Source organism: Pinus tabuliformis, chromosome X (assembly GCF_031772625.1).
Source record: "Pinus tabuliformis cultivar Carrire ecotype Pingquan chromosome X, CPIR1, whole genome shotgun sequence".
NCBI classification, from domain to species: Eukaryota; Viridiplantae; Streptophyta; class Pinopsida; order Pinales; family Pinaceae; genus Pinus; species Pinus tabuliformis.
In genome coordinates, this window is record NC_142308.1 from 1,305,429,242 (window position 1) to 1,305,573,420 (window position 144,179).

General features: G+C 38.9%; 1 protein-coding gene across 1 annotated transcript; it reads right to left on the reverse strand.

Moving 5' to 3' along the window:
* Window positions 1-16,027: 16,027 nt before the first annotated feature.
* Window positions 16,028-100,815, reverse strand: LOC149144857 (BAT2 domain protein). The gene is made up of 9 exons (XM_089449669.1): window positions 100,318-100,815; window positions 54,872-55,066; window positions 54,625-54,722; window positions 33,869-33,959; window positions 33,577-33,780; window positions 33,240-33,496; window positions 33,044-33,134; window positions 32,671-32,887; window positions 16,028-16,463 (listed from the first exon to the last, which is right to left on the reverse strand). The coding sequence occupies exons 1-9, from the start codon at window positions 100,444-100,446 to the stop codon at window positions 16,243-16,245; spliced, it is 1,503 nt and encodes a 500-aa protein (XP_089305795.1). The 5' UTR covers window positions 100,447-100,815; the 3' UTR covers window positions 16,028-16,242.
* Window positions 100,816-144,179: the final 43,364 nt, after the last annotated feature.

The following is a 144,179-nucleotide window of genomic DNA, read 5'->3' on the forward strand; positions in this document are numbered from 1 at the left end:
ACATAGGGTCAAAATTCAGCGTGCAGAAGATGGTCAAACCTCAGTCAACAAACCTTGCAATTTTCAGTCAATTGTTATAGTTAAACCCTGCGGTCAATGCAGGTCAACGCATTAGAATTAGGGTAGAACTTCAGCCCATTAGAGGAAATTTCATCTTAAAAGTGTCCTCCTAAGGAAAAATAATAAAATAAGAGTTGTGAATTTTGGAGGGAAACGAACAAAACTACTTTTTTATTGTATTTTTGGCCCTATATTTATAGGTTACTCAAATTTCAAGTGTAGATAGTCATTGGATGCGGAATTAAATTCCACATACAATAGGTACCCATTGTGCATACTTTTGAGAAGACTCACATTGATTAAAAAATTGAAAATATATTTACACAAAAACTCATACCAAGTGTTTACATTGTTGATTCTCTTTGTGCTTATTGACAAGAATTTTGTTTGGATTTCGAGTGAGTGGAAAGCATGTGCATTTGTGGGAAAATGATTTGCATAAGCATGCACACATACTTGGAAAAAGTGTGTATGTGTTTAGGAATGTGTGTGTGCTTTTGTGACATTACTCTCTCTCTCTCTCTCTCTCTCTCTATATATATATATATATATATATATCCCACTCTCCTCCCTCAAACTCCTTCACTTCCTCCCCCTCTCATCATCTTCCCCCCGCCATTACTTTCTTTACTTATTAGTCTTCCTCTCGCTCCCCCTCCTCTATCTCACTCCATACCTCTCTCCATCTCGCTCACTCTCTCAATCTCTATCTCCACCTTTATTTTTCTCTCTTCTTCCCACTATCTCTCCCTCCCTCCCTCTCCTTCGTCACACTCTCTATCTCCACCTTTCTCTCTCTCTCTCCTTCCCTATCTATATCTCTCTTGTTCCCACTCTCTCACCCTTTATCTCCCCCCTCCAACTCTATATTTATCTACCTCCCTCTCTTTTTTCACTCCCTTACTCTCCCTCATCACACTCTATCTCTCCTCCCCTGCCCTTCTCTCTTCTTCCCTCTCTTTCCCTCACTCCCTCACTCTCCCTCATCATACTCTATCTCTCCTAGTCCCCCCCTCCCTCTTCTTCCCTCTCTCTCCCCCAGGCAACTCTCTCTCTCTCTCAATATATGTGTGCGTGTGTGTGTATTTCTCTCGCTCTTCTTCTCACTCTTTGTCTCTATCTCTCCCCACTCTCTTTCCCCCTCATTCCACTTATCTCCCTCTCTCTCCTCCTCCTTTCATTCTCTCTCTCATTTATCCCTTTCTCCTCTTTCATACTTCCCCCCTCCTATGTATTCCCCTTTCGGTCTTCCTCTTTCTTCCCCCTCCTTTCTCCCTCCCTCCCTCTCTCATTCTCCATCACCCTCTATCTCCACCTCTCTCTCTCTTATTTCCTATATACTGCTCTATCCTTCCCACTCTCTCTCCATCTATCTTCCCCCTCCAATAACATATTTGTCTCTCTCTCTCTCTCGCTATATATATATATATATATATCCCCTCCATCTATATTATATCCCCCCTCTCCTTCTTTATCTCTATGTCTTTGTCCCTCCCTCTATTCTTCTTTGTCTATTTATCTCACGCCCCCCGCTCTCTCACTCTCTCTCCATCTTCGTCTCACTCTCTAACTCTCTCTTATAGGTTTTTAATATGTATAATTAATTGTTGTAAACAAAAATTTCCTAATAAAACAGAGAAAATGCAATAGTAAATACACGCAAACACAGATATTTTACCCTAGAAACCCAAACTAGGAAAACCAACAAGATTTTTTCAATATATTCTTATGCACGACATTAAAAAAAAATAAAAATAGAAACATATGATGTGGCATCCATAAACCACTAATCCATTTACAATGGATTAGAAACAACCATAATTTCTTAATTGAAACGACAAAACCATGGAAAAAACCATTGTGCACCACAAAACCACTAAAAGCAAAAACTATGTGCTAAAAATGAATGCAAACTACTATCCCAAAAACAATTGAGGGAACTACCCTTGAACCCCCTTAGCAGAGGGGTATTCCCCCCCATGACCTTCCTTGCTATGCTTGACACAATGTACAACATGTGGGAATAATTATGCAAGAATATAAAACATACCCAACATTCTCCCACTTGTTGTTTTCTTTGCACATAGGGGGTCTCACGAATACATAATCATCAATCTAGGGAAATAATGCATATTATTTATCTACACCAACGGAACTTCTCAATGTTCAACGGAACTTCTCAATGTTCACATATTTTTTTAATGAATCTACAACATTATTCAAAGTTTTCACCTTCGCCAGCAACACCTTTATTTCTTCAACCATCTCTCACAAAGTGAAAAAGAACATCAATATGATTTGTCTTAGAATGGTACATTGGACTTTTGATTAATAATATTCCCCTCTGACTGTCATAATCTATCCTATAGCATATTGGACAATCTAACCTGAACACAATCTATACAACCATACTACTTCCTTACTTGCATGAGTAGTCACCATGTATTCAGCTTCTACAGTTGAGAGTGCCATTACAAATTGTCTCTTGCTCATCCATCTAATAGCTCCTCCAAATAGGTTAAACACATTCCCACTTGTATATTTGTTGTCATCCATATGTCCAACCCAGTCTACATCAACAAAGTCATGTATGTCAACACTTTGTCCAATCCTAATCTTCATCGGTAGCATAGTCCATAGCCAGTAGTGCCATGCAAATACATGAAAACCCTCTTTATTGTTGTCCAATGTTACTTCCCTAGTTTTGACATATACCTGCTCAATAGTCCCACTGCATGTGAAATGTCTGGTCTTTTACAAACCATCACATACATTAATCTTCCAACCACACTAGTATATGGAACATGGGACATGTCCTATTCCTTGCCATATGCCTTGGGACATTATCTCGCTCATAACTTTACAACTACAATAATAGGTGGCTTCAACGGTTTACATTTTTGCATATTAAATCTCTGCAACATTTCCTCAACATATTTCCTCTTATTTAACCAGAGTTTCATGTTTTCATGATCTCTTTTCATTTCCATGCCAAAAATAAAATTTCTAGCACCAATATTCTTCATGTCAAATTTAGAGGACAAATGAATTTTCACTGCTTGGATAATTTCCATGTTATTTCCAATCAACAACATGTGATCCACATACAAGACCAAATAAAAAATGTAATCACTGACAAATTTGAAATTCACATAGTGATCTGCGTTGATCCTTGTGAAGTCAACTCCCAATATGTAAGTATCAAACTTTTGGTACCACATCCTTGGTGATTTCTTTAACTCATACAATTACTTTTTCAATATGCATACCATCTCTTCCTTCCCTTTCACAAGAAAGCCTTCTAGATTTTTCATGTAGATTTCTTCTCCTAAATCTCCATGTACAAATGTTATCTTCACATATATATGTTCTACCTTAAATTAATAAGCAACAGCAATATATAAAAGAAATTTAATAGAATTTAACTTGGCAACAAGAGAGAAAATATCACCAAAGTCAATTCCTTCTACTGGGGAATAACTTGTTGCTACTAATCGAGCTTTGTATTTCTCCACTCTACCTATTACATTCAATTTATTCTTAAAAACCCATTTGTTGCCAATGGGATTTCTTCCAGCCAGCAACTCCACTAGATCCCAAGCCTCATTCTTGTCCAAGGTTTCAATTTCTTCAACCATGGTTTTTTTCCAGTATTTTCTACATCTCTAATAGGTCTAAGATCATTATTAGTAATAAACAAAGAAAAAATTGAACGAAAATTGGATTGAGTATACCTTTATGGATATCTTCTTTCCCAAATTGATCTCATCTATGCTAGAATCTATGGTTCTTCTTCTTCTAATTCTTTTTCTTCTAGATTATAATGTTGTTTTTTAGTAGCTTGGCAGGTACTCCAAGCCCTATGGTTCGGGTTTTGGAGGGAAAAGCACCACAAGATTCACTTTTGGGCTTGGAACCCAAGCTTATGGTTTTGCACCCATCGGGATTTGGGGTAAAACCATGATGAGTTTGAGCATGAGAAACTTTGAGGTGATAGAGGATGACGTGGAGAATCCAACACTTCAAAAATCACTCAAATTGAAGCTCTAGAACTTGAGATATTAATTTTTGAATGTCGATGTCATGATTTATGCAAGTCGACTTGGGTTAAAGAAAATTGTTGACATTTGGCATGAATGTGTTGGAGCCACGTGTATGGTATAAATTAAACACATGTGTGAGTCATTTTCCTCATCCAAGTGCAACATTCATAGTGAAAAGAAAACTTGTGGAAGTTGCAGCTCAAGAAGAGGAGGCCAAGGAGCATAAGGATTAGTTTGGAGACCTTTTGTGTGGTTCAAGGAGCAACAGAGGATTTTGAGCATTTCTGGGCAGCTTTGGTGTTGGTTTGAGGGTGGTATATACCTATTTGGGTGAGTCGCGGGACTGTTATATGGTTTTTGTTATTTTTTGTAGCATCAGATGTGTCCTAGACATGAAATTTTGTGGAGAGGCTAGAATACATGATATATCAAAAACCCAGAAATTGTTTCTAGAAATTCCACCTAGATACAATTTAATTAGATTATCAGTAGTTTTTTTAATATTTCCTAAGTCTAAACTTAGGGAATATGACTAATTAACCAGAATTAATTAATTCATGGTGAGAATGTTCTAGAAAAGTACATGGATCGATTTCTAGTTAATCCTAGCCATCGATTAAGATTTAATCTTGGTCATTGAAGTCTCAAAAGAGGGTTATAAGAAGAAAGTTGTTGGGGCTTGGAGAACACACTTGAGCAATTAGATTTTGATGAGAAATCAATTTCCAGAGTAGCTGCTATGTGTTGTCGGAAGTGATTTAGTGAGGTTGAAGCAGTGAGAGAGGGGTAGAGATAGTGAGGCCAGAGGAAGATTTTCTAGTTCCAACGAGTACATTGCAAAGAGACAGTGATTTCCAAAGAGAGGTAGCACAGAGGCAACACAGAGCCCTCTTGGGAAGATTTTCGTTCTACTAGGGAGAAGTCGAGACTCAGTACCAGAATTTGGATAGAGGTTCCAGAGGGTGGGAGAATAGGTTTCCGAGACAGCGGCTAATGAGACAGTGAGAGGAGACACAATTCTGAGCTTGTGGAATGCCATAACTGTGTAGGCTGATGCAGCGACTATGCAGAGAGAGCAAGGAGCAACTCAATTCACGCTGAGGTAAATGTTGGATCGCTTGTGGAGTGAGAAATTTTTCTCACTAGTTATTTCTCTGTTTGGATTGATATTTTAAGCATCCATAGATTGTACTTAGTTTTCACTACTGCATAATATTAAAACTCTCAGTTGTTGCACCTGTTTTCGTGAGTTAGGTTTTTCCGGGGACTTAGTCCAAAAGTAACAGTGTATTTTTTGTGTGTGCATCTATTTCTTCTAGCGTTTTTATTTCTTCCGTGGTATTTGTTTTGTGAAGGTTGTAGTGTATTTGTTTCAATATTTGTCATAGCACATAGCAAATAATTTGTTTAATTAAATTAACCATTAGAATAAATAACATCAATTGTTGCAATAGGATTCGAGGTAAGCCAAATTTTCACATGGAATTAGAGTGCAGATTGTAAGTTGGAGAGCTCAGTAGCAGAAGGGAAGAGAAATTTTGTAGCTCTGCGCAAGCAACAGTTCGAAACCCTCAGAGGCAATGCAATTTCTTGGCCAGGAGGGTCAATTTCTTGAGGAAAATTTGATTTCTCTGAGAGAATGAAAGAGAAATCGGTTTTCTCCAGTTCAGGGATTACTTAAGGCAGAGGGAGCAGCCAATATTTTCCTTGCAGAGAACATCTCTAGCTGGAGGCAAACGGAGCAGTTGTTAATGCAAAATAGTGTCAGGAGGAAGAAAGAGCACACATTGAGGGAAATTTTCCTCATGGGACTTCTAGCTTGAAAAGTTCATTTTTCTCTTGCAGATCAGCAGTGGTTGTGAGCATATTTACTCACTCCAAGCAAGGAGTGCATAGAGCCTAGCAGCAGTTGAGAAAAAGAGAAGAGGAGGATTTCAACTTATTTTGTTGAGATGGCCACTGTCGGACTACAAGATCAAGACAGGTTGGAAAATGCTTCCAACTATGTTATCTGGAAGGCAAGGATGTCCTTCCTTCTGGATGAATATGGCCTAAAGCCCTTCATAGATGCAGTGGTATTTATCCCCATGGATGCAGATCAGTTGAAGGAATACCAAAAGGAGATGGCGAGGGAAAAGATGTTGATTCTTGACAGTGTTCGATATCACATTGTATCAGACATAGTGAGCCAGGGAACGGCCAAGGAGATGTGGGATACACTTTCCACGCTATACCAAGGCACTTCCGAGAAGCGGAAGATGTACTTGGAAGAAAAGACGAGATGCACCAGGATGTAGAAGGGGGAACTCATAAACCCCTACCAAGATTCAGGAGATCCAGGATCAGTTGTCAGTTGTTGGAGCAGCGCCTCAAGCCACAGAGCTAGTACGATTGGCACGCAACAGTGTCTCTTAGGAGTGGCAGGTATTCGTCTAAAGCATTTTGGGCAGAAAAACCTTTCCAAGGTGGGACAAGATGTGGGACAATTTGTAGCAGGAGTTAAGGCGAGACCTAGTGAAGAGATCCATTAGTGGCAGCAGCAGCTGAATGAAGCAGGTGGAGGAGAAGAATGTGGCCCTCGCATCGAAGGGTCCCAGTTAGGGACAGGGGTAGTAGAGGAGAAATAAGGCCATGTCAAAGGTCAATTGTTTCAGATGTAGTGAGTTTGGCCACTACATCACCCAATGTCCTCTCAGGAGAAAGGACAAGGAGGAGAAGCAGGACCAGCAGGCAACATCAGCAGAAATCGATAGGCTGCCCTCCAGGCCAAAGGAATACTTCGCCATGTTTGCTGACATACCCCCAGGAGTAAAGTGGGGTGACTTGGTATTGTAGCCTCAGAGTGCAACAGATGGGTAGGATTCTTGAGGAGGTCCACCTCTTGAATCAATCCCTTGCTACGAGGCCCACGATATTTTATAGCAGGATGGATCAGTGGCAGTAGATGCAGTCAGATGCAATAGTGAAAAATGCAGAGTCTAGTTGCATGTCAGATGTTGGGGGGTGCAGTGCAAAGTTGGCAGTAGTGCAGTTGGCGCAGTGCAAAGTCAGTAGCAGCACAGATGCCTCAATGACAGTGCAAATACTAGCAACAGTCAAAGACTCGAGTGACAGATGTATCATACTAATCATAGTTGATTCAGTATTTTGGATGATTTTCAGTTCCAGTTGCAGAAGCAACAGATGGAGAGGGAGTTGCAATGCAGATGTAGTGTTGGAAGCAATTTTGCAAGGTCAGTAGCAACACAGATGCAACACATATCAGACTTGCGCAATAGTTGGTGGGCAGCAGCATCCAAACACTAGCGATGTGACAGGAGATGATGCAGAGACAAGGTGTTGTTTCAGTGGGTTGCAGCTAGAACACATTCCTCGCTAAGAGAGAGTGTTAGTTTTTGTAGCATCAGATGTGTTCTAGCCACGAAATTTTGTGGAGAGGCTCGAATACATGAGATATCCAAAACCATAAATCATTTCTGGAAATTCCACCTAAAGACGAATTAATTAAATTATTAGTCACTTTTTAAATATCTCCTAAGTCTAAACTTAGGGAATATGACTAATTAATCAAAATTATTTAAGTTATGGTGAAAAATGTTCTAGAAAAGTACATAGATCAATTTCTAGTTAATCCTATCCATCGATTAAGATTTAATCTTGTTCGTTGTATCAAGAGAGGGTTATAAGAAAGTTGATGGGGCTTGGATAACACACTTGAGCAATTCGATTTTGTTGAGAAAGCGATTTCCAAAGTAGCAGTGGTGTGTTGCCGGAAGTGATTCAGTGAGGTCAAAGCAGTGAGAGAGGGGCAAAGATAGTGAGGTCAAAGGAAGATTTTTCAGTCCCGACAAGTACATTGCAGAGAGGTAGTGATTTCCACAGAGAGGTAGCTCAGAGCCCTCTTAGGGAGATTTCTGTTTTGATGGGGAGAAGTCGAGACTCGGTGCCAGAAGCTGGATAGAGGTTCCAGACGCCGAGAGAATCAATTCCCCAGACAGCAGCTGATGAGACAGTGAGAGGAGACGCATTTCCGAGCTTGTGGGATGCAACAACTGTGTAGGCTGACAGTGACTGCACGAAGGGATCTAGGAACGTCTTAATTCAAGTTGAGATCAGTGTTGGATCGCCTATGGAGTGAGAAATTTTCCTCACTAGTTATTATTGCCAGTGATTTCTCTATTTGGATTGCTAGTTTAAGCATCCATAGATTGTACTCAGTTTTCACTATTTCATAGTATTATAATCCTTTGTTGTTGCACTGTTTTTCCCGAGTTTGTTTTTTCGGGGACTTAGTCCAAAAATAACAGTGTATTTTGTGTGTGCGCATCTATTTCTTCCAGCATTTTTATTTCTTCTACAGTATTTGTTTTGTGAAGGTTGTAGTGTATTTGTTTCGATATTTGTCGTAGCACAAAGCAAATAATTTGTTTAATTAAATTAACAAATAGAAGAAATAACATCAGTTGTTGCAATAGGATTCGGGATAAGCCGAATTTTCATAGTTTTGTGGGGGATGTTAGGGTCTGCAATAATGCCCTAACTAGAACACTATACAATGGCAATTGCATCAACCCAAAGGTACAAGTACACTGACATTTTCTATGTTGAATTGTTTCTAGATGGATGGTTGTCTTAGTGCTTGGATAGTGTAGCATATGGAAGTCAAAGAGGAGGGGCAGATTTGATGGTTAGATGCCCTAACCAGGTGACAAATTCTATAGTGAGGATCAACTTGGATCAGTTTGACAAGCAACCTATGAGAGCCAATTGTTGGGGTTGTGTTGGATGTGAAGAAACCCCAACTAGGAGGAGATTTTGCAGTGATTGGATTGGGTGCCATTGGTCTAGTGGAGGGCAGCGTGTTGACTACCCAAAGTAGCCCTAGTCAAGCAATCTTGAAGTGATGAAAAGGGTTGAAGCTTGGGTGAAGTTTGGTTCCTGATGTGCAGCACTTTGATGGACAAAAGTCACTGCAAGATTGACGGATTGGAGCTCAAGGATTGGCCATCCTAGAGAGAAGATTGGATCAGCCTGTGTACATGCAGTGGAAGTGACTTGCAGCAATGTTGGGTGGCATCCCTCCTGGAGTCTCTATGATTTTTCCTTTGAAGGACTAACGGATAGTTAGAGAGCAGTACAGAAATAAAGGACCAACAGGACAAGATATGACATAGAAGTTGCAGCAAAGATTGTCATTATATCTTGTATACCATAGACTGTTGCATTATTCAAATTGGTTTAATATAACAAAGATTGGGTTGTACATTATTGTACAATATTTGTTAAAAATTGTGTATACTTGTGCATATGCGATTTACTACTTCATATTTGCCACTGTGCAAAGTAGTTCTTGTTGAGATTCTTGGTTTGGTAGCATCAGAGATTTTAAGATTCTAACATAGACCCAAGGTCGTGGAAATTCAACATCTAAGTCATCATCCTTCAACTCAAAATATATATCCTCTGGTTCTTTATCTCTTTGTAGGACTTCTTGTTTGACAACATCTTTAACTTCTCTAAATATTACATCTTGACTATACACTACCTTTTTAGTTTCTAGGTTCCAAAGCTTATAACCTTTTATACTATCTTTATATCCAATAAAGATGTTCTTTTCAACTTTATTATCTAACTCACTCTTATTCTCCTTTGGAACGTGTACATAAGTGTCACATCCAAATACCCTAATATGTTTAAGAGAAGGTTTCTTACTAATCCATACCTCATTTGGAATCTTATCATCCAATGTTAATGAGGGTGATTTATTTCCTAGGTAACATGCAATATCAATGCCTCTTCCCAGAATTCATGTCCTAGCCTGAGACCACTAACCATGATCCTTGTTTTCTCCATCATGATGTTATTCATCCTTCGTGCAACTCCATTCTATTGTGTTGTGTATGGAGTAATCTTGTACCTTTCTGTATTGCACTTCTTACAAAATTCTTCGAATTCATTCCCACGAAATTCTCCACCAGTATATATCCTCAGCACCTTAATTTTCTTCTTTGTTTGATTTTCCACAAGAGCCTTAAACTCTTTGAATTTTTCAAGGATTTCATAATTATTCTCAAGGAAATAAATCCATGTATTCCATGAAAATTCAAGAGTATATAAATTTACCTAGTGATGAAACCAACACATATCCAAACACATCACTATGCACCAACTATACTATTTCCTTTGATCTCATAGACCTAGAAAAGAATCTTACCCAATTATGCTTCTCATATAAACAATGTTCACAAAAATCAAAATCGAGAGAGCAATTAGACATACCTTCTACCATACCATTGTTCTGCAGTACTCAAAGACCCTTCTCTCTAATATGTCCTAGTCTTCAATGCTACAAGATAATATTTTCTCCATAGACCATAGGAGTTTATCCTTCTTGAGCTCCACTCTTCAAAACAATGGAATTATTGCACCCATCAATAATAACGCTTCCCAACAACTTATACAAAGTTCCAATCCAAACTCCCTTTAGCAATACCGTTACTCCTCAAACCATCTTGCAAGTATCATTTTCAAACATTATTTTTACACCTACATTTCTCATCTTGGTTACAAAAATCAAATTTCTGGCCAATCCTAAGATATGCAAAACGTTGTGGAGTGTTCTAATCCTTCCACCCATGAGCTTCAACTTGACTTTTCGTGTCCTATTATTCTAGTTGTTGAGTCATCTAGACATTTATCTCGAAAACTCAAATTAGAAGAACTAATAAGATTTGTTCAATATATTCTTATGCGCAATATTACAATACAATATATATCCCATGGCATCCATAAATCGCCAATCCATTTACCATGGATTAGAATATAATTGTAGTTCCTTAATCAAAACTACAAAACCATGGGAAAAACCACCATGTGCTACAAAACTACTCAAGGAGAAACCAAATGCTAAAAACTGCAAAACAAAGATACAATAAAACCACCAAAAAAAAATTGGGGCATTGTCCCCAAACCCTCTAAGCAAGGGTGGATTCACCCTACCTATGACCCCCTCTCCCCTACCTCCCCCTCAATTGCACCCAATATAATATACAACACATGAAGACAGTCGTGCAAAGAATATAACACATACCCAACATCTCTCTCCCCCTCACCTATTTCCACCTCACCCTCTTCTCTCCTCTCTCTCTCTCCCTCCCTCCCTGTCACCCATTTCTCTCCCTCTGTCTCCTCTCTCTCTCACTCTCTCTATCTCTCGCTCTCACCGCCTCTCCCCCCCCCCCGCCACCTTGTCACTCTCTCTCTAATTCTCCACCTCTCTTCTTCCCTCTCTCCTACTCTATCTCCCCCCTCCAACTCCATCTCTATCTCCCCCATCCCTCTCTCCCTCGCCATAGATATCTATCTATCTCTCCCTCTTCCTACCTCTTCCTCTTACTCTCCATCCTCTCTCTCTCTCTTCCTACCTCTTCCTCTTACTCTCCATCCTCTCTCTCTCTCTCTCTCTCTCTCTCTCTCTCTCTCTATCTTCCTTCTCCCTTTATCACTCCCTCTCTCCCCCCTCCATTTCTTTGTCCCCCTCCCTAACTACCTCCCCCCTTTCTCTCTCTCGCCCCTCCCCTCCACCTTGTCACTCTCTCTAATTCTCCACCTCCAATCTTCCCTCTCTCCCACTCTATCCCCCCTTCCAACTCCATCACTATCTCCCCCCTCCAACTCTCTCCCTCATCATATATATCTATCTCTCTCTCACTCTTCCTCTCACTCTCCATCCTCTCTCTCTCTCACACACAAACTCTCTCTCTTCCTTCTCCCCTCTATTTCTCCCTCTCCCCCTCCATTTCTTTGTCTCCCTCCCTAACTACCTTCTCTCTCTCGCCCCTCCCCTCCACCTTGTCACTCTCTCTAATTCTCCACCTCCAATCTTCCCTCTCTCCCACTCTATCCCCCCTTCCAACTCCATCACTATCTCCCCCCTCCAACTCTCTCCCTCATCATATATATCTATCTCTCTCTCACTCTTCCTCTCACTCTCCATCCTCTCTCTCTCTCACACACAAACTCTCTCTCTTCCTTCTCCCCTCTATTTCTCCCTCTCCCCCTCCATTTCTTTGTCTCCCTCCCTAACTACCACCCCACTTTCTTTCTCCCTCCCTCTCTTTCTCTATCCTCTTTCGCTCCCTCAATACCTCCGTCACAAAAACCTTCCTCATTTGTTATGCTAGCAATCCCTCAATTCATTTATGCCAACAACATAGGTCTTCATGCTCTCACAAAATTTGTGGCTTTGACCAAGATATAATACCATATCACAATAACATGTGGCTTTGACCGAGATATGATACCATATCACAATAACATGTGAATCGAGCACAAAGAAAACCAACATAACCCAAGAGAGTGTTCTGGTCTTCATGCTCTCAAAATTTGTGGCTTTGACCGAAATATAATACCATATCACAATAACATGTGGCTTTGACCGAGATATGATACCATATCACAATAACATGTGAATCGAGCACAAAGAAAACCAACATAACCCAAGAGAGTGTTCTATATTGCATGAATTAATTTAGAAGTAAAATCATCCCTACAAAGGATACATCGTAGTCAAGCCACTCCACTTTATGAATGTGAAAAGATCGAGATACAAACTAAAGTTAAATAATGCATAAAATTGTTAAGGTAATCTAAGTTAAAATGACTTTATTAATGCCTATATATTATTTCTGATTGAACATCATTATTATTCTGACAATTACTTCAACATTCTTAACCCTCGTATATTAGTCTTGGAGAAGCAATATGTCAAATCCTTTATGATGATGACAATTGAGATCTATCATTATGAATAGTTGTGATAGTTGATATTATCATTGCCCTCTCATCCAATAAGCACTATTGTATGGACGAATTGTTTGACTTGTCTCAAATGAGTACACCAATAACCATTTTTTTGAATGACGAGCATCTTTGTTGATTGTTGCATTATGCATGAGGTCCATTGACAGTGTCCATACATGGTTCCCATGATTATACACTGGTATGTCTGGACAAATTGTTTGACTTGTCTCAAATAAGTACACCAATAACCATTTTTTTTAATGACGAGCATCTTTGTTGATTGTTGCATTATGCATGAGGTCCATTGACAGTGTCCATACATGGTTCTCGTGATTATGCACTGGTAGGTCAATGTAAGCAAAGACTTCAAGACTAAATGGAGTGAACCTTCTCCAGCTTTGACCTTGCCGTCACCCGTAAAACATTAAACACTTCAGAACTATGTACTCTGAATCTTGGGCAATTTGCTGAATTTTGGACACCCATTGCCCAACATCAGCCATTATGTCACAAACTTGCCCTCAAGCATGCCCTGAAAATTCACTAGAAACTAATCTTCGCACATGATTGATCATTCTTCTTAGAGGTGATGAACAAAGAATTGTTCGGAAAACAGCTTCGCTATGGTCAACAAACAGTTTCTCAACTCTGGTACAGTTTTTCAAACTTGACATGGGATATCCTGTGACCAAATTTAATGGCAAAAGTCCAAAGTAGACAGATAAAGGCAATTTTTGAAAACTACCTAGAAATGCAGACCACTTTGGAAGTGATGATTGTTTCTAGTACTGTGCCTTTAAAAAAATTCACCTTCTGCATAATAAACTAACTTTCATTACATACATAAACGTAATTTCTATGTGATCAATTTTATATTTAGAACAGAAAAACATACAGGCAATTTCATATGTAAAATAGAGAACAATGAAAATCAATGTCAACATTGAGTGGCATCATCCTCATTTGTTCCAAAGAGTCAAATGCATCCATGGAATAGTAGGAATCCTACTGGACTTAGTCTTAGGTCCCGCCTATATTACCATTGAAAAGCTACTGAAATTTCAGGATCTAAACCATGGGGGCATATAGACCACTCAACACCCAATTCAAATAGATAGCTAGGCTTATATTTCTTATTAAAATCCTCCGTAGGGCTACTCGACAGTGAATATCTAAACCATGGTCATAAAACCAACTCAAAGCTCAATTCAGAGAGCTTAACTAGGCTCATTTGCCCACTTGTTTAGAATCCCCTAGTTGGACAGACCCTCTGCTGTCCAAATCTGCACCTCTTCCGACAAGTCATTGGGCTCAGTTGTCCACGATGATCCTCTTCGACAATTAAATAATGTTTCAAGGGTCTTGCCTAACTATGCTTTATAAAATATTACACATTTGATCTTACGGAGCAATTTAGCCCATTACCAATTAAACATTCAACCCATTAACAATTGATCACTCTCACCCCATGGGTGTAATTGCAAGTGTTTAGATACACTAGATCATGACGATTCCAACGACAAAATTCCCCCTTCTGAATTAATTCCAATACAACTTCAAATATTTTCAAGACTATAGATCATGAAGTCGAATTATTTCTATTTTGATAATGGTGACGTAGTCTATTTTTCAAGTGAATTACTTAGTCTATTTGTTTTTGTCATGTTCACATGCCTTACAATGTTACTTAACTTGCGTTTTCTAATTTCTCTAGTCCCATTGAACTCATTCTCAATTTCTTTGTTTTGTACTTTCATTTTCTTACGATTGACTCTTTTATATTAATCCTGCTTTTGGAGATTGTATGGTTATAATTTCTATCATTTCAAAATGAATTGGCGAGACCTCAGTTGGGATTAGGTTTAGCAGCAAGACAGCATTTGCAGATACGTGGACAAACATTCAAACCTGGAAAACTTGCTCTCCAGATCCTCTATAGCCTAAAAAGGAGCTAAAGAAAACACAAATTAATGATTTCGTTTTTTGGCAACTCAAGACATAACCATGGAGCCATGCAAAGGAACAGACCAGAGCCTACAAAGGGGGAGAGACTTGCCAATCCAGAGGGAAAGCTCCTGAGTCAGCTGTAGTGGGCGAGAGAAATAGCGGGTTCGAATATGCAGACATAACAGTGACAAACTGTAAGAAGCTTAGAAGAACTGGGAGAGAAAGGGGAGAGCAGAGGACCATAAGAAAAGCTTGTTTGGACAGCACACCAAGTGAGAAGGTTCATATTTGAAGCATATAGGTTTATGGTCTGTGCAAGACTGTTATAGCTAGAATAATCGGAGATGGTGAGGTTATGGAAGAAATAACACAACATTTCCACTTTAGCCCAAGCCCTCCAACTGAAAATAGGAAAGGACAACAGAAAATGGGATTTTGTGTTTTTGGCCTTCTGATAAGTATCAAATGCTCCCTGAAAGAAAATTCTGAGCCAGCTAACAGAGGAAACAAGGACTTCCAGCCTAGGACTGAAAATGAGATTCTTCCTTTGCCATGCTCTATGGAAAGTATAGCAGCAGACTCCCAGATAATGACTGTTGTAAATACCATAAATACAAGGGAAACACAGATTTGGGTTTGAGACGCTACAGAAACACAGAAATGCAAACAGGCAGAAGTAAAATAGCCCATCCATGTGGGCAAGTGTCATCCTGGATATAAAGCCCGAAATCATCAAATCCAGGAAAAGCAGAGAGGCAACCTTTACAGTGTCCTTTTTTAACATATTTGATTTCAGGAGAGATTTCCATCTTTTGGAAATATAAAATTCTTTATGATAATCACAATAGTTTTAGAAGGATATACATAGTAGAACCTGCTATGAATTGATATATGATCAGAAAATATTAATCCTAGTTAATTTGACAAGCTTTGGTGACCCTGCTATATGAAAGAATATTATATTAATTTTTTAAGACCATATGAGACCTTGTATAACATTAAAGTGACCATAGTTTTTCTTCTCTAGTTTCTATGTGTGCCTGCTGCAGTCTAATATAAATCCCCTTTTATTTACCAAAATGAAATACATTTGTACAAGTGAGTCAGTTTGATAAGACGTGCCTAAATATGTATAAGTTTATCTTCTCTAATTTCTATGTATGTCTCCTGCAGTCTAATATAAATCTCCTTTTATTTACCAAAATGAAATACATTTGTACAAGTTAGCCAGTTTGATAAGACGTGCCTAAATATGTATACAATTAATTTAAAATTTAAGTAGAATAAACAATTAAGAATGAGATAAATACAACATCATTATGTTTCTCAGAAATCAGCACCACATTGAATTCAAATATTGAGTTGAGCTGGCTGTAAGAATATTGTATTCTTAATTCTTCAATGTGGTCGAGAACACCACAAAAACTAAATGGTGAAGTGCATCCTGAATTTTCTCAATGGCTGTGCTTCCATCAGTCTCTATATCACTAGTGAGAATTTGTGCCTTGTCTTCAATAGAGCTTTCTTGCAAAATTCCCTGTCTGGCCTCTCGTCCATCTTGTGAAGCATTTCTTATGCCTTCTTGAAAGGCAGCAATAATATCTGATATCCCTGTAACATGACAATTTAGAGAAGTTATCAATGACACAATGTGGAGTGGTAATGTACAAAATCAACTCATGGAAGGCAATGTACAAAGTTTCATTTTGTAAAGCCTTTGTTTAGTGGAGAGATTAACATGATTTTCTATGATAAAAACACTATCATAGCAAGAATTATATCTACGCGTAAAAAACTGTTCTGTAGAATAGACAGATCAAAAAATACAAGCAAGCATGTATGTGAACAATACCATAAGATTAAGTTTGGAAAGATGCCATGATATTTTTAAAATCCATGCAGTTTAACCAAAATAGTGCTAAACTTATACAAATGTCCGTAGTATTGATGCAGTGCTAATGCAGTTCCTCTACTTTCGGCATCATCTTAAAGTGGATGACACCAACTTGAATTTTAGAAAGGAACAAGCTTACAAATGCTACAAAAGGAATTAAGCATATAAAAGTGCCTGAATACATTAGAATCTAGATACTAAAGATACTTAACAAAGCCTCACTAACGTAAACTGTAACTGTCGCATTCCATGTTTTAATAGTTGTTATCCGAGAAGTAGATGACCACTAGGTTGACATGCACACCGTAAAAACATATTGGAAAATCAATGCATATCTGACTCACTGAGTCACTACTTATCTTGGAAAAGTGAATGACCTGCTTAGGATTCATATTTATTTTCAAGGCCATGACCTCTTAATCCATTATCATGTCAACCGTGCCCCCTTTCAGGAGTAGCACACTCTTGCTGATCTACCCAAATAATTTTGATCTCTTGAAAAAATGCCAAAAGTAATCACTTTTCAAATGCAGAGAGGCATACTGAATATTTACTAGAAGTTTTACATACAATCAAATCACATGTTATTAGAGAATTATAAAGGTATTATCAAATGTTTGGTTAAAGATTCTCTTTGCAATTTGAGGAACATTTCAGGCAACAATTTTGTTAGGACGGAAGGTGGAGAACACCATAAGGACACGTATCACTTACATGGTTTTTGTAAGGTAACTATTAGGATTATGCATGCCCTATCACAATAATGATTTCCGCGACCATATAGAAAAGGTAAGAATTTTCTCAAGAACCAATTCAAAGGCTATTAGAAATTCCACTCTCATCAAGTGGAACAAGGTTTCAGCAAAATTCACTACGAACGTCTTACTAATGTCGCAACTTTACCAAGATTCTCAGATAATATCTTTATGCATTTCCTATACCAAAAATTGAATTGACTCGGAAACTAGAACACTAGAGGTAGGATCAACTGAGTAAGTTGAACGAACCAAGTCGACTCACTAACAAAGAAGCACTGACTGAATGTGTTGAAATATGTAACTAGGTTCGGTCTTCATTAATGTATTTGAGTCACAACGAAATATATTTATCAAAAGAATGAAGAAAATATTTTTATTATTATTATTATTATGACTTATTAAAGCATGGTTTTCATACTTGGGTTATCATGTTTTAGGTCAAAGTCCTCATTAAAAGAGACCCTTCTTGGGTTTTCGAATCATGTAAAAAGAATTAATATTGAGTCAAATATGCTATTTGCCCCCCCTCCACACCAAGTCGGCCTTAACTAGGTAATTTGACCTCACCAGAAGCCTATATATTGGAGCAGTTCAATTTCATTTGGAGCATTCTCTCTCACACAAGTTCGACTTACAAGCCAAGACAGTGAAAAAGAGCGAAGTTGAAATAGAGCTGGAAAAGGGTGCGAAATTTGGAAGGAAGGAAGAAGACATCAAAATCAAAGTTTTGGGCCATCTATCTCTCACTCGAGTGGAGTATCTAGGAAGATCGAAGTTCTTCTTGTCTAGTTGAAGTTGTTGCTGCTGCTGCCAGTTGCTGGGTCGAAGCTGCTACTACAAGTTGCTGCTGCTAGGTCGAAGTTGTTATTGAAGGGTTATCATCTGCAAGAAGGAAGAGAGGGCTGACTTGGTGTGGAGGAAGTCTTTGTCTAGGTCAAGAGTCTTGGATTATCTCGTGAAACTATTGAAGGAAGAATTGTTGACTGGGTTTTCCCCTAGATAGGGGTTTTGCCCTAGCTGTCCGCCTACATCTGGTGTCTTTGTGTTATTGTTTTGGTAATTGCTTGATGAACTAAAAGATAAAAGAATCACAAGTAATTATCTATATCAGAAAATCTTTCTGCCTTTCTGATTTTCTAACAGAAAGAAGATTAACAATGAAGTTGACTAGAAAATTAACTACACTAGATCAACTAGTGCACATATGTTGACAAATCAAACAGGGAGATTTACTCAGATTCGATGAACACATGCATTGAATGATTGGTGGGAGCCTTATGAATAGTGTTAGTTTGGTTCGACAGATATCAACGGGGAGGGGATGTCTATGTGGCATTTATTGGAAAAATATGGTAGGCCAGCATTTTCATCATGATGAAAATTAAAAATTTGGATTTTTTTTGCCTCCAAAATCTGCACATCAGCCTCATATTATTTCAAGTCGGCTGGGTCCCCAATAAGGCACCCATTTGACCCCCCCTTGGAAGTCTATATAAAGGAGAGGTTTCCTCCTCATTTGGCACATCAATTTTTGTCTTGATCATCTCTTGATCCAGCAAATTTCAGAAGGAGAAAGGAGGCCGAAAATCTGATGGAGGGCTATGGGACTTGGCTTGGCATTTCTCTTATTCTTGGGTATTGGTTTGGTTATTCTCTTGATGCTGTTCATGATGTATGGATGAACTATGAACTCTCTCTCTCTCTCTCTCATAAGGAAGAATTTCTCGGTTTTGCCCTGGCCTCAGACATAATTTCTGTCTCTTGTCTTATGGTTTCTTGGTTATTTCTCTACTGCTCTTTCATGGTTTTAATCGTTGAATTTTCTTCTGTATAACTGCTTAATGATTATGAATGAATGATATGTTCAATGAATGCTAACTGAATCACTGAAAGTAGTTATCTTTTGTAGATATTTTGTTTTCTACCTTGTGCCCTAGAAAACTCAACATGGTATCAGAGCCACGGTAAGATCCAAGAGCAGTTAAGTATCAAAGTTATCTGTCTGGCAGTCTGAAAATCTCAGGCTTGCTTCTCTGTTGAAGGTTATAGAAGAATGCATTTCTATCATTCACAGGCCTACATACAGAGGACTCTCTAAGGATAACTTCTTGAAGTCTGGTTCAAGTTAGCTCCTATTCCTTTGTCTGATCCCGAAGCTGCACCTGGAAGGTCTGACCCAAGCCAAAGTTACTAACAGTGATAGAAGAGATCTAAGGCTGAAGTTTTGTGGCTACTTCAACAAGATCCTGAGGTCCAAATTTGCTCCTGTTGATGATCCGAGTTTCTCACTTGTCTGAGCTAATGTCTACTAGGCCGAGACCTAGTATGACAGCAATCCAAGTTGGATTCCTTACATAAGATTCTAGGCCAAGATCCTAGTCCCAGTGACCCTTGATTGGACAACCAAATCAGATATTTCTGTGAATACTTTTGAAGTCAATCAAACCGAGATTCTATACTGGCTTGGCCGAAGTCCTGAGGTTAGTCCTTGTCTGTCACGCCCCTACACCAGCGGTAGTCTTTCAACCGCTTATAGCGAGGTGCGGCACCACCGAACGCTTTCTTTTCACCAATACTCACCTTCGTGGACTACGCCTAATTCACTTGTCCTTACTTAGTTTGTTTTTCGCAACCAAGTAAAATGCATTTATCCTTTATACTTAATGAAGCCCATACTCATTCATTATCCATATGCAATTAACCAAGAACATCAACAATTGCAAACAAGTATAAAGGGAGGGGCAACTCCCGAATAGTCTGCCCAACAATATATTATAACAGTTTCTTCAATAATACATCATCAAGTATACTTGGCAAAACTCCAAGTCTATACTTAGAATAATTTTACAATCAAGGCATAGAACAGCCTTTTACAACATCAATGCCAATCTACACGGTAGGAGGGTGCTCACCCGAGACACCTAAGACTCCCCCTTAGATTCTGCACGATTTCCACCTCAAACCGCACTCTGATCGACCTACGACTGACCTCCGGTAAAACTGCGCACTTCCACCTTAGAGCGCATGAGCTATGCGCACTCTAACTTATTTCTGCGCCCTTTTTACCCCTTGTCCAATGCGTAGAAGAGATATGCGAAGTTCGTTGGTTGGATGTCCAAATGAGCTCTAGGCTCTCTGTATTTATACACATTTCTGCGTGTGTTTGGGGAGGGTGTCCAGCCTTAAGGCCGACCCCATAATCCATCACTATACGCCCACATGTGCTCCATTTAGCCATCGCATATAAACAAGAGTTCAACACTTAGTTTATTTCAAGTGTTTCTCCCTGTCGTCGCACTTAATGTCGCATGTCGTGGTGAGGATCGTCGCATTTCGTCGCATAAGGAGCGCCCGCCCGTCGCAAGTCCGCCCGCCCGTCGCACCGATGTGCGCCCGTCGCACCCAACGCTCAACCGCCCGAGTTTGCGAAGACCTTACATTGTCTGTGGCTAGAGGACTGATCTGATAACCATGACTGAGATCTGAAGCTTCTTGTCCAAGATATTCTGTCTGAATTGCAGGCTGCCATGGAAGGGCATCATCCGAATTCTGTGTCCGAGTTACAGGCCCCTGTGGTAGGTCCAAAAATCCAAGTTCTGTTGAAGGCCTCTGTGGTAGGTCCGAGAAGATCCGAGTTCTGTCAGAAATCCGGTGTATTTCTGTGGCACATAATGAAGGTCCAAAGTTTCTGTTTAGGACTTCTAGTTACAGTCCAAAGTTAGAGGTTAATTCTGGTTCGAGAAAACTATGGTTGGAGGACCGAATTAATCATAGTCTGTCCGAGTTGATGGCTAAGTGCAGAAGTCTGAGCTTATTTATGCTACAGTATCCTACTGATCCGCGCCTATATTACTGTGGAGGTGGTCGAGTCCTAGAACTCTACAAGACATCTCTCTGTGGCACTTCGTATCTCTCTGTGGCCATGAGATATATATATATATATATATATATATTGTGAACTGTGATATTACAAAATTCACCTCTGTTATAAACTATATATCTAGGCCGAGCACTTGCATATCTGTGGGAGCACCTAATCCGAGCCAATGACTCTATGTGATCAAAAGTCAGAATATTTTCTATATGGTAAAGATCAGACGACCAAGGTATATAAAATTCTAAATATCTAGTCTTATCATTGACTAGATTTCTCTGAAGGATGGTAGATCAAAACACTTGTCTTCCAAATCTCAATAGTATCTCAGTGTCAGCGTTGTTCATGATAAGTATTAGCAGAAATTGCTCAGAATGCCAGTAATGTAATTATGATCCATACTCTGGAAAAGATGCCCAGGTATTGACTACAATCCGAGCTTTTGGAAAATCGATAACAAGGTTGCAATATTGTGAAGGATTGAAGGATATTCATCCTAAAGTATGAGGCCATGAAAGCAAATGCATGGAACTAGACTGAGGTTAAAATTCTGACATACCTCTGAAGGCCTAGAAATCTTGATATCTCTCAATAGATATAAGTCTGAGGAATCACCCTGAGTTCTCCATAATTTGAGATGTCTGAATTTGACTGTGTTAGATTAAATTTCCTCTGTGATTGAGTCTAATAAGATCCCTGTCCTCCTAATAGAAGATAGATGATCTTCACTGCAAGAAGCCAACCTGGTTATCTATTCAGTCATAAATTGTTGCCTTGGTGAAGAGTTCAGTAAATGACTTAAATCTGGAATATGTGAATTTCATTCTATGATGAATATCTCGGTATATCTAAATCCAGAACCATTAAAGAAGTCTGAGACATGTGACTACGAAAGTAGAATCCATGATGATCAGGAGTATTGTAGTAATCTTCATTTGAGTTTTGGTGGCTTGGCATCTTTAAAAGAAAATCAAGTTGCAAGACTGCAAGAATAGCATCATGTCATTTCAGGTATTACTTATCTCTCTCCAAAACAGATGTCTCTAAAGGTCTGGCATGAATAATTGAATAAGTCTTGACCTGACTGATAAAATATGTTAATAAAGGAAACGCAGTTGATACATTGTGATTTAAAGCATGCAACTTTAGACATAATCAATTGCTAGATGTCAAGGTTACTCCATCTGCTAAGGATCTGAGAACTGGATTACAACATCTGGGGCTTGAAAGTCTGTATAATTGACCAGAGTCTTGGAATGGTTCAATAAACTATAGGGGTATGTGAAACCCCTGGATTACCAATGTTGAAATTAATGAAAATGAAGAAGAGTGGAAGAATGAACGTTATTGATAAAGATAAGCATTAGGGTTTGTAACCCTAGTCTAAAGCTGAAAAATCTTTAGGGTTTGGACCTAAAACCCTATCGAGTAAAAAAAGGTTGTAAATCAAAGCCCAGCGCCTATGGATTAAATTGCTTCCGCTTAAGAAGACACCCTAGCTCATAGAAGATTTGACATTTTGATGATGAGGTTGATTTGCAGGTTGGATGTAAGAAGGCTAAAAGATTAAGAGGGAGCAGTCATGTTCTCAAAAGATAAGTATTTTGTATTTCTTTTATTTCATTTTATCATCACTAATGATGTGTAATCTTTGATGATGATGTAGACAAGGTCAACTTCTCGATAATGATATGGATGATGAACTCCTAAATGATGTGGACTTCTTAATGATTTGAACTTCTTGATGATGTGAATTTCATGATGATGATATGGAATTCCTTGATGATGATATGAACTCCTTGACGATGTAGATTTCTTGATGATGTGGACTCATTGATGATGATATGGACTCCTTAACGATTTCTCGATGATGTGGATGAGATTGATTGAACCCAAGAAGACTAAGATCAAGATGAAACTGACACACTCTTGAAAGATAAGTACTTTCTTGATTGTTTCTATTATTGTTTCATTATGAGTCTCTTGTTTCTGTATGTCTTGCTTGGTTGTAGTTGTTCTTTCATGAGGATTGCAAGAACGTGATGAAGTATGTCAAGGTTGGGACAATCGTTGAAACTATGGAACAACAAATTGACAAGAAGACTCATGATTGGATGAGCCTTCGACTCAAAGTAAGCGGACAAATTGAAGTATGTTTTGATCTATGTGACTTCCATGATGAAGATGGCTAGAAGTTTTTGAAAAACAATGTTGATCTGAATGTGTTAAAAAATGAGCTCATGATTTTTCTGCTATGTATTCATGATATGTTTCTGACAAGGTTTGAGGTACTCTTCGTCCAGTATAAGAAGACGTTGATTGAAGAAATGTAATATTGAAAGTATGGCACAAGCACGGTGAAATCTCTGCTAAGGTTGTGGCATAATGGACTGTGAGTCCGTGGATATTTGTTTGAGAAAAGAATTTGAAGAAGCTACAAGACTGTTGATTTGAAGAATCCCTCTAATTGGCTCATTGAGACACCTAATGCTTGAAATTACTAACTCTATCTGAACTAGATGTATTCTGGATACTACATTGGTTTGAATGACATCGACGGTCATCTTGCATGTAGCACAATTAAAGCAAGAAATGTAGCTGATTTGTGATTGTGATGCTGGTTGTTGATGTTTGCTTCTAGAAGAAGCCACTTATTATCTATTGGATTCGACCATGGTTGTTGATGTTTGCTTCTACGAGAAGCCTCTTATTGTTTGATGGATTCAACTATGGCACACTTTTACGATAAGCAAGGTGTTGATATTTGCTTCTGTGAGAAGCCCCGGCTAAAGCTGAATGAATAGATGGATGTTGTTGTCTGCTAGAATGTTTGATAAAGTGTTGAAGTCCACCATGGCTACTTTTCCGTTGTTGCATTGCTTGTTGATGATTATGGGAATGGCTGAAAATCCCTCCTTGAGAGGGAACACCGTTGATTAAGAAAACTAAGCACATGCTCTTCCCCCAGTCTTCTAACTAGCCATGGACTTGGTGGGGGCTAGGGGGGATGAGCAAAGGAGCTCCTGGGTGTGAGGGTACACCTTGGAGCCGTGGACTTGGCTGATTACATGCCCCAGTATGTCACCTTCGTGTCACTATTGACCAAGGGTCATGATGAGATGGTTAAGCTTGTTGGGATTGCCACCCATCTAGCTAGTGGGTGAGGAGACTTAGGTGTGTGTGATCTTTACCAAGGTCGAATGTGACTACCATGGACTTGGTTGTGGTAAATTGATCTACCCTGAGTGTTGGATGCAGGTATTCTACCACTTAATCACTAAGGATCAAGCTGGGTGAGGATCAGTCACTGGACATAGGGTGTGTGTGATCTTTACCAAGGTCATATGTGACTGTCATGGACTTGGTTATGGTAAATCGATCTCCCCTATTGTTAGTTATGGATCATTCTTCTGAGATAAGATGAGATAAGATCTATGGTGCAGCCAAAAAAATACCTCCCTGGCTTAGAAGGAGTGTTGAAATTAGATTGTAATGCTACCTGAATTCCTTACGATGAGACATGTACATCTAAGAGAGAATGAAAAGTACCTCCCTGGCCAAGAGGGAGTGTTGGAAAAATATGGTAGCCATGGTCGGTATTTTCAACATGAAGAAAATTGAAAATTTGAATTTTATTTTTGCCTCCAAAATCTACAAGTCAACCTCATATTATTTCAAGTCGATTGGGCCCCAATCTGGCACCCATTAGAACCCCCCTAGAAGTCTATATAAAGGAGAGGTTTCCTCTTCATTTGGCACATCAATTTTATCTTGATCATCTCTGATCCAACGAATTTCAGAAGGAGAAAAGGAGGCCAAAAATATGAAGGAGGGCCATGGGACATGGCTTGGCATTTCTCTTATTCTTGGGTATTGGTTTGGCTATTCTCTTGATGTTGTTCATGATGTATTAATGAACTATGAACTCTCTCTCTCTCACATAAAGAAGAATTTCTGGGTTTTCTCCTTGTGGGTCTTCCCTAGCCTCAAGCCTACCTTCTATCTCTTGTCTCATGGTTTCTTGGTTATTAATGCTAACTGAATCATTGAAAGTAGTTAACTTTTGTAGAAAATATGTTTTCTAGCTTGTACCCTAGAAAACTCAACAGCATTCAATGAAAAGAGCTAGTTGACTGGACAATAACAACAGTAACCAAAAGAGAAGTCAAACCATTTTGATCGTTGAAGGAATACAAGGGCAATTGAATTTATTTAATCAACTTTTGCAAATGGCCCATAAAAAGGCATACGACAAGATGAGAGGGGTTAAATGTCAGGATGGGAGATTAGGCAAGGAAATCTAAACATGGAAGTTGATTGAAGGATCACTATCGACTTAGAAAGTAGTATTTTTTAGAGCAGTGGGAAGTTCCCTTTGGAAAGGACTAGCCTCTACTTTGTTACTAGTAGTGTTAGGGATTATAAAATGTGCACCTATGAATGTGGAATCTCAGAGGTCATGTAAGTTTACTATTGTAAAATATTCACTTATCGACATTCTCGAAGAATGTAGTGGGATGAAGAATGCAAAAACACCCCCGCGAACCACATGGTTAAACAAGCCAATGATATAATCAACAAGTGTTGATCTACCATCTTTGAAAAGATTAGCTTCAAAACCCCTCCTTATCTATTGTTTTACTAGGACTCATCTCCCAAATGGCCTCTCATATGTCTATGTAAAATAACTGGTAACAAGGTGTTGTGGGGGTGAGGTGCTTAGAACAAAAGGATGCCTAAGAACATCATAGAGGGAAACTGTGTGGATGAACATGGAAAGAGGCTTAAGATTTGAGGGGAGGACAGAGCAATGGGGGAAGACAATGTGCCAAGGTAATGATAAGAGGGTTGCACCCAGTTTACATATCTGAGAGACGAAGTGATGTTTCCCATGACACACAAGACCATGATAAGATTTGCTAAGTATGGAATAGGAGTAGAAGTTATGGAGAGGAGCATAACAAAGCATATTAATTCAAAAAAATATCAACGAGTTGATTAGTATCAAAGTTGAAGTTACCTCATGATTGTTGAAGAATCTAGGGCATCTAGATTATAGTGAGATTCTTCTGACAATGATAACAATTTGTGAAGTACTTTTACTTTTCGTATTAGCACAATCTTCTCTTATTATTATTAGTGTGTGTTCTTCTTACTTCATCAAAGAGTAACCAAAACAAAAGAGACAAGAACACAAGATGTTGGCTCCCCGGCAAGGCAAGCCCTCTCTCTCCTAGAGAGGAAAACCCTTCTGCAAATTTCTCTTATTGGAGCTTCAATTGATAAATGCCAAACCCTAGACCTTGACCGGTTGATCCTCCAAGCACAAGACATAGTCTCTCTTTCTTTGTCCTTCAATTGATGCCTTCTTCCAGATTGCACCTTGATCTCTTCCTTCACACTTCTTCCGGCAACTGCAAAAACCCTAGGTCTCCTTAAAGACCTCTTCTTTGGTGTCCTTCTTTCCTTCTCTACCTCGCTTGACAATTTTCTTTCTCCTTAATACTTAGGCTAGAGAATGAGGCGTATATCCTTGAGGTTAGAGGTTGATCCTCTTAACCCTTACTGCTGCTTTGTTTTCTTCGCACGTGTGGCCGATCTAGAGGACAAGATTGCCCTTCTAGCTTGCTCCTTTCCTTCGCTTGAGATGGGACCCACTTCGCTTGATATGGAGGCCTATTTGAGACCTATTTTTAGCCCAACCGAAACTTCTTGGAGGACTGCAATTTTTTACTTGTTGCAGCATCAAAATGTCCTTTTCATTCGCACGTGTGATAGAGAGGAGCCCAAAAACAATCCCAAAACTTCAGATTTCTTTCCTCTCTTCTTCGCTACCCTAGAAGTACTTTTCTTGCTCTTTTTCGCACCTCTTTCTTGCCTCTTCTCTTCACTAATTTCAGAGGTCACTTGATGGTCTAATGGTGAGGTCGTACTGCTCTATATATAGGAGGTTGTCCCTCCTTTTAAACCGACTTGATCACCTGGGGAGGTCGACTTGACATTTGTGCATAAAATTCATTTCTTGAGCCGACTTGATGAGGAGACTTGTCTTTGTTTTGGAGGATCACCCTAAACATATTTCTTTGACTCTAATACATATGTTTACATAGTGTAACATGCCCACATGGGTCTTCAACAATTACATTGACTCTTTGACCTTCCTAGAAGCACCCAAACATGTGCTTGACCTATCAAATGCGCAAGAAACCCATTCTTGATAATGACAAAAATAATAATTCGTTTCTTTTACAAGTACATAGATCAAAATTACATTTATGAAGACCGAACCTAGTTACACTTTCTTCAACAATGATAGACATTGGAAACAAATTTACTGGGATTATTCAAAGGTGCCATATCATGTTGTCAGTACCCTGTGCAATATCTGAATAACTAGTGCACTTTCAAGCTATGGATCTACCATTATTAACACCCCTCAACCTCATAACAAAAGCTTACGAACTAACAAGGTTAGCAATCAATAAGCAAAGATCAAAGTATGGATTAGGCAAGGATCAAGGATCACAACCCTTTACACCATGCTAAAAACACTAACAAAGTTCCCCCTTAAAACCCTTCCAGTGTTCAAATAGCTTGAGGACTATCACTTGACAAAAGGATCAAGGTACACCACCTTTTATGTGGGCACCATAGCATATTATAATTTTTTATCCACAGAAAACCCTCCATGTACTTCCCTACAACCCATGGATAGTAAATAGAGTAAACCATCAGCCTTAAATACAGAGCCTAACCCCAAGGGGACCAAGAGAGTTGAACCCATGACCTTCCCAACCTTAGAAGAGAGATAAGAGGTCCCACATCTGGCTCATGACTACTCAAACTATCCCTCAAGATTATCATAACATATTATAATATAAAATTTGTAGCACAACCAAACCCTTAATGTCATAGTAGGTCTATGGGGAGTAACTAGACTCGAAATTCAAGGTTTATTATGAAGATGTGGTTATCAAATTTCCTCTTTCTTCCTTCGCCTCAAATCACAATTCCAATAATGCGTGCATCATAGTATATTATAATTTTTTATCCACGGAAACCCTTGCAAAAAACCTTCCATGTACTTCCCCATGATCCATGGATAGTAACTAGAGTAAACCATCGGCCCTGCTTACAGAGCCTAACCCCAAGGGGATCAAGAGAATTGAACCCATGACCTTCCCAACTTTGGAAGAGAGATAAGAGGTCTCACATCTGGCTCATGACTACTCAAACTATCCCTCAAGGTTATCATAACATATTATAATATAAAATTTGTAGCACACCCAACCCCCTGAAATTCAAGGTTTATTATGAAGATGTGGTTATACAATTTCCTCTTTCTTCCTTCATCTCAAATCACAATTCTAATAATGTCATTGTCTTCTACTTGTCGAGAGATTTCCAAAGATATAAATTTCATATCATTCTGAGCTCCAAGCACGAAGTTATGCCCATTTGAAGACTCACCCTTTAAAGGCCACATCAACTTTTGTACAGACCATGTGGCTAGCACGTGGCAGCGCTTTGGCCACATGTCACTCCAACATTGGTCCTTGTCCACTGACAACTCAACGTACCGAAGCCTCACTATATCAATGTTTCTATGAAAGGGTGCATCCCCATTTTCTCTTAATTTTTGGTATGTCGATATCTTGATATACCATTGCATCAATATCTCAGTGGCCCGATATGTTGATATCTCAATATGCCATTACGCTAATATCCCGGTGGCTTGATAGCCCAATATGACAACTCAACAAGCACACCATTCTCCAACATCCAATCACCACTTGACATGGCAAATGCTAATGTGTCCCTTACCATGTGGCACTGCTAATGTGTGCCACATGTCACTCATATTTGCCTAATTGGCATGCCAAAAACACCAAATTTGCATGACGTGTCCTCCACATGGTACTACCACACATCATCATTTTGGACATCTTTCCTAGTACTCCAATGCCTGATGCTATTAACTAATGTGATTGGTTAACAGGGTTATTGTCGCCAAGTGTCAACCCATTGACCGAAACCACACTATACCGAAGTTTCTTCCAAACGACATTTCTTTTATTTTCTCATTGTTCCAATAAGCCCCCATTCCAAATGCCTCTAGGTCATAGCCCTTACATCAACCATGTGACTAGGGGCTAAGGCCAAGGCCTCCAAACACCAAATTCTCATAAAATGTTGCACAAAGGACTATGCCCCCAAATTTCTCTTCAGTTGTACCACAAGAATCAAACCCTGACTTCCCTCTCTCCCAAATGAAGGACCTCACAACTGATTAGCAGCCTAAACTAGTGTACATTATGGACATTTAAAATCTTCAGCTAGACTCCAAAAATTCCATATTTCTTTAGTGAACTCTTTAATTTTTTCCATCATATTTTATAAGGCTTTTTCCTTTGAGCCCGACCCCCACTCCTCCCCGCCCCTTTGAATCAAGGCCTTTGTTCATGCCTCTAACATCCACATCATTCATAAGACCCTCTAATTACTTCATCTGGGGCCTAGAGCTTCTCTAATCTATCTAATGACAAACCATGGACACTAGCCAGGGCTTGGACTAGAAGTCCTTCAATCCCATGCTTAAAGTGCCATTTACTCCTTGTCCATAACATGAAAGGTATAGCACAAAAAGTACATTAAAGATTGATCTGGAGCATATCAGTATTATACATAGATTTCAGCCAGTTCTACTACTTCACATCATAAATAGACATCACATAGACCATATTTCCCATTAAGTAGACAAGCACATAAACACCATACATTTCAACAATAATCGATTCTTTCTCATTAGCATGATTTACATTGCAGAGATGAAGTAAATGAGGGTACTATCTAATCAAGATCCTATGTTGTCTACAACTGATGAAGGGTGAGCCATGTTCCACCCCTCCATAGGCTCAGTTGCACTGCATTATTTCTTGCAGTTAGCCACCCCGGACCAAACCAAGAGGCCATGAGGGAAGTTCAACTCAGCATTATAGGGTGGAGTCATGAAGGCCATTCGTCTTCATCAAATTAAATAATCAATTCCTTTAAGATCACACCAAGTCCATAGTTTTTCCCAGTTGTTCTAGGTGGTTTCTCAACTACTTCACAACAAGCATCCCAAGGGAAACATCTCCCAGTCTACTAGTGGTGTAAGGATGAAGGCCACTCTACTTCATCCACTCGAATGTTAGTATGGAGTCTTTCAGCCCATAGAGCCAAGGCATGTTCTCATTCACAAGATGGCCACAATAAGACCTGCACAACACAAGGAGATTCCTCCACTCAGTCAAGAGTCCCTTGGTGCCTCTCTCTGGTGCCTCAGTGCATAACACCTAAAAGTCCTTAACAATCCATTTGACCCTCTGTCCCATGCTAAGACTCGCCCCATGACCTCGCTCACTGTAACCAAGTGAACCAGAAATCATGAACAGGGTCTTTCCTTTTGGTTCACGCACAGGACACCAGCTCCCATCTCTCTTCTCTTCACACCTAAGTTGCACGAAGCAGGGAAACGGGTACGAGATTCCCGAAACGGGCACAGGTACGAAACGTGACCCCCCCAAATTTTGGAAACGGGGAAACGCAATATATATATATATATATATATATATATATATATATATAGGACATTTAAGAAATATGTGCAATCATAAAGCGTATATGATACATTCTAATTTATTACATTATGATTAAATTGTCAATGCATAAACTATAAGTCCCTAAATTTACATCACATTTACTCATGAAGGATCACATAATGAAAATAGCAATATCCAAAATCAACCACGAGAAATTTCTAATTTATTGTCTCGTGCTTGATTGGGAGTCTCCTCCTACATAGTCGAATGACCTTAGTGCTCTTGATTAAATACAAGTTCCATACCCTAGTACATGACAAAATCCAATGGAAACATTGTAATCTCCCCAATCCTGGAATCCTGAAAAACAGACAAGTCTGCTAGATTTTGAGTGAGATCTAAAATTCTACTTTCTCCATATGAAATCCAATGAGGGTGAAACCACTCTCAAACATCCTGAGTCATTAAAGGAGAATGTCACTTTTACTCACTTTTACTTTAAGAATTTAACATTACCATGAACTGCATATCAACACTAGGGCCATAGGCTTGAACATTAGGCTGCCCCACTCAAAAAAATCCTCTTTTTTATAACTTGGGAGGCATCCAAAAGATATTTTAGTCGCCCAATAAAAAATTAGAAGTGGAAAATTAAAAAAAAAAATACAAGAAAAAGTCAAGTTAGAAGAGGAAACTCCATCGTACGGCCTGGCCATGCTGGCCATGTTTCCTCCTCGAGAAACGAGCCAGTACAGCCAGAAATGCGTTTCCAGGCTGTACGGTATGAGTTTCCTCGTTTCCGTTTCATTTTCGTGGAACTTAGCTTCACACTATGCTCTCTACTCTTCTTTTCCCCCATGCATGAGTGCTTTCTCTCCTTATGAGAGAATGTTTCTCCTCTCTCGTTGCTTATTCTCCATGAGAATTCTTACTTCTATCACCCCCACCTGAGTGCTCTCTGTGAGAGAATATTTTATTTTCATCTTATCCTCTAAGAATGCGACCTGCCCTTGCTTCTTTCTCTGCCTGTCCCTTTTAGGGTCAGCTTCCTTGATGGCTTTCTGTCAAGTTTGCCCATGCTTGGTCAAATCAGAAACTTCTATTGAAGTCTTCTAGTGGTACACTATCCATACCTCTTGAGCAGTCCTGGTACTATTGCCCCATTCCTCTCATAATGGCTGGAAGTTATTACTACACCTTCCCACCAGATATTTTCTTGGGAAAGGTTGACAGCCTTGATCCTCATCAACATTTGGCTCAGACAATAATCCATTGGCAACTATTAATTCTCGAAATCCCTTTTGTTGGCTTCCCTCCTCCTCGTGACTTCTCATTGTATGTATTGTATCAAGGCTTCAACACTTCATCAACTGGCATTTAAATTATAATAAAAATTATTTCAGGTATTTTTCCCATTTACATTTACATGCCCATACATAGATCAATAAAATAATTAATTACAATTACAATGCCAATGGGGGTTAAGTGTCGGGGATATTACAAAATTGAATATAGTGTACATAAAAGTGACATGCCATAACCCTTGCAAGTTGCACCTACATTTCAATAATGGTCATTCTATGAATTATAAGCACAAATTCGAAAAACAGCTGCTCGTTTGCTCTTTTTCCAGTTGAACACACTCAGTATGGTGGATAGTCAAGTTTCATAATTGTAAAAGAAATCCATGAATGTCCTATCTGTGTACCAGTGGTAAAACTGTTTGAAACAGCCTCAATATCATCAGCCATAGCCTGTGCTTTTGATCTGATCAACTTTGCCTTCAAAATATAATCCTCTGGCCATTCAAGTTTCAGAGAATCTTCCATTACTTTGTCATGTTGTGCCTTAGGACTCGTTGACAGGACAGATTTGCCAAGGAGGAGGAGCTCAGATATCCCAAGACAGCACAGCTCTGAAAGCCTCTGCATAAACGAAGCATAAAAACATTCAGAGATGGTACAAGGTTCTATATGTAGATATCAAATAGTAACATTAGAATTGTAGCAAAATACAGGATAAAATTTCTGCTTGAAGATGTATCTTATGACAAGATTGGGTTGCTAAGGATTTTCTCTCACATGCACTGCTTCAGCTCTAATCGCCTCAAGACGACCAGATGTTTTCTGAACTATCTCATCAAGGGCAAGTCCGCCAAGTGCTGCTGTGAATCTGCAAAATAATAACAAATAAAAAGTATTCAAGGTTTCAAATCAGTGACCATACTAAAGAACAACGGCATAGGACATTGATGTGAACATGGCTAGATGCGATTACCCTGCTGCCATATCAGCTGCTTTGCTGACACTGGATTCACAAAGGGTTTTTATTTCATTTCCATTGCCCATTTCTGCACTCTCAACATTCTTCCCCTTGTTGAAGTCCAAGTTACTCATATCACTTTCATTACTTAATGTAAAGATCTGTTGGACCTGTTTGAGCATTCTATCAAAGGCAGCCTTATCTTCTCCTGACAATTTTGCTTTTGTTCTATTGCATAATAATGCATAATGATTTGACAATGCTTCCAGTTCCTGCAGATACTAAAATATTTCAGTCCTTCAAATTGCACTCAATAGCATAATAGATAACAGGACACTAAAAAGCACCTTACCTCAAGTTGCTCAGGACCTCCATAAATCCAAAAGCATCGATCAAAGGTTGCTTCTTCAGAGAACCGTTCCTCACCCACATCATCCTTGGTCAACCTGTCATCTTTCTCGATCTCAATGCCTGTCTCTGCAGCTAGCAGATCAATGGTCTCCCTACCAACTAGCTCTAGCACTTGCATCCCCTTCGCTGTAAAGGCTTTTCCACTCTGACAGACCCAGAAACACATCATGTAACATATGGGCAGATTAAGCATTCACAATCCTTCTAAAATTCTTGAAAAATAATGTACCCACCTCCAGCAAAGTTGGGGCAAGGGAGCTAGCTTTAGAGGGTAGGTCACCCTGTTGAATAGAATCAGCAAGATTTACAGCTGAATGCTCAATCCTGAAATCCAACATCGATAATTAACATAAAACTTCGAAATGTTTGTATGATGTTCATGAAGTATGAAAAAGGAACTTGTCACTTCCTGAAATAAAAACAATAGAGACAAGTGCACCAAAAGAAGTAAAAATTTAAACATGAAAATACAAAGTTTTGCATAATCTTCAAATTTGAGACCTATTCATGGAATTACAGGTATTGGACATAAGTTTACCATACACAATAAACGAATCAAAACAAAATATAGTAACATCCATGAGGGACCCAAAGCAATCAATAAGAACAGTTAAAGAGGAGGCAAGGATGACTTTTATTAAAAGTTCCAGATCATAGGGTTGTATTTGTAGAAAGATTTTATGGGAAGTTGAACAATGCCTGCAATCCATAAGTTGAAAATACGGGTCTATCTATCATCCTCAGATGACGATGAATTATTCAATTCTTTACAGGGCAGCAAATGGTAAATCTTAGGGTATGGACAGGCTCTCTTGTGAGATCTATAAGAAAGAATGGTCTGTGATTGGCAATGGTCTCCTGATAATCTGTCAAGAAGCACTGGGAGCGGATCATATAAGATAAGCTCTGAATTCAGGTTTAATCAAACTTATTCCTAAAGGGGAAAAACCAAAATAGTGGGAGGATGGAGACCAATGACCTTGCTTAATGTCTCCTAAATTGTGTTAGCTAAATGTTAACCAAAAATATTAAGCCAATTGTTGCATGAACTGTGCAAACTGAAGAAACAAGGTTGATTTGGAATTAAAATCCCTATATTGTACATGGGTCAACATCTAAATAATAGTTGAAGGATACGAATGTATCTGGGCCAGGGATACAAAAATTTGGCTTAGATATGTTAGAATATAATGACTTATGTTACTTTAAGAAATATAATAAGTCTAAGTCGAAGGTAAAAGTAAGAATGTGGAGTCACCAATGACCATGAATGCTCTGGAACCTGAATTCTTGGAAATGGAATTTCCCAATGAATAATACAAAGTCTTCTCGCGTCTGATCACTGTTCACTATCAGTAATCAGATTTGAAACTTGATGATTCTTTCCCGAGTAAAATGGAACCTTTCGCTCCCCAGCATCGGCACCAAAATGTTAGCACTCTATAAATTTCCCTAGGCTGAGGAGAGAAATTCCAGAGGTAACAACAATGCACGGGTACCCACACCCGGGGGTGGGGTTCTCGAACCCGTCCCGGGTTCCCGCACCCAAGTACCGGATTCGGGTACGGGTTCTTCCCAGACGAACCCAGAAGAACCGGGTTCTTCAAAAAAAAAATTGGGTTCTTTTCCTTTAACGGGTTCTTGGGTTCTTGGGTTCTTCGGGTGCTTGGGTTCTTGGGTTCTTCGGGTTCTTTGGGTTCTTTGGGTTCTTCATAAAAAAACTATATTAAAAATATAATTAATAATATATAGTTGGATTGAGGTTAAGAACAAAGTGCATACATTTGTTGTAGGAGATAGATCACACCCACAGACAGAGGAGATCTATGCAGAATTGCAGTGACTGACAGGGTTGATGAAGGAAGCAGGGGATGTACCTGATGTGCACTTTATGCTGCATGATAAGAAACAGGAGCAGGTGGTAGTGATCATCACATGATGTGCAATAGGAGTGGTGGGAATCTGCATTGTTTTACAAGAGGAAGAAGCTTATATTTTGTTTGTGCCTTTCAGCAAGTTGTAAAGACCACTGAAATCTCATCAAAAGCGCAAGAAGTGCATATGTCGTAATTGCCACTATTCTGCCAAGTTCATAAATGAGGTCACCATGCAGGAAACCGTCCTGAGTGATTTAATCCACTTCATTATTTCCTCAACTCTGTTTTTTTGGGATTTATATTGAGGCTTAAGTAAAATAAGTTAGCTGGAAGTGCTATATTATTCTGTTGGTGTCTCTACAAAGGGAGTGGAGGTTTGAGGACTGTTTACTGTTTTCATGTATCATGCCAAAAGCTATATCTCCCTAGGGCATTTCTCAAGGACAAGAGCCCATACAACAAGTTTGAAGTAGCATGGGTATTTTCAAAAATTTTAGGTTGAAGTTACATCAAGATATTCAAGTGAACAAAAGATGTGAGTGGACTGTCGACCTCCTTGGATATATGATTGCAGAGAGCTTGTCTGGGCAGAATAGGGATCGGGCTTCAGTTAGAGACCTTTTTTTCCTTGGAGCTTCAGGTAATGACTTATAAATAGCAGTAAAGGCATTTTCAGAGACACTCTTGTTCTATTTTTGCTCATGATGAGAAGTGTTGAAATTCAAATCTCACATAAATACATATAAGATGTAGATGCATGCACACAAATTGATGCATACACATAGACAGACATTAATGGACATAGAGAGAACAGACATTAATGGACATAGAGAGATGCACACAAGAATTATAGTTTATAGCTGTAATGTATTATTCCATATGTTGGCTTGACAAAAGACGCTTGCCAGCAAGCTGTATAATTGACTTTGTACTGATTTCATGTGTTTCATTTTTGGATGAAAATATGGTGCAGCTCTAAATTAAATAAGTTAATTGCATCAAGCAACATATGTTATGCTTGTCTGTATAAAACAATAGTTAATATCTTCACTCTTTTTTATGGTAGCTAATATTGGGGACTTGTGTTTGAGGGTCAAACAGGTAACATAACAATTGAGAAAGGTCTGAAATTCTGTTGGATTTGGAAAATAAAATGAAAGATAAGCATAGGAAGAGAAATTGGAAGCATGGAAAAGGATGGACATTATAGCAGTGTGATCAGACAAACAATGATGCCTGCAATGTTAATATGGCAATATAGAGTTAGGGAACAAGTTTGACCTGCAAAACTGTATTTGATAGGATGCTTGCGTGGTATGCAGTTTCGTGGAACTCAATGACAGCAGGATATGCTGACCACAACTGTTGCATGGATGCTTTCCAATTTGTGGCAGAATGCTTTGGTTTGGCATAAATCCAAACCAGGTGATCTTCACTATTATTCTGAAGGCATGTGCCAGACTGCCATCAGATGAAAATGGTAAGCAGGTCCATTTATGCATTATCAGAATGGGTTTGGAAAAAATATACAAATTCAAATTTCATATATATTATTAATTTATTAATTATATTTTTTCAACTTTAATATATTTCATATATATTATTAATTATATATATGTGAAATATTAATTAATAATATGCATGTTTAAATGATTATCATTAAAGTTTTCTTGTTTAAAATTTAAAGTTGAAAAAATATACAAATTCAAATTTCATATATATATTATTAATTATAAATTATAAATTTATAATTTATAAAATATAATTATTAAAATTTAATATTATTATATTACCCGACAAACCCACGCACCCTATTTCCAAAAATGCCGTCCCCGTCCCCGTCCCCGTCCCCATCCCCGTCCCCGCACCCATGTTTCCTGGCAACATAGATGTTTTATAATATGCTTAAATGTTTTATGTTTCATAATATGCTTAAAATTTTGATGTATATTTGTAATTGCTAGAATATAGATGGTTGATGATCGAATAATTAATCATTGATGTACAATGGAAGCATGGATGCCATATCTACCTTGATTTATTTAAAAATATGTGTGTTTTCATGTCTTCTACAACTAATTTGGTATGTGGGATGTTTGTTTTGAATATAAATGCAAAAAATATATATATATAGTAGACGCTTCGCTTCGTAGATTTTTGGAAAATGATGCTTCTGCGTCCCCACTTCCAAAAAACGTCCCCGCTTCGTGCAACGTTGGTACTAAGATCACTCAATACACATACCACTTAGGCAATACCTAGCAAAATGTTACAATGTAAAGTCATATTAACTAGGGAAGTCTCACCAATGCAAAGTGCACTACCACAACACATCAACTCCGAAGGCAAATAGGACATCAGTAAAGTGTTAACTCCATCTAGCATCAAGTTTGTCCTTGCTACAAATTCAACCAAAAAAAGAGCCATGTAGAACATCCCCTAACAACATCATCTAACCTCTTAGGGGGCTAGAACCATCATCCATAAACAAAATGTAGATAACAAAACCACATCATGATGAGATAACATGTTACATCAACATCAAATATGCAACCAAGAAATGATCAACAAGGCTGGCACATGTTAGAAGACCATCAAACCATCAATTATAATCATTCAACCAAGGAGAAGTGAGACTTCCCCAACCAAAGACCTCTAACAAATTATCTAATGCCAAGAAGACAAAGGACTCCATGAAAATATATCCCCTCAAACCTATCCAATGCTCCGAGGTACTGGTAGCAAATCCCACCAATGTAATGAATATCACAAAACGGAACCTCATACAAAATGAGGTGTAACATTAGGGTTCAACTTTGGAACATGCACTCTTTGAACCTTGGAACATGCACTCTTCTTCGGAGTGCATGAGAATGCCAAAAATCTCTAGTCAAGCCTATCAAGAAGAAAGACAAAGTAAGAGCGTATTGTGGGACAAATACTTATCAACACCCACAAACACCACATACTAATTCTTTTTTTAAGATTTACTAGAGTTCAAAAGTTTGTTCAACAATGTCAAAAATAACATAAAAGTAATTCCCATGTGTTGAGCTTATTCATCCTACTTCAACCTAATATGAAACAAGATTCTACGTGAAATCCAATAATTGACATAGCCAACCCAACATCTCCTCTAGACAATGGACTCTACCTGTGTCTGGTAATTAACCAAAACAAGTCCTATGTATGCTACAATCTCCAATATAAACAAGGACTATGTATGCTACATTCTCCATTAAAAACAAGGCCTACGTATGCTAGAATCTCCATCAAAAACAAGGCCTATGTATGCTAGAATCTCCATTACTAAAAGCTCAACCTAGGCTCGAACCTACAACACATCACCGAAGGGCTATTACATTATTAATACCTTATCAAACCTTCAAAAGGGGCTTGATGACCAAAGATGTATGTAGTATCCCCCTTCTCTAACTAAAACTTGGAAAATAATACATCACAAGGATACCAACGCCATTTAACACGCATAGCCCCTAGGCAATACCGAGCAAAACGTTACATAGTTAAGTCATATCACCTAGGGAAATTCCACCAAGGCAAAGTGCCCTACCACATCACATCAGTGCCATAAGAAAAGGGGTCCATGAGAAAGACTTAATTCCATCTAACATCAACTAAATCCCCACCACAAATTCAATCGTCAAAAAGAGCCATGTAGAACATCCCCTCCCACTGACACAAATAATACAGCATTACCACATCACATCAGTGCCATAAGAAAAGGGGTCCATGAGAAAGACTTAATTCCATCTCACATCAACTAAATCCCCGCCACAAATTCAATCGTCAAAAAGAGCCATGTAGAACATCCCCTCCCACTAACACAAATAACACAGCATTACCACATATAGTCACTAGGAAACTCCAACTAAACCATGAAACATCAACCTCTTAGCACGATCATCTCACCCTCTAGGGGCCTAGAACCATCACCCATCAACAATATGTAGCAAATCCAAGATAAATAAGTATACCAGAACCACACCATGATGAGATAGCATGTTCTATAACCATCAAATGTGCAAAAAAGGGGTGAGATCAACAAGGAAAGTACATATGTGAAGACCACCAAACCAACAAGCATAACCATCCAACCAAGGAGAAGTGAGACTCCCCAAACCAAATACCACCAACAAATAATATAATGCCACGAAGCGAAAGGGATCCATCAATCCAACACTCTAAGGTAATTGTGGCAAATCCCACCAATGAGATGAAAATCACAACATTCAACCTCGTACAATATGAGGTGTAACAAGGTCAAAAGAATAACTCTCACAAATCTTTGTAAGCGATAAATCAAACTTCAAGATGATAAAAATTACTAAATATTTTTGCTCTTTAAATAAGTACACCTCATGTCAATGACACATAGAGGTTGGATTGAAATGCAACCAAACACATGATGGGTTGTCAAAATTTGGTAGTCATGGAGGATGACTCTAGTGATGGAGATTGGTCATTGTTACCCATCCATATACATGGTTAACCCTAGGAAAAAAATTCATGTGATGAGGCTTGCCAACCACCAACTCCTATCGTGATCCATAGATAGCCAACCAAAGACACCTCGCACCCATTCTTCAATCAATACATTTATTTATCTGGCATAATCATCCAATGAAGTTGGGGTCATCCATTATGAGACACATCAATCATTTTTGCATGCAAGTGCTTTCATTTAATGCTTTTGGCATTCTAGTATATATCATGGGTTGAAATTGGATTATAGACTGTAATGCTTGAGTTGTATAATTGTTTCCTTATTTCATATTGGTGGTTATTGTTGAATGATGTTGTCATTGATGTCAAAGTAGGTCGTTGGTGATCAGTTCATTTGTTGATGTTCAACTTCGTCATTTGTGCCAAGAGAAGACATGAAGAGCCATGAAGACTTGAACTCAAACCATTAAATTAGTGCTTTTAAGATATGTTAGTGAATTACAATACTTGGAAGTACCAATGGACAAGAAGCCCCGGAAGAGAGGAAAGGAATCCCAAATCTAGCCGCTCCACACTTCTTGAGGCAAATGAATGTGAAGGACGATGAATTTGCACGCAAGACCATCATCATCTGATAGTGCCCGTCCTGTCATTTTGTTAAAAGTGGCAACTAGGGTCAAAATCCATGTGGGTCATCTTATTCATGGCAGCTAATATTTTTCTTGGATTCCTCTCGTCGAGAGGTGTAGGATTGATCTAAAGATCATCTGATTCCGACATGTATTCATAGAGATATGAATTTATTTGTGTTATGTGACAATTCGTCAAGGTCGGCCAGCAACCAAATTACCCCCATCTATCCTCAATATTTTACTATAAATAGAGGTGGCCTTCAAGTCATTTAGTTTCTCATCTCTTATGATTTCTTCCTCTCCACTCTTTTGGGTTTTGAAGGAGAAGTCACCAAGAGTATACATTGCCCTAGGCTCTATGCTACCCTAATGTAAAAGTCCAAACGCAGTCAATGAAGTAACCTTAACACTGTCATGGAGGACAGCCCTTAACACGGTCATGGAGGAGTCTAAGAAAGGTTCCTACGTTGTCCTAAAGGAGACCTTTCTACGCAGCAAGGAGAAGCCTATATACATTTCCAATGGATGCTCCAAAAGGAGCCCTAGCTCTAGTCTTCTTCTCACACAGTTAGACAAAGTCCTAATGAGAGGATATACCCTAGCCGCAGATAATAATGAGGGCTCTTCGCTATCAAGGAAGGAGCTCTATAAACATTGTCCTAATAGAGGATGATCATCACATTGATAAGAAGGCTTATCGCAGTCATAGGAGAGGCTTTAACACAAGTAAGGAGATGCCCTAGGAGAGTGTGGATTTGACTTCTTGTTGTCAACCTCGGCATCAATGATAAGTTAACCTCGCATGACAAGGAGCAGTATCCTATCTCGGCATATGTATAGGCAACATACCTGTAGGTGTTGTCTTGTCTCACAATCAAATGGATGGAGCAGAAGGCCTTAAGACCTGTAACAAGAAGTAGTACAGTCTCGGCATAGCTACAGTCTTGGGTGTAAGATCTCGGTGACTAATGCAGTCATGGATGGAGCAGAGATCCATATTATAGAGGACAGTTTAGGATGTCCTTCTCGGAGGTTTGATATCTCGAATGAGGTACAGTAAGGTGCCTCTGCTATATCATATTTACAAGTTACAGCTAGCTACAAGCCATAGCAAGCAGCTAAGGTTGTTCCATGACAATATTGCAGTATGCAACATGAACGGTGCAGCACAGTGATGATTAAGTGCAGTGTGAATGGTGCAGAATAGTGATGATGAAGTGCAGCATAGTGATGATGAAGTGCAGCATGAATGGTGCAGCATAGTGATGATGGATGCAGCATGAATGGTGCAGCATTGTCATGAAGTGCTGCATAGTGGTGATAGGTGCAGCATGGTGATGGAATCGCCTTGGAGAATCAGTAGAAGAAGTATGCCTTCACTTGAGTCCAAATCTGCAATCCTTGACCTAATGTCTGATCTTCTATCTTGTCAAGTCAAAGTGTTGACTTCTGATATATATGTACTATCTCTCTCTCTCTGATAAACTATTGAAGAATATAAGAAGATTTGATCAAGGGTTTCTCCACATTGGGGTTTGTCCCTAGCTGGCGCCACACCTTGTGTCCTCTTGTCTTGGCTTGTTTTATGATGTTTATGTTTATGCTCTATCTGCATTTCACTATCATGTTGATGTGATTGCTAATCTGGAATTGATATTGAGCTAAATGCAAAAATTGAAGTAAATTGCTCTAAGCATAGAACATACCTACAATTTAACACATTTTCAATGGTAGGTGGCACACCACATGGTTCCTCACGATTGAGAAAATATGCCCTCTTAAAGATGAAGCCCTGAAGCATGGTTAAGGTGCCCCAAATGAATAGTAAAGAAGCCCTAGGTTTGGTCCCAGAATTGGAAATAAATGTGCATGTGTCATGTTTATTGAGGTCGGCACCAAGGCAAGGTCATATAGCACATATTGCAATGGCTTAGTCACATGAATTCCAAAAGATAGGGAGTAAGTTAGGGACATGGTCCCATAAGACATTTTGGTGAAAATGATGGGAGCTTCTGGATTAAAGACACGACTTTTGGTCGACTTTAAAAGCTTCATCTTTCCAATCACAAATATAAATATTTGCACCCTGATGAAGAAAAGTATGAGAAAGTGCAAGGAATTGCAAGTAATTCATGTTCGATATTTTGGTTTGAAGGTCAGAGATGCGGAACACAGTGAAGAACCTTTGGAACAATTTGTGGTTTTTGTTTTGTTGTGGATTATTTGTTTTCAGTTCGACTACAGAGATTGTCATATATGGGTCGATTATGGTAATCCATGTTGTTTCTTTTGATTATTTTTGTTCTAGTATGATCATCTGACAACTAGAATGTGTGATGAGAACATCTTAATACCCTAGGCTTGGTCTATATGTGAGCGATTGAATATGACGATACACAGTTGTACAAATGTTCTTGAGAAATCTAGGGGCAACAAGTATATGAGATTTCTCTTACTTTGATAATTTCTTGTGATGTATTTTTACTTAAGTTCATTAGCTTCTTATTACACTTGACTTGATTATTATTAGTGTTCTTTATCATCAAATAGCTACCAAACAATAAAATCAATGAGACAATAGGACACAAGATGTAGGCGATCAACCAGGGCCAAAACCTCTCCAACTGAGAGGAAAACCCACAAGAATTCTTCTCTTCTTATAGAACTTCAATTGACGAATTCCAAGACCTATGACCCTTGACGAAGACCCTCCAAGACCAAGTCAAACCTTGCAACTTCTGCAATTTCGACTTACCCAATAGATTCTTCTGCAACTTTGATCTTCCCAGCAAATTCTTCTGCAACTTCAACCTGCCCAACAAACTCTTTTGCAACTTCAACCTACCCAACGAATTCCTCTGCAATTTCAACCTGCCCAGCAAATTCTTCTACCCAGCAAATTCTTCTGCACAGCAAATGTAGAAACTCTAACATGACAAAGAGAACCCCAAAAACTTCAATATAGTTCTTCTCCTTTTTCGTCCTTTTCCAGCTTCTATCTTGAGAAGATCAAACTTGCTTGAATCAGTCTCCAAATGAGGTCGAGTTCCTTCTTATTTATAGGCTTGTGTGGGCTACGAATTGCTATCTTTAGGCTGAATTGATCTTTGCACCATGACAAGGTCTTGGAGGGTCTTTTGACTCTATTTTGACCCAAATAGATTTTCTTTGCAATATGTAACATGCCCAAATGGGTCTTTAATACATGACAATGACTCAATTGATTTTATGACAAATCTAGAAGCACTCAATGGGTGCTTGGCCTAAAAATAAATTTCCCTTGAGCATTAAATCCATGCCTCAAGAATAACAATAATAAATTTATTTTTCTCTTTTCATTAAATACATAAAATCATGATTTTGAAGACCGAACCTAGCTACATATTTCAACAAATGCAACATTTTTAATTATAATTTTGCAAAAAGTAGTGTGGACTATACAAGCAGCAGCGTAGCAGGTCAAGGGCTTGGTAGCGTTGGAGGCAATGGAAAACAGACATGGTGGTGGCCCATCAGAAGTGGCTACGACGCCAATGGTTACAATTGTAGCGGCTGAGATTAGTAATCGTGGCTTTAGCAAGGTGGACGGATGACACTTTTGATGGGTTTGTTGGGGGCTTGAGGAGAATAGTGGCTGCCTAGGCAATAGCAGTATCGCAGAGTTTGCAGTGACGAACAATGATTGTGGGCGAGGTGTCACTGGTGGTCGAGGAGGTGATTTGTGAAAGTTGTGGCTACCCATCAGCGTGGATGTTTTCATTGTTGTACGATGGCGGCTGCATACTGCGGCTGAAGGTTGTCATCGACTAATTTTTTTTCTTTGGTTTTTGGTTTTTTTTTCAATTATATTTCTATGTTTTTTTTGTAATCATTCGTTTGTTTTTTTTTATATAAACCTTTTTTTTACTTTTTTTATTTGAATTTTTTTTAATATATATGTTTTTTTAATATTTTTTAATATAACTTGTTTTTTTTACTTTTTCATTGTTTATATATTTTTCCCAAAAAATAAATTAACCTCTTTTTTTTAATGGCCAAAGGCCTAAGAGCGAAATGGAGCAATTACTTGTGTGGCTAAAAGCCTCAATCGCTCAGCAACGAATTTGACGAATACTTTATGACCAAAGGCCAGATCAGACTGGCTTTGTGCACCGGTTGAGCATCCAGAGGATTGAACAGCTTTGATACCAATGTTATGAACAAAGTTCGCACTTATGCAGTAATCTTCAGAACACTTGGTACATGAAGACATCCATTGAGGATAAGAATGTATATTGAATAATGTATATAAGAAATTGAGGGCCCGCTTATATACCTAGGCAGATGCCCTTTCATGAATGTCCATGTCCTTAGAAACATGCCTCTTCAATACAAATTATTAGTTAATTAATCATTACTCATCATTATTATTATTTATATCATTTGTATCATTTTTATATATATTTTATTCATAACATCTGAAGTCTGGACAGACATGCTTTCAATCAAAAGAGCTTTTGTGAAGGAAAGCATTAGGATCATGTAATATAAAGCGACCATTGGATGAGAACAACTTCATAATGAAGGATGAGCATATCGGCTAAAATGCGATTATTGGGAGATAGACATGATGATTCAGTTCCCTCAATGAGAAAATTAGCATTAACATAATTAAAATTAAGTTCACCACCTTCCACATTTAATCCCATTAACTGCCAAAACAAGTAGATGTGACATAGTAGTGTAAAAATTTCTCATTTCCCACCCCGGTTTTCAGTTTCACCTTATTTCTCCAAAATAGTTAAATGCCCTTTCCCATATCCATACATTCAACAACTGAAAAATAAATTTTGCTGAGAACACAAATTCTGGAAATTTTACAGAATGCTGAAAAATGCAGAAATATAAAATCAGCACATACAAACAGCCATTTAACTCATTTAAACACAGTGATTTTTGGTCAAGGTGACCCTGGAAAAACCCCCTACAACTCTTGGGGAAAACTAGTTCGAAAGCTTCTTTTATTTCTGGAAAATGTTTTTTACAGTAAGAGAAATATTCAGCAAAAATCAGCAAGCAAACTTTTACAACTTATCTCAGCCTTGCTGAAACTCTGCTGTACAGACTTGCTGAAACTCAGCCTTGCTGAAACTCCGCCCTGCTGAAACTCCGCTGTACAAACTTGCTGAAACTCAGCCTTGCTGAAACTCCGCCCTGCTGAAACTCCGCTGTACAGACTTGCTGAAACTCAGCCTTGCTAAAACTCCGCCCTGCTGAAACTCCGCTGTACAGACTTGCTAAAACTCAGCCTTGTTGAAACTCCGCCCTGCTGAAACTCTGCCTTGCTGAAACTCCGACTCCTCACTGTCCAGAAATCTCCCTTGCTCTCTTGCTCTCCTTCTCTCAATCTGCTCATGAAAGAATTAATGACCTTTTCCTCATTTTCCTCCTTTAATATAACCCTAAGTGACTTTTGGGTGATCGCTAAATCCAATGACTGAAATAGATTGAGATCTAGGACTGAGATTAAATGCTCATTTAAATCTCACTTTCTATTTTTTAATTCACCCCACTTTAATAAAGACCCACTTAGTCATTTATTTCCAAAGTCACTTTTCCTTTCTAATTTTACATTGACTTTATTAAAGTCACTTTAAAATTAGACTTTAGTAACTTTATCACTTAAAGTCACTTTTAAATTAAATTTGACTTTATAAAAATTATAAAGTCACTTTAGGAGAAAAATTAAATTCTTTTGGACACTTTTCCCTAGGCCAAAGATCAAAGCCTTAGGGAACCACCTGTCCTCCGATACCAAATTTCAACACTCCCTCTTACCGAGGAAGGTGTTCCTCACCACACCCATCTTGTCTCTGAAATAGTCATACTTGCCCCGTGGTAAGGCTTTGGTAAGAATATCTGCAACCTGCTCATCAGTGGGAATATACTCAAGCTTCACAGCGCCCTTCTGAACACGGTCTCTGATGAAATGATATTTGATCCCGATATGCTTTGACCTGTCATGAAATACTGGATTCTCCATGAGTTTAATGCAACTCTGATTATCACAGTAAATCACTGAAGGTCTCAACGACTGACCAAATAAGCCAAACAACATCTTGCGAAGCCAGATGGCCTCACAACTAGCTAGACTGGTTGCCATACTCTGCTTCCGCTGAACTCAATGCTACTGACTGCTATTTTCGGCTGAACCATGACACTACTACCGAACCCAACCCAAAACAGCACCTTGAAGTGCTCTTCCTATCAAAAGCACAACCTGCCCAATCAGAATCAGTATAACCTGCCAATCTCACTCCATCCCCCTGCCTGTAGTCCAGACCATAATCCACTGTCCCCTACAAGTACCGCAAAATGTGTTTTGCAGCCACCCAGTGAACCTTCCTAGGCTCACACATAAACTGACTCATCGTGTTGACTGCAAAACAAATATCTGGTCTAGTGTTGACCAAATACATCAAGGAACTAATCAGTTGTCTGTACAATGTGGGATCCACCAACTCGGAATCCGAAGCATGAAGCTTCTTCCAGTTGGTAATCATCGGTGTCGACATGGGTTTACAATCCTCCTTGTGGAATCTGCCAAGGATGTCCATAATATACTTCCCCTGCCCCAGGAAGAAATGCCCCTCCTCCTGCCACACCTCCAAACCCAAAAAGTAATGCATCAAGCCGATGTCCTTCATCTCAAACTCCGCCACAAGATCTCTCTTGCAGTGCTCTATGAGTCTCTCTGCACCTGTAATGACCAAGTCATCCACATACAACACCAGAATGAGAGGCTCCTCACCTATCACAATAAAGTAAAGGTTCGGATATGCCTCACTCTTTGTGAAACCCATCCCCTGCAAGTATGTATCTATCCTGGAGTACCAAGCTCTGGGAAGCTTGCTTCAGGCCATAAAGGGCCTTCTTCAGTCTGCACACATGGGACTCCTTCCCATGCACCTCAAAGCCCTGTGGCTGCTCAATGTACACCTCCTCCTGTATGAAGCCACTGAGAAATGCAGTCTTCACATCCATCTGGTGGATCTTCCAACCCATCTCTGCTGCTATCGATATAATGGAGCGGATCGAAGTATATCGAGCCACGGGAGCGAAGGTCTCCTCATAATCAACTCCCTCTACCTAGGAGAACCCTCTAGCCACAAATCTCGCTTTGAATTTCTCAATGCTGCCATCTGTAGCATGCTTTACCTTGTAAAGCCATCTGGAAGTAACCACGGATTTGCCCTCAAGCCTCAGCACCACCTCCCAAACATCATTCTGCATGATAGAAGAATACCCCTCCTGCATGGCCTCTCTCCAGACCTGCTGGCTAGCTGCCTCCTCATAGCTAGAAGGCTCAGAGTCAAGGATGCTGGTAACCATTGCCATATAGCTACAAAACCTCTCAGGTGGTCTACTCTCTCTGACCGGCCTCTTAGGCTCAGCAACAGATGTGGCATCTCTCAAGGTGTCCTGAAGCCACTTGGGCTTCCTCTTCCCTGAGCGCACTTCTCCCATAGGAGAATGAAACTCCTCCTCCTCATCATCATCAAGAGCCTGAACTCCTGACTGTCTGTCTGCTGTCCTCCTGCCTGCACCTGAACCTGTAGAAGCTGAGGTACCGTGTGAACTATCCATCAATGGACTCCCTAGTGAACTGCTCTGTGAACTACTCTGCATGCTGCCCGGAGCACCACCCCTCTGGCTCGATGAGCCACTGCTCACTGACGGACCTGACATCCTCATAGATGTACCTCCGGATCCTCCTGATCCCTGCGACTGACTCAACTGCTGCTGAGGGTCTGGCTGATCCAGATACTCTAACTCTCATGACCTCCTAAAGGCCATGTCCTCCTCGAACTTCACATCCCGGCTGACAACAACTTTCCTCTGTGCAGGAATGTAAATCCGAAAGGCCTTTGAGGTCTCACTGTAGCCCACAAAGATACCCTTCTTTGCGGTGGGCTCTAGTTTGGTCCTCTTCTCCTTGGGTATGTAGGAGTATGTAATGCATCCAAAGATACGAAGATGACCAATATCAAGCTTCTTCCCAGAAAAAGCCTCCTCCGGAGTCATGTTCCCCAAGGCACGATGCGGACTCCTGTTCTGCAAATAAACAGCTGTGTTGCAGGCCTCTGCCCACAAGAACAATGGCAACCCCTGATCATGTAACATGGCTTTGGCAGCCCCTACAATGGATCTGTTCTTCCTCTCCGCAACCCCGTTCTGCTGGAGGTTGTAAGGAACAGTGAACTCCCTCCTAATGCCTTCCTTCGCACAATAGTCAACAAACTCTCCAAGGGTGTACTCTCCCCCATTGTCCGACCTCAGGGACTTGATCTTCCGACCTGTCTATGTCTCCACAAGAGCTCTAAACTCCTGAAACCGCTTGAAGACCTCACTCTTGGTCTTCAAGAAATAAATCCAGGTCCTCCTGGGTGATCATCAATGAATAAAACATAGTACTCATATCCACTCAAGGAAACATGAGACATCCGACCGCTCACATCAGTATGAATCAAATCAAGTATCCCAGTCGCTCTGCTGTCACTGCTGGGAAAAGGGGATTTGGCAAACTTGCCCATCGCACATCCTCTGCAAGTATCAAAGTGATCAGTACTGAAATCTGGCACACCTGTAGTGATCTCCCGCAATGTCCTCAAGGTTCCATGATACATATGCCCCATCCTACGGTGCCAAATCTCACACAACTCAAAACTGCTAGCTTTGCTGTCAGTACTACTGCTCAATGCCAAAAGGGACTGGAATGCAAACTTGTACACCTTTGCATGGCGTACACCTATCACTCTAGCTGAATCAGCTGGAGTGCCTCTGGGATACATCAACATCTGTCCTCCCCTGAACAGTACCTCATATCCTCTGTCCTCCAAAGCTGAGACGGATATGAGGTTCTTCCTCATCCCTGGCACATAAAGAACATCTGACACCTTCAAGGGAGGTTTGGACTCCCTCTGAAATGTCAATGTCCCCACACCGACTGCTCTAACAACTCTGTCATCACCGAGTACTACCTCTATATCAGTGCCACTCTCTGAAAGCTCTAAGAAGTACTCACAGACTCCTGTCATGTGACGTGAAGCCCCACTATCCACATACCAGATACCCAAAGATGCTCCGCTAATCGAGGGAAAAGCATGCTCCCTCTGAACCTGTGTGGTAGGTGATCTTGCATTAGAGGACTCATATGCAGTGAACCCAAACCACCGGTCAAAACGAACTGCAAAGTCCTCAACCTCTGCCAAAGCTGCCACGCTCTGGTTCTTCCCCTTCTTCTTCTTTTTCTCCGAACACACAACTGCATAGTGTCCCATCATTTGACAATTCCAACACTTCACTTTGGAATAGTCCTTCTGTGTGTTACCCTGTTTACCTTTACCTTTGCCTTTGCCCCCACCATTGCTTGTGGAAGCCTGTTTCTTCCCTTTGCCTTTCTTGCCTCCTGCCGACAGTGCTACATCCTCATCCTGCTCAACTGGCTTGGCTGCCCCAAGCTGACCTTTCTTAATCTCTGTCTGAATGCAATCATCCCAAAACCTCTCCCATGTGGAAAGGGTCTCACGTGCACAAACCCCATCAGCAAAGTTCATCCATGAACAATGGAGGCCATTCACTGCAATCCGCACCAACTCAGTGGGTGAATGACCTCTCCAACTGCTGCCAACTCATCTCTCACGTTAGTAATCTTTGTGAGATATCCAACTGCACTATCATTACCCATCTTAATAGTCTTCAGCTTCTCCTTCAAGACCATTTTCCGGTTCTCATTGGTACTCTGGTAGAGATTGGACAATGTTGTCCACATCTCATGGGCATTTCTCTTTCCTTTCACATGAGGAATGCAATGGTCTTTGACTCCGTCTAGAATCAGTCTCTTACCCTTGTTGTTATTTTTATTATACTCAGCCAACTGAGTGGCATTAGTAGGCACAACAACAGGGTTCTGTGTGGTATGCACCATGATGTCCCAGACTTCTGCCTCCTCAAAGATACTCTGCATTCTCTCCTTCCAAACGTTGTAATTTGTATGCCCATCCAGCCTATCCTCCACCCTCAATCCCAATGACATCCTGCTGCCCTAAAACTGAAAAATAGCACTGTTGTAGTAAAGATAAAACTGTTGTTTGTGAAAAATCAGCTTGCTGGAATTTTCTGAGTGAAAAATCAACATGCTGTAATTTTCCTCCTTGCTGTCCCAAACTGCACTTCAACACTCAAGCTCCGATACCATGTAAAAATTTCTCATTTCCCACCCCGGTTTTCAATTTCACCTTATTTCTCCAAAATAGTTAAATGCCCTTTCCCATATCCATACATCCAACAACTGAAAAATAAATTTTGCTGAAAACACAAATTCTGGAAATTTTACAGAATGCTGGAAAATACAAAAATATAAAATCAGCACATACAAACAGCGATTTAACTCATTTAAAACACAATGATTTTTTGTTAAGGTGACCCTAGAAAAACCCCCTACAACTCTTGGGGAAAACCAGTTCGAAAGCTTCTTTTATTTCTGCAAAATTCTTTTTACATTAAGACAAATATTCAGTAAAAATCAGCAAGCAAACTTTTACAACTTATCTCAGCCTTGCTGAAACTCGGCCTTGCTTAAACTCTGCCCTGCTGAAACTTCGTTGTACAGACTTGCTGAAACTCTGCCCCGCTGAAACTCCGCTGTACAGACTTGCTAAAACTCAGCCTTGATGAAACTCCGCCCTGCTGAAACTCCGCCTTGCTGAAACTCCGACTCCTTACTGTCAAGAAATCTCCCTTGCTCTCTTGTTGTCCTTCTCTCAATCTGTTCATGAAAGAATTAATGACATTTTCCTCCTTTAATCTAACCCTAAGTGACTTTTGGGTGATCCCTAAATCTAATGGCTGAAATAGATTGAGATCTAGGGCTGAGATTAAATGCTCATTTAAATCTCACTTTCTATTTTTTAATTCACCCCACTCTAATAAAGACCCACTTAGTCATTTATTTCCAAAGTCACTTTTCCTTTCTAATTTTACATTGACTTTATTAAAGTCACTTTAAAATTAGACTTTAGTAACTTTATCACTTAAAGTCACTTTTAAATTAGATTTGACTTTATAAAAATTATAAAGTCACTTTAGGAGAAAAATTAAATTCTTTTGGACACTTTTCCCTAGGCCAAAGATCAAAGCCTTAAGGAACCACCTGTCCTCCGGTACCAAATTTCAACAAGTAGTAAAATAAAGTGCACTTGGATCCTGGGATGTAAGTGAGACTGAAGAAACGCTGAATTGAGAAACCCAGAACAGCAAACAAAATTTCCATAAGCCTGCCAGTAACAAGCTAACAGCATGAAATTGTGGTACCTACAAGGCATAGAGCAGTTGATGACAGGGGGTTCTCTTGAGGCACCCTCTAGTGAAAAGGTCACTAGTCCGAAACCCCATGGGCACAAATCCAGCCATGGATACGTGTTGGTGTGGCCTAGGCCCGATGCAATCCATGAGTGATTTTCACAGCTTAGATACCCCTAGGTTGCGGTTTTTCAAAGCACAGGTTAGACTCTCCGGTTTGCACACAAACTAACAGAAAAACAGTATGAAGCTGTGATTTAAGGATCGAACCTTGGCTCTGGTGCATGGAGCAAATAGAATTGGCATAGACAAAGACAAAAGGGATGGAAGTGGAGAGAAAGAAAACAAAGAGGATTATTCAACAGCTTGTGGGGGTAGAAGGAAGCAGCACCGCCAAAAAAAGGACCAACAAGGCATGCATACCATTGCCAATATCATCATTGCTCCCATCCAAACCATTCAAGAGGTCTAGAGAATGGTAAGTGCTGTAAGAGAGGAGCGGGTTGTTATACTCCACTTTATTAAATGTTGTCCCAGGAAAGTGTTCCCCACTTCTTCACCTGAAGCGAAAGTCAGCAATTATCAGACAGAAGCTGGCAGAAGTAAGAAGAAATATACTTCAGAAGGGACTAAAACATCAACCTGAAGCTGAATATGTCAATAGTAGTCAAACAGGTCGTGCAAAAGACTATTGTTCTAAGGGTAACAGCTAACAAGAGCCACTTTGGTTCCTTGTTGGTTCAAACCATGAGCATCCTTGATTCCTGTCTTAAGACTAGATTTGCATGGCAGGATAAAGTATCAGTCCCTGGATTTGTAATCTGAGGTAAGAAGGCCAGAATGAAGCTTTGTATCCTGTAACAGTAGCAGTTTTGGGTTGTTAGGGTATTGCTTCATGTTAAAATTGGCAACTAGGGCCAAACTCCATATAGGTCATCTCATTTATCGCAGCTGATATTTTTCTTGGATTCCTCTCTCCGAGAGGTGTAGAATTGATCTAACGATCATCCGATTCCGACATGTATTCATGGAGATATGAATTTATTTGTATTTTTGACAATTTGTCAAGGTTGGCCAGCGAGCAAAACAGTGATTTTCACCCGCAGCTTATCCTCAGTGTTCCATATAAAGAAGGAGACCTTGTGGCATAAACTCACTCATCTCATCTCACATTCTTCTCTCTCCTAGCTTGATTGGGTATGCATTGGGCACAGATCTCTCACACCTGGGAAAAAGGAGGACACAGATTCTGATTAGGGCAGCGTTGACTAGGGTTGACCGAGCTGCAGGTGGGCAGAATTGATAGTGTTGACCAGCGTTGACTGTTTCTTGACTGCGGATTGGGTTAGGCTGCCTCTCCTTGGCAGGCTGCATTTCTGGACAGCAACTTTGACCCGTTTTGACTATGCGTTGACCAGTGTTGACTGGCATGAGGGTGACCACAGATCTGTCCAGCGTTGACTGAAGTTTGACTGTACTTTTCAGACTGTTTTGGGTTGACTTCCTTGCTGTTGGAGGCAAAGTTGACTGAGCGTCGACCGGGATTGTCTAGAGGTCAAATCTGACCTGTTTGACCAGCTTTGACTTTTCTGGTTAGGGTTTTGCTGCTGCTGTCATAAAATTACAGATTTGTAAAATTGTACCATCTCTCTCTCTGCTGAATTATTGAATATAAGAAGAATTGATCAAGTGTTTGCCCACATTGGGGTTTGTCTCTCGCTGGTGCCACATCTTATGTCCTCTTGTTTTGGCTTGTCTTCTACTGTTTATATTTATGTTCTATTTGCATTTTACTATCATGCTGATGTGATTGCTATTCTGGAAATTGATATTGGGCTAATAAGAAAAATTTGAAGTAAATTTCTCTTAAGCATAGAACATATCAAAATTAACACTTCATCTGTCTAAAGTTTTGTTGACAGACATTTTGGAAGTGCACTAAATGTAGTAGTTCCAACCTTATCGAATTTCATATGGAGAAAGTAGCAAGTCATATAACATTCAAAATTCAACTGACTTAACAGTTTTTAAGATTTCAGGATAGGAAGAATTGCAACATTTTCTTCAGATTCTATCATATGAGGGTATGGGATTCGTATTTAATCAAGAGCATCAAGCCCTTTATGTACCTTGATGTCAGTGGTATTGATTGTTGAACTCCTCTACCACGGCCTTAGCAAAAATTTACCCTTCACTCAAACCAAAATCATTGGTTAGGCATGTTAAGCTTTTTCCACCATATTATAAGAGGCTTAAATTAGGTAGTTTCATAAAAAAAATAGTGTGGTGTCAACTGATGTCCCTAGAGGATCGAGGTACAGGAAAAGGCTAGACAAGAGGCAAAGGGTGATACCAATGATGAGGATTCCAATATAGGCAATGTTGGAACATTGTTTGTCATTTAAATGTTCATGCTCATTTATTCATAATACTTTATATCAAAATTTCAATAATTTTTTGGAATCATGGTTTGCAATCTTTAAAATAAGTCCTTTCATTAGTAACCAAGTCACTGTAATCAGATCAGTCCAAGTCAATCTCAGTCCAAGTCCGAGCTGCCCCTCAACCAATTTCGAGTCCAAGTCCGAATCTTGAAACATTGGTTCTATAGAAGCTGGCTATCAGGTTAAAATGAATGAAATCAACTTCTCAGTACTTTCAATATGATAGACTTACTTCTGCACCAAGTTGCTGCCTCCCTTCAAAGCACTGCCAAAAGCTTGCCAGGCTCCAGATGCAAAAGTCTCCACTGAACTATCAAAAGCCCTGAGGCCCTGCAAATGAACAGAAATGAATCACACCTACAAGCAAAGCTGTGCACTTCAGCCATGCCGTGGATCTATTAAAAAAGTAACTGACCAATAACCAGATATATTCCTCTGGATCTATAAAAGCAGTAACAGGAGAAATGAATCAATCCTACCTGCCCCAATAATGTATCTTGGCTGGCTTTCTCAAGTCGGTCCAGTGTAGCCTTCCGCCGCTTCTCCTCTTCATTATCATCTTCAAGTTCAGTCGCTACATTCTCTGCCTCTGTTTCATCTTCCTTAACAGGATCTGACAATGGCTCCGCTGCACTTTGCAAATCTGAAATTGCACTTCTAGCTACAGCAGAGGCCTGCAAATATATGTCAAATAGCATTTTAAAGCCACTAGTAAACACAGAATAAGCTTACCTGTATTTAACGGCATATAGTGTAAAAAGCCAGACATACAACAGAAAAACCAGCATAAACCAGAAACAAAACTTGTCACTCTAGTTCAGAATAATTTCCTCAAGGCCAAAATTATGGACTAACAAACGTCATTTATGATGGTTAAGAAGCAAAGCCATCTCATAATTTCTTATGCCATCTCATAGGAAAAAGCTTCTACTTCACCATCATCATCAATTTTTGGAATGACAAACATTCTTAGCTGTCACCAAGAACTAAAAATTTGGTGCGCTTTTGACATGCAACTGGTCAAGAAAAAGTAAGCCTGGTATGTATTTATGGTCAGTAATAATGAGAATTTCTGCTGGCAACTAGTACATCCAGATTCCAGATTAGTCTTATAGCCTCGTTCCAGAGAATGATGGTGGAAGTCATCAGAAGAGGTGTGCTATTTGTTTGGCTTTTATCCTGAATACAAAATTCAATTCTTCTATTTTTTATTGGGAAAACTAGCTAGTCATCTATATAATCAAAGCTATGCAATGGATGCATGCAACATTTCTTCTTTTTGAACCAAGTCCGCTAACCTGTTACTAAAGTGTCCTATCGTATTTTTTAAGGATAACTACAATCTTTGTAGACATAAAATTATGGCATATTACTCCATCAAAAGCAAATATTTTCAAAGGCAATAACCTAAACCTTATGGAAACTGTGGGAAGAAAAGACTACAATCATGCATAAGAATCTTCGTTCCTTGCTCCCATAATCAACTTGCAACATGTAGAAGGTTAAACACACAAAACAAAAGGTGCAATTAGGAGTAAAGATTTTCAGCGGCCAAGTGCCATGATGACAATTGATAAAAGTGAGAACACGTCAGCTTACAAAAGTACTGTAATTACAAAGGAACTTCAAGATATTGAAAGTGCCAAAGGTGCACAAGGCATATTATAAAAGTATCTTAGAAGTAAATGCACATTCGATAGTGTTGAAAACTTGAAATACAAGAATACTAAATCTCCAAATAAAAAAGAGCCTAAGTTTTGAAATACCAATGTGCCTCACTATTGAAGTACTTAAGTGCCCACTAGTCAGAATGCGAAGGCACCAATGAGTGAAAGTACAAAAACAACAAAGTGCCAAAGTGGTAAGTTACACACACCAAAAACTTTGCCAATACTAAAGCTCACTTTCGGGTGCAAGTCTTCGAGTTAACATTCTCTTGCACTCTGGTAATAATGTCACTGATAGGTGTGCTTTGTACTACGTAGGTCCCAATTGCTTGTGTTTGTTGTCATGATGACCTCTTAAATGCAAGCCTAGAAAGTGACAGTGGTATATCTCTTGTTGAGGATTTTGTTCCAATGTTTCCACATTAATATGACTACTATCCAGAGTTACCAGAATCAGTTCTTGGCATACTCACACCAAAATCTCATTGGAACCAAAAATGCCAATCTGAATCAGATTCCAGAGAATTTATGGTTTGCTTCAATGTATCCATTTCCAATTTAGGGATCCATTTTTTGGTTGTAAAAGAGTGGATAGGGTTCAATGAAAGTCACTGTTTTATATTCCTGTTAGCATTTAACAGTTGCATTTAGAAAAATACCTTAGGTGCCTTATTTACTGTTTACTAAACCATTCTCACTCTTCAATACTATATATGTTTGTTGTGTAAGGCTCTTTCATTAATGTTCACAGAACTTGGCATATTAGAAATTGGGTTTTTTCCAGTCCTCTATTTCATTTTCCATACAAAATCTTCTACCTTCAGACATGCCATGTTTACAGTGCAGTGGTTAGGGAGATTATGCTTGGCAATAACGATTGACTCCTAACTTGTTTATATACATCTAATACAATTGAGAAACCAGATGATACAAAAGGTTGGCTTATCTGATGAATTTATGCAATCCTTATATGAAACATTTCCTAGTTGTGCTAGCCTTAACCAAACAAGTAAAAGAGAGAATCTGAAAATGGCAACTATAGTGGTAAATAGCATAACTTGTAGAGTAAGCTAATCTCTAGTAGCTTCTTCTTCTGCAGAAAATAGTATAGTCATCCTTTAAAGCATAAATACTCAAAGGAACAGTACAATTTCTGACTTCATTGAAAAATCCACTGTTCCACGGGGACGCGTCTCCCAAGGTGGGGTGCACGCACCTAGGACAGGGAAAGGCTCCTAGGGAAATGTTTCCAACTTTCCCACATCCCCCTTTTTGGGATATGTGGGGAGACAAAAGGGGGAATGTTTCCCCAATGTGGGGGGGGCACGTTTCCCCACAATAGGTGCTTGTGGGCGTCTCCCTTTAATTTTGCTTCAAAACAATGATTTATGAGTGGGGAAGCTTAATATTCAACCCTAGGGCCCTACTAATGCTATGTAATTAATGGTAATGTTAATTCCTCATCGTAAAAGGATGAATCTTTAACAATACCATGAAATGACTCAGGACATTTGAGGGTGGTTCTGACCTCATTGGATTTCATATGGAGAAGGTAGAATTTTAGATCTCACTCAAAATCCAACAGACTTCATAGTTTTTCAAAATTTCAGGATTGGGAGATTTGTAACGTCCCCAAGGGATTAATTGGCCCAAGGGACGAAGTAATGACCCCAAGGGATTATAGTCATTGATAAAGAGGAAACCCCAAAAAACCAATGTTTGGGCAGCGGAGCGCAAATTTTGGGGCAGTTGGGGCAAAAAAGCCCAAAGTTTGGGTTTGCTATAAACCCCACTCAATTAATTAAGGAGGAGAAACTCCCACAAGGAAATCTATAAATTCAAGAAAGTTAGAATCATTTGATCATCATTGGATTGGATTAATTTGTCTCTGTTTTATTTGAGCCTAAGGTTTTGAGGGTTTTAAGACCCTTTTTCTCCTTTGACTAGTTTTAGTGGAGGTGATCCCACCCTACCTAGTCACCTATCTTTATTTTCTACATCTGTTCTGGCACACAGGGAAGTCATCCATCTGAAGAATAGCAAAGGACTATGTGGGAGACCTGAAGCAAGCTAATCGAAATTATCCTGAGGGAATGTAAATTTGTTCCGAGGCAACAGTGACAAATTTTCTAAGGTAGAAAGTGTTGTCACCTCAAGTGTATACCTAAGGCACAACGCTCGGAGTAGGGGTTGTCACTCTAATCCCTACTTACTTTGTTTAAGCTATCTCTTAAGCAGGCTAAGGGGAGTAGTCTCTAAAGGTGGAAAACAGATGAGTAACTTGTTGAGGATCAACAAGTTCAGGAGATACAATTGAATATCTTAGCAACTTGAGTTGAAATTATATGGCAAGCAAGATTATTGAGCACAACCAAATAGATTCAATTAGATCCTTAAAATATATCAGTGAGAGACCAGTGCCTTAAATGCTCAAATGGAGTTAAGAAATCCTTGCACAACAATGATGAATATATCAAGTTACCAAATAAATAGATGTTGCAAAGATGAGAAAAATTCAGACAGACGAGATGCAAAACTAAACTAGGTGAAGTTCAAATCTTGATTATTTTTAATTAAGATGCATAGTCTAGATGAGATCCTTCTTCTCAATTGTTTTGAAGCTAGTCACAAACAAGGTTGTAGAGATTGGTGTTGGAAAGGGAGGCTAAGGCCTCATTAATGATACCTACCCAGGACTTCTAACCACCCACGTGCCCCCATTCCTACAAGGGATTGCCCACAAGAGAACTGCAAGGTCACCTGTGTTAACCGTGAATGGGGGTCTAACTTCTCAAATTGAAAGATGGAGAAGGTTGCCCTCAATTTCTATCAACCAAGCTTATGCTTGGAGGTAAGTTTTAACAATGCAACTCTAATTCTAGAATGAGGATGCAAATGAAGTTAGATTGCTTCAATGAGATAATAAATATATAAGATGCTCCAATGTGAACAATACCAAAACAACTTGCAATCAAGATTACAAAGTATCACCTTTTGGTACAAGATCACAAGATGCCAATAACAATTAGTGAAGCACTTAAAGATTAGCTCAATGAAACGATGATGTCAAATTGATTAGATGTGCTTATTAGGGTTCCCTTTCACTTACGTAATTTATCAATTAGAGACAAGAGGAACCACAAGATTACACAAGCACAATTATAAGCACAATTACATGAGATTGCCAATAGTGATTTACAATAATGAGATGCAATGCAACTTCTAACAAAGGAAAATAAAAGCAAGATGGTTAATGATCTGACTAGAAAACAAAGGTTATCCTTGAAAATATTATAGGAGAAAAACCAAAACCAAATACCAATATGCTATCCAAATACACAATAATGATCAACTTTAGAGATGAAAGGATGCACCAGACCTTCAAATATACCAATGTCAAGAAAGATCAGTGTACTGTAGCCACTGTCAAACATGATTAGTCACCAAGAAATGTCAGAGTGCTGCAAGAATGAGAGATAGAACATAACCAAGCCTTTTGTATATTAGTGGGTGATTAATTTTCACTGTTTTACGTTTAGTATTATCATATTTTCAATGTGTTTGTCCTCTGTGTGCAGTGCTTCAGATCTGAGTGCACTGTAGGTTCTGCAATTTTGTCAAAATATATCAGTCCACAGCTCAACAAAATCAGTCACAATCATGCAAGAATAAGAGATTAGGACACTTATTAAGTTCTTGTGATTATTATGTGACAATTCTTACTTTCTTAGGCATTATTATTATTTATATTCTTGTGATTAGGCTCTGTTATGCAACACCTTAGACAATACCTTAGATCTGATGCAATTGACAGTCTGCAATAAGTCATTGTGGAGGAGAAACAAGGCCACAAGGCCCTACAGCCTTACTCCAAAGGCTGATATGTCAAGTTAAATGCCCACACATCAATGTTTTTCCTTCAAACAAGCAATGTAACCCCTTATCAAGGCAACACTGCTCCTGCAACCACAAATTAGTTAGCCCTGGATTATATGTGATAAGGAACAGACCTTCAAGTGCTTGCAGCCAGAGCTGGAAAGGCCTATAGGCCTTGCGGCTAGGGCTAAATGGATGCTTTGATGGATCAATGAATACCCATGCCCAAAGAACAAAGATATAACCCTTGCTAAAGTGATGTATAGACCTGCAAAACAAATAGGGTTATTCTATAAATCTTCCAATGGGTTTCCAAATCAAAACTAATATCAAACCCTTTGCCAAAAATTTAGATTAGGTCTGCAAGCAAATGGATTAGTCTAAAATCAAATGTAATGGAGTTTTTTTAGCCCTTTAAGGCTGCGGCTAGGCTGATTAGGCTCAGTCAGGACTACAGCTAGACCAGGATGCCCTAAAAACCCATGCGGCTACCCCAAAGAGGCTAGTGATCAAACTTTTGGCCTTCACAGAATTTTGAATAATCCTGCAATGCAAAACAAGTCAGACCTTGACGAGAAAATGATAAGAGCAGTCACAAAAAAATTATTTGCAAACAATTTGAATAATAAACCCTTGAAAATCCTTGATTTGCAACATGAGCAGCCCTTCTAGGTTTTGCGGCCTCCAAATACAACAAAGCATTGATGGAAATAGATTTGAGAAAGGTGGATCTAGGCCTTTGGATGCTAGATCTAGCCCTAAACCCCCTGCGGTCTTGTTAGGATAAGGAACGCTGGTCTTAGAAGTGAATCAGGCTTTCAAACCCTAGACGTCTTTAGAGAAAGATATCTGAAAGCTTATGGCCCTCTTAATACTTGCAATATTAGTCCTACACCCTAGCCGTTTAGGTTGGGTGAGGGCGAGGGCCCTCAGAAAATGGGTTTCTTCCTTAATGAAAATGACCAACTTCCAAAAAACAGGCTGGGTAAGGGCGAGGGCCCTCAGAAAATGGGTTTCTTCCTTAATGAAAATGACTAACTTCCAAAAAACACCCTAGACGTCTTACAAGAAAATGAAAATAAATCCCAAATGACTATATGTACAATAAGCAAATAATTACAAGGGTTAGAAAAATAATATACAAATTATTTACAATATTCACAATGTAATTCAAACTCTAATTAGCAGATCTAACTTTTATTGCGCAAATAAATTGGAGATAAATGAGTGAAATGAGCTTTTTATATTAGAGCCATGGCCAAGATCTCTGCAAAACAATTGTTAGATAAGCCATTGAAGTTTAACACAATGGGCTTTTGAGCTTCCCGTCGTCCAACCAAAGACTTCCCTTCATCCCCAAGATCTGAATATTAATGAGATCTCTACACACTTGAGATCAAATTATTAGATCAATAGGGGCTAGATCACACAATAAACCCTCAAAATCTAGAGATGCCTGCTAGATTAATCAAATTTAATGTGCTAATGAAATAATAACTTACAGAATTTTATTCACTAGAGTATTAGGCACATGATCCAATAGACATTACCACAAGAAACAAAAGAGCAACACCATCATGAATAAATCCACCAAAACTATGTATTATTCCAAAAGAAAAAACACATCCAGCAGAGCTTGACTCAAAGCTCGATCAAATGATTTTCTGATCAGTAGCTTACACAATGAGGAGCAAAATAGCTTCCTTATATAGAAAACAGAGAGATCTAGATCCCCCTACAAGTAGAAAATGGCTAGGTCCCAAGAAGTGCACAAAATTGACTTGATCCCGGAGAATAACAACTAGTTGATGCTTGATCCATGCCAAAATTAAATCATGTCCCTTGATCTAGAAGACGAAATTCGAATTTGTTGATAAAGCCCATTTTTCCTGGTCCAAAAAATATTATTTTGAACTTTTTTTCTTAAAAAATGATTTTTCCCTTGATGGAGGACCTCAAAAATTAATGTCTTTTGGACCCACAAATTTTTGAGGGATTTTCTCCCTGGTAATGATTCTTTCACATTTATTTTACCTTGGGAATATCCACTTTCTTCAAAAATTCGTTTTTCCACTTGGAGAGAACTTTTATTCTCTCATTTTTATTTTTCGACCATTTTTTGGCTAATTTTTTGCCATTTTTTGCCGGAAAATAGATAAAATGACTCAAGAGGGGATTTCACATATTTTCCACCCTCAAAGTTGGTCTAAAAAATAATTTGGCGATAACGTCTAATTTTGAGCAATCATCCACCAAAAATATTCCTAGACAACACCTTTTACAATAATTATTACATGCACATCCCATTAAAAGATAAGTCACTGCGTTTGTGTTCGAGTTCGACGACCTTGAAATTCGAATAAAGTTCGACACTTAGAATTCTACCGATAAAATTCAGCATAAAATTCGACATATAAAAATTTGAATGTATATATATATATATATATATAATTCAAAATTTCTTCATTGGTGCTCCTACACAATTGTGCTTCTACAGGATGTTGTTACAACACCTGTTTTTTTACTTCTGTAGATAATAAAGTCCAGGCCTTTGTTTCTTTATTTGTTACAGTGCCCCAAAACGGTTCTATAATGGTTTGTAGTGTCCCAAGAAATATATTGAACTACTACACTTGTAATGCATCCGAATTATAGCTACAGTTCTTCCTATTTCCCTCAAAATTATTTTCTTTTCCTAATTTAAATACTTAAGAAGCTTGTAATTATTTAATTTTGAAATATGAGTTATCTTTTGCTTTTGGTCAGCCTGAAATTCCAGAACAGAATTAGCTGAGCAGGTGGGGACAAAGATCGAGTGTGCAGGATGCAGTAGGAGGGTCGATTGGCACAATGCAGTAGGAGTCGAGACTCGATGGTGGAGTGACGAAGTGTGAAAGTGACATTTTCGCATGGGCCGAGCTTTAGCCTCGTTAGAACGTAGGGTTACAATTTTTTTTAATTATAAACATTGAAAAAATGTCGAACTACAAAACCCTAATGAGAATTTAATTGTTTTTTTTGACGATTTTTTTTATTTTGTTCGGGTTTGTGTACGGGTTTGGGTTCGTGTTTGTCATAGGTTCAAGTTCGCCTTGAAATTCGCCGAACATAAACGGATTTGTTCGAATTGCGTTGGGGTTCGGCGAATTGCGAATCCAAAGGATTTTATTCGTCGAACCTGGTGACTTAGATTAGATGGGGAGTTTTTACAATTTACACATGTTGACCAAGTTTTGCAACACAAGATAGTTGATCTAGTATGAGAAAAATACATAGACTAGATAACGTAGGACTCACCTAAGACCTTCCCATCGAGCCCGACTCTAGCTTTGGGGAATGCTTGGGAAAAAAACTCTGCCAATTATTTGGGTTTGGAAACGCGGATTATTGGCGGAGGGTAAAAAACTCCCTGAAGTGAAACTCTTTGCTAAGAATCAAAGGCTTACCTAGATGCTTTTACATGGATTCATAGACACACTAGAATCATTTTTACAATAATGGCCCAGAGAGCTGCAGAATTTGCGATTACAATGATATACTGGAAGCTGTATCATGATGATGACTTTGAAAAATTTTATCTACTAATATGTACTCTGCTTCTTGGGGTAGTTAACACGTGTTCAACAGACGGAATTCTGAGGCTGATACTGTGTAATTTTTCTGAGGCAAACCAGCAATATTCTTCCTGAATCAGTCTCTGCTTTATCTGAGCATAGACAGAGGTCATTCAAATAGAAAACAAATTCTGCCTGAGACCAATCTGAGGGTTGTTTAACTGTTTATACACTGTGACAGAACCAAGCGACAGGGCCAAGCCACGGGACAGAGCAACAGCACCGTGGTTACAGGGCCAGGCCGCAGGGCCAAGCTGCAGGATAGAACTTGGCCGCAGCAAGTTGTCTGCAATTTGATTTTTCTAAGGCTAATAAGGATAGCAGCGGGTACCCCTTTCTCATCTGTCTGAGATTACAGGGAATGGTGAAGACCACTCTGCAACAACACAGCTATTGGATTTGTGGCAATAGAATCCTCCAGACAGAACGAATGATATTCATGGCAGCAGATCGATTCATCAGCCTATCAATCAGCATATTCGGTGGAAGGATCTGTAGCAGCAAGGGCCCTCTTATTCTATATGTTGGGCAGTGAGTTGGACTTCACTCTAGTTGTGGGTACCCTTAGAAAAAGCAGCTGGATCATGTTCACCAGGTCTGGAAGTCATCTTCAGGATAGTCAGACTCTTGTGCAGTAAGCTAGAGTAGCACGGTAGATATTAGATTTATAAAGCTGAATTTGATTTAACAAGCATAGATACAGTGGATCTGGGTTTCTAGATAGCTGACCTTGGAAATCAGCACTGTATGGGTGAATTATTGACTGTATACATTCATTATTGTTGGGCAGTCATCCCTAAGTTGTGCTGTGGAAAACCTCACATTTATGCATACATTATATGGTTGTTGAAGTTCCCTATATTCATGCATATCTATTGTTTATGAAATTGTACTACTGTTAATGATCTATTGAAGAAACCCTAGCCAGAACAAAAAATCCTAAGGGTAAAATTACCCTAGGACACTACAAAGTTGCAACATTTTCATTGAATTTTGTCACGTATGAGGGTATGGAATTAGTATTTAATCAAGAGCACCAAACACTATGTACCTTAGATTCTAGAATGATGAATGATGAATTTAATTTTTAAATCAATGTGGATTCTAAAATGGTAAATAATGAATGATGAATAGGGATCAATGTATTACATTATTGAATCTCATGGTCTACGGATGAATGATGTATGTATCAGTAAGAATAATGAATATGGATCAGTATATTTCATTATTTAATTCAATTGTGTATGGATCAATGTATTTATGCTTTCATTATTGAACACACACATACACAAATATATATTAAAAAGAAAAAATTATATACCCTAACACCCCCCCCGGTCCCCCCTAAATTTCCCTAAATTTTGAGGGGTACTTCCACACGTCCCCCCCGTGTGTCTCCCTGCATCCGCGTCCCCCCATCTCAGAGTCTTGTTGGATCATTGGAAAAATCACATATCACAATCCTTTAGCTGCACACTTGTTTCTAATTCCTCCAACTCTAAAATCAGAAATCTGCATCCATCCATTGTAGGCTAGCTGATTGCAGCTTTTTAATAATTACAAAAACAACTTATTTAAGTTGGTTAGCCCTCAAATTTCAATAATAGCTAATCATAAACCCTTTACTCATGTAACGTCCAGCCATGTTTGGCACCTTTTCAATGTAGGTCAACTATTTGAAGTTTAGTTATCTTTGGATTGGGTTTCTTATAATACACAGAACCAAAGCAACTTGGTGACACTGGACTTCCCCACGATTATTAAGTTATTAATAGCAAATCCTGGACACTGCTCTTTCATCATATGCATACGATGGTGCCATTATAATTTGAAACACAAAGATGTGAAAATTCTCAACACTTCAATAGATTGTAACAAGGACCAATTCCAAAGGTTCTTGCATCAGTTCAACTTGAATTTTGGCATTCACTTATATTAATATATATTCAAGGTTATACAATTTTTGGATCTGATATATCTGAGGGTGCAGATGCAGCAATGTGCATTTCGGTTAACTATATTTGTGCATACATTATGTTATGCAAAATTATATAATTCCCCCAACTCTAAAATCAGAAATCTGCATCCATCCATCGTAGGCTAGCTGATTGCAGCTTTTTGATAATTACAAAAAACAACTTGTTTAAGTTCATTAGCCCTCAATAATAGCTAATCATAGACTTTTACTCATGTAATTGCCAGCCATTTTTGGCACCCTTTCAATGTCGGTCAACCATTTGAAGTTTGGTTATCTTTGTGTTGGGTTTCTTATAATACACAGAACCAAAGCAACTTGGTGACATTAGACTTCCTCGTGATTATTAAGTTATTAATCGCAAAACCTGGACACTGCTCTTTCATCATATGCATATGAAGCTGCCATTATAATTTGAAACACAAAGATGTGAAGGTTCTCAACACTTCAATAGATAGTAACAAGGACCTATTCCAAAGGTTCTTGCATCAGTTCAATTTGAATTTTCGCATTCACTTATACTAATATACATGCAAGGTTATACAATTTGTGTATCTGATATATCTGAGGGTGCAGATGCAGCAATGTACATTTTGATTAAGCTGTATTTATGCATACGTTATGTTATGCAAAACTTTAAAAACTAGGGAAGCCTAGGAACAAATGAATCAATATTCCTTTGAAACTATTTTAATAAACACAATGAAAACGTGAACTATTTTAATAAACACAATGAAAAAGTACAACAAAAGATACTATTATTATCAATGGAACAAGATATGTCATCTCCGTAATAAAGTTTCCTCATAGACTACCTATTTCATATGCAAGAAGGATATTGGCATAAATGGGATCACCAATGTCTAACTGAAAAAAAACACTTGTAGATGTTATTATAATTCATGAATATGTCTTTTATTGCTTAATACTAAAACCAGTTGTGTTTAAGCTTTATGGTTGTTTGTTTTCTCCTTCCATCCATTACACGTTTCTAGAAATGCCTCCATACAATTCAAAACTCAGTCAGTTGATGTTTGGAAGTCTATTGTACACCGGGTTATCCTTTACCTATAGTCCAGATCAAAGCTCTAATACAACGATACCCACTGAGTTGGACCTAGACCATTCTGAAGACCAAGTTACTGCTGACAATGGTCTAACAAACAACTAATATTCACAAGCACTTAACAGCAACAGGCCAGATCGAAAAACTCTACATGGAAGATAAAGATCAAGATACATATGATTCAAAATCATATTCTGTAAAAAAAGTGATTTAACGTATTGTAGATCCATATGTAAAAAGATTCATACACATGATGTAGTGATTCATACTCATGACTACTCTATCTATTTAAAAGACATACTTCAAAACTAAGAGTTGAAATTACTTTGTAAAGAATGATTTTTCATAATTGGTTGGCTGGATTGTTGCATAATATTAAGTCATGTGAAAAATACAGGAGAATAGGACAGAAATAGGAGGATGAAGGATTCTGACTGATGTTCTTCGTCGAAATGACACTAAACTCTCTCACCCACAGCAAATAAACATTTCTACCAGCACTTGCAACACAAAAAGAATACCCAAATCTGGTAAGTTCACCCCCACTCTAAGTTGTTCTGCCCTCCAAACTTGCTGTTCTCCAACCATGAAAGTGAACAATGTGGACATTTAGGATTCCGAGTGCATATATAGTGAACAAGAGAAATAGAAAACTAAAAATCAAAAATAGGGGAGTCCCAACTCCCTCAATGATCTGGAATTTATCCAGGATAAAGAATGAAAGGTATTACAGACTCGTGTGCATGGAGGTGCCTATGTTACTTATGCAACGGATCGATAATATTACAAGAATACATAGACACTGAGGCAATCAGAGAAAACATAACAGACAAACATGTAAACAAAACAAGTTTAATAAGGAGTTCACCCAATGCTTCTTGGGCTACGTCTCCTGGTCCAGCGTTTCAGTGGTAACCTCTCTATTATGTTTTCAAGCAGAGTTTTTACAACAGTGAGCTCGATTTGAGTCTCACTAACAAAATGAAGTCAGTAGGAATGGAGTGCACAGACTCTCCTTACTGAACTCGACCTCTGAGGGTCACAGTAGTTTGACATGCCTATGCCAAGGAGCTTACTTGAAACTCTCAAGCCTTCAATGGAGTACACAGACTCTCTGACTCTCTTTGGCTCGATCTGGCTCACTGCTGCCTTCAGGTCAGCTCGGCTTCTACTCTCTATTATCTGCTATTGGCTTGCTGCGTCTGTGTGTTGCCCGTCTCCTGCTTCTGTCAGTTCATGGCTTTAAAGCCAGTCTGCTCTTTGACTACTCGTTTCCGCTTCCCGGCCTTCTGGTTTCCTTTCCTCTGTCTGTTCGAATTCCTCTGCTCTGCGTCATCATCACTAGGTAACGCCTCGCAGGGAGGTGGCCACTTGTTTGCTAACGAACTGGGTGTCAAATTCCCTGAATCATACTCGAATGGCCGTTAAATCTATTTGCTTCAAGATCGCCTGTGAACACGAATCGTTTGCCAACTCATCATCCACGTCGGACGTCAAATCCCTGTCATCTTGCTTTTTGACCTGTCAAATCCGGTCAGTCATCGGGACATATCTCCGCCATCAATCTGGACCCCCCAGATCCTACGATCGTCCTTCATATCGAGCGGACAAGTCACACGACGTTTACCCGTCCGATGCGGGCGCTTTTCTCTCTCTTCCGCCAAACGCATGTCGCTCGATGCGTGGCATCGAGCGAGACTCAATCAAAATTGCTTACCGCCTCGAAGCCTTCCAATATCCTGCTGGCTTTGGGGAATCCATGCTACGGAACCAAAACAATTACTTTTCCTAGTTTTATATCATTTTGGTGTATGATCGTTTCGAGGCTTTCCTTCACTAAGGGGGACGCCCTACGCTAATCGCGTATCAGAATCCACCCCCATTTCTTGATCTGGCCTCTGGTTTTGCCAATTTTGTGCCATTGCACTTTACCATGGGCCAACGGTCTGCACGCTCGACCGAGGGTCCTTGTTGCTCCGCTCTGGCCACAACTGCAATTGTTATGAGGATTCCTTCTGATAGCTTCGATCTTTCCTAGGACTTGAATCTTTTAGCATAATTGAAACAGTCATGAAAACTTAAAGTGTTTTAGGATCTAATTCGAATCATAGCCTTCCCACTGAAAAAGCTTTTGGACCACCAAAAGTTGGTTTTCTTTCAAACATCAATCGATGGTATTGCTTCCTCGCTTGCTCAATTTCTATCCATTTCGCACTGCTTGGCTTTGATCCTTTGAGTCCAAGCCTGAGGTACTCAACGTCACCTCTGCGTGTAGTTCTTACCTTCTTGTCCAAAACTGCATCTTCCTGCAACTCATTAAGATATTCAGGGAACAGATCATCAATACAAGGCAATGACTTTGCTCTTCGGGATCTTCAATTAATGAAGGTTCAAATAGTCTCAAGCTGTCTGCATTAACAACTGAGTAGATGTGCATGTAAGCTGGTAGATCAAGGCGAAAAGCATTCTCACCAGTTTTCTCAAGTATCTTGAAAGGTCCATACCTTATTGGCTTTAGCTTCTTACCTTCACCTTGCATCCTGTCTTTGCTGATATACAACCAGACTTGGTCACCAACTTGGAAACTATGCTCCATCCGATGCTTGTCAAGCCTTGCCTTGTACTTAGCTTGGCTCTTGTCCAGCTGTCCCTGAACTGCCTGGTGAATCTCTTGAATTTGTTCAATGAACTTGGTTGCTTTGTCCACATCACTGTGTCCATCAACTGCTATGTCTTTACCAAAGACAAAATCCAAGGGAGACCTTGGTGTGAAACCAAAACAGGTCTCGAAAGGAGATCTTTGTGTAGAAGAATGTTTAGCTCAGTTGTAAGCATGTTGCACATAGCATAAATGTTCATCCCAAAGTTTGGGATGCTTGCTGCAATAGCCTCTGAGCAACTGGATCATTGTCCTGTTCACCACTTCTGTTTGGCCATCTGTTTGCGGATGAAAAGCTGTGCTTTTCTTCAGCCTAGTGTCCATCAATTCCCACAAGTTTGACCAAAATTCCCCAACAAATCGAGTATATCTCGATCAGATATTATGGAAATGGGTAAGCCAAAATGAACCCATACATGCTGAAAGAACAGCTTTGCAGTTTGTTCAACTGTAATCTGATTGCTACAAGGTATTAAAATACACATTTTGCTGAACCTATCCACAACAACATATAAATAGTCATGACCTTTCCTAGATTTAGGCAGTCCTCCAACAAAGTCCATGGAAACACTTTCCCAAGGATGAGAAGGAACGGGTAGTGGAGTGTACAATCCTAGTTTTCTATTGATGGGCTTGCTTTTAGCACACATGGTACACCCTCTTACATATCTAGAAACTACATCATTCATTTTCGGCCAATAACAAAATCTTTGTAGTTGTGCAACCATTTTGCTTACACCAAAGTGGCCTGATATTAGAGAAGTGTGTGCTTCTCGAATTATCTTTACTCTTTCAATTTGTGGAATGCATAGCTTCTCACAATGATACAAGAGTTGGTCCTTAATATGATAATCCAATTCTTCTACTCGTTTGCCTTGACTTAAAGTTGCATATACATCTTTAAAATCTATATCTTGAGCATATTGTTCAAAGTAGCTCTCATGCAATAATGAATTATGCTTAAGTATAGTAAATGTATTTATAATTGGTCTAGATAACATATTTGCAACTTTTGATGACTAAATGAAACTGTTGTAGAAAACCCATCTATAGTGTCTTGATTGTTGCAACTTAGTTTGGGAGTGTAGATATTGAAGTGGCTGATGATCAGTATGTATAACTGTCTCTTTGCCCATTAAGTAATGTTTCCTCTTTTTCACACTCTGTACTAATGCATACAATTCTTTATCATATGCGGGATAGTTAACTACTGCAAAATTAATGTCTTAGAATGATAACATATGGGTTTATTGTGTTGCATCAACACTGCTCCCATGGCATAGTCACTAGCATCTGTTTCAATCTCAAATGGTCTTTGAAGATTGGGCAGTGCTAGTACTAGAACTGTACTAATTTTTTCTTTCAAGGTGTCGAAGGCTTTCTGTTGTTTGTATCCCCACTGAAACACCTTGTTCAATCCTATTAAAACATGTAAGGGAGCTGCAATTAAGGAAAAGTTAGAAATAAACTTTCTCCAATATTGTGCTGCTCCTAAGAAGCTTTTAACCTCTGTAGTAGATTTGGATTTAGGCCAGTTTACAATTACTGCAATCTTGGAGGGATCTATCTTCAATTCACCACCCCCTACTATATGTCCCAAATAATTCAAAGATGTTTTGCCAAATTCACATTTTGAGAGTTTAACATAAATTTTTTCTGTTTTCAAAACATCTAGTGTCTGTTTAACATGCTTTAAATGTTCTTCCCACGTTTTGCTAAATATAAGAATGTCATCCAGATATACAATAACAAAATCATCAAGAAAAGGTCTGAGTACATTCATTACTCTCATGAAAGTAGCAGGAGCATTAGTTAAGCCAAAAGGCATAACCAGCCACTCACACAATCCCTGCTTTGTTTTGAAAGCAGTCTTCCATGCATCTTGCTCTACAACTCTAACCTGATGACAGCCACACTATGCAAGTCTAACTTGGAAAAATAAACAGCTTCTTTTAATTGATCTAATAGATCATTTATGCGAGGAAGGGGATAACGATTTTTTATCGTTATCTTATTCAATGCTCGGTAATCAATACACATTCTCCGCAAGCCATCTTTCTTTTTCACCAAAACAATTGGAGACCCACATGGTGATGTGCTAGGTCTGATGAACCCCTTCTCGAGCAACTCTTGTACCTGCATCTTGATTTCTGCATTCTCTAAAGCGAACAACCTGTACATTCCGATGTTAGGCAATGGAGCATCTTGCTGCAAATTAATATCATGCACTATTTCCTTTTTGGGTGGCAGACCTTTAGGTTCTTGAAACAATACATCATATTCTGAAACAACTTTTTCTAAATCAGCTTGTTCTTTAGCATCACAACCCTCAAATACATTGGCTTTATCAAGTTTCTTTTCCTTGACAACCATCAGTAAAAATTGTTTGCATGAATTTACAATTCGTTTCATCTGCCCTGAGTTTATGAGAGTATAATTATTCTTGAGCTTATGAGCTCTTACAATATATTTGATTCCATCTTTAACAAGTAGATACTTGTTCTCAGCTCTATAGAAAATAGTTTTTCTATCATACAAGTAAAGACTTCCTAAAACAATTCCACATATATCCAAAGGAACTATATCTAACTCAACTTCGTCTACAAATGCTGACCCAAAAGAAAACTTAAGTTTACATTGTCTAGTCACTTGTAGCTTTGCTTTATCACATAGCCAACCTAATGGATATGGTTTCTTGTGAGGTGTGGTTAGTCATCCCGACTTCTTTACAATTGCTTCAGAAATTAAATTTACTTGTGAGCCACTATCAAACAAAGTATCAATCTTTTGATGATTGGAAATAACTCGAATATGAAAAAGCTCACGTCTTTTTCTCTCATTTACTTCATTATCAGTAGATTGTGCAGAATTACTAATAGATGCTTCAGAATTTTTACCTTTATACCTGTGGCTGCGATTGTTGCTTCATCTCCTGAGTCTGACCCCAAATCTTTTTGAATAGCTGCAGCAGTCTTCTTCTTCTTGCCCTTGAACTTCTTAGGTTTCAGCTCCAGATGCAGAATCTAGCAGTGTTCATCATCATGCCCATCCTTCTTACAATGAGTGCATGAGGACTTGCTCTTCTGTACAATGTTTGTCTTCCTCTCTTTCCATTTCTGTTTTCTTTTCTCCTTATTTTTGCTTGCAGTGGGTTGGGATGATCCCCCAACTTCTGGGTTCCCATTCTTACCTCTAGCTTCTAGATGTGTAGCCTGAACGGATACCTCATCTATGCTAGTGGGATTAAACATGAGGATAGTGTGCCTCATGTAGCTGTGTAGACCACCTATGTACTTCAACAGAGTCTCAAGTGAGTCTAAAGAAATTCCTAGAATCAAAGCTCTTTTCCTAAATTCTTGAGTGTAACCTTGTACACTTTGCCCTTTTAGTTGTCGAAGAGTTTGCCAGCTCATCATGGCTCGTTACATGTAGGCCAGTGGGTAGAATTGCTTTTTAATTGCAGAAACAAATTCACTCCAGACAGAAAGAATCTTACCATGTTTCTTCATGTCAGCTTGTGTCCTACCTTCCCACCATACCAACGCAGTGCCTCCGAGGCGTAGGCTGGCCAGCTGAATCTTACTCTTGTCTAAGTCGATGCTCTGCACTCTGCAATAAACATCAATCTGTCTGATCTAATTATCCAGCTTCTCTGCATTCAACTCTCCATCATATATTGGTAAATCAAATTTAACATCTAATTTAATCAAAGATGTCTTCTTTTTATGTTCAGGGCTATTAGGAGGCGTGAGGAATTTTTCTTCTTTCCCTTTGCCTTTGGAGTGGTCATGGAGGAGAGATTCTTCTACTCCTTTGTCTTGTTTGGAGCTTGATGCATCTTCATCTCTATGTTTCTTATAGTCCCTATACATTTCCTCCACCATGGATTTCAGGGTCATAAAACTATCCATGAACTGGGGGTCTGATTCCAAGGGATTTTCTTCTGACATTTTCCTCTTAGAATAGACTCTTCCAATTTCTGGGTTAGTTTCAGCGAATTATCCTTCTCCTAATTTAAGCTTTGATCTAGTTAGGATTCAACAACAAAATCCAGCACAAGCTTGTGTAACCTTAATAAACCAAACGCTCTGATACCACTTGATCTGGAATTTATAGAAGATAAAGAATGAAAGGTATTACAGACTCGCGTGCATGGATGTGCCTATGTTACTTATGCAACGGATCGATAAGATCGCTAGAATGCATAGACACTAAAGCAATCAGAGAAAACATAGCAGTCAAACATGTAAAGAAAACAAGTTTAATAAGGAGTTCACCCAATGCTCCTGGGCTACGTCTCCTGGTCCAGCGTTTCAGTGGTGGCCTCTCTATTATGTTTTCAAGCAGAGTTTTTACAACAGTGAGCTCGATTCGAGTCTCACTAACAGAATGAAGTCATTATGAATGGAGTGCACAAACTCTCCTTACTGAACTCGACCTCTAAGGGTCATAGTAGTATGACAGGCCTATGCCGAAGAGCTTGCTTGAACCTCTCAAGCCTTCAATGGAGTACACAGACTCTCCGACTCTCTTTGGCTCTGTCTGGCTCAATGCTGCCTTCAGGTCAGCTCAGCTTCTACTCTCTGTTATCTGCTATTAGCTTGTCGCGCCTCTGTGTGTTGCCCGTCTCCTGCTTCTGTCAGTTCATGGCTTTAAAGCCAGTCTGCTCTTTCACTGCTCATTTCCGCTTCCCGGCCTTTTGGTTTCCTTTCCTCTGTCTGTTCGAATTCCTCTGCTCTGCATCATCATCATTGGGTAATGCCTCACAGGGAGGTGGCCACCTGTTTGCTAACGAACTAGGTGTCAGATTCCCTGAATCATACTCAAATGGCCGTTAAATCTGTTTGCTTCAAGATCACCCGCGAACACGAATCGTTTGCCAACTCATCATCCACGTCGAACGTCAAATCCCTGTCATCTTGCTTTTTGACCTATCAAATCCGGTCAGTCATCGGGACGTATCTCTGCCGTCGATCTGGACCCCCCAGATCCTACAGTTGTCCTTCATATCGGACGGACAAGTCGCACGATGTTTACCCGTCCAATGCAAGCAGTTTTATCTCTCTTCCACCAGACGCATGTTGCTCGACGTGTGGCATCGGGCGGGACTTAGTCAAAACTGCTTACCGCCTCGAAGCCTTCCGATATCCTGCCGGTTTTGGGGAATCCGTGCTACGGAACCGAAACAATTACTTTTCCGAGTTTTATAGCGTTTTCGGGTCCGAGCGTTTCGGGGCTTTCCTTCACTGAGGGGGATGCCCTGCGATACGCGATTAGCACCGAAGACGTATCATAATCCACCTCCGTTTCTTGATCTGGCCTCTGGTTTTGCAAGTTTTGTGCCATTGCGCTTTACCATGGGCCAACGGTCTGCGCGCTCGACCGAGGGTCCTAGTTGCTCCACTCTGACCACAACTGCAATTGTTATGAGGATTCCTTCTAATAGCTTCGATCTTTTCTAGGACTTGAATCTTTTAGCATAATTGAAACAGTGATGAGAACTTAGAGAGTTTTAGGATCCAATTCAGATCACTCAAGAACCCATTAGCCATGGGGAGGCCACATGAGGCCCCATCTTCCCTTTCCCTCCCAATGTGTCCCTTCATTTTCTTTTTTTATTTTTATTTCTCTTATTTTGCAGAATCTGCCCCCTTCTTTCCTTTCACTCTTAATTTGTGCATTTATTTTCTATTATTTTTTGTTCTCTTGCAGAATCCTTTTCCTTGAATACTGCAGTCAGCTTTTCGGCTGGAAACAGATCTAACAGCAAGAAACATCTCCAAAAGAAAAAGTTGCCAAATTCTGGAGAACTGGTGTGTAAAAATTCCCAGAACTCAGAAACTAAATCCCCTATGATCTCAATGAACCAACGGAAAAATAAATTTTAGAACATAGCATCAATCACACAATAGGTGGAAACTAAATAGCATAAGCATAAAATCAATATCACACATACACATGCAATTACTCCTTCAAAGCAGCTTTCCCACTAAAAAACAACACCGCACGGTTCCCAAAAATCATCTTGAACTTGAGAAGAACAAGCTATTGAGAGAGTACAGTTGTATGGAGTGTATGGGTTGCCCATACAGCATGTACAGTCATCTATGCAATACTCACATTCTCAAAGATCTATATGATGGTTCTCCATATGCAATTTTTTAGAAAGCTTGAGGAGAGAGGCCTTAAAGCTAGTAGACAGATACGATTCAGGCCCACTCATCAGGCTATCAATCACATTTTCACCCTCAGAGCTATCACTCAGTGGGCACAACAACACTCTTCAAATGTCTAATGTTGCTTTATAGACTTTCGGAAAGCTTTTGATTATATTACTCAGGACCCCCTATTTCAAATGTTTAAAGGCATTGGCATGTTCGATACCTTACTGACCAATGTTACGAAAATTGTGAAAAAATTGCGTGGTGAAGATTTTTACCCCTAGACAATTTTATCACTAATAAAACTCGGCAATTTTTACCAAGCTAAAAAAATCATTATAAAATCACAAGACAATCCAAAAAATCACTAACCAACAGACAAAGGCACAGTGTACTATCAGTGGTATAATCATCCGAATTGTACAGGTGGTGCATGCAATCAGAGGAAGGCCAGTGAGGATTACGCAATTCCAATTGAGGAATTTCCCTAATTAATAGGGGTTAATTCCCAAGGAAACAGCGCAAGGAAATAGGTACTTGGGCAGGCAGAAATTTGGTTAAGTATTGGCCTGGGCTTATCTAGGAAGCTTTGAGACAGATAGAGATACTGCAAGGTTTGCTCAAGCTTGAGCAAAGCATTGTAATCTTCTCATATTTTCTAACGAATGCAATACACGGATAGTACGGGTTTTTAGTTGCGACTTTCCCCGGGAAATCATTGTGTAATGTGTTGATTGAATTTTGCCTTGTATGCTTCGTGATTTCATGATCGTTTAATTGTTTCTACTGATGAGTAGAGTAGATTCAAGTCTATTGTTTTAGTAAATTACAATTAGCAGTTTGAATCTACAAGAAATTTCTACACAATTTATTGTGGAGTGGGGAGGGTTTGCCAAATTCCCAGAACTGGTAGTGTATTTGTAGGTATGTCCATCTCTTTTTTTAACAAATTTTTGATAGGTTTTGTATCCCTATCAGTTTTCCCTCTTTTTCCCTAATTTTTTATTGGATTTTAGTTTTAGAGGATCTACTATTTTTGTATCATTTAGATTTGCAGTTTTTTATGCAAATTAAAAAGCAAGCATGTCATCTACCTCATCTTTTTTTTCCAAGAACCACACCTGGCAAACAACCTTCTATCAAGTGAGTGCTTAAAAGAAAGGACCTTATATAAGGTGAGTGCTTAAAAGAAAGGAGAAGAAAGACGCTGACAAGCTGGTGGGTAGGTGATTTATATGACGTGACATTCCATTCAACATTGCCAAGAACAATCCATTCTACCAAACAATGTCCGTTGTTGTTACTATTGTTGGCCTAGGGTACAAAGCCCCTTCCTATGGTGAGGAAGAAGCTGACAAGCTGGTGCGTAGGTGTTTTCTATGACGTGACATTCCTTTCAACGTTGCCAAGAACAATCCATTCTACCAAACTATGTTTGATGTTGTTGCTATTGTTGGCCCGGGGTACAAAGCCCCTTCCTATGATGAGTTGAGAGGGCCTATTATTCAAAATGAAAAGGTCGATTGCACTGCTAGATTGGAGGAGTTTAAGGCATCATGGGAACACATTGGATGCACTATGATGTCAGATGGTTGGACCGATTAGAAGGGTTGGACTAATGTCAGATGTTAGACCATCTCGCTCTGCCTTCGGGATACTGATCCGACCACTAGCAACTAAAACATGGTCTCTCTGGCAACTCACGCTATTATTTTGGCCTCCTCTTATAGATAATTCGGCCTCCTCATCCTGTATCCCGGACATTGGACAATACTAAGGAAATCTCCCCAAACTTTTGCTCCCAAATCTCTGCTGAAACCCTTGTCAATGGTGCTTCCCTAACTTCAACTGCACACTTGTTGAACACCTATAACTAGGTAGTCGAACTGTTCACAAAATACTCTGTCTTCTCCAAACCCTTCAATCTGCTCTTATAATCTCTCGTTAGAGTCTCAATGGCCACAATCACCTCTCAACCGACGGCTAAGATCATAATGACTCCATCACTTAAATTTTCCGGAAGTCTCTAGAGGAAAATCGAACTTCCTCAATTAATTCACTTTAATTACCAATTTTCCTAAGTTAGACTTGGGAAATATTTAATTATTGGCTAATTAATTTAATTGAGGTGTCTCGAAGTCTTATCTCGCGCAACCTTTTCAAGGTTTTGGAGATCTTGTGTTCCTTAGCCTCTTAGACATCATAGAGACTAGAAAACCTATCCATTGCTACCTAAAACTAACACAAAATGGCATTATAGCACATATGACATTAAGTAATGCATGTAGAGAAACTCCAAAGGGAATTTGAAAGAATTTGAATTAAATTGTTGGCTAGAATTTGAAGGAATAGGCATGAATGCTTTTCATTAAACAAATATACATATTAACACCATGTTCCTACCGCTGGATTCATCTTCCAAGGTCTCTTGGACTCCCAATGACGGCTCATATTCCACACCATAGCCCTTACAGATTAGGTGTCTAACACCTTTGGTCTACAATAGAAGTCATGTGTTGGACATTAATAATGTTATCATATCTTATCTTAGCTTAGCTCAATGTTACACGAAGCAAGGATGAAGTGGGTGCGATTTTTGGAACCGAAGTATCAGAAGCGCCATTTTCCAAAAATCCTCAGAAGCGAAGCATCCGAGAAGCATATATATATATATATATATATATATATATATATATATGTCTAGAGAAGAATATATATTCTAGATGGTTGATGCTCGAATAATTAATCATTAGTGTACTATGGATGCCATTTCTATCTTGATTTGTGTACAATATGCATGCTTTAATATATTCTGCAACTAATTTGGCATTCTTGTTGTTTTTTTGAATATATATATATATATATATATCAAAAAAACAACAAGAATATATATACTGCATGCTTTAATATATTCTGCAACTAATTTGGCATTCTTGTTGTTCCACCACTAAAGAGAAGAAAAAGTCTCTTGATCTCTAATTGCATGCATGCTCCCAAATGGACCAATGCAAGCATATAGTTGCTCAACTGTCTCTGTACCATTTCAGCCTCCTCCTCATCAAGGACTAATTTACTCAATGCAATCATATATTTTTCTAGAACCTCTGGATCTAGGTGTGGTTTTCTCCTGCCCCCCCCCAGGTGTTGGTGTTGAAAGCCATGATGGATGATAGTATTTAGGTGTCAAAACATATGCTAATGCATGCAATGCAACATTTAGCATTTCCCATCAGTTTTCCACCTCTACACGAATACAATTATACAAGATGATATCTCTAGGCTCAACAATGTCTTTAATCTACCCCAACATGCTATCCATTTGCTCATACACCTTGCCAATTTTGGTCAATCTGAATCTGCAAACTTGATCATGTAATAAATTGGTTTGGTGAGTTGCAAAACATATTTAACCTGTGACCAAAAGAACATGTCGAGAATAGTGTCCTTGGCTACATTAGCATCGTCTCTATCAGTGTTAGTTTCCTCCCATGATTCAGCGGTCACCATATTAGTTAAAGCTTGTCTCACCTTCACTAGCCACCTAAAGGTGAGGTAATAACTTGCAAATCTTGCTTTTGCAAGTTTAAGCAACTGCAACTTGGAGTAAGTGCCATAGAAGTAGTTTACCCTTGTATGCCCTGTCATAAATTCATGAGTTGTTTCCCTCTCCTGTAAAGCTCACTAATCCACCCACATTCTTTATGCTTCACAATATCATGCATCAAAAGGTTCAATCTGTGAACCAGGCACCCAGCCCAAAAGATGTGTGGATGAGTACGCTCAATAACTTTTCCTGCTACCTTACAATTTGTTGCATTATCTGTGATCACTTGAACCGCATTATTCGGACCAACATCTCTAATTGATTGCAATAGGAGATATGCAATGTTTTGGGAAGATGCACTAATGGAGTCGTGACATGTAATAGATACTGCACCACTAGCAGAAACACTAAGAACATTTATCAAATGTTGGTTTCTAATATTTGTTCACCCATCTGATACAATGGATACCCCACAATCCACCCACTCATTTGTAAAAGGTGTGAAAGCTCTTTGAACCTTTGCTTTTTCTCTTTCTAATAACATTGTTCTTTCCATCCACATCATCCCTCCCATCAACATTCAAGAAATCCCTGTTATTCTTTTATCTCAGGAGCTTGCAAAAGTACCATGAGGAGATGAGCTACCAAATCTAGATGTTGCACTTGATTTAGACTGAGTTTTTTTGTTTCTTGCTTTTTTGTTGTGCAACCTCCTCTATTTGGATGTATTTTCTTCTTTGTTTAGCTGAAATGTTTAGGCAAATTTGTATCCCCACAACACCCTTTTATCATCATTTTCCATCACCCCACAAAGATTCCTCCTCACACGAGTATATGAACCGCTATATGGTTTTCCTCCATGACACCCATGAAGACACAAAAATTTGTAGCTTCCACCACCCTTTCCTCCTTCAAGTTTGGTCACATAGTTCCACAAGGGTGTCAATGCAGCTTTCCCCTCTAGTGTTCCAGTGTTCCCTTCAGGTTCATCCCCTTCCTCTTCAAACCCTTCCTCCTCATCATACATTGGATCTCACTCATATGGGGACCACTATCCTCTTATTCTTCTTCCCTTCTATTCCTATTCCCCCTTGCCATCATTAAAACCAAAAGTGGCATGATACATAGAAGCCAAAAGAACACCATCTTGGAATATGGATATAGGTGGTGGACAACCTGCAATTAAATGAGCAAGTAGAAAGAATGGGAAATAGTAGGAGAGGGAGGAGAAAAATACAAAAAAAAATGACAAAAAAATGGAGTTTGGGGTTTGCACTTACCTCTTTAGCTCTTGTAGATGGAAGCCCTTCTTTACTCTTCCAAGCTCCTCCTCCTTCTCCTAGCTCCTCCTTCACTCCTCCAAGCTCTCCTCAAGTCTCTCCTCTATTTCTCCTCTCTTCTCCAAGCTCTCTTCTCCTCTCTTCTCCAAGCTCTCATAAAATAGAAGTGAGAAAATGAGAGTTGAAAGGGCCTTTTAATCCCTTCACTCCTCTGCCTAACCCAAGTTGGACCCACCTCCAACCAATAAAAATGACAAAAAAAACAATTTGTGACCCGCATGGCAAAAATAGCCGGTTGCATGACGAAGCGATCACAATCATTACGGACCCGATGCAGAACCGTCGCATTTAGTACAGCAGATCCGCCAACCAGAACGCGGATCGGGGTGAATGGTTAGGACAGGGCAAGAACCATTTTTTCCGACCCGATCCGCATTTCAAAATTTCTGAAACAAGTTTCGACTGGCGGATCGCCCACGGATCCATACAGATCACATTTAGAGCTTTTGATTTGGGGGGGGGGTGTTGCTGCAACATAGATCCCAACATACCTATTGGTCTACTACCTCATCAAAGATCAAAGGCTCAAGAGTCAAAATCTAGAATGTTTCTCATCATAGCCATACAGTTTCGATGCTTCTTCGAAGGTTTACTCTCTCTGAATGTGCTCCTCAAAGTCTAGACATGCTCTTGATAGGATAAGATAACAAAATTTTATTATATGTCCAATCAGAGTTGCGGGGGAGCGCCCCCACCCCTTGAACCCGCTCCCAATCCGCGCTCCGGGGGGAGCAAGTCGGGAGCACGCTCCCGAAAAAAATATACGCTCCTTGCCAAAATCGGGAGCGATAGCTGGAGCGTCACTCCCGGATCGAAAATTACAGCTCGGGAGCGATCAGGGAGCGATCGCTCCCAAGCATTTAATTATCGCTCCAAGAGTGATGCCAGGAGCGATTCGGGCGCAAAAAAATCACAGACACGAACAAACAAACAAAAAAAAAGTAATCATTTAACAACAACAACAACAAAAAAATAAAAATAAATAAATAAATAATAAAAATTGTTTTAAAACAACTTGGGGGCAAAAAACAAATTCATTGTCACTTGAATGAGTTGAGGAGAAGCTGGAGAGCGAAGGAGATTGAGCAAAGCGTCGAGGAGCAAGCCTGCAAAGAGGCTAGTTACGTTAGTTAGGTATTTTAAACCTTAGTTAGGCAGTAATTTAGTATAGTTTAGTTAGTTTAGTTAGTTTAGTTTAATTTATTTAGTAAAAAAATTATGAATCTAAATAAAATTAATTAATTAAATTAATTTTCTCATTCATATTCCCATTCTCATTCCCATTAAATTTTGCACATTCAAAAGCCTACAAATATCAAACATCATGGACCTTGCAATTTTTCTTGGCATTTTCCTCTTCTTGGTCCCTTTTATGGTTATTATGGTGCTGGAGAGTAGGAAACGGGGGGGCCAACATAAAGAGGGGGATGAAGAAGCTGGAGAAAGTGGATTTGATGAAAACCCCAGTGAGGAGGAGCTGGAGGAGGGTGAACATGACTCTCAAAAAACTAAACAAGACCAAACCCCATTGTGGAAATATGTTAACAGGCCTGAAGCAGGGAAAGGGGGTGGAACCACTAAATTTCATTGCCCCCATTGCGACAATAATTACACAGGTTCATACACTCGTGCCAGAAAACACCTCTGCGGGAAAAGGCCATGGGATGGACATAAACAAATAAGGATCAAAACTTGTGCAGCTGTGTCAACAACAGATAGAGCCAAATACATAAGGGAAGAGGAGGAAGCCTAATACAAATCTAAAAGATCAAGAGGTTTCTTTGAACCAAGCTCACAATCACAAGCACAAAGAACTCCTTCAGCATCCTCCCAAGGCAGTGGATATGGAGGCACAGGGTCACCAGCTTTAAGGCGTAGAACCATATCAGGTTTCCTTGATGAGAGGTGTAGGAATGATGTGGATTCAAAGGTTTACAGGTTTCTCTATGCATGTGGGATACCATTCAATGTTCTTCGCTCACCTTATTGGCACGAAATGGTTTCTGCCATAAATGATGCCCCTAAAGGATACAAGAGCCTTGGGTATGACAAGGCAAGAACCATTGGACTTGATCATGAAAAAGCAAAAAATATCACATTCTTTGAATAGAATGACAAGTTCTTGGACTGACAATGGGGTGTCCATTGTATCTGATGGATGGACAAATGTAAAAAGCAAGCCATTGATAAGTGTTCTTGCTGTGTCTGTTAGTGGTGCCATCTTTCTAGCTGCACATGATTACTCAGACAAGTTCAAGACCGCCATCAACATTGCATAAGCATTACTTGAAACAATTGACCGTATTGGGCCATACAATGTCATCCAAGTCATCACTAATAATGCTCCTAATTGTAAGGCAGCGGGAGCAATTATTGAGGATAAATACCCCAACATATTTTGGTCTGGATGTTTGGTTCACACATTGAACCTTCTGATGCATGATGTTGTCAAGAACAAAAATGCACAATACAAATGGATTGGTGATTTGTACAAGAAAGGCAAACAAATGATAAAATTTATTACAAATCATAGCAATACCCATGGCCTTTTCCGCAGTCACTCAAGATTGGAGTTGTTGAAGATTGCGAAGACCAGATTTGGTAGCTATTACCTCACCTTCGGGCGCCTTTTGAAAGTAAGAGAGTCATTGGCTAGCATGGTATCAAGTCCACATTGGCATGTATTAAAGGAAAGGGCTAAAAGTGCAGCTGACAGGCGAGGTTTTGAACTGGTGGAGGAGGTCGCTCTTGATGGTCAGTTTTGGTCAAGTGTGAGGCAAGTATTGGATTTCACCAAGCCCATTTATCACATGATCCAGTTTGCAGATACAGATAAACCAGTGATTAGCGAGGTGTATGAGCAGATGGATACCATGTTGGGGCAAATAAAAGATATTGTTCATAACAGAGATCCCAACTTGTACAAAATGATTCATGATTTTGTGTGTGTGCGATGGAATAAACTTAATCTTCCACTACATTGCTTGGCATATATCCTTATGCCAAAATACTACTCTACATCTTGGTTGGGCCAACCTGCACCAAGGGGTGGGATTAGGACCAAACCCCATTTAGATGCAGAGGTAACTAGTGGATATTTGCAAGCATTGGAAAAGTTGGTACCTGACAGGGAGGAATGTGCAGCTGTGCGCCTTGAAATAGGAAAATACTTCAGTGGCACTGGTTTATTTGGTACCTTCCATGCAATGGAAGACAGAGACAGATTTGATGCTCTCACATGGTGGGAAACATATGGCGGCCATGGACTTTTGCCAAAATTGGCAAAAAAAGTTCTATCGCAAGTTGTAAATACTTCTTCTACAGAGAGGTGTTGGAGCACCTACAGCTTCATACATAATGTGAAAAGAAACATACTCAATGAAAACCGGGCAGAAAGCTTGGTTTATGTGCACTACAACTTGAGGTTGTTGAGTCATTACTGTGATCGGGCTTATGAGGATCCCACATATAAAATTTGGGACAACCACCCAGAGGAAGACAATTTGGAGGATGGCACTATACATCTTGAAGAATTGGAAGAAGAACTTATAAGGGATGAAGATGAAGAAGCTGCAGCAGCCATGCCACCTCCACCATCCAATAGCAGTGCTCGAGTTCCGAGTCTTGTTCCTTTGCTGTCGCCACCTCCATCTACACCCTCACGTGGAGGGCGTGTGCCTTCTAGTTCTGGTTGTCAATCTATGCGGGAGACTCCTAGAAGACCACCACGACCTGCTTATACTCCCAGAGACTCTCGTGGCAAGGGCCACATGTAGATTTACAATTTACTTGTCTTTTCTCATAACTGTTGAGTCTTGAGTCCTTGACTCTTGACTCTTGATTCTTTCATATCATAATGATATTTTTTGTAAACAATATATGACTGTGACAATGAAAATTTGAAGTTTGAAGTTGGCAATTATAACTCATTGGTAATGATTGTGAATTATGAATATGATGCTTCGTGAAAGACTAAAGTTGTTTCATTTCATTTCAATATTCATGTTTCATTTTATAACATTTCATTTCTTGTTAACAATTAGAAGTTAGAACTTAGAAATATCTAAGATATTATTTCTTGTAATGGTTAACCTTAGCTTACAAGTACAACTGTACAACTTTGGTGATCAAAGATGATAAATGTTATATATTGAATTTTCAATTTTGAAAGCTTGAAGTTGAAACTTTAAGATTGAATTTGATGAATCATGATTCACAAGACTCAATATGTTGCGGTTGTAATATGCATGTTACTAACTTGTGGACATGGTTGATGAAGATTATAACTTCTAGATGATTGATGTGATATGGTTCAATGATCAATCTATGTTTTTTTTATGTTTTTTATATCTAAGTCATCCTTCTACATGTTTTTGTTGACATATATGTATTAAAAATTAAAAAATATAAAAAAATATATATACTTTTTAAAAATCGCTCCGAGATTCACTCCCAAACCGGGAGCTTCTGAAAATGTCGCTCCCGCTCCCAAGTAACATTGTATCCAATGAATGACCATAAATAGGTCAATGGGACTAAAGGATACAACTAATACAAGTATGATGTGGGACTTCAAACGCAATTCCTAGAAATGTCAAACCTAAATCTATGATTAAAAGAAGAAAATGTTACAATAATAAGACAATGTCATAAACATTACATAATCGGATCATGTAGAAGGCTAAGTGAATAAGTCCAGGGTTGGAGGTCGATGATGTCAAGAATGCCCGAGTCTGATAGTCGATGGTGAAAGGGGCGACAATGGCACTGGCTTGCTATCTGAGTCCTCTAGATCCAACGAGGAGTCTAGCTACATGATCCTATGGGGGCATGTAGGAGCAAAGGATATTTCCAACATCTGAGGCCAAAGGAAAGAAGTTGTGGATAAGTCTTTGGCTACTCCGTTGGAGCTGGGAAGAAACCTGTTTGGGGCCGAGGGGGCGCTATTAAGGAACCGTCTAGTACTAAACCCTTTGAAGCTCTGGGTGTGAGTGAACTGATGTGTTGTTCAGCAACTCTGCAACGATCTTGAGGGTATCAATTGGCCTCCCAAACAGGCGGGGTTAAGGGGAGACTCCAAGTCTCACTGCTCTATTATCTGAAATACCCTGAAACACAACCCGTCGCTTGTTGCTTTGATCAGCAGGATCAACCTAAAAGTATGATGTGATCGTTCAAATCATCCCCAAGTAAGGTAAAGTACATAGGATTTTAAATATCTCTCTAAATATCTCCCTAATAAAGAGGGCTAGGCATCTCTAGTTAGGATACAGAAAGAAGGTAGAGAGTGATCCTCCAAACTCTCTATACAGACAGTGATATTGTCCTCTGATCTCATAGTGTATGGGGCATCGAAAATGAGGTGCATCTCGTTCTCTAGTTCCTGTAGATGGCACAACAAGCAAACCCTATCAAATCGTGGTATATGGTGATCCATCTCCACCCGAAGTCGATGGGACCCAACTCGAAGCTGCCCCAATGGGATCCTAAGTGAGTGCATCCAGTGCCTGTGAGTATAAGGGGGGTAGGCGATGAGGCCATCTTGCAACTCCAAAAAATGCTCTACATAGAAGAACATCTTTGAGCTAAGGCTCTTCAAGGGGGATGACCAAGTGAATTGAATGTATAATATGTAGATATCGTCTCCCATGGCCTAATTAAGTATCTGTCAAGTTGGTAAGAGATGTGTTGGTCTGTCAAGGGGGAAACTAAATGGAGGAAGGCACTGTGAAGAGATGGCCATCAATTGAAGGGGTTGAGATGCCTCTGTGAACCATCCATGACAACAACCTGAGGGGGTATTTGAAGCGATGGTCTCCAAATAACAAAGTGCAAGATAGGGGTATCTCTCTCTAACAATAGCAAGGTTTCTGTCAAAACTAAGCATCCCTCAAATTTTTAGAAAAACGTCACGATCTCATAACAAAAGTAAAAACAACTCATATCTCCCCCTCTTCACCTAAAAGCTATTGTAGCCATAGAAATCATTAGTGAATCCAACTAAACCTTCAGAGTTTGCTGCTCCTTATTCTCAATCACTAGAATAAGCTCATGGGAATTCCTGGTTGCAAAGTATTCCTCAAAATTTACATCATGACTCACTACTATCTTCCTCTACTATCCTTTGGCTTCACACCAGTGAATGTCTCCTCTATTATCATGTCCTCCAAGATCCTATGAGGACACAATTCTAGATGTAGAGTCTTGCATTACATGCCAATATCCAACAAAACATCAACAAGTCTTGGTCATGTATCATGATCTAAGCAACTCATATGTTGGATCGATTATTTTACTCTACAACCCCATTCAATTGTGGGTTGTACAAAATTGTTAGCTCCCTCTTGATTCCTACCTCCCTGCAAAAACCTTTGAACTACTTAGACGTATACTCTCGGGCCCCATTATTTGATCTCAAGACTTTGATCTTCTTGCTTGTCTAGTTTTCAACTAGAGCTCTTGAAACCTACTAAAGAATTCACCCTTGGTCTTTAATAAGTAGATAAAGTCTTGCAAGGGACATAATCAATAAAGCAAGCATAAAATATTCTTCTTGTTATTGACAACACTAACATCAATCCACAAACATCCAAATGTACAGGGTCTAGAATCCCCTTAGCCCTATGCTTGCTATGTGGGAAAGCAGCCTTGGCATGCTTGCCAAGTGTACACCCTCTGCATACACCATGTTGTTCAATATTGAAATTTGAAAGACCTGTGACTAGCAAATTCCTCCAAACACCCAAAACAAACAAAACACCTTCAAAATCTAAAGAAATACTTAACTAAAGCCAAAAAATAATATTGCTAGCTCTTGCTACTATGTACTTGGTATAGTTAACAAGTTCAACCTATACTCCTAAGTCTCGCTTATTCAGACTAGAAAACAATTGATGTCAGATGTCAATAACTATCTACATACAACACATCCTTGAAAATCATGTTGGTAGATACCATCAAGAAATCCCTCTCGAACTTGGTAGCAAACTCATTCATCGAAGTTTCTTAGTAGCCTCAAATGTCATAGGAATTCAACTAGTTGCTTCCAATTTCCTCCTAGGATCTAGCTCTACATCTATACCTAATGATGAGTAGTTATTTCCCTTTTTGTTTTTACCTGTACTTTCTTACATGTATTTTTATTCTCTTTAGCTTCAAGAGTAGCCTTGGCACTCTCATAGTATGTTGTCAATGGTAGTGTACTCTGAGTCCCACTGGCCTACTCTTTTGGTTAGTTGTGTACATTAATAAAATGATCTTGTCTTACTATAAATATTGTTGCATTAAGTAAGCCATTAGCAAATAATAAGCAAGTCAACTTCAAAATTTTGCATGTATTGATTTTTTGTTGTCATAAATATAGTTGAATGATGTAGACCTAGACATATGTGTAATAAATGTTCATTTATAAGATGGTAGATGAAAACTCAAAATTGAAATAAAGAACTAAGAGGGTATGCACTACTTCCCTTCCCTAGACAACCACTTCATTGAAATCAAGGATACCATCCCTTGTAGGGCCCTCCAGATGTGAAGTTGTTATAACTAGCATTGTCAATGGAAACCCACTAATGTGGACTCATTTTAACTAATACTCTCTATGGGGTCTAGCTTATGTATCCTTATGAGGGTTGCCTTCTTGGTTTATTGTTTCTTTATCTTATGATTTATACTCTTCCATTATTGTCGATAACCATAGTTAATGGGCCTAGCAACTAAGCGAAAATGGGCTTGTACCTATGAGTCAATACCTACTTGTCAAGCAATACCTTCACTATAGGCAATTAACATCACATGTATCCATGAAAATATACCTAAATGATGAGGCAAATGATACAATTCTTGGGCTAATTTTCAATTCTTGTTTAATCCCTGCTTTTGGATCATTGCCTTCACTGCGGGCAATTACTTTGGCATGCACCCATGAACTTCTACATGCAGTGAGGAAAAATAATTTCTAACTCTTGGGCTATATGTTTATCATGATGTTGTAATTGATAACATTACATGCATTATGCAAGGCACCCTTTGTTGTGAATCTTTTAACCTGTATATAATATTACAGAATATGTCATCCTAGGTCGACGACCAATCATTTGGGGATTCATTGATCTACACCATGTTGAAAATTATAGCTCAGACAAGAACTTATGCACAGGTTCAGTGTGAAAATTCAAAATTAGTTCAAGATATTTTTGAAAAGTAATTCTATTTTGTGACTTGATAAAAAGGTGAAAATCATATATCTAGCTATTAAGTCTAAAAAAATGTATCTCATGCATGCATGACTTAGACTCAGAGTTTCAAAAATAGATTATGGTTTATGCCTTAGCTAAAATATAAATACAAGTCAAGGTAGAGGTTTTCACACAAAAATGAGCAGTTGAGTAGGCTGAACAATTTATGTTGGAGAATCAAGTAGGGCGGCAATTAAAACAATTCACCTTTCCTTAATAACTGTTTGCACAATTATGTTAGCTTCTTCTTATTCTTTATTAGATTCTTTTCATCAAACAATCATCAAGATCATAAAGACAATGGACACAAAATATAGGCTCCAAGTAAGGGCAAAACCTCTCCAAAGGGGAAAACCCAGAAAGAATTTCTTCTCTTCTTATAGAATCAGATCAAATGAGAAATCCAAGACCCAAATGCAAGACCAAGTCCACTCACAAGCCCCAAGTCAACCCTCCTTTCAAGCCTTTCCAACAAGTCAAAGTCTCCACAAGTCAACGATGGTCAAACCCTTCCAAACTGGTCAAACTTCATATTTTGGCCCCTGCAATAGAATTTTAGCCTCTTGCAACAAACCTGCAATTTTCGGCCTTCCTGCGACTCTGAAATTTCACACATGGGAGGTTATCTAGGGCAAAGACTCTCTTATGACTTCGCTTTTCTTCTCTTCTTTCCTTTGACTTCTTCCTTGTCCTTTTTGTTGATTTTCCTCCTCCTTTTCCAAGAGATCGAACTTGCTTGATGTTTGTGTCAAATGAGGTCGAGCTGCTCTTATATATACACATCTAAGGAGGTTGAATTACCCCAAACAGGGTCGACTTGAGGAGGCAGGGCCGACTTGAGGAGGCAAGGACGACCTAGTCTTGTAGGGAGAAAAATGACATTTTGACTCATAATTAAGTTTCCTTTACACTTTCTTTTCAAAATCCAAAAGGGACTTGACTTCAAGACCCTAGAAGCATGAAGAACATGCTTGACCTAGAAGAAAAATCAATTTTGAGTATGAAACCCATGCTTAAAATAATAATTATTTTTCTTCTTTTTACAAAAATATACAATGTCATACGTACAAAGGTCATTATGAAGACCGAAACTAGTTACAATTTCCAACAAACCCTCTTAACTAGGGGGGTATTCATAATGGCATAACCAATACAAGGATTCTCTCAAACTAAAATATTCTCATAAGAAGAGTCAAATTGATAACCCATTCTCAAGCATCTACATCATAACCAGCATTGTCAACATGGCCAGGCCTTGGCTAACAAGCTCTATCTCTTCACTATATTAGAGCATAATGTTAGGAGGTTTTATGTGAGATATCACACTACCTCTCAAGGCACATACCCCATCTGGATGTTCACTAGGTATGCCCTTCAAGGAATGTTCTTATCTTGGATTCCTTAATCCTCAAAGAATATATTCCTCTACGACCACTCTTGTCTTGGATACCTTGTCCAATCCTCAAAGAGTGTCAGCCCAGAGGATTACTTCCTTTCTTGGATTTCCCAATCCTCAAGGAGTACCAATCCTAAATGCTTATCCAATCCTTCATTTTCCATTCTGCCTCCATGGCCTTCACTAGACATAGGGTTGTTAGTCTTGGCCTAGTGCATGACACATGAAGACGAGAATAGAATGTTCATCATCACTCCCTCTCAACCCGAGAGGAGAATATCATTCCCTCTTGATCAAAGAATTGATCCTTACTCCTCAAACATTAAGTTGATTACATACTCCCTCTAAAGCATAGAGGAGATTCCTCGCTTCCTTTTAACTAGGAAGACATAGCCACAAGCTCTTTAGCTTGTCTCAAACTTTATCAATACAACAGCTACTAGCTCTATCATGGATATCTTCAAGTAGCTAAAAGGTTCCTCTTTTTCTTTACATCTCATCATATTGAGCTTTTACCTCTCAGAATGTTATGGAGCCAAACTCTTTCTTCAATCCGTAACAGGGTTTAGGCCATTAACCTTTCATATCAATTTCTTCTGTACAAATTTCTGTTTTCCCACCCCGGTTTTCAGTTTCTCCTTATTTCTCCCATGTAGTTAAATGCCCATTCCCATAACCATACATTTAACAGACTGAAAAAAATAAATATTGCTGAAAACACATTCTGGAAATTTTTCAGAATGCTGGAAATTGCAGAATTAAAAATCAGCAATCAAAAACAGCCATTAAAACACTGATATTTTTAGTCAACTTGACCCTGGAAAAACCCCCTACAACTCTTGGGGAAAACCAGTTTGAGAGCTCTTCTTTATTTCTGAAAATTTGCCTTTTTACAGTGAGAATTATTCAGCAAAAAATCAGCAAGCAAATTTACAACTTATCTCCTTTCCCGTGCGTCACAGCAATCTGGAAATTACAGCAAACAGGACAGCAATAAATGCTGTACGGCCTCCGTTTTGTGTGCAGAAAAATCAGCAAACTGCTCCTCGATTTTTGTGCAAAAATCTGCCTTTCACTATGTGTTGAATCAGTTGTACAAATTTGCTCAACTGCAGCCTTGGAATGTGTGCCAAGCTGTTGTCTCCTTCTCCTCCCTGCTCAGAAATCTCTCTTGCTCTCTTGCTCTCCTTCTCCCAATCTGCTCATGAAAGAATGAATGACCTTTTCCTCATTTTCCTCCTTTAATATAACTCCAAGTGACTTTTGGGTGATCCAAGTGACTTTTGGGTGATCTCTAAATCCAATGGCTGAAATGGATTTAGATCAATGGTTGAGATTAAATGCTCATTTAAATCTCACTTTCTATTTTTTAATTCACCCCACTTTAATAAAGACCCACTTAGTCATTTATTTCCAAAGTCACTTTTCCTTTCTAATTTTTCATTTACTTTAAAATTAGACTTAGTAACTTTATCACTTAAAGTCACTTTTAAATTAGATTTAACTTTATAAAATTATAAAGTCATTTTAGGAGAAAAATTAAATTCTTTTGGAAACTTTTCCCTAGGCCAAAGATCAAAGCCTAAGGGAACCACCTATCCTCCGGTACCAAATTTCAACACTCCCTCTTACCGAGGAAGGTGTTCCTCACCACACCCATCTTGTCTCTGAAGTAGACATGCTTGCCCCGTGGTAAGGCTTTGGTAAGAATATCTGCAACCTGCTCATCAGTGGAAATATACTCAAGTTTCACAACTCCCTTCTGAACATAGTCTCTGATGAAATGATATCTGATCCCGATATGCTTTGACCTGTCATGAAATACTGGATTCTCCGTGAGTTTAATGCAACTCTAATTATCACAGTAAATCACTGAAGGTCTCAACGGCTGACCAAATAAGCCAAACAACATCTTGGGAAGCCAGATGGCCTCACAACTAGCTAGACTGGCTGCCATATACTCTGCTTCTGCTGAACTCAGTGCTACTGACTGCTGCTTCCGGCTGAACCATGACACTACTGCTGAACCCAACCCAAAACAACACCCTGAAGTGCTCTTCCTATCAGAAGCACAACCTGCCCAATCAGAATCAACGTATCCTGCCAATCTCACTCCATCTCCCTGCGTGTAGTCCAGACCATAATCCACTGTCCCCTGCAAGTACCGCAAAATGTGTTTTGCAGCCACCCAGTGAACCTTCCTAGGCTCACACATAAACTGACTCATCGTGTTGACTGCAAAACAGATATCTGGTCTAGTGTTGACCAAATACATCAAGGAACCAATCAGCTGCCTGTACAATGCCACCAACTCGGAATCCGAAGCATGAAGCTTCTTCCAGTTGGTGATCATCGATGTCGACATGGGTCTACAATCCTCCATGTGGAATCTGCTAAGGATGTCCACAATATACTTCCCCTGCCCCAGGAAGAAATGCCCCTCCTCCTGCCACACCTCCAAACCCAAAAAGTAATGCATCAAACCGATGTCCTTCATCTCAAACTCCGCCGCAAGATCTCTCTTGCAGTGCTCTATGAGTCTCTCTGCACCTGTAATGATCAAGTCATCCACATACAGCACCAGAATGAAAGGCTCTTCACCAATCACAATAAAGTAAAGGTTCGGATCTGCCTCACTCTTTGTGAAACCCATCCCCTGCAAGAATGTATCTATCCTGGAGTACCAAGCTCTGGGAGCTTGCTTCAGGCCATAAAGGGCCTTCTTCAGTCTGCACACATGGGACTCCTTCCCATGCACCTCAAAGCCCTGTGACTGCTCAATGTACACCTCCTCCTGTATGAAGCCATTGAGAAATGCGGTCTTCACATCCATCTGATGGATCTTCCAACCCATCTCTGTTGTTATCGATATAATGGAGCGGATCGAAGTATATCGAGCCACGGGAGCGAAGGTCTCCTCATAATCAACTCCCTCTACCTGGGAGAACCCTCTAGCCACAAACCTCGCTTTGAATTTCTCAATGCTGCCATCTGCAGCATGCTTTACCTTGTAAAGCCATCTGGAAGTAACCACGGATATGCCCTCAGGCCTCGGCACCACCTCCCAAACATCATTCTTCATGATAGAAGAATACTCCTCCTGCATGGCCTCTCTCCAGACCTGCTGGCTAGTTGCCTCCTCATAGCTAGAAGGCTCAGAGTCAAGGATGTTGGTAACCATCGCCATATAGCTACAAAACCTCTCAGGTGGTCTACTCTCTCTGACCGACCTCTTCGGCTCAGCAACAAATGTGGCATCTCTCAAGGTGTCCTGAAGCCACTTGGGCTTCCTCTTCCCTGAGCGCACTTCTCCCACTGGAGAATGAAACTCCTCCTCCTCATCATCATCAGTAGCCTGAACTCCTGACTGTCTGTCTGCTGTCCTCCTGCCTGCACCTGAACCTGTAGAAGCTGAGGTACCGTGTGAACTGTCCATCAGTGGACTCCCTAGTGAACTGCTCTGCATGCTGCCCGGAGCACCACCCCTCTGGCTCGATGAGCCACTGCTCACTGACGGACCTGACATCCTCATAGATGTACCTCCTGATCCTTCTGATCCCTGCCCACTGGATCCCTGCAACTGACTCAACTGTTGCTGAGGGTCTGGCTGATCCAGATACTCTAACTCCCGTGACCTCCTAAAGGCCTTGTCCTCCTCGAACTTCACATCCCGTCTGACAACAACTCTCTTCTGTGCAGGAATGTAAATCCGAAAGGCCTTTGAGGTCTCACTGTAGTCCACAAAGATACCCTTCTCTGCGGTGGGCTCTAGTTTGGTCCTCTTCTCCTTGGGTATATAGGAGTATGTAATGCATCCAAAGATATGAAGGTGACCAAGATCAGGCTTCTTCCCAGAGAAAGCCTCCTCCGGAGTCATGTGCCCCAAGGCACGATGCGGACTCCTGTTCTGCAAGTAAACAGCTGTGTTGCAGGCCTCTGCCCACAAGAACAATGGCAACCCCTGATCATGTAACATGGCTTTGGCAGCCCCTATGATGGATCTGTTCTTCCTCTCCGCAACCCCGTTCTGCTGGGGGTTGTAAGGAACAGTGAACTCCCTCCTAATGCCTGCCTCCGCACAATAGTCAACAAACTCTCCAAGGGTGTACTCTCCTCCATTGTCCGACCTCAAGGACTTGATCTTTCGACCTGTCTGAGTCTCCACAAGAGCTCTGAACTCCTGAAACCGCTTGAAGACCTCACTCTTGGTCTTCAAAAAATAAATCCAGGTCCTCCTGGAGTGATCATCAATGAATAAGACATAGTACTCATATCCACTCAAGGAAACATGAGACATCCGACCGCTCACATCGGAATGAATCAAATCAAGTATCCCAGTCGCTCTGCTGTCACTGCTGGGAAAAGGGGATTTGGCAAACTTGCCCATCGCACAACCTCTGCAAGTATCAAAGTGATCAGTACTGAAATCAGGCACACCTGTAGTGATCTCCCGCAATGTCCTCAAGGCTCCATGATACATATGTCCCATCCTGCGGTGCCAAATCTCACACAGCTCAGAACTGCTAGCTCTGTTGTCGGTACTACTGCTCAATGCCAAAAGGGGCTGGAATGCAAACTTGTACACCTTTGCATGGCGTACACCTATCACTCTAGCTGAATCAGTTGGAGTGTCCCTGGGATACATCAACACCTGTCCTCCCCTGAACAGTACCTCATATCCTCTGTCCTCCAAAGTTGAGACGGATATGAGGTTCTTCCTCATCCCTGGCACATAAAGAACCTCTGACACCTTCAAGGGAGGTTTGGACTCCCTCTGAAATGTCACTGTCCCCACCCCGACTGCTCTAACAACTCTGTCATCACCGAGTACTACCTCAATATCAGTGCCACTCTCTGAAAGCTCTGAGAAGTACTCACGGACTCCTGTCATGTGACGTGAAGCCCCACTGTCCACATACCAGATACCTGTAGATGCTCCGCTAATCGAGGGAAAAGCATGCTCCCTCTGAACCTGTGTGGCAGGTGATCCTGCACTAGAGGACTCACACGTAGTGAACGCAAACTCTCGGTCAAAACGACCAGCAAAGTCCTCAATCTCTGCTGAAGCTGCCACGTCCTGGTTCTTCCCCTTCTTCTTCTTCTTCTCCGGACACACAACTGCATAATGTCCCATCTTTTGACAATTCCAACACTTCACCTTGGAATAGTCCTTCTGTGTGTTCCCCTATTTACCTTTACCTTTGCCTTTGCCCCCACCACTGCTTGTGGAAGCCTGCTTCTTCCCTTTGCCTTTCTTGCCTCCTGCCACCAGTGCTACATCCTCATCCTGCTCAACTGGCTTGGCTGCCCCAAGCTGTCATTTCCTGATCTCTGTCTGAATGCAATCATCCCAAAACCTCTCCCATGTGGGAAGGGTCTCACGTGCACAAACCCCATCAGCAAAGTTCAACCATGAACGGGGGAGGCCATTCACTGCAATACGCACCAACTCAGTGGATGGAATGGCCTCTCCAATCGCTGCCAACTCATCTCTCACATTGGTAATCTTTGTGAGATATCCAGCTGCACTATCATTCCCCATCTTAATGTTCTTCAGCTTCTCCTTCAGGACCATCTTCCTGTTCTCATTGGTACTCTGGTAGAGATTGGACAATGCTGTCCACATCTCATGGGCATTGCTCTTTCCTCTCACATGAGGAATGCAATGGTCTTTGATTTCGTCTAGAATCAGCCTCTTACCCTTATTGTTCTTCTTTTTATACTCAGCCAACTGAGTAACATCAGTGGGCACAACAACAGGGTTCTGTGCGGTATGCACCATGATATCCCAGACTTCTGCCTCCTCAAAGATACTCTGCATTCTCTCCTTCCAAACGCTGTAATTTATATGCCCATCCAGCCTATCCTCCACCCTCAATCCCAATGACATCATGCTGTCCTAAAACTGAAAAATAGCACTGCTGTAGTAAAGATAAAACTGTTGTTTATGAAAAAATCAGCTTGCTGGAATTTTCTGAGTGAAAAATCAGCAACTGTAATTTTTCCTTTTGCTGTCCCAAACTGCCCTTCAGCACTCAAGCTCTGATACCATGTAAAAATTTCTGTTTTCCAACCCCGGTTTTCAGTTTCTCCTTATTTCTCCCATGTAGTTAAATGTCCATTCCCATAACCATACATTTAACAGACTGAAAAAAATAAATATTGCTGAAAACACAAATTCTGGAAATTTTTCAGAATGCTGGAAATTGCAGAATTAAAAATCAGCAATCAAAAACAGCCATTAAAACACATTAAAACACTGATATTTTTGGTCAACTTGACCCTGGAAAAACCCCCTACAACTCTTGGGGAAAACCAGTTTGAGAGCTCTTCTTTATTTCTGAAAATTGCCTTTTTATAGTGAGAATTATTCAGCAAAAAAATCAACAAGCAAATTTACAACTTATCTCCTTTCCCGTGCCTCACAGCAATCTGGAAATTACAGCAAACAGGACAGCAATAAATGCTGTACGGCCTCCGTTTTGTGTGCAGAAAAATCAGCAAACTGCTCCTCGATTTTTGTGCAAAAATCTACCTTTCACTATGTGCTGAATCAGCTGTACAAATCTGCTCAACTGCAGCCTTGGAATGTGTGCCAAGCTGCTGTCTCCTTCTCCTCCCTGCTCAGAAATCTCTCTTGCTCTCTTGCTCTCCTTCTCCCAATTTGCTCATGAAAGAATGAATGACCTTTTCCTGATTTTCCTCCTTTAATATAACTCCAAGTGACTTTTGGGTGATCCAAGTGACTTTTGGGTGATCTCTAAATCCAATGGCTGAAATAGATTTAGATCAATGGTTGAGATTAAATGCTCATTTAAATCTCACTTTCTATTTTTTAATTCACCCCACTTTAATAAAGACCCACTTAGTCATTTATTTCCAAAGTCACTTTTCCTTTCTAATTTTTCATTTACTTTAAAATTAGACTTAGTAACTTTATCACTTAAAGTCACTTTTAAATTAGATTTAACTTTATAAAATTATAAAGTCACTTTAGGAGAAAAATTAAATTCTTTTGGACACTTTTCCCTAGGCCAAAGATCAAAGCCTAAGGGAACCACCTGTCCTCCGGTACCAAATTTCAACATCTTCTAGTCATCATCAACAAAGGCATTATATTGAGCCAAACAAAGTAGAGCTAGTCATAGCTCCCTCTAATCATGAAAATGATCTTCATGTCATTGAAACATAAACATCAAGTTATCTTTTTGTATTGCTACCTTTCAATCCCAAGATTTTGTAGACATCTTGGACATATAATCCTCCGAGGATTACCAATGCCATCTACTCAATCCATGTGTTCATTGAATTGAGTTCGAAGCAAACAATTGTAGATACACTTTCCTCAACAATCATCATGCATTTCTGCAATATTCTTCTTGGTAGCCATAATTTCCTCACCATGATGACCTTTTGTCAAGATGTCAAATTTTGCATACTGGTTTCCTTTGAGATAAACATCCTTCCACATGGTCTATCTCCATATTGTACAAAAAATCCTTCTTCATGCTTTCAATTTTCAATGAAAGTGCCCATGGACAAACTAATCAGTAAGCTACAATATATTCTTCCTTGGAGTTGTCATCGTCAACTCTCTTTCTTTCTTAGGAGACCATATTTGATGTTGATCAATATTATCATGTCTAAGTCATGCTATCTTATGGAAGAATCTTGACCTTTTACCCATTCCAAAGCATACCAAACTCCTTGCAAGCATCGGGTAATCACATGAAGATCTATCATGCTCATGTTATCGAGCACATTCTTACGACCAACTCAAGATTCTTGTAGACATGAATTCTACCTTCTAGAGAAGAGTTACTAAAGACATGCATACTTTTTCTTTTATACAACCATCTAACCATCCTTCCTTTGAACAAGCTAGTTTCTATCCTTATCGAAAATAAGCTTCCCTTCCTGAGAGGAGAAAGACTTCAATTCTGCCTTTCAAACCACAACTTGACCATCATCATCCCTTCATCCTTCAAGATTATTGTTTCCATACTAAATGGAATATATATATCAATCATGTCATAATCCTTCTGCCAAATATTAAAGAACCATCCCTAAATGATGGTTCTTATTGGAGTATTCTAGTGATCCTTTATGCAAATGACTACCTCTAACATTATGTTAGAGAGTACTTGGATGAACTACCAAGTCTTCTCATCCTTGTCAGCTAGATGATTTCTTCCAAAGTAATTTGAACATGTGGACTCTTAATCTTCTACTATCATATGCTTCCTTTTATGATGCCATGATTCACAAGAACCAAGACTCCTCTAGAGAATGCATTGGTGCATGCTACTATAGATTCTACTTTCTAATAAAAGAAAGACAAACTATAAATAAACCTGATAGAGGTGGAGCTCCTTCAAGTCGGCCCTGTTGGGACTTGGACATAGCTTGTTTTTCTTTGGACTTTCCAAACGTCCCTTTCTTTTTCTTGGATTTTACGTGTGCAAACTGTAGTCTCTACGTTTGGAAAATTGGAGGTTTATAAAAGATAAACTGCATGCAGAATTGTACCACTATTATAAGAAGCTATCAGAAACATTCCTTCTACTTCACAAACTAGGAACTACCTTCAGAATGCTTATGGTTGATATAAATGTCAGAGCATGGCAGTTAAATGTAGTAGTTATGCTAAAATACTGAATAGCAGCTTGAGAGTGCTCTTCAGAATCCAGATACTGTACGAATGCACCAAATTAAAGCTGTACTATTACTACAGATAAATGGCCAAAAATAGTCAATTTTGATATTGTGAAGTTATGTCTTTCTCAGTAGCAAACTGGGGATAGGTTGGCAAATATGAGAGAACTAAGTTCCAAGGATTAAAAAGACAAGGCCAGAATAGTTCTGTCTTAAATCAGAGACAAAACCAAGCCAGGCAAAAAAGTGTTTGCCGCTGTCATCACCCCAAGGAGCGCAGAGTCAGTTGATGGTGCCAATCATTTGACACAGCAAAGAGAATATTCATGGTGCCAATGGTTGTAGCACTGTTTGTTGACGTGAGCCATCATTGTAACAACGCAGGTTGATGGTGCCAATTGCTGTAGAAGCCCATTGAGAGTGCAACTGCTGTAGTAGAGCAGTTTGAGAGCACCCATTGAAGCTTCTATCTATAGCAGAGTCAGCATTTTCCTATTGAACAAGTTTGTCTAGTCAAAGCAAGCCTAAATGAGAACCAGCGCCAAAGCTAACGCATATCCACGTTTAGCAGAGCAAGACAGCCATAGCAAAGGATCTGACCGCAGAACCAGATCATGAGAGATAGCAAGCTTCTTGCTTCCACTGTGAAAATGTAGAAACTGTACAAGAGCTTTGCTTCCAGCAGATTTCATTGTGACAGTAATTGCTATAGTGTTGTAGGCGTTAAGGCAGAATCTTAAAGCCATTCTGGAATTTTTTTAACCTGAAGAGGGTTTTCTCTAGTTATAAATCCTCATGTTCAAATTTTGTTGTGGATTGGTTGTGTTTGATATTATGTTTTACTGTCAGCAGTTGACTTTCCGCACAGAAAATTAGCAGTCTAATCGGAGCAATTTTGCGATGTTTTCTTTTCATTCCTATAGTGAAGTATTTCGCTCAGAACTCTACTCGTTGTAACAGAGGTCTTGGGCACAGAACAGGGGACTCTTTTAGTCTTTTTGGAATCAAACTTCTGGTTACTCTAAGTCAATTTTGATAGTTGTGTTCTGGTAACCTCAATGGGTTGAAAACAGGGAAAATGGCAAAGATTCGGCCTCCGCGTAATATCAGCAATTTCAACTCAGTAAATTCAGAAAATAAATCTCCCGATAATGTTTCGGATCAGCCTATCTGTTTATGTGAAAATTGATTATTAAGATACTAATTTTAAAAACGCAAGAAACGAAAATATGCTGCGTTATAAATATATTTTCATTATTTTTCCGGGAAGTTGCTTTGAGAACACAAACACACCCTCAGAAGTGAGGAGCTAGGTTAAGGGGTGCACCACAGACCAAATACAATATGGCAGGTTATTTGGCCAAAAACACCTGGGATATGCACCCGGCATCGTTCCTTCTTGACATTTGCATTTGGTAAGCAGTTCACGGCAAGTATGGAACTTTGGTGTACGTCTCAGTACTCCTTCAACCTCACCAGTAAAGTAAGGCCCATACAAACGACCCTTACAATAGGCCAGACAATACAAAATAACCCATACAATAGTCCGGAAAATAAATGGGGACCTCGATCGCCCACGAGGCTTTGTTGTGGGTTAGTTCAAAGATCAGGGTTTCTAAGATTGAATTATCAAAAGGTAATCGGATGCCCGTAAACTCTCAGAAGAAATAAGAATGCAATCAATTGAGCGAATTCAAGTAAAAAAAGGGGCGGAGAGTGAAAGGGAGGAAAATACATTGCGAGTAATTTCGTCGGCTGCCTCAGCGGCTGCCTTTTGAAGATCGGATAGCACTGAGAAAGCTGATGTACGCCATGCCCCCCATCCTCTAGACTGCGACGAATCTGAAGTATGTGAATCCGCCATCGAATCGATCTGGGTATTTCGCTTCTGTTCGATCTTCGATTCAATCGTTCTGCTCAACCATTCATCAGGACCTTCGTTAATGCATTGCTCCGATCCACTGCCAGGGGTCTCTTACCATTTACACCACCTGTCTCTTCTCGTGGGCTGTTTCGTTCTACCCTTCGGAAGAGATGCCTATATGGCTTTTTGGCAAGTATCTCACAGAGAAAAATAATAGTACCGACGTGATAGGGTCGTCCTTTTAGCTTGCGTTTCGGGTTGAAGACTTAATCTCAAATGATTTCTCCTCGGTCCTCTTGTGCTAAGCTTGGCGATGAAGATCCAATAAATATCAGTCAATGGATGATGATAATTGGTAAAATAAATGGTGTGTGTGAGACATCTCTGGGTAATAAACCCTAGGAAATACCCTCCAAGCTAGGTATTTCGTTATTACGGTTTCAAACAATGTGAAGCTATATGAAGCCGTATATTACAAAATATATCTATTGTGTTAAATATTTGTCTTATCTCCTTTTTGGAACTCTGCCCTCCATTAGATTGTTGAATTCCCCCTACATTTTGTAATGATTATTTATTTTAATAATTTAAGTTTTTTGTAATGATTGTTTATTTTAAAATTAGATCTAATTTTATACGTTATGATTGTGTTTTAATTAAGTTTTATTTGTAAATTTATGGTGGGTAAGTATACCACTTAAAGTCAAAATTGATATATTTTGTATTAATTTTAATTTGCAGATTTAAAAATAAATAGAGAAGTTAAGTTAATGTTAATACATTTTTAAATATTTAATATCTATGAATCAAATTTTTTAAATGTTTAATATTTATTTAGCACCATTAGATCTCAGTTTCACAATCTTTGTTACAATACTGACCTTCCTAGTCTTTTACAATGTCAAAATTATAGTGAGCTCGAGAGGCTTCTCTCCAAGCTTTTTGAGCATAGGAATAAAATCTTAAATCAAAATAGATAATTTGTTTCTTTAGGTCCGATAGACCATTATTTGGTCTCAGCGGACGTTAACCACCACCATGATAAATTTAAATAACATTTTAAATATAAAGGAAGTTTCTGAATTTAGATTTTTGTGATTTATAATGAATTAAGACAAGATTTTTATGGTAGAAATCACATTAAAGAAATTTTTGATCTAGACATTTTGAATCAAAAAATGTGATTCGTCATTAAATACAAATAAAAAAAACCATGACAAAACCTTAAATAAAAAACAATGTAAAAACTATAATAAAAAAAAATACAAACAACATAATAAACCCCTTACCCTTACCCGTATAATTATAAATTTTTATAAATTTCCTAAATAAACACTAGTCATTAATGGTTGAACAATGAGGAAAAGTTTAATAGCACCTTAAGTAATCGACTTCCCTTCTCTCTCTTAGAAGTGTGTCACTGAAGTATGAAGTTCGAGCCTCGACAACAAAATGATATAATTATTCATAGTTACGTGTCATTGATTTTATTCATATGTTTCATATTGGTGTTATTATGCTTTATGATTTTTAGTATAGAATGTTGGGTTATTATGATTTTTAGTATGGATTGTTGGGTTATTATGCTTTATGGTTGGATTTTATTATTTTTTAATAATAATTTTTTTTTTAAGAGTTTAGGCCCATAAAAATATTTAATATCAATGATATTTTTTTATCTTTTTTATTTTGTATATATAGTAATTAATTGTAACTCAATTTTTTTATAGTTTTCAATTAATTTTTATTCAAAACAAGTGAAATGACAACTAGAATATAAATTGATCCTTTCCTTTTTAAAGATATGAAAAAAGTTAATACTCTTAAACACAATCAATATGATAACATTATAGTTGCGTGTTAGGGAATATATTAAGGTTAGGGAATGAGTATTAAATTTTTAAAAAAAAATCAATTAATTATTAAAAAGTGAGTATTAAAAATTACAAAAATTATTAGGTATATGACACAGAAAATCCCTTGTTAGCGGAATTCGATTGCCAAGGCAATTCTCCCTGCCATATACATACAACTATCGGACATGGAATTGTGGTTATTGCCTACCACATCAGAAGCGTTGGTATTGAAGCCTTTAAAACCCCGGACCAGTTAACTATCGGGGCCTTTTATACTATTGGAAGCATTAATCTCTCGCTTTTCCTCTAAAAAATCTTGGGACAACAAAATATCGAAATACAGAGGAATCAACAGGAAATACAAAGGAAAACTTCGTCGGAACACAAAGCCGGATCTCAAATCTTATAAACCCGCATATATAAATATCGTCGGGTCCAGCCCCCACTTCAAAGCCTTATCGCAGCGCTCCTCCGATCTCCGAAACGCCAACACCTCCGATCTCCGATCAATGATATCGCGTAATCGCATATCGGCACATCGGCATTCCAATAACCGCCAGCCCTTAACCCCTCCAATTGCTATTAGCTATCAGATCTCCGTCGTTGATCAACTATATGATCTAATGGTCCACACTTCATCGGAACATCGCAATCGCTCTTGGCTCTATGTCCGTTCAATCATCAATGAAACATTGTGATGCGATCAATCAGCGATCTCTCATCGCTTAGTCTTAAGGCCTGAGGTCCTGTCGCATATAAATGAACTACCCTGATGCGATAAAGTGGTTTTGCTCCTCAGCGACATCATCTAGACCGTTGATCATATCGATCCAACGGTTCCTGTGCATTCTCGGTCGTTTCCTCCTTAACTTATTCTCACTTGCCTTATGATGGATTTCTGTGTTAAACACGATTCTCCTCCACACTCTATTTTACACTGTCATTACTCCATACGACAGATAACTATGATATTTTGGATCGACGACTAGGTTTTAAAACGACTCAAACACGGTTATTAACATTAAGGTTCCAATTACCTTTGATCGCTGCAACTCATGGCTTAATACATAAAAACATAGCAGAATGCCTCAGTTATTCCGCAGGCAAACAATACAGAGACAAGTGAAGGATTTCAATAGAAATGGCCCATTTACACACACACGCAATCGTATATTCAATATAATGAGTTTACAGAGTCTTGGCCCTCTGGCTCGATTACATAAATAAAAGGCCTCGTTTCAATCTTGAAACCCTCACTCTCTCCTCTCTAGCTTCTCTCGAACCTCTAACTAATCTATCTAACCTCTCTAGCTTCTCTCTCGCTTCTCTCTCACTAACTCCTGAATTACACAAAAAGATCACAATTTATACAAAAGCGGATTCATGAACCAATTCTGGTTCTGAACCAGAAATCTCTCACTCTCTCCTAAAATGTCTCTTCAGCTCCACTCTTTTCTAAACAAACGCTAAATCAAGCTTTCAAATTCCTCATATTCTATTCAAACCAAATAATTCTAATTGTTTGGCCTGATCTCCACACATGGAGGATCAATCAGCCACTATGCCCTTTTCTCATAATTTCCAATAAATAAACATTCTCATACATTTACTCTTGTCTTCCAACCCCTTGTTAGTCACAACAAGTGATCATGTCATCACATTGCTGGCTAGGCCTGAATGCTCCTGCATCATACTCCCAAAGTTGAAAGTTTTCATGACCTCCTAGTCATGTGTTCCTTCTGTTGTCCATCTAGTATCCCAAACTTTACTTTGTAACTGGTCATCACTTTCATCATGCTGCTGATTCAATTCTTCTGCCACTGTCACTTTTGTTCCTCCAGTTTTCCAAATCTTATTTTGTTGTTGTCCGCTTTCCTTGCTGATACAAATTCCTTTTGTTAATTTCTCTTTTTTGTTGTCCCTCTTCTCATCTGATTTCATCTTCCACAATTTATCATCTCCCTCTTTACAATTTGTTCTTAACTAAACTCCACTGACATCTGCCTGTTGTACATTTCTCCTCACCATAGAAATTATGAAAATTATGTCCAATTCTTCTTTGCCTCTGTCATTTACAAACTATTGTTTGTACTCTACAGCTCCTTCTCCATTATCATTAAAGATAATCCTTTCCTCTATGTTATCAGGTTCATCTAATAATCATTCTAGAAAAATACAAATTCCTTCATATTCAATAAGCATGTCATTTGCATATGACTCCTCCTCCCTGTATAAAACAGAATTTCCATCACAATTGTCAGACTCAAAATAACTATGTTTTTCAATCTTCATATGTAATTATGCCATCAAATCTTTATATTGTCCTTTTGCATAAGTTATGAAACTATCATCAATTCTCATTCCAATACTTTCCTCTGCATTACACAATGTTCCTTGTTCTAACACAAGACTATCATTCAACAATTCAATAGCTAGAATTTCTTGGAGCATATCATTATGAAGTATCCTTTCATCCTCTATACTTATACTATTGCAACAAAATGATGTTGTTTCATCTTCTCCTATATCGGAAACAAAAGTTTGGTTTTCTAAGACTTCTTCATGGTTTACAAATTTATAAAAATAATCCACTTTAAAATCACAGAATTTCTGAACTTCTGTATCTGTCAACATCATCTTATATTCTTTCATAATTTCCGTAGTACTTTCATTTTGATTCTCTACTAAAGCTATTTCATTCTGGTTATCATCACAAACTTTCATTTGCTTATCTTCAACTTCTTTAATCATGACAATTTCCCCGTCAATACCATCATTCTCAAAATTATTAAATACATGCTCAAAATATCTTTCTGCTTCAGCCATCTCTTCCAGTAATCTCACTTCTTCATCAACATGCATAAGCACATTGTCCAATTGTTGTTCATCACCTATCAAACCTAAAATCATACACAACATGTCAGTGTCAAAACCATTTGAAGCCTCAATGATCAGATCCTCATGCTTCTTTGAACTATTCTGATAGTTCACTAAGTTATCAAGAAATTCTTCCTCAACATCTCTGATTTCTTCCTCATCAAAGAAAACTTCTAGGACTGTAACTTCTTGACTATGCTTGGCAATTTCATCATAAGTTTGTAGAATACCTTCCTGTCCTACACAAATTCCTCCAACACTCAGTTTATCCAAATAAGACAATAATGTCTCTTCCTCTTCTCTGATAAGACTTTGATCTTTCAAAGATTTCCTTGACTTAATTTCTTCAGATAAGTTCTTTGTGTCAGCTTTCCTTCTCTTCACTTCACAAATCTGCAATGCATTTGTTTCCTTTCCTGTTTCCATTTCCCATTGGTCTTCTATCCATGTTAAAATTCCTTCAAATATGATCCAATAAGTTTTCACTAAGAGAAGACACAACCATTTAGCCATACCTTTTAATTTCCTCCATCCATTGAAGTCTTGAAAGCCCTTATGCATCTCCTTTTGTGGTTTTCTTGCCTCTGCCTCTTTCACCTTCTCATACACAGGTTCAAATTCATTAGGTTGCATACCTGCAATTTTACATTAACAGAAATAATTAATTCCAAAAATATGAGATCCTCTTGTCTGTGAGGATGCTACTAGCACATTCCTCTCAATCTGATCTGCATAGATCAGTTCTTCATCACTGTCACCACTATCTCCTTCCCCAAGGAGAGATCCTTTCTCTGGTTCACATGTATTTTACTCCTTCATTCTCAATTGTTCGAAGTATTAATTTCTCAACAAACAATTCTTCAACGGGCCATTTAACTCTTTTTCCCACACAAAATCCTTGTTTCCATTTTTCTCTAATTCCTTTCAATACCAACTTCTCCAAATGACTGAGTTCTGCCTTCATCTCAGCCAACTCTATGTCTCTTTCTTCTTTACTCATTCCTTTGGGTCCAACTGCTTCAGCACTCTTTTTCCTCTATCTCTGACTTTCCTCTGTACCCTTGTCATAACTATCAATAGTTAATTCCATTTCTTCCTATGTCGAACTTTCCTTGTTCACTAGTGAGCTGCAACTAGCCTTTTCCATTTCACCTGTAACAAGTCTCCTTCATGCCTCACCAAAATTTCCTGAGTTCAGCCTTTTAGTATCTATTGGTTCGTTCCTCTAACCTTTCACTAACTAACAATTTTACCCAGCACTCCTCTTGCTGGAATTGTTATCTCCTATCCACAATCACAATTGTGGAGTTGCCTCAACAACTTCTACCAACCATAGTTAGAAGTTGTTCTCATATCCTCTTGAACACTCCTTACTCTAGGCTCTGCATCTTCAATTGCTCACTTCCTTCTTTCCTTCAGTAAATTCATTTACTGTTGGGTACTGTCACCTTTACTCATCCGAGAGTTCTTCTTGTTGTATCTCCTTTAACATAGCTCATATGCTATGATGTTGGTACAATTCATTCTATCTTTCAGCAATTCCACTGCTTCCACTGACCTGCACAAACTTATCTCAAGATACATCAAAGTACCTTTCAAACCTGCAATATTTCCTTCAAATATGTCTTAAAACTAATTCCCATTCCATCAGTTAAATCTTTGCCAAAGGATTCATCTGTTGACTATTTCATTTAGACTTTCCATTCAAAAGACTCCATACAGCTAACAACTATTTCCCATTTTACTTTTCATAAAGGACTCTTCAGCTTTCAAGATTAAATCTAAATTTCAATTATTTTACCAATTCAAGACAGACACTATCAATTCCTTCTAATAACTTGTTTGTAAGCAAATCTTGTTTTGCTTCTACAAATTCTAAAATTCATTCCTTGTAGTGGTTCTTCTTTCAATCCTATTAAACGCAATCTCTGTTCTTTCAATCATCAATATCATTGCCTTCAACAATATTTTAAGCAATCCTCAATCATTCTCAATTTTCACAAAATTCTTCAAATCATTTAAATGACTTCAATGCCATAGCAAACCACTCTTCTATTTAGCTTTAACTTCTAAACTTTTCATCTCAATCAAATCAATCATGCAATCAACTTACACAAAAATTTCATTTCCGTGAAAGGAAAACATCTTCTTCTTTGAAATTTCAGTCCCTTGTTGTTCTTCAGACATTCAAAACAATCTCTGCAAATCATAAACATAAACATTCTTACCAGGCCTTCTTCAGAAGTTCATTGTTTCCCCATTCTAATGTAAGTGTCCTTTGTAGTCTGATCCCCATATGTATCAAATTCACTTCAGTGTAAATTATGCATATGCTAAGATTACAATTCAATTTCCCAAACCAATCCTTACAGAGCGTTAAGCTAGCTCTGATACCAAAAATGACGCAGGAAACCCCTTGTTAGCGGAATCCGATTACCAAGGCAATTCTCCCCGCAATATACATACAACTATCGGACATGGCACTGTGGTTATTGCCCACCACATCGGAAGCTCTGGTATTGAAGCCTTTAAAACCCCGGACCAATTAACTATCGGGGCCTTTTATACTATCGGAAGCATTAATCTTTCGCTTTTCCTTTAAAAAATCATGGGACAACAAAATATCGAAATACACAGGAATCAACAAGAAATACAAAGGAAAACTCCACCGGAACACAAAGCTGGATCTCAAATCTTATAAACTCACATATATAAATATCGTTGGGTCTGACTCTCACTTCAAAGCTTTATCGCAGCACTCCTTCGATCTCTGAAATGCCGATACCTCTGATCTTCGATCGACGATATCGCGTAATCGCATATCGACACATTGACATTCCAATAACCGCCAGCCCTTAACCTCTCCGATTGCGATTAGCGATCAGATCTCCGTCATTGATCAACTATATGATCCAACGGTCCACACTTCATCGAAACATCGCAATCGCTTTTGGCTCTAAGTCCGTTCAATCATCAATGAAACATTGCGATGCAATCAATCGGCGATCGCTCATCGCTTAGTCTTAAGGCCTGAGGTCCTGCCGCATATAAATGAACTACCTCGAAGCGATAAAGTGGCTCTGCTCCTTAGCGACATCATTTGGACCGTTGATCATATCGATCCAACGGTTCCTATGCATTCTCGGTCGTTTCCTCCTTAACTTATTCTCGCTTGCCTTATGATGGATTTTTGTGTTAAACACGATTCTCCTCCACACTCTGTTTTACACTGTCATTACTCCATACGACAGATAACTATATATTTTGGATCGACGACTGGGTTTTAAAACGACTCAAACATGGTTATTAACAATAAGGTTCCACTTACCTTTGATATGGCTTAATGCATAAAAACATAGCAAAATGCCTCAGTTATTCGCAGACAAACAATACAGAGACAAGCGAAGGACTTCAATAGAAATGGCACATTTACACACACACGCAATCATATATTCAATATAATGAATTTACAGAGTCTCGGCCCTCTGGATCGATTACATAAATAAAAGGCCCTGTTTCAATCTTGAAACCCTCGCTCTCTCCTCTCTAGCTTCTCTCTTGCTAACTCCTGAATTATACAAAAAGATCACAATTTATACAAAAGCGGATTCATGAACCAACTCTGGTTCAAAATCAGAAATCTCTCACTCTCTCCTAAAAAGTCTCTTCAACTCCACTCTTTTCTAAACAAATTCTAAATCAAGCTTTCAAATTCCTCATATTCTATTCAAACCAAATAAATCTAACTGTTTGTCCTGATCTCCACACAGGGAGGATCAATCAGCCACTATGCCCTTTTCTCATATTTTCCAATAAATAAACACTCTCATACATTTAAATAAATAAAATTAACTAAACTCTTGTCTTCTAACCCCTTGTTAGTCACAACATGTGATCATGCCATCACATTGCTGACTAGGCCTGAATGCTCCTGCATCAATATATAAAAATTTTGTGACATAAGATTATAATGGTAAGATATTGTTTGATTGATGTTTAATAATTTTAACATGTTTTAGAGAAAGAAGAAATTGTTATATTTTTACTAGTGTTTTTATAGCTTCTCAATAATATTTTTGATGATGTAAAAATATTAAAAGACTAGATCTCGCTGTCACTTTTTTTTTAATTGCTTAACATATAATTTCAAATTCATATTTTTGTTATGTTATGAATTATAGAGTAGCATTATTTTGAGCATCTTTCATTCATAGATATTACTTGAATTAAAATTTCTAAGAAATCCACATTTCAAACTTCATTAACATGGTATAATTGTAAGGATACAACATGGGGTCCTCTAACCAAAGCTAAATTTATCACAAAATTTGACAACAAAGAAAATAACATATTTACAGCCCAACAATTCTTTTGACAATAGTGTATATAAAATAATAGATTTGGTTTATATCATTTCACATGAATTATATCACAAAGAAATACATACTTCGTTGCGTTATGGTGGCTTGGTTGTGGTGCTTCTACTGGGACCGCCTGACTGAATATGTCACCCTACCAAATAGGAAAGTTTATCTGACTTCCTAGGCCAAGGAACCTTCATAGCTTCCATGTCCCTCTAAGCCCAAGTCCAACCACAGTTGTAGTGTCTCCAAAATAGATCTGATGCCCTCCAACCACAAATCAATCTTATTGAGTTATCCCTCCTTCCCCTCCTTTCTGTTCTCGCCTTATGCCTCCCTCACTCCCCAAAATGAATGTCAACCATACCCTCTTAATTGCCACCCACTTCATCTTGTCATAACTCTTTTCCCCAACCAATGCCTTATGCTCAAATAAATTCAAGGAGACAACTTGTCAAGTCGAGCAATAATAAATAATAAAATAATTAATAATTAATAATAATAATATTTAATCCTACCAATCTATCTTATGGATTCACAAGAATCCAATTAATCAAATATTAATAATCATATTTAAATATAATTTAATAATTATAAGTCGAGATTAAAGGTTAAGTAAGGATTAATCGAGCTTAATTATTAAGCAAGTTTAGGGATAACCATATGCTTGATCATTGATCATACTTAAGGTTAACCATAGCTTGTTCACTAATCAAGTGTAACTGTTAATTAATTATCTAATGGAATAGGTTATGGGATACTAGTGTATTTATGCGAGGTGTGGGTATGTAGCTCGAAGTAAATTAGGTTATGGAAGAAATGCTTAGAATGTACATCATGGATAGCCAAACTCAATGGGAAAGGTACTTACCATTGTTAGAGTTTTGCTATAATAACAATTAACACAGCTCAATCAGGATGCTTCCTTATCAAGTCTTATATTGGAGGCCATGCATGATACCATTGAGTTGGGAAAGGATGGAGGATAAAGTAATAGTGAGATTGGAATTCGTTCAAGAAATGGAGGAACATGTAAGACAGATTCGACCAAAGGTTAAAAGAAGCACAAGATATATAAAAGAGTTATGATGATACTCATAGGACCAGTTGACATTATGCAATGGGAGACCAAGTTTTTAATTGTGTTCAACCTAACAAAAGCATTATTTGGTTTGGGAAATGGACGAAGTTGTCACCTCAAATTATAGGGCCTTTTAAAATCAAAGAGAAAATCAGACCAATTATTTATCGTCTTGTATTGCCACCCCATTTTCATAAAACTCATGATGCTTTTCATGTATTTGTTCTACGACATTATGTTTCTAATGAATCTCACAAACTCAATTAGAGGGAATTGCAAGACTCAGACATGGGAACCGTAATGGCTGAATTGTTACACATATTGGACCATAGGGTACGATAGCTCATGTGTCACTTGGGGGACCAGGTTAAGGTCCAGTGTGACAAGTATAGCTTAGGATCTGTTATCTAGGAGGATTAAAACACTATATGTTGTGACTAACCTCACTTTTTGACCATTTGTGATGCCCATTTTGACCTAGATAGCTACCTATGTTGAGGCCCTATTTGTATTTCATGTTGTTTTATTTATGAATGCTATGTAATATTGATGCATTTCAGTTGGACAGATGAAATTACTTATATAAAACAATCGGTGTATTATGTTTTATTGATTAAAGCATTTGATGTATGACTTATCACGGTTATGATTTATCTTGTGTATTACTTATCAGAGTTATGATATATCTGATGTAAGATTGACTTCCAGCATATTGATATTCATTGGAAAAAAAAATCGGGTACGTGGATATTGGACCTAATATCATGATGATTATGATCACACACACACACACACACATATATAGTTGTTATGTATATGCTTGGATGAGAACTAACCTGTAGATTGGAAGGGACTATGTGATAGTCAAGATCCATGCTAGTGATTATGGGATGTTAAGACATCCAATGAGGAATGTTATCATGTACAGTGTTCTATTACAGTTTGTATCCACTTGATATGTACTATTATAACATGGGGTAAGGTGCAAATTGCAGGTGACATGACTTCTCGACTGGATTATTTGGTGCCAAATATACAACTAGCATTATAGTGTGGTCCATATTAGGGTGTTGACCTTATTTCTTTGAGAGGGGTGGAGGCATTTCCCACCATGTAACCTCCAAGTCTGGAATCGTGGGAGGCCAGTGATGGACATGCTCCCCTAGACTTGTAATGACAATTTCCTGTCGCCTACTGAGGAAGTTAGGTCAATATAGTTGATGCATCAACCATCTTGGTTTTATCAGTGGTTAGATTGTTATAACCAATGCCATAGTATATTGTAACAAAGGATGGGAGTAGAAGTAGGTTAGGGAGGATATGAGGTTATAGGTTAACTGAAGACTCTAGAGGGGAAATGGCATCCTTGCTTGACTTACTTAATTTTACTACTACATATTTCTCCTTATGTTGTCATGCCTTGTTGTCATGCTGCTACTTGAGTGCTTTTATCCTCTTGACTCTAACTTCATGATGAAGTTTATTGAAGGAGGGGTGTATGTAATGCCTCTACTTAGACAGATTATTTTATATTGTGTTAATAACCTACCAGTTGAATGATTTTCTCTATGCTTGAATCTAATAAGTATTATTAGTATATGTATGTGGTATGTGTATGCTAGATGTTGTCATGCCTTTTGTCATATTGCATCTTGACTGCTTGTATCCTCTTGAATCTAACTTCAGGATGAAGTTCCCTGAAGGAGGGGTGTAAGTAATGCCCCTACCTAGACCTATTATCTTGTATTGTGTTAATAAGCTACCGGTTGAATGATTTTCTCTGTGTTAATAACCTACCAGCACGATGATGAAGATTGAAGTTATATAAAGAGATGTTGCCAATTATGGACAATTCTGTTCTATTTTGTTATACTATGTTTAGTTTTGTTGTTAGCCTGGTGATTGTTCTCTGCATATTGTGCTCGACCCAATTTTGTTTCTCTTAATGTTTTTTCTCTCTAATACCTTCTTGAATACTCGTTGTGCTAAATGTAATGATATTGGCTCGATAATATAATATGAACAATGTGGTTCGAGCTCTCCATTTTTCAGGTGTATGTTACTCCTTTGTAACTTGTATTACTAATGCTTCCTACTAATATGAAGTATCTAGAGGTTTTGTCCCAATTTTCATGGTTCTTTTGTATATGTATTTTGTACTAATGGTTGGATAAATGAATGAATTACGGAGTCCTTACAGAGTTTTTAGTGAATGTTCTGTGTTGTTAGTTTGTAGTTGAATCATAGTGTCAATAACAGTGTCTACGTATAACTAAAGGTATGTTCCCATGTTATGTATTAAAGTTATTTTTGCACTTGTATAAGGAACCCTTGTCAAATAGTTACTTTGTTGGTTAGACAATGTTTTTACACTTGACTGATGTGCATCATAATTTATTGGGAATGTTTCAACTCGTACTGTAAAGGTGTTTGGATGTAATTATTTTTAATGGATATGTCTACAACATATAGCGAATACCATAATTAGGGTTGGGTTATTTGGAATCAAATTGAGCTATGTTTCCCCTTTTCCCTTGAATAACCTTCAAGGGTTCTTACAAACCCATCAGCATACCTCGGGCAAGGCCCCACCTGATCACAACCCTAGGTCACCCCTCGGCGCTAATAAAAGGCAGTCGGTTTCAGCTCCACATGAATGTGGACAACTCATTAGGGTGAGATGGCCTAAGATTCCCATGAGCGTAATGTTGAAGATCGAAGTTATATAAAGAGCTCATATTGACTATGGATGACCCTATTTTGTTCTCTTTTTCTCTATTTGATTGTATTGTTAGCCTAATGATTAATCTTTGGATATATATTTTGCTTGACTTAATGTTGTTTCTTTTTCATACCTTCTTGAATACTCATTTTTCTAATTGTGATGGTGTTGGATGGATAATATAATATGAACAACGATGGTATGAGTTCTCCCCTTTTCTGGTGCATGTTACTCCTTTGTAGTTTTTATTACTAGTATTTGTTGTTAATATGAAGTATCTGGAGGTTCTTTACTAGTTTTCATGGCTTTGTTGCATATGCATTTACAGTAATGGTTGGATAAATAAATGAATTACAAAGTGTTTGCAGAGTAGCTAGTGAATACCTCATGTTGATATGTTATAGTTGAGGCACAATGTCAATGATAGTGTTTTTGTGTGAATGAAGTTATGTCCCTCTCCTTTGTGTTTGAGTTAGCTTTATGCCTGTATACTAAACTTATGTCGAATAGTTACTCTACTAGTTAGACTATGTGTTTACACTTGAGCAATGTGTGTTGTAGTTTATTGGGAATGTTTCAACAAGCATTCTAAATATTTATAAATGTAATTATTTTCAAATGGATACATCTATGACATACCATGAATGCCATAGTTCGAGGTGTGTTATTTGGAACCGAAGTCGACTTTGTTTCCCCTTTTCCCTTACATAACCTTCAAAGGTTCTTGTAAACAAATCAACATACCTTTGGTGAGACCTCATCTGCTTGTAAGTGTTAAAAATGTCAGTGTCTGAGGGGGTTTTGTTGGCTTAAATCTAAACCTTGAATCACCCAAGTGTGCCAACACACATATTTTGAACAATTTTGGGAAATTACATGGAAATATATTTAGAGCTAGTATTACTTGGGGCTACTACCACACAAGAATAAAGAAAAAATGACATTCAAATTCATCAATTGTGTTAACTAGTTGTATGGGTGTGGGTCTACAACCATTGCATGAAGGGCTTAATCGATGGATTAATTAATAAAAGAAATTGCGCTAGAATCCATTACTTGTGGGTAAGTTGTTGCCTTTGCTATTGATGCTACTAGATTTGTATCTCATTCACAAACATATGGATTTGGATCATTGATTGGACCAAATGTATCCACTTATTATACACTTACCCTTGCTTATAGGTATTCTTATAGCTTTGATGCTCTTGATGGTTATGGGTATGGAATAAATAGAAGATAATCTATGGGGTATTAGTATTGATTTAAGATCTTTACGGTCAACAGGATCAACATATGCTCCTTGAACACCTGTACCTAGTCTATCCTAGTCAGAGTAAAAAAGAACTTGAGTAGAGAAGTTTTAACTAACAAAATATAAAAATACTGAGATAGGAAGTTCTAGAGATAATATTTTAGGTTGTGGCTTTGTTGAAGGAATATGCAGACCTATTCCCTTAGATCTTGATTGAGATGTGAGGAAACAAGGGTCAATTGGGTGAGATATGCAAGGTTGAAGATGACTTTCATTGCGTCCATGTAACTTCATTTAAACAAAATATTGCAATCCATGAGGGAATGAAGGACCTCAATATTCATGATAATTGTTTTTCCTATGAGTTCCACTAGTACATTCTGAAAGAGGCCAACTGGTTGCAAAGGGCGACAATCATATGCCTTGAGGTTGATGGATGAAGTGACAAGTTCAGGGGATCTAAGTTTCTACCACATAGCCTTAGACATGATGCATATGGATGCACCTTCGTCAATGATGCAATCATGAATAGTGATGTTGTGGATGGTGACAAGAATATGGAATGTGATTAGTGATGGAAGTTGGGGTTATGAATTATCTAGATTAAGTGTGATCAGGGGTTTGTAGGAAGGATCACTTGCTCCTAACATAGAGAATAATTCCTTCCATTGCGTAGGGCATGTTTGAAGAACCTCCAATGCTGACATGGTGGCCGAAGATTGAGTTAGGTCATCGACAATACTATAATTACATGTTCCTTTTGAGCTATAGGATGGGCACCTCAATGGTCCTTTAGTCGATCTTGAAATTGGATCAATTGTGGGATGTTGGATCATTAATGGTGTAGAAGTGGACAACATAGCACTAGTCATTGAGGGGCTAGGCTCAAGAGGTGGATCATAATCAAAACAACAAGTTTGTAGTGAGATATTCATAGAGTTAATATAGATGTCTGATTGGTAGCATCTTGAGGATTACATGTTGCAGTATTATTGAAATAAGGAGCATTGGTATCGTGTTGATTAGCTACGACCCCTTGTTGTGGGAAGGGTGTCTGATGTACAATAGGTTGTTGGTTATCTCTAGGTTGGCCATTATGGCCATGAGCACCCATCACCTTCTTCATGAGTTTGAAATTGGAAATTTGAGGGCAATAATGTGAATAGTGTCCATATTATTCGCATAATGCATAGGGGAAGTTAGTTCACAAACCATTGTTCTTTCCCTATATTTGTGAATTATTAGGACCCTGGTTGGGTTTCCTCCACCTTGAGGATTCTGTTGTTGAGGGTTGGCCCCCTATCCCTGGTTTTCCCTTTGTTTATTCTTTCCTTTCTTCTTCCCATTGTCGAGTTGGATTAGTGGGTTAGCCATATTGAGTTGCTCAAAGCACTATTGTTGTCGAGGAAAGGATGGTTAGACAAATTTTACCCCATCATTCTACTAATAATGTTAACTTGCAGGGTTGGATTGGGGGTAGGACAGGGAAAGTGAAATAGGGGTTTCCTTGTGTCATATTCCCATATAAGGGTTGGGATGTAGACATTCGTTAGATTTTCACAAGGTGGAGTAATCAGTTCCCTGCGTGGGAGGGATAATTGATGTGGGAGTGTTACAAGCCATTTTGTCACATTAGCTCAAAAGGCCTAAAAACCAGATCAATCAACATCCTTAAACACTTTGTCATAATCCCTTTGCAAAGCCCTAAGTGTCATTTCTCCAAAAAGTCTGAGTTTTTGGGTCTATCTACTCAAAAACCATCTTTTTAGGCCCAACGCACTCTGCCTTATTGTCCACCAATGTTGGGTGAAAGTTGCATACTTGAGCACCAGCGCCGATCAATGTAGGTTGCTCCATTCTGCACGTGTGCTGATTCTAGAAATTCGGGAAAATTAAAAAATATTTCTGAAGCTTCCCCTTCCAGGAGCTTCTAAAGTGGTTTTAACTATTTACCATGGATATAGATCTTGAATTCCTATATGATCCTATCTTGGAGACCTTATCTATTATCCCTTGAGCTCATCCCTCCCTCATATGTGCATCTTAAGCCTAGATTGGTAAATCTTAAATTGCCATGTTTACCTTATAAATTTATTGCTTGTTTTGTCAATTCAGTGTCCTAAATTGCTTGCATAAATTATCAACCGAGGTTTTTAGACCGATGAAGTGTGATGCACTATATGTGCTTAGTTAACTTTTCTCTTACTTCGTTATTTTGTATTTTATGTTTGTTTTGGGGGTTTCTGTTCTTTGATGTCTAAGAATATACAACCTATGAGAAAATTTAAATGGATCTAATGAATTTTAAAGGAAAGGAAAGGTTCTTAAGTTAGTTTAATCTCCTAAAAATGGACCAAGAATGGTTGACTAGTTAGAACCTAATAAGAAAACATAGCATCTATCTTATCTTATCATTAGTCCTAATCCATGGATCTAATTCTTAAAACCAAAATATTGATGCAGAAGGTAACTCAGTGATTGCATTCATTTAAACATTCAACCATTCAATTTTGGAATATGATGAAATCAATCTCCTTGAAATGATTTTTTGGAATGTCAAGTGATGCAACTAAGTAAGGACCTGAAAGCAGAAAAGAAAAGGTAAAAGAATGTAAAACTAACAATGTACAGAGTAAATTCAATCATTGTATCAATTAGATATTTAACTAAAATAAGGATCATCATCATTTTGAAATGGTTTTTGAGAACATCTATTAACACAGTTAATTGACAGTTATGTTCTAAGAAAATGAATAACAAAACAACAAGAAAACTAAGCAACTGTGTATTCTTATTACTTAAATCTTAATTGAGTTTTGGAAACAAAGTCATTTTTCCATAATATATCTCAGAAGAAAAAGGCTGCATAGTTGTGATTTTATCCTTACACTATTGATTAAAAACTGAAATGAAACATCATTCTAAATTAGAAAAAAAACAGACTTGTTGAAAACAGAGTAATAGAAATTAAACTAAGAACAACAAGGGAAAAACCTCCTTCATTGCAGGGGCCCTCTACAACTGATGTGGCTGGAATGCTAGCTAGTTAAAGAGGCACTTTAAACCATCATTGACAAAACAAAGTTTGTATTATGAACAAAACGAAGTCTGAATACAAAATATCAGCGAAAAGCCTGTAATTCCTTCTAGCTTCTAACTACTTCTCGGTTCCATGCAACCGATATTTATAGGAAAATAACATAACTATTTTAAGAGGAAAACTTGTTATAGGTGGCTAATTCGAAGTAAATCTAGCATGATTGTTTATGAGAAAAACTTGCTACAAGTGGCTTAATTCGAATTGTAATAGGATTGTTTAACTTCTGATCAGCTACAAGTGGCTTAATTCGAATTAAATTTTCAACGAAACTATTAGACTCTTGATTAGCTACGAAAGAGCAAATCAAGAGTCCTACTGCTTCTAGATAACGTATTTGACTCCATCTTTGACCATGACTTTAGGCACACTTTTCTGTCGATCTGGACTAAGTGAATAGGATAGAAACCATGTGGAGATGATTTTAGAAATGCCCATGTGGCCCAGTCCTTCATTTGACATCTGTAACCTGCCAAACCATGAGAGTAGCTACAGAATCCATAATTAGCTGCAGAATATGTTGCGTTCTGTAGCTAATTTGCAAAAATCTATTAAAATAGCAAGAACATGAAAATATAATATGGTGATCATTTTAATGCTTTCCTAAGGCAAAACCTAGCATTTATCATTGATTGGGTCCGTAGCCTTATGAGAAAATGAAAGAAAAAGGTGAGAACAAATGTCAAGGAGAAGGTAAGTATGAGGTTCGACATTGCCTCCCATAGAGTTAGGGTTGGCTTTTAGAGATTGCTAGTGCCCTCATGCTGCTGCTTTGAGCTTAAGGAATCATCATACATTTGCATTAGGGTCGAGTGTGAAGGCTTGCCTTGTGGCAAGGAAGGGCAAGACAACTGGGGAGACATCTACAAAATATGTTTCTATATATGGTTTTAACTCTCTCCTTTATTTGTTAATACAAAAATACATTGTTTTCCTATACTTGTGTTATGCTTATGCTCTTGTATTTCAATTCCATGTTGACTCATTGAATAGAGATATCAGATTATGTTATGTGGATATTATAGTTCCTTTGCTTGTTTTAGTCATTGTTGCAGGTTCCATTTACAACATGTGGAGCTAGGATTGGAACTTACAAGCAAAGAGAAGAGGAGGACTTACTACGGATTCCAAGTAGGTCTCTTTTCCATAGTCTAATCTCTCTAAGGAAAGCATTGATCTTTTTTCCCTCCGTTGTTTTAGATCAGACCACCAGATCTAGCGAGTTCATTTTTATCCACAGAAATGACTTTTACTCATAGGAAATCAACGACCATACTGGGGATTGATATTTCCCTTAGCAGTTTCCTTGACCTTAGTATCTTTTCACCTCTCAAAGCGACCTTAATTGACTTATTCAGATGATGCTTGACCTCAGGAAAACACTTTTTGAGCTTGGTTAGGTTTCTTGTGTTGTGTTTTGACCAAACTTGCCCCAACGCACTCTCTATTATGAGATAAAGCACCCCAATGCAACCTCTCCTCTCTAGAACTGTGCTAAAGCGCATTGGTGTTTGTTATGCACCTGCGTTGATCCTATAGAATACAAAAAATTTCATTCCTTTCATTGCTCTTTGTTCATATTTGGTTCAAAAGGTTTTCTTTAGTCTTTGAATTTGTCTATGTCTCTACAAAGTCAACCCCTTGTGTGAAATTGCGTGTTTTTGCTTGCAATTTTGCTAAAGCTATGTATGAGTGTTAATTTCCATTGAGTGTCATCTCTTTTGATCTTTGGAATTTTCACCAAATTTTAGTTTGATTTCTCTGTTAATGAAATCTCATATCACATTTGATTCCATCAAGTTGCATAATTTTGTGAAATTTCCTTTACTTACACTTGAATGGTTATTTTATCGCATTAGTGAAAGAAGGTATTATTGTGCATAAGTAGTCTTTTTATATTGTTCTTTTGTTGATCTGGAATCATCTTATGTTTGTTTTGAATAACCCTCTTGCATAGATTACATTTGCATAGTTAGAATTCTCATTTTCACAAAAGGAAATGAAATTGTGCATAGATTACATTTGCATAAATTTGAGGGGAATTGTGCATAGATTACATTGCATGGTTTAACATCATTTGGGGCTTTGACGATCTAGTAGGAATCTCTTGTTTGTTGCATTTTGATTGTTGAATTATTGTTTGAATCTCTTCCTTCTCGTAGATAGATCTTCATCGAATATAAAGAGTTCTCTTTATCATGTTAGTTGCATTATAGGTGAGTTCAGCTGAATTCGTTCCATGAGCCTTGAAACTGAAACTTAATTGAAGATCAACTTCTAAAATTTACTTAATCAATCTAAGGAGCATTTGAAACATTAACAACACAAATAGAGGTCTGGGGTAGAGACATGTTATGGTGTCTTTAAACATAGGAGTTGTCATTACTTGTTTGTGTTACATTCTGGGGTTAGTCAGTATTCCACGTACATAGGTATATCATATTGTTCACCACATACTTGTGGGCATATCAAATGGTGCTCCACGTATGAAAAGTATATTAGAATACTTCCCATCATACAAGACGCATTAGGAAACACTACTACGAATTGCGCTTCCTCATAGACGCCTTGTCCACTATGATACACTGAACACAACATTCAGGGAAATTGCCTGCACATACTGGAAACGATATTCCGCAGTTCACAGTGACTTGGTAATCCTTTTTTGCCTAGTTACCCCTGTTTTGTTTTATTTTGTTTCTTTAATTTATAAAATAGATTAATTGACCATGGAACAACATCCTTACCGTGGAGAAACTCCTTAGTATATTTTAGGTTGAGACTAACATAAATAATTGTTGAGTTCACCAATCAAGGAAACCCCTTTGACGAGAATCTTGGTTCTTTTCCTTCTTTTGGAAATATTGGTGCTCCTCATATGGCAACGTTGTCCCTTCCCATATTTACCATTGGTTTACGAGTTTGGTTATTTTCAACCTCCTTGTTTCAAATGTCCAAATTGCTTCTCAACCAAGTAGTCCCCCACCTGAACAACATCAACCTCAAGTTGATCCTAAAGTTGACCCTTTGCTTTCTTCACCTATTGTTTCTTCATCCCTTTCTTCCTCCTTGCCAGGTGAAAGTCTTGATTCTAGTAACTGGGAAGCTAAAAAGAAGAAGAAAAGGACGAAGAAGAAGAATAAAAATAAGTAGCGGGGCAACCAAGAAAACATTGTTATGAATGCAACTCATGTTGAGAAACTTTCCATCAAACCCCGTAAAATGAAATTCCTTTGCAAGATTTGTAAGGGTAACCACCTTCTTAGATATTGTCATGGTATCCCTAAGGTATTAGAAGTGTGGTCGACAAGCTCACATCAACCCTTGTCGTCAGCCTCTAGAGATCATGTTGGTGACCAACCTTCGACTAGTGATAATAAGGTCCACATAAATAGGGGTAACATTAAGTTTCCTTGTAGGTTAAGTGAAGGGAATCATCCTATTCACCTTTTTCCTTATATGGATGAAGACTCAAAAGTGTTGGAAAACCTTACAACTTCTCATCCATGAATTATGGCTGGTTATCAGAAGCTTTCCCCCATTCCTCCACTAGTTGATGAAGTGATTGATATGAATCCGACCAATCCCACTCTCCTTGAACGTGAATCTCATGAGTCTATTCCCAACCAACCATTGGTTGAGAACGTGGTTGACTCTATTCCACCTTCAGTTGACCGTACTTTTCCCATAGAGAGTGAAGTTCATACCACTCAAGTTCTTCTTGTTTCTTCAGATCCTATCGAACAAGGGGACATTTCTCCTGTTGTCACAAAACCCCCTCCAAGTAATGACTCACTTGGTAAGACTATTCAATAGGTACAAGCAAGTCAACCCATTTATAGCATGCCATAGGTGCCAATTAGTCATCCTATTCTAGGAATGACACAAATTTCGTCAACGCAACCGTTACAAGGAATACCCCAAGCTCCTAATGGTCAGACAACAACTATGCAACAGTCTTATCCAAACCAATACTTCCAAGGTCAACCTTTCCAACAATATCAGAGCTTTTATGGGACTCAAAAACCTGGTATGGGTTATCCCAGAACATCTATATCAAGGTGGAATGCAAATGTTAGTAGCCCAAACCATATTGTCCTGTCCAGGATATCCCTCACCAACAATTAACCTTTCCCCACAAGGTTATTGAGCTACCGAAGGTTCCTAGAGAAAAGTTACTTTTCTTGTGTCAAGCTCGTTAAAAAATGAAACAAGGTCCCTTGAGCATGGTTCTTTCACTGTGTCAAGCTCATTAAAAGATGAAACAAATCTCCCTTCAAGTCGAATCTTTCACTTGATCTCGTAAATAAACCTTCATTCCATCTGCTTATTAGTAGTCTACTTAGGTGAATGAAATGAAGCTTGGGGGGCATGTCCTTGGAATTGCACTATTATGCTGGGGGCATGAAAACCAATCTCAAGCACAATTTTCCTTTGTTTCAAGCTTGTGTAGAAATGAAATTACTCTCAAGCATAGTTTTTCCTCGTTTTAAGTTTGTGCAAAAATGAAACTACTTTCAAGTACTCTCAAGCATAGTTTCATATGTTTCAATCTTATGTAGAAATGAAACCATTCCCGTCCTATTTCACGTGATTTCCATTTTTTATCAGCCTACTTCTGCGAGATGAGCCTTGGTTTTCTCATTCCATCATTACCATCTACTTGGCCGATCATACAATTTCACTTGGTTGTTTTACCCTTTCTTGAGGAACAACTGCGATGAGTGGTCTTATTAGCCTACCTCTTAACCTCTATGTGTTTTGAGTGGTTCCATCACGACCGGAACTAGTTGCTACCCTTTATACCACTCGTTCCTCAAGGAGGAGTCCTCTTTCAACACTTTTCAGACTCCCTAAACATGAAAAGATTGTCAAGCACTTGTCTTTCCAAACTTGTTAAAGTAAATGAAAAGACGTTTGTACAGTATAAGTTTAACCCTTTTCCAGATTAGGATGGAATATTTACGAAAAAGGAATAATTTAGTCGAACATGACTAAAAGGTGCTCCTGAGTATTGTTTTTCCCCTTTTTGGACTCAAGAGACTAAATTTACGAAAATGAACCTTTGGATTTTTCTTTTTCGCCTCTTTTTCAAACTCTCTAAACATGAAAAAGAAGTCGAGTTACACCTTCGTTGGACTCATAAAAGCATCAAACAACATTGCACTCATCAAACATGACGGGACCGAACCACTCCTTCTCAAGGTTTGTTAAGTATATTAAGAAGGATTCATCTAAAGAATGAACTTATAGATCAAGCACATGTTATCCTCCTTAAGCTTGTAAAGAATAAAGAGGTACTAACTAGAAATGGTTTAGGAAATTAGGAAACAGGGTACTTAACCTATTAATGGCAACAATTCGCTCTTGAGCATGACACTCTTTCACTTCATCTCTATGATTGTTTGGTTGGTTAATCTGCTTGCCTCCTTGGTTAATCACACCATGTCAAAAGCCTCCATAATCGGTTTTGGGTCAATGCTTCCAACTCCATAAAGTTTCGTTGATATGTTCAAGATAAGTATATCAGTTAACATCTACTACAATACTCTTGAGCCTTCTTTCATGACTGTCACTCTTGATCCAACTCTACATCACTACATTCTGTCTCAAATCTTGATACCCGTTTTGTATCGTTGATGGGGGATACATTAAGGCCCTCCTGCGACGGGTCGCTTCCTGTCAACATCAACTCATTATCCAGTAAGTTGGCTTAGAAAATCTCTTCGGTACCTTGGAGCATGCATACATCAATGGCAAATTTCCTTAGTCTCGACGACTAGTCTTCATCATTTCCCTTCGACTAAAAGATTTTGTGTGGTGTTCGACTTTAGCTCATCCATTCACACCACATAGATTGTACTACAATACCTTGAGAGCCATTATCATCATCAATGGTTTCTCTCGCGTTTGTTAACAAATTTCGTCATTGGTCAGTAATCAAATGGTGTCCACCATGTTTGAATTCAGCTCATTTATTCGCATGGTTAGACTTGTACTATCAAGTGACGAGGTAGAATACCCTTAATCTAGTTCCATCCATCCAGGCTACGATTTTAGGATTCATACAAGATCAGAAAGTTTGATGGCTATGATCAGTGAGACAATCATCCAAGCATGGGTCTACTCTCTATCATTAGTGGACGAGACTTCTTATCATTAGACATGTAATATTGGCTTATATATGTTGAGCATGGATATGCCTCCCTCAACAACGATATCATGATGATAATCTATATTGTAATAAATGATGATCTCGACTAATTTGTTCTTGATCCAGACTTGTCACAAGGTAAAGCACTTCAGTCCTCAACCACTACTTTTGACTTTGTACTTTAGGGGGAAATTTGTTATAAGCCATTTTGTCACTTCTGCCCAAAAGTCTTGAAAACCGGATCAATCAACATCCTTGAACACTTTGTCATAATCCATTTGCAAAGCCCTAAGTGAAATTTCTCCAAAATATTTGAGTTTCTGGGTCTATTTGCTCAAAAACCATCTTTTTAGGCCCATCGTACTCTACCTTCTTTGTTTGATGATGTTGTCAATGATGTCAACCCATGGAGTTTATTGGGTTTAACTTTGACCAGAAACACCAGTCACTATTGTCAAATGGTTAATGAACACTTCTTAGTAATTTTTGGATTACATCAAGATGGCAACTATACTATTGGATGGTTAAAAATCCAAGTCCTAGCGTTTGGGTTCCTTGGACTAAGGATGTGCCCCGAAATTGTCGATGTTTTTGATAGGTCAAATCATTGATTTTGGGTCGGAGATATATGTCATTAGATTCTCCTAAAAAATATGTTTCTGTTGATATGTGGTACGCCCCGAGAGGCCTCCTAGTTTGAGAGATATTCACAATTGAAGTTAGTGACCCCAGTTTCTGGGCTAAAATCCCAAGGGGTAGTGACATGACACATCCTCCTACAATTCTCAACACATGACATTGTTTATCACTATAATCTCACCCCGTATAAGTTACATAACTTCAAAAACCAAAGACAATAAATCAATCATTGACTTAATGCACTCATGTGTCACTTACAACACACCAAAAAGGGTTAGTGTACAATTACTTAGAGTTTAATAAAAAAGTTATCAACAATTACTAAATTAAATTAAAATTTATTAAACATCTAAATTAAGGTTTGAAAATAACAATTATATTAAGAAATGGTATCAAACTACCTTCACTCACAAGGAGTGTCCCTTCCTTGATTTACAAGTCTGATTTAATCGTTTTAATGGAAGTGGCTCTCTTGAATAAGTTACAATGCTTACAAATTCATTTTTTTAATAACTAAAGCGTTCTAACATATACCTTAAAACCCCTTCCTAAGTTCTCCAATGGTCACTTACAAGCCCCTCTTTAGCACACACATAAACCTATAAAATAAGACCTTATACCTCACCTCAATACACAACTTCAATGAATAATCTAAAGAAAATCCTTTCTAAATTTTTTGGTGATTTGAGGCAGAAGAGATACGGACTAGGGAAATATCTCAACTTCAAGGGCAATAAGTGTAGAAAATCTTGTAGATTCACAAGCTCATGCAATGTACTAAAGCACAGGACAAGAATCTACTTCTACTTACAACCAACGTAAGCCAATAGATCGATGAAAACAATATGAACAAGAAGAAGATAAATCAATGGCACCTAACACAAGATGTATATGGGGAAAGCGACTGCTCAAAACCCCGCTATCTATATTGCATATATCATAAATATGAGTGAAGATACAAAGCTTGTTCTCACTAGAACAATTCTGCACAAGTATGCTCAACTCTCTTAGCTCACAAGCTAGCTCTTGGCCAACACTTAGCCAATTCTGCAGATCTCCAAGCCCCTAATCAGCCAATTCTACAGATCTCCAAGTCCTAATCTCTTGCGTAATTCCTAGGATGAATAGCCCGTATTTAAAGGGAATTCATGCTCCCAAAACTGCACAATCCAAACATAGGATCAATCTCTGATGCCTGCATGATATTTACACTCCAGTAAATAATATAGTTGATAGTACATTGTCCCTGCACTCTAGTCTCAACTGGGTCTTTCTCAGAATCAACATGCATGAGTTTCTGATGAGGGAATCTTCAGTTAGCTAGAGTGACATTTGTGGATGCACTAGTGCACCAAATAACTGTTAACTCTCTATTAGTTCCACAAACAATTTGGAACTAATTTAACTGAACTTGACTCAGTAAACTAAGTGATCTAATTTCCAACTCAATTTAAACTCATACTGGACCCCTAAAATTTAGGGAGAACATATACATGACTATAGAAAGACTTCCAACTCGAAGTTCCTAATATAATTAAGTTAATTAAACTTAATTAACTATTTACAAGTTGCTATGAGAATAGAATTTGATTTTAATTCTTTGTTTAATTAAATGACAAATTAAATAGGAATTTTCTGTTGCCATTTCTCAACACTCCCTCTCAACAAGAAAGGGATTATCAGCTACCCTGATCTTGTCTCTGTGAAACTCGAATTTACATCTTGACAATGCCTTTGTCAAAAAGTCAGCGTCTTGCTCCTCCATGGGGATGTACTCTAACAACATAATCCACCTCAATACACAATATTTGAGGTGATGATATCGGATATCAATATGCTTGGAACGATCATGAAAAACTGGATTTTCAAAGAGTTTGATACAACTCTGATTATCACAGTAAATCATAGTTGGATCCATATGATAACCAAGCAAACCTATCAGGATCTTCCTCATCCAGATGGCTTCAAATGTTGCTTGACTCCCAACCATGTACTCTGCCTCTGCCGAACTGAGTGCGACCGATCATTGTTTCCTGTTGTACCAAGAAACTACCACTGACCCAATACTGAAGATCCCTCCTTATGTGTTCTTCCGGTTGAATGGACTCCCTGCCCAATCTGCATCGGTGAAACCTTGAAGCTTCACTCCCTCTGTCAGTTTCTACCATAATCCATACTGAGAAGTGCCCCTCAAGTATCTCAAAACATGCTTTTCCACCTTCCAATACAGCTTGGTAGGCCTAACCATTGCTTGACTAAGCTGCTTAACTGCATAACACATATCCGGTCATGTGTTCACCAAGTACATGAGTGAACCCACAAGTTGTCTATAATAATAGCTTCCACTACTTGTTACACAGTAATTTGTCACCGACCCCACATTCCCTAATCTCGGACACAGTCGTTCCGTGTCATTGACATCTGCCTTGTGTCGTGTTGAAAATTTTGTGTCAATGTCTTCCTTGTCATCTCAGGAAGAATACCTCAGTTCACTACTCTTGGAGCAGACCCTTTTTACCTATGTTTCTGGGTCGTCACAGGACATTGGTTGTTCCACCCGCAAAGATGGCCAAGATTGCACTAGCCCTAGCAAAGTCTTCGCTTTGTCTCTGTGTTGCACTTGCAACGACCTACTTTTGGCAAGTTTTTTAAGCAAATCATTGAAGCTTCGAAGTGTAACAGCTTCATGGGTGGTCCTAGGGTTGGTTGTTGGATCATATGAGCTCGCCTCTTTCCTTTGGGATGGTCGTTCCACCTTTTGTGAAACCTCTCAAAGGGATAAGCTCTTTCTCCCATCTCTTATGGAAGCTCCTCCTCCTATAAATACTTCCTCCATGACTGAGATCAGCTAGCTTAAGAGTTCAAGAATTCAACAGTAGAGCTAGAGAGTTTTGCTAGAGTGTGGAAATAGCCTCTTATGTAACTTAGCTTGGGATGGTTTTGAGTGAAGTTGGCTTGATTGTAAGAATGTTATAGAATTAGCCTTTTCGGTAGAAGAGAGAGCTGTTTGTCCTTTTGGTGTCGTTCATGAGTGAATGCTTGCGGAAACATGCTGACAGGACCCTTCAAGGAGACGTACGATGTCAAGGCTTGGTTATAAGTTTTACTTAAATTTACATTAATACAAATCAATAAGTTATTTCCTATATCTTATGTCGAATTGCATAGTGATAGCTTGAAGCTCCTTGGCTCTTTAAGTAGATTATTTTTGTCGTACTCTATTATGTTCATGGTTGTGTTTTGTATGTTGTTTTCAGGTACAAGTGATTAGAAGAACGAGAGCTGGAGCAACACAATAGGGACTTCATCGAATGACGATTTGAAGGTAGGCCTTCATGACATCAACTTTCTAAGGAAATTTTCTTTGGTATTGTCTTTGCTGTGACTAGACCCACTCTAGGGCTAGAGGGGTTGCCTTTGTCCACAGAGGGAACTTGCCTGCGTCACAAGTTGGCGACCATACTGGGGATCTTTGTCTTTTGTCTCTTGATTTGATTTTGTTTTACTTATTTATTGTCTCCTTTACATTCAGGATGAATTCTTCATGTTATGGGTTGTTTGACTACTCCTGGTAGTCTCCCCCCTGTCATAAGTAATAGGTATAACCTTCCTTCAGCTGGATTTTTAAAATTTTCCTTTGATTTAGGGTCATCGCAGTTTATTTTATGACAGTCGCGAAGATAGTTGCGCCTGCGCTATCTTATTAGTAGTGCCTTCTACTGTTTGGCATGATTAAATCGCCTCACAATCGTGAAGAGTTCTGAAATCAGCTCGGCGCTATTAACTGGTTTACTTCGGCGACGACGTCGCCAAGTGTCTAGTTAGGGAGGTGCGACGTTTCATTGTCGGCACAAGTTTTCAGTCTTACGCTCGCGAAGATTCCTATAGGTTTCAATTTTGAGGTTTTGTTTTCTGATTGGCCAGTGTGTCCTATCCTTTTGAGCTTGTCTTCTACCTCTTTATTGTGTGTCAAATTGATGATTGCTAGAATATTTGACTCCGGGTTTCATTCCCTTCAAACTTCTCCTTTTGAACAGTGTGACCTGTTTACCTTAGGGTTTCTTGAAATATTAGCTTTTCTTGAGTTACTTGTTCGTTTGGATCTTTGCACTGTGTTTGGCACGACCCCTTGCTTTGTTTGAGGCTTCTTCTTATTAACTGTTTTTTCATCTTCCTGATTGGTATGTGACGTTTGGTTACCAAAACTTTCAAGTCTTGTTCGTTTGGTTTCCTTCCTTCACTTGGCATAGATCACATTACTTCCCGGTCAGTGAGAAAGCTTTCTAGTTTTGCAAAAAGAAACATCTTCTTGTTTTTGAGTCTTTGATTCATTTTAGAGTAGAATGTTTCTCCTTGCTTTTTGAATGGTTTCATTCAGAAAAGGCTTAAAACTAGCATTGTTTTGAGTTTTACATTTGGTTGCTTGTCATTTATTTGAAAAATCAAAATATTGCATTCATTTTGTGTTAGGAAATAAGAACAATCTTTTGCACTACTAAATCCTTGCCATTTAGAAATTGAAAAGCGAAGGATTCGTTGTTCATTTCTTAATTAGATTGCTTGCATTTCTCTTTCCTCTTGCTTGGTTTGCTTACATTTGCTTGCTTGTCGCTTTGGTTGCTTTGAAATGAACCTCTCACTTCTCTTTAGTTAGTTTTTCATTGAAAAGAAATGGTTTCTTCACTCATTTAGTTGCATTCTAGGAGTTTTTGAAGATACATTCGGTAGGGCCTTGAAACTGAGATCTAATTCAAGATTAATTGTTAAAATCTATTGAATTAACCTAAGGAAGCATTGAAACTTAACGCTTACATCTAGAGGTCTAGGCTAGAGACGTGTTCCGACGTCTTTAAACCTAGTGGCTGTTGTTTTCACTAAGGTTGGGTGATTCCTCCTTTTGTGATTCGATAAGTGCTAGTACGAACTTGTGCTCCCTGTACCGTCGTGTATATGATGGGAGACCCCACTAGGTTGCAATCCTATTATCCATAGGAAACCGAGTCGGCCACCTTGCAAACGTGATACACCAAACACATCGTTCAAGGAGATTGCTTACTTGTACTACTTGGTTCGCCGGGAGGTATTATGCAGTTCACGCTTGCCTGGTAAACCTTTTTCCTAGAGTTCTAGAGCAGTCACTTTCGTTCCTTTTCGACTCTCTAAAAGTAAAAGGATCATCCAAGCACTTGTCCTTTCAAGCTCGTTTCCAATCGAAAGCGATAGAGTCACCTTTCGTCCTTTTCTCAACTCTTAAAACATGAAAAGGCAAAGTTTTGTTTCAGTGTCATAAAATTAACTTCTTGAGAAATATTGCTGGTTAAAGTTATCTCCCTTGGTAATTCTTTAGAGTCGATTCCAATGGCAACATTTCCAGAGTCTACCAATCAAGGGTTCCCCTCGGAAGGGAATCCTGGTCCTTTTCCTTCCTTTAAAAATGCTCATGCTCCTTATATGGCAACGTTGTCCCTCCCTAGGTTAACCATTGGTTTACCTGTCTGGTTATTTTCGACCTCAATGATCCCAAGTGTCTCAACTCCTGCCCCACCGTCTCCGTCATTTGAATCATGACATGATGATTCTAAGGTTGACCCGTCACCTTCTTCTTCTACTTTGCTTAGTGAAAGTTTCAAATCTAGTAACCAGGAGGCTAAGAAGAAGAAGAAGAAGAGGAAAAAGAAGAAGTGAGCTAAGCAAGAGGCCGACCATGTGACTGTTACTCCAAATGCACCTCCTATTGGAAAACCTTCTGCTCCTCCACGAAAGGTCAAATTCCCTTACAGGTTGTGTAAGGGTGACCATCTCCTCCGAGACTGTCCCGAAATTCCTAGAGTCTTAGAGGTATGGTCTCAAAATTGACCATCCCCATCGACCTCTGGAGATCATGTCGATGACACACTCTTGGCTAACGATAGTAAGAAGAAAGGGAATATTAGATTTCCCTGTAGGTTATGTGAAAGAGAGCATCTTCTTCACCTTTGTCTGCTTATGGATAAAGCTTCCAAAGTTTTGGAAGACCTTGCAGCTCCTCAACCCCAACTCACTATTGGTTATCAGAGGCTTTCTTCTAACCCTCCTCTAGTTGGTAAAGATATTGACTTGGATTCATCTCTTGCCCATCCTTCTCTTCATGAGCCTGACTCTCTTGTGTTTCTTCTCGACCAACCATTGGTTGAAGAGAGTGTCAACTTGGTTTCGCCATCAGCTGCCCACTCTGTTACAAAAGAGAGTGGTGATCATACTGCTCATGTTCTTCTCGTCTCTTCAGATTCTCATGAATCGAAGAGTGACCCTCCCACCCCAGTTGTTCAGGAGAGTCCTTCTTCTATTCCTGCAAAGCATGGGGGTAGTCATATGATACCCCCACCAAGTAGTTTTGTCATTTCTTTCGATTGGAGACACTTGACTGCATATCGCCTCCCATCTTATGTGCCTTTCCAGATCACAATACAAGCCTATAATATGGTAGTACCTGGCACTATATTAGATGAAGGTGCGTCTGTTAGCATCATGTCTTCCACTACTTGACAAGCTTTGGGCTCCCCACAACTTTTGCTTGTCACCTAGAATCTGTTGGCTTTCAGTGGAGGAACCAGTCAACCCTTATGGATCCTTCCACAATTCCCCATTACTTTGGGAGGAAAGACTGTCTACATAGACGTGATGGTAGTCCAAGGTTCGTTAGATTTCAATCTTCTCCTTGGATGCGACTATGTTTATTTCATGGGAGCTCTTATTTCTTCGCTTTTCCGCGTGGTTTGTTTTTCGCACGAAGGAAGAATTGTAACAATTGATCAATTGTCGTTCATTGGTCACTAGGCGTCTCCTTTGCAACCATCGTTTCCTATCGGCTCTTGTTTGCAAGTAGTACCTTCCCTGCCACAGGTCAATTATGTGGCTACCCATTCCATTTCTGCATTTGCTGATGATCACATAGATGGTATCGTACATTATGTACTAGGGGCATCGGAACCCGATCTGTCTTTCGTGCCAAATGACATGTATTCCTCTTGGAGCGTGGTCCTTCCGTCTAGTGAAAACCTCTTGGGAGCCATGTTCTCATATGGTCCATGAACAGTTCATGAGGATGGTTCCTTGTCTTGTGTCAACCTCGTTAAAAAATGAATCAAGATGTCCGAGGATAGTTCCTGGTCTTGTGTCAACCTCGTTAAAAAATGAAACAAAGACTGAGCATAGTTCCTTGTCTTGTGTCAAGCTCGTCAAAAAATGAAACCAGGGTCTTGAGGATAGTTCTTCTATTGTGTCAACCTCATTAAAAAAATGAAACAACTCCCTTTTCCAAGTCGAGTCTTTGATTAAGATCTCGTAAAATCCCAGTCGAGTTTTTCCAAGATCTCGCAAGTGAACCTTCATTCCATTCACCTAGTTGAATGAAATGAAGCTTGGGGGGCATGTACCTAGATTTGAGTCATTATGCTGGGAGCATGCCAGCTTATAGCAAGCATAGTTCTTTGTTTCAAGCTTGTGTAAACATGAAACCGGATCCAAGTAGAGTTATCCATGGTTCAAGCTTGTGTAAAAATGAACCCACACTCGATTTACATCTCGTGATTGCCTTTTTAATCAGATGATTTTTGCTAGATGAGCCCTGGTTGTTTCATTCCATCGCCACCATCTCTTTGGCCGATCATATGCTTTCACTTGGTTGTTTTTCCTATCCTAAGGGACCGCAACGATGAGTGGTTTTATTAGCCAACCTCTTGACCATTACATGTTTTGAGCAGTTCCACCATTGCTGGAACCAGTTGCTACCCTTTATACCACTCGTTCCTCCAGGACGAGTCACCTTTAAGCTCTTTTCTGATTCGTAAAAAATGAAAAGATTGCCAAGTATTTTTCATTTTTGACTCGTTAAAGAGAATAAAAATGGGGGGTCTGCTTTCAGCTCTTTTCTGACCCTTTAAAAACGAAAAGGTGGTCGAGCCCTTGTCGTTTTGAACTCATTAATGGATGCAGAACTCCATGCGCCCAATATAAGTTTACCCCTTTTTCGGGTTGAGAGGAACTATTTATGAAAAAGGTACTCCTTAGCTGAAATAGTCAAGCAGTTCCCTTGGGTATTTTTTTCTACCTTTCCAGATTCGAGGGACAAATTTACGAAAAGGGACCTTTGGAGTTTTCTTTTCCGTGTCTTTTTCAAACTCTCTAAATATGAAAAAGACTCCGAGTTTTACCTATGTTAGACTCATTAAAACCTGACGACATTGGACTTGTCATCATGACGAGACTGAGCTTCTCCTTCCTAGGGCTCATTAAAATTTACTAGGTCGGATTTGTCCGAAGGACAAACTTACATTACAAGCATATGCTATCCCCTTCAAGCTTGTGTTTCAAAAATAATTGGGGTACTCGCTAGAAATGGTGGGGGAAAATTTGGAATTATTCCATTGGTTGTATTAATTATTACATCAGCTTGTCGCTCTTGAACATCGACACACTTTCTGTTTTGTGTCGGGTTGGGATATCCCCACTTTATCGTTGGCCTTCAGGGTTTTGGGTTATCCATTTTGGCTCATTCCATCTGATCCTTGCTACATCATCATGACCTTTGACCCCTTGGTACCAAAATGCTGCCAAACTCTGGAGTCGTGTTGTCGATATGTTCAAGTGCTTAATCCTTCTGCAGTTTGTATCGTTACACACCTTCCTCAGATTCACTATCTTATCCACCTCATCTTGTTCCTTTATCTCACGTCGATGATGTGGGAAACATTATGGCCCTCCTTCGACTGGTCGCTTCCTGTTGAATTTAGCTCATTATTCGGGAAGTTGATCTAGAGACTCCTTTTTGATACCTTGGAGCTTACATGCCTTAATGGCAAGTTCTTCACATTCGATGACAGGCTTTCATTATTGGCCTTTAATAAGGTGATTTCACGGGTGTTCGACTTTAGCTAACTCTTCACACTTCGTGGATTGTACTAGAATTACCTTGAGAACCATTGACATTACTGGTGGTCTCTCTCGCGCTTGTTAACAGTTTACATCATTGACTAGTAAACAAGTGATTTTCTAGTATGCTCGACTTCAACACATCTATTCACATATTAGATTTTGTACCATGATCAGGTTGGGATTCAAGACCCTGGGCTCAGACGACATAAGTCCAGGTTGCGCGGATTGATTCATGATTGTATACATGACTCTTTTGATTGGATGGTTGCAACCATACCTGAGTCTTTCATATGGTCCTTTTGATTGGATGGTTGCGTCCATACCACAAATCATTTATGTTTATCTTCTGGATGGTTGCGCCAATGCCTTATGCACATGTATTTCTTTCACTATGTACTCATGTATCAAAGATATCAGTTGTATTTTCATTTGCAGGTTCTCTGCAATGGTGTTCTGTTTCAGCTATGGATTCATAAAGAATTTCACCCCTCTCGACCTTCATGCTTTAGGGGGCATCTGTTACATAGTAATTTGTCACCGACCCCACATTCCCTGATCCCAGACACTACCGATCTGTGTCATTGCCATCTGCCTTGTGTCATGTTGCAAATTATGTGTCAATGTCTTCCTTGTCATCTCAGGAAGAATACCTCAATTCGCTACTACCGGAGCAAACCCTTTTTACCTATGTTTCTGGATTGTCGCAGGGCATTGGTTGTTCCACCCACAAAGATGGCCAAATTGCACTAGCCCTAGCGAAGTCTTCACTCTGTCTCTGTGTTGCACTTGTGAGGATCTACTTTTGGGAAGTCTTTTAAACAAATCATCGAAGCTTCGAAGTGTAACAGCTTCATGTGCGGTCCTAGGGTTGGTTGTTGGATCATATGAGCTCACCTCTTTCCTTTGGGATGTTTGTTCCACCTTTTGTGCAGCCTCTCAAAGGATAAGCTCTTTCTCCCATATCTTATGGAAGCTCCTCCTCCTATAAATACTTCCTCCATGACTGAGATCAGCTAGCTTCAGAGTTCAAGAATTCAGCAATAAAGTTAGAGAGTTTTGCTAGAGTGTGGAAGTAGCCTCTTATGTAACTTAGCTTGGGATGGTTTTGAGTGAAGTTGGCTTGACTGTAAGAATGTTATAGCATTAGCCTTATGGGTAGAAGAGAGAGTTGTTTGTCCTTTTGGGTGACAGTTCATGAGTGAATGCTTGCGGAAACATGCTGACAAGACCCTTCAAGGAGACTTACGACGTCAAGGCTTGGTTATAATTTTTACTTCAATTTACATTAATACAAATCAATAGCTTATTTCCTATATCTTATGTCGAATTGCATAGTGATAGCTTGAAGCTCCTTGAATCTTTAAGTAGATTGTTTTTTTCGTACTCTATTATGTTCATGCTTGTGTTTTGTACGTTGTTTTCAGGTACAAGTGATTAGAAGAACGAGAGCTAGAGCAACACAACAAGGACTTCATCGAACAATGATTTGAAGGTAGGCCTTCATGACATCAACTTTCTAAGGAAATTTGCTTTGGTAATTTCTTTGATTTGACTAGACCCACTCTAGGGCTAGAGGGGTTGCCTATGCCCACAGAGGGAACTTGCCCACGTCACACTACTTTCCTTGAATTAGCATCCTCCTTCCTCCAGTTACCTATTAGAGGAGTCTCCATGGGTTTGTTGCTCTCCATGCAGAATCTCCTGAGTATCTCATTGGCATATTTTCCCTGAGACACAAACAACTCCCCACCTCCCTGCCATACCTCCATGACAAGAAATTAATGCATGAGTCCCATGTCCTTCATCTCAAACTCTCTTGCAAGGCTTGATCAACTGATCATCACCTGTCAGTATGAGATCATCAACATAACAATGATCAACAATTTACCTTCCAACACTATGTGGTACAGGTTCACATCCGCTTCACTCTTCGTGAAGCCCAACTTGTTGAAGTAGTTATCTATCCTGGTGTTCCAAGCATAGGGTGCTTGCTTCAGCCCATGCAATTCTCTCTTGAGCTGACACACATGCGACTCATGGTCAAAGGTCTCAAAACCTTCAAGTTGCTCTATGTACATCTCTTCCTCAATCATGCCATTAAGGAAGGTTGCATGCACATCCATTTGATGTATTGTCCAACCCATCTGTGGTGATAGTGCCAATATAGAACTGATCGACAATTACCTTGCAACAAGAGAAAAGGTCTCTTCATAGTAAATCCCCTCTATCTGTGAAAAGCCATGGGACACAAATCTAGTCTTATGCTTCTCCACACTACCATTTGCAACTTGATTTATCTTGTAAAGGCAATGGGAGCTAACCATTGACATATCCTTCGGTCTTGGGACCACATGCCAAACATTGTTACAAACTATGGAGTCATAATCCTCCACCATGGCATCAACGCAAACTAGCTACTGCACTGCTTCCTTAAAGGAAGATGGCTCTGTCACAACACATTCGCCCCATAAGATCCATGTATCTAGTGTATCTCTCAAGTGACCTCCTCTGCCTGCGCTGAGAAATGGGTGCTCCCACATTCTCCTATGTATCATCCAACAATTTGTTAGCCTCTCCGGTGCGCTTTCTTCCCTCTCTGGAAGACTCTGCTTGAGTGGATGTCTCCATTCCTGGATCCTTTGCATGTGGTTGCTCCACATTAATCTGAGGCTCCTCAACCTTAGGAGCTAAAAGCTCCTCATCCTTAGAAGCTAAAAGCTCCTTATTTACATGTAGCTCAAGCTCCCTCTCAAGGGAAACTCGCATGGCCTTCTCCTCATCGAATCTGACATCCCTGCAAACCACTGTCATCTTGTTGGTCGGCAATTACACCCGATAGTTATGAGGTGTATCAGTGTACCCCACAAATATTCCCAACTGTGTTTTAGACTCAATCTTCTTCCATGCATCTTTGGTCACATGGAAATATATCGATGACCCAAAAATCCCGAAGTGACCAACATCTGGCCTCTTACGGAATAAGCCTCCTCTGGTGTCTTCATCTCAAGTATTTGATGTGGGATATGGTTCTGAACATAAACCGTGGTGTTGCATGCCTCATCCCATAAGTGTAGTGGTAGGCCCTGATCATGAAACATCACCCTTGTTGTCCCTACTATGCTTTTGTTCTTCCTCTCGGCCACCCCATTCTGTTGAGGGTTATGGGGTGTCATCAACTCCTGATTAATCCCTTCCACTTTGCAGAAGTTATTAAACTCATTTGAGACACACTCACCACCGTTATCACTTTGTAGAGCTTTAACCTTCTTACCCCACTCTTTCTCCACCAACGATTTAAACTCACAAAAAATTGTGAAAGTTTGATCCTTTTTCTGCATGAAAAATATCTAGCATTTATGAGAATACTCATCAAAAAATATAACATATTACTTGTGTTTGGTCGTGGATGCTGTCAAGAATGGTCAACACACATCTGAATGGACATGCTCTAGAATAGCCTTTGCTTGACTGTCTCTGTTGTGAAAGGAATATTTGGTGTATTTTCCCAAAGTACACCCCTTGCATGTATCAACTTGATCAAGCGTACATTTGGGAAGACCGGTAGAGATCTGCTGCAATATCTTCAAATCCTCGTGATGCAAGTGGCCTACTCACCTATGCCACAACTCGCCAACATCTAGGCTCTTCAGCCTTTCTGCTTTTGTGCTCAAAGAATCACATTCCTCTACCTCCAACTTATAGATATTCTTCACTCGAATTCTTATCTTCTTTACTTGACCAGTGGCTATGTGTTGAAGGAACACCTTTCCTTTCGAGAATATCACATCATAGCCTCTATCCTCAAGCATGGCAACGAATACCAAGTTATTCTTCAACCCCATGCTCCCTATGAAAAGTAATTGTGCCCAATCCAATAACACTATACTTCCTGTCATTACCCATCTCGATATGCATATGGAGATCTTTCTCCTCTAGTTCAATGAATAATTCTTTGTTGCCAATCACGTGGAATGAAGCTCCACTGTCTAAGTACCATACACTTCCTATCATCAATGACACCATGCATGCAATGAGGAAAATTTCCATTTTGAATTTAGAGGCCAAAGCTTCACCCGCCACTCTTCTTGAGGACTTCTTCTTAGACTTCTTGAGCGGACAATTTGTAGCAAAATGGCCCAGCTCATGACAACGAAAGCACTTAACTTTCATCATGTCTTTCTTCTTACCTCCATGATAAGAATCTGATTTGGAATGGGAAGCTTTCCATTTCCCTTTCTTCACCTTAATCACTAAGGCACAATTCTCTTCATCTTCAGTCATTGATGAAGAGCCATCCCTAGTGTTCCTCCTTATCTCCTCCTGCATCAAATTCGACCCAAGTCGTTCCCAATCTGGCAACTTCTCCCGACCATTGACAAAGTCTTGATAACTATGTCAACTATTTGTGAGTCCTAGAAGAGAAAGACTCATCAAATCATCCTTGAAAACTGTGATTCCAAAACTTCCAAGTTCATCACGACATTGAGTGAACTTGGTCAAGTATTTTGGAACCGTCTCGCCTTTCTCCATTTTGATTTTTCAATGATTGTCCTTCAGTGCCGCTTTCCTTCGGTCACTATTGTTTTGATACAAATCCGTCAATTCTTTATACATAGCATACAAAGTTTCCTTGCCACAGAGACTCGAGACAATGTGGTCTTGAACTCCCTCAAGGATTATCCACCTCGCCTTCGCCACACACTTCTTCCATTCGACCAAATTATGTGCATCCAATGTTGCTAGCTTACAAATTTCTTGATCAATGAATTCCTTCAAGCCATTATCCTCTAGCACAACCTCCACTCTGTACCTCTAGGCTATAAAATTTGTGCTACCTTCCAAGGCATACTCGAGCCGCAAACCGTAGAACGGCATCTACTAATCCTGAAGTATGTATTGCAAATTCAAATTTCACCTATAACCCAAAACTCGAAACTTTGAAATCTCCTCTAGTATATTGTTCTTAGTTATGATACCATGTAGAAAATCCTATAGATTCACAAGCTCATGCAATGTACTAAAGCACATGACAAGAATCTACTACTTACAACCAGCGAAAGCCAATAGATCGATGAAAACAATATGAAAAAGAAGAAGATAAATCAATGGCACATAACACAAGATGTATCTAGGGAAGGCTATTGCTCAAAACCCCGCTATCTATATTGCATATATCAGAAATATGAGTGAAGATACAAATCTTGTTCTCACTAGAACAATTCTGCACAAGTATGCTCAACTCTCTTAGCTCACAAGCTAATTGTTTTCCAACACTTAGCCAATTGTGCAGCTCTCCAAGCCCCTAATCTCTTGTGTAATTCCTAGGATGAATAACCTGTTTTTAAAGGGAATTCATGCTTCCGAAATCGCACAATCCAAACATAGGATCAATCTCTGATGCATGCATGATATTTACACTCCAGTAAATAATTCAACTAATAGTACATTGTCCCTGCACTCTATTGTCAACTGGGTCTTTCTCAGAATTGACATGCATGAGTTTCTGATGAGGGAATATTCATTTAAATAGAGTGACACTTGTGGATGAACTAGTGCACCAACTAATTGTTAACTCTCTATTAGTTCCACAAACAATTTGGAACTAATTTAACTGAACTTAACTCAGTAAACTGAGTGATCTAATTTCCAACTCAATTTAAACTCATACTGGACCCCTAAAATTTAGGGAGAACATATACATGACTACAAAAAGAATTCCAACTCGAAATTTCTAAGCTAATTAAGTTAATTAAACTTATTTAACTATTTACAAGTTGCTATGAGAATAGAATTCGATTTTAATTCTTAGTTTAATTCAAGGACAAATTAAACTGGAATTTCTTTTTTCCAGTTCTCAACAACAAGTCCTTGAATGTAATATCATCTTGTTGTACAACTTGTAGACGTGAAGATGAATAACATGGTTTGACCAGCTGAGCAACATTGTTTAGACATATGTTGGTAGCTCTCAGTGAACCGAGCTTGAAAGCACTGATTGCAGGTCATTAGGATGACCTGAGGCACCTTAGTTTGTGCAATTATTCTATAGCAGTACCAAATGGTTGTAACATTGAGTGCAACCTGATATGATGATGATAGTATTTGTGCATTGATGACTATTCATTCATGAGCAGTGATAGACAACAGTTGTGCTGTGATTTGTAGTGACAATGATATACAATGTGCAGTGACAGTGATGTGCAGTTGAACAATTATAGCTTGATGTGTAGCATTGTGCAGTGACAGTGATGTGCAGTTGAACAATTATAGCTTGATGTGTAGCATTTTGCAGTGATCAATTTGTGGGAACATTGATCAACAACCACCAAGATTCGATATCTATTCTACATTTTTCTTACAACTATTCTATAGTGATTCAGAGTATAGGGGATCCAGTGTGAAAATGTGAAACGTGATCTACTGACTCTTTTGGGTGATTGGAGTCACCTTTAGGTTGTGGCCTGAGAACACTTCAGGGTGGTAGGGTGGCGCTAGGGCAAGTTGTGGCTTGCACAAGGTGTTGTGATGTCCATTCAATTGTGGCTGATAAACTAACAGGGCAGCAAAGCATCCTTTCCAACAACAGTTGGTAAATAGAGTGTTGGTGCACTCATCAGGTTGTGGCTTGATCTACAGGGCGTTGGTGTGTCCTTATGGTTGCAACAAGTTATTAGGGTCTAGTAGTGTCCTATAGGTTGTAGCCTCTGAATTGGGGGGTTGACACCTCCCTCAGTTGTAGCTGAAATCTTGATGTAATCAATTTTATTTTAACAGGGAGAAGACAATTACTAAAGAAGTGTTCAGTGGTTTTTTACCTGGAGGGGGTTTTCCACCTAAAAATATTTGTGTCCTCTGTTTTATCTTTCTGCATTGTTGTATGGTGTTGTCTACTATTGATTATTGTTTATGATCATCTGAAGAAGAACAATAATAGTAAATGAAGATTAACTAATGCTCTGAAAAAATATTAAAAATTGCTAATTGCTAAGAAATACAGATTCACCCCCCTCTTAGTATTTCCAACCATTGTAATCAGAGCTTGGTTCCTTTAGTAACAACTTAACCATTGGAAGGCAATTTTTAGAGCATAGAGATGGGAAATTCAAAGAAGTAGGTTGCCAGGATTTTAAAGGAAGGTACAGGTACAACAAAATCTAAAGAAAGTGAGTATTGTGTACCAACCCCTAATTTTGATGCAGATAATTACTAGATATGGGAATCTAGGATGAAAGTACATTTGCAGGCACATGGAGTATGGGAATCAATTGTTTATGGAGATACATATACCGACAAAGCTAAAAGGTACAATTCAAAGGCCATGAATGTAATTTTGAATGTTTTTCCAAATTCCATGAAAACAAAAGTTTTTCAATGTTCAACGGCTAAAGCTCTGTGGGAAAAGCTTCATAATCTCTATTCAACAAAGCAATCAAGTCAAGATGTTATTGAAAATTTGGATCCTTCTGATTATGATGAAGAAATTAGAGATATGAGTAAGACAAAGTTTCAAAATCAAGTGATCAAGGTGATAAAGGAACTCAAAAGTCAAAAGGAAAAGACACGACTTTTGGAAGTAGAATTTAAGACAACAAAAGAACTCATCAAATAAAATAAAGAGTCTGAGAAGATGATTAGCAGCCTTAAAACTCAATTGGAAGAAGTCAAGAATAAAGACACACAAGACTTCAAGAGAGAAGTCCAACAGAAACAACAAGAACTCAACACAACATTTGCAGAGATTAGTAGGATCAAACAACAAATGCAAGAAGCATAAATTGAAAGGAAGGAATTTGATCAAAGATACATGATTGACTAAAAGAAAAAGGATTTGGAAACCTCTTCAGTTGAACTAAGCAACCTCGGGATTGTAAATGAGGAGCAGAAGGAACAGATACAGGCTCTCAATAGAGAAGTAGAGAAGACCACTCTTCTCAAGCTACAGGTTGAGGAGGCAAAAAAAAGAAGGGAGATCTTGAAAAGATGGTTTCAAGAAGATCTTGCTCAAAAGCAAGAAGAACTTGATGCAGTGCTTAATGAGATCAACAAGCTCAAAGAAAAGGACCATTTATAGGTTATGGACAGGACAAATAAAGAATTGGAAAAAAGAATAGGTAAGGCTCCAATTGATGAAGGTACAAGCTCCACATCTTCACATAGTGAGATTGAGAAGACAACTGAACCAAAGAAGAACATTGTAACTCCGAAGAATGATGCCAAAGAAGTCAAGGATAAAGTACGACAATAGACCACAACACCACCTTCAAATAATAATGAAAAAACTTCTAGGTGTGTTCATTTATTTCATGGTTATTGTTTTTCATGTGCTAACTTTGGACATATGGCTAGGGATTGTAAATTTGTTGACAGGTACAACTATCAAGGACCACCGCCTCCGAATGAATTATCCAGGTACGCACGTTCATTTAATGGCTATTGATTTTTATGTGCTAACTATGGACATATGGCTAGGGATTGTGAATTTTCTAGCAGGTACAACTATTATCTGCAAAACCCTAGAAGCAAGTTTGCAGGTTCACGAGACAGATACCAAACGAAATCTTCTATGGATGACATTGAATGCTTCAAATGTCATAACTATGGACACATAGCTCATCACTGCAGATACAAGATGGAATCAACCATGAATAAAAAGCTTGATGACGAGAATAAGAAGGTTTGGAAAAGAAAACAGGAACATGATGAACAAGTACAAGATGAGCAAGAAAATAAGGAAGGTAAGAAGGTCTCAACAATTATGTTTTCAAGATTCGTAATAGGTCGTAAGGAATCAACAGTTGCTTCAGTTAATGACTCAAGTCAAGATGGTTTGTTAGATGATACACTATTTTGAACAATTCAGCTTGTTGACTCCTTGAAATTTGAAGAGGGGAGTATTATAACAGTATGTGGCATAGGTCTACCATTGATAGATAGTTTGAACAAGATGGCAACTTCATAATAGGTTCAAGAGGAGCAAAACAATTGAAGAATTATAGGTTCACAAAGGAAGGTTTCTCTTCAAGGGAAGCACATACATGACACAGGTCCATAGGGATCGTCATTGACAGACTATTACAAGAAGGCTTCTCATCAGGGGGAGCACAAGAAGATAACAAGTCCACATGAAGAAAGAAAATTCTCAGGGGGAGTAACACTTTGCCATTGATGTCAAAGGGGGAGAGAAAAAACTAAGAAGGAGATTGAAATATCGAGGAGGTGAAGCATGAAGGCAGTGGGAGTTGTACTCGCAGGAGGAGTACCTGTGTTGCCATCAATGACAAAGGTGGAGATTGTTGGATGATGTTGTCATTGATGTCAACCCATGGAGTTGATTGCGTTTGACTTTGACCAAAAACACCGGTCATTGATGTCAAATGGTTAACGCTTCTTAGTAATTATTGAATTACATCAATATGCCAGCTATATTGTTGGATGGTTAAAAACCAAGTTCTAGGGATTGGGTTCCCTGGACTAAGGATGTGCCCTGAATTTGTCGAAGGTTTTTTGTAGGTCAAATCATTGATTTTGGGTTGGAGATCTATGTCGTTAGATTCTCCTGAAAAATATTTTTCTGTTGATATGTGGTATGCCCCGAGAGGCCTCCTGATTTGAGAGATATTCACAATTGAAGTTAGTGACCCCGGTTTATGGGCTAAAACCCCAAGGGGTATTGACATGAAACCTCTTCCTATAGTTCTCAACTTATGACATTGTTTATCACTATAATATCATCTCGTAGAAGTTACATAACTTCAAAAACCAAAGACAATAAATCAATCATTAACTTAATGCACTCATGTGTCACTTACAAAACACACCAAAAAGGCTTACTGTACAATTACTTAGAATTTTAAAAATAAGTTATTAAAAACTACTAAAATAAATTAAATTTATTAAACATCTAAATTAAGGTTTGAAAAGAACAATTATATTAAGAAATGGTATCAAACTACCTTCACTCACAAGGATTGTCCCTTCCTTGATTTACAAGTCTGATCTAATCATTTTAGTGGAAGTGACTCTCTCGATTAAGTTCCAAGGCTTACAAAATCATTTTCTTTAATAACTAAATCCCTCTAACATCTACCTTTGTAAAACCTTGGTGAAAATTCCTTGTAATAAAAGTAAATAAAGGTAAAATAATAACCACGGTTGATGGGACACTTCTTCCAAGCTGAATGTTGGGCAAAATCCTAGTGATGGGGATCACTTGTGATTGGTTATGGTTAAGGAAATTGGCAATGGCTAAGGGTTTGGAAAGGAAAAATAGCATTTTGGCACATTTATTTATGAAAATAATGGAAATTAGGAGAAAAGGGAGGTGAAAGGTCACAGGTTGCATGTGAGGAGGAAAAAGAAGGGAAATAAAGGAAAATGAAGAAAATAGAGGCCTCATTCATGAAAAGGCTTCTGAGGATCAGTTGGTAACATTTTTATTAGTTTAGTGTTGGAGCTCTCTCTCATTATTCTCTCTCTCTGATAGACTTACAGTTTTCTTGGACCACTCTTTTTTGGAGGGTGTGGCATACTTGGATTCTTGGAGCAAGAAGGCAAAAGAAGAGCAAGAAAGTGCAGGAGGGCATTGGGATCAACAACGACATTAGATTTTATTGTAGGTACTGAGTTGCATGTATGTTTCCTTCAATAGTTTTGGCATGTATGGCATATGCATGTGGTTTGTTGGTTGTGATCTGTCATTGGCATAGAGGATGACTGAGATTGACAATGGATTGCCTAACCTTGCCATTTCCTGGATAGACATGGTGATTGTGGGTAGACTT

Excerpts from the sequence above, each read along its gene's own strand:
- LOC149144857 (XM_089449669.1), bottom strand. The coding sequence starts at position 100,446 with ATGGCGGATTCACATACTTCAGATTCGTCGCAGTCTAGAGGATGGGGG. Across the intron at positions 32,888-33,043 it reads TTAGAGCTGAAGCAGTGCAT|AGGCTTTCAGAGCTGTGCTG; the intron begins GTGAGAGAAAAT and ends TCGTTTATGCAG. Across the intron at positions 16,464-32,670 it reads TTCAAACAGTTTTACCACTG|GGATATCAGATATTATTGCT; the intron begins GTACACAGATAG and ends GTCATGTTACAG.